We start from the raw sequence: 109,888 nt of genomic DNA on the forward strand, positions 1-109,888 counted from the left end.
TTTAAAACATGTAAAAACCTAATGGAAGACTAATTATTTGCAATTTCCTGGTGGATGACAACTGTTTGGTTTTCTTGAGAAAGAAAAGAACACAAATTGTAAAACTAAGAATCATTAAATGATGGATTCTCCTATAATTAGAGCACAGTTGTGACAAAAAAAAAAAAAAAATCAATCACAGCACTAACTAAGAAAACTTAAAATATTATTGTCTTTTTTCCCACTATTTAAGAAAGCCTAAAATATTTGCCATATACATACACCTTACATTTATGTTCTATATTTTTTGCGTTATTTCAGACAATTTAAAAATAGTGTTGTTATTAATGATACTTTGCATTGTTCTAATCTTAATAAAATTTGCCTTTTAAATATTGATCATTCCTTTACCTGTGATACTGAAGATTTTTGAGTGTTCAATTTTTGTATTGTAACAGTGGTTTCCACTAAAACGCTGTTTCCTCGGATTTTCTCTGCGAACTCCAACACATCTGATTTTCCTCCATGTCCTCTTCAGGAGCATGATACTTGTGCATGCATACTTCCCTGAATAGCAGCTGAAATGTATTTCAGAGCCTGGGGGCCACAATCTTTGTAAATTTGTCACGCTTAGTGTCTTTGTTCTTTAAGATGGTGGCTGAAGTGTGAAGCGCACACAAATTCATCAGTGGCACCTATATCTAAATATTCTTTTCTAATCTTACTGTACTGATGAGAAAAAAAACCCTAACGGTCTTCATTTGTAAACCCCAATATTAACATTAAAATTCCTGTGGTGCATTTAAGTTTAAGTCCTTTCATTTTGTGCGTCATGCCAGTAGATTTACTGTGCTAGAACCATCAGTCAAGTGCTCTGGCGCACAATGAAATTTGCAAAAACTTATAACATGGATTGGCAGTTTGTTTTGTGCCGACAACATCAGATCAAAATATTTTTTTAAATTCTTTTTTAAGATGTGTTCATTCCCTCCCAGATAATTTCCCCTATGACTCTGAACTCTTACTATAAATACAATTTTTTGTATCATATATAATGATTATAATCTGTCACTGTGCTAGCCTTAATGATATAAAAACATAGATAGGCTTTCTACAAAGGAATGTCACGGCCAGAGTAAGAACAAAATACATTATTGTTCATTCTGAGAAAAGAGATTAAACTTAAAATACTATTTGAGTACTCGATTTTTGAGAATAAAGTCACAATGTGAAGACTAAAGCTGCTGCTACAAGTCAAAATCTGCCACGGCTACTACACAATCTACAGAATGCATTGTGTAGATGAGTTCGTGAAATCGCACTTCAGAATCGGTTTTAGTAGCAAGGAAATGATTTCTCTTTTAGCAGATAAACACAGTCAGTGTAAGGATGCTGACGAGATGGTGCAGAAAGATGCATTTGGTCAGAAGGAAAAAACACAAAGTTAAAAGAGTCGGCCAGATTTGTGTAAAATGAATGCACCGATGCAAGGATTTTGATGGTAACACCCTCGTGCATCATAAGACAGCTGATCAGGTTGTTTCACTAACTCATCCACACAAGGCTTTCGCAGAGGGTACAGCAGCTGTAGAAGTTGTTGGACTCGAAAGAACAACGGTAATCTACACATTTCAGCTTTATTCTCAAAATAGTATTTAGATTTTAATCTCGAAATTTTGACTGTTTTCAAGATGAACATGTTTTTTTTTTATTACTCCATTGTACTTTTGTACTTTTTTGATTCTTTTTGGTCACTTCTGTTGTGTTCTTGACAGTGAGCCTCCTATTTTCCTCATTACTCACACCCTTCCTGCTGCTCTGGTTGTATCCACTGAATCAGTTGTCAGCTCATCAGTCACAGATTATTTGAATGAAAACGGAATCTGACCCAAAATGTTGAAAACCAAATCTGACAACTTTTAGCCCTTCCGGTAGCTCAAGGGCAGTTCTCTTACAAACCGCTTAAACAATCACAGAGATTGTTAGCAAGACTGGAAGACAGACAAGGTCAACACACAACACTCCAACTGAATGTGGCAGCACAGCCATTACACCGGAGAGTGTTTGTCTTATAAATGAGTATCACTGTCAGGGTGTATGTCAGATGAGCATTTCTTTGATCTCGGTGAAACACAAATGACTCTGCAGAGTGACTCAGACCCAATTAAGCCTCTCGCCATCTAACAGTGCCTTTATTCTTCAAGCCTTCCCCAACCAATTGTCTCTCCAATCACGACCTCAGACGTGCGCTTTAACTGCAATCACCCCTCTTTGACCCTCTTTTACAAATGTGTGAGAAAAACAGAGTATTTTTGCTTATTAAAGACTGCATTAGTGGTTTGATTAGCCTTTGGTTAACTGTGAGAATGAGCAGCATATAGAGTTTGAGGCACATACCAGCTGAGTACCTGATGCCCATCCGTGTCTGGAGATTAAGCATTCCCTGTCGTGACACAAATATGTAAATCTGTTTTGATCAGAGAAAAAGCCAGATGCTGTCAATTTAGCCCACAGCGATCAAGATTCAAAGTCCCAGCTCTTTAATTTTTACTTTTTTTTTTTTAAAAAAAAGTCTTCTTAATATAAGCTGACGTCAGGAGTCAGCTCCCGAGTGTGGATCAATTACGAAACTATCTGAAACAACAGTTTGCATGATGACAAATGATCCAACGATGACTGCGTTACCTCCGCCTGCCTATGGAGTTATACAAGTAAATCCAAGTAATTAAATAAATTCAGTAATCTAAACGTAATTTTTTTTTTAAAACAGTCCAAATAAGTGAAATATCTTGAGTTCATCTAACATTTTCTTTCATTTGAGTTAGTTCAACTTATTATTTTTGATCAGCTTCAACTGTTTGGCCTATGAAATACCTGCTGCTTAAAAACAGCATTTATTCTTTATTTATTCTTTATTTCAATTATACGGCAGTCATCTTTGGAAGGCTTTGATTCCTGGGGTCCCAAACATAAAAGATATGTCTTTAGTCTCATACAAAAGCTGGATTGATTTAGATTCTGTTAAAAAGTGAACTGTCCTTGTCTTTTATTAGCTCTTCACAGGTTCCTGCACTTTAACATTCACCGAACACCAGAGTTAGTATTATTATACAAATAAGTAATGTACACATTACTGTTTAGTTTGCTTAAAAGTTTGCAGTATGTTACTTACTTGTTGGAGAAAGTCACCCACCTTACTTTATCTTTATATATCTTTACTGTGCATTTACTTAAAGACTGGACGTACCATCTTTTTTGTCACTTCTACCTTACTCCTCTGACAATTTTAATAATGTTAAAATGTGTAGGAATGCTGTCATTTATACCTAACCATTGATACCTGTAGCAACATTCAATAGATGTACAAATATTATGTGAAATGTAAAAGATTTTATTTGATGTTTGATCAGAAAAAAACACGAAATGCCAAAGACATATATAAGACTAATTTATATTCACTATTCAACACCAAATGGTTACAACTTGTGAAAAAACTCATAAATGAAGTTGCCTAACAAAGTATATTTGTTAAATTGCAATTGCCTGCTACTATAATGCCATCCAGTGTTGCTAAGGTATGACTACAGTGGCAATTTGGTGCCAATTTGTACTTGTGTAGTTGTCCCATAATGAATTAGCTTGTTGCAATTCGTATTGCATTCATATTTTTTGATTGGCTTCTCTAAATGCATCTACTTTGTTTTAACTTTGCATCTTTGCAACTTTGCTTTTCTGACTTGGAATTTTAAGGAATGCTGGTCGTTTTGGAGTAGACATAAAAAAGCAATATCACATTTAGTACGAGGACCATCATATTCATATTATGCATGCAGCCATGTGCAACATCCATATTTTTATCTAACCCTTAGTTAGAATGCAAAAGTTCCAAAAATGCCAAACAGATATTTACTTCTATTAAAGCTGATAACCAAGAGTTGTTAAAAATAGATTACTACATTTAAAATCCGCTGCCCAAACTGTTGACTAAATATAGCACTGCAGTGAAAAAGAAGGGATACCCAGAGATAAAATATAGAGGTTAAATGGTAAATGAGAAACCACTGACCCTATTACCAAAACCAATACATCATAAGAGAGCGGGATCATTGAGGAATATTTGCGCTGCTGATCCAGCTGCTCTCTATCAAATTACATAGAGACCAGAGTAACAATAGCCTGTTGATCCACTGATTCACACGCAAGGGTCGTCTGCATTATGAAGACTGATCACTAAACCAACACTGGTGACAGCACTGTTTGATTTTTTGTGTGAGCCCGAACATAAAATAAAAGTATGAAGTTCCTCCTGCCTGCAGTACTTTTACAAACATATCTCACCCCTGTGGTTAAGCAAAAGGGAGAGAAACCCTGATTGTGTACACTGTCCTAAGAATACAGCCAAAGCTACTCAATAACAACACAGTACCAGTGTACAGTGTTACATAAGACCGACAGGAGGACTATAAATGCAACACTATGTGCTATAATTTGAATATAGTAACATTGTTTAATTTACTATGTTTGCTCACATTAAAGTATGTAGAGCAAGACAGGAAAACAACAAAGTGAACAGGTCGTTGTTCTATATTAACACGCTTCTTGTTCTGTATTATGACATCTTACACGGAGAGAGTGTTGCACACAAAGTGCCAATTTTTCCTAGTGGTAGCTCGCAGCATTACATCAAAACAAACCAGAAGTTTGTAAAGATGTGTTTGTAAAAAAGCTAACAGGAAACTTTCATCTGCAAAAAAGTTCTGCTTTAAATCATTTTTGCAGAACCTCTCCACAGCCTAAAGAAGTGGGTTTAGCTGTTGTTACACATGTATATATTAAGTGTATATGTTTTTATTATAAGAATGCCAGTTTGACCACTTCAAAAATGTCAGTTGGAAATACCTTTTTTAGATACTAGTGCGTTTTTCTTTGTATTGCTTTGCCTGGTTGTGCAGCTGGCAAACTGATATATTTAACCTCCTAAGACCTGAACTCTTCCATGGCATGCATTTTTAATTTCTCTTTGATATTTGGGCACGTTGGGACCTGATGAATGTAAAACCAAAGAATTTCCAGATTTTTTTTTTTTTTTTTTTTTACCTGATTTTTGTTTCTGAGAGAAATGAGATCCACATATAAGGACATTTGTTTTAAATTTTAATAGAACAGTGGCAGTATAATGTCCTCGTATCTGGATATCAGGCCCTTGTAGAGCAAAATGTATTATTTTGGCCTAGACATCCCAAAATGTGATGTCCACATACATGGACGCCAGGTCCTAGGAGGTTAAATAAGGTTGGTAGATGTTGTTTATATGCTTAAAATTGTCATTTTAGCGCATTGCTAGGTGGTTGTTAGACAAGCATAATTTATACTAAAAATAGGTGCCTTTTTTTTTTTTTGTTTAGCAGCGCCCACTTGGTTGAGCAGCAGACCCATATGCCAAAAGACTGCAGGGGCCTCGGTTTGATTCTGCCAAAGGACATTGCTTGCACGTCAGTCTCCCTCACGCTCACCCTGCTTTTCTGTCTACTCTCTACTCTTCCTGTCCAATAAAGCCTAAAAATGCAGGAAAACAAAAAACAACAGGTGATTTTTGCTAGGAGATGGTTTCATAACATATCGTACATAATTCAGTTTTTGTTTATAAGAATGGGACGTTATTATTAATGGATAAAGTTGTTATAATGCTTTTTAATATGTTATAGCTGCATAAGTGCTTTATTTTAGTCTGTTGCTGGGTGAATGAAAGGCCGCCTGGTAACATCATGGTATCTGATACAAATATAAACCTTCATGGACTTGTGTGCCAACTTTGGTTGTTCAGCTCCTGATGGTGTAGGATGAGCTGATGAACAATGAAACAAATAGAGTGAGCTTTTGTGTATTACAGTGAAATACAGTAATGGGTTACTATTGTAATCAGGAGACTCAAAGCGACATTAGACATGGGAACGTAGGGGCAGCCTCTATGGTAATTCAGGTTGGAGGACTTGTTGGGTTTCAGGGCTCTGAATAAAAACAGCACAGTCTGTGTTAAGCTTCCTCTGACTTCCTCCTAAGCATCACAGGAAAAGTCACAAACATGCAAACCTCAAATGCACATGATTCTTAAAACAAATAAATCTGTTGAACACTGAACTTCGAGTGTTCCAGCACGATCTGAAAAAAACAAGAGCAAATCTTTTAAAAAAGCACCAACTGTCTAACTACATTATTGCATGTGGCAGTTTGAAACAATGATGAAATTTCAGATTTCATCTGGATGTCATCATTGTCTGTGGCTCCATCAGCGAAGTTTGGAGCTTCAAATTCCACCTTAAAGTTTCTGGGCATTAAGAAAGTGCTACACACTGAGGAAGAACTCTGGGGGGAAAACCACCAGCCATGAACTTTAATTACACCAGCTTATAAGAGAGATGTGGTTTCAGCTTCATCTCTATTTGCCCCAGCTCACCACAGTTATTGGAAAATAAGAAACAAATAGGGCATAACCCAACATTTCTAAGAAGGTGCAGCAATAACAGTGATACCCTTCTCTTCATGCACTTTGTAATATCGCATGTCTGTCGCTCCCTTTCTTCCCCCGGCCGGCGCACACAGGTGCGATGCCGTCATATCCCCTTTTCAATCCATCTTTTAAACGGTCTGTCTCTGTCACCTTTTTATTGGTGCCGTGCTGCCTGGAGGACCACACGGACACACAGACAAAGACCGTGGTGCAAAATACAGAATCACCCACACACAGCAGCGCGTCACACACACTGTAGGGGTGGACAATATAGCCGTCCCCTGCAGGTTAATCACAGAATGGTGTGATCTTTCTAAAGTCACTCCCTCCTGAACCTTTTGGTGGTGCTGGGACTCATATCGATTTTACACACATGTTGAGCTGTAAGAACAGATAGAAGGCAGCAACTGTGTGCGTGTGTGTGTGTGTGTGTGTGTGTGTGTGTGTGTGTGTGAGTTAGTGATGTGTCCATGCTGTTATTTCATTATCCAGCTGATGATGGCTCACTTACTGAGCCAGCCCACAGAGATCAGTCAGTCCTGCAGTGTTACTAACATCTTAACAGGTAGCATTTGTACTGTGTTCTAACAATGCCAACAAATGACATGTTTTTAATTTGAGTCCCATTAACATTTGCCTATGACAAAGAAACATGGTGCAAAGATCCAAATTGTCACTGAGATCCCAATGAAAAGCCTGGCCTATTCTTTTTGCAAGAATGATGAGAAGTGATATTAAACGATGGCTTGGCTGATCGAGGGTTCATCCTACAACAAGCTAATGGTCGAAAAAAGAAGAAAATAACAGACTGACTTCAAATGAAAAAACAGCAGAAAGATTTCAGTAAGGTTTGGGATGATCTTCACTGAAGAGAAAGCATCTTTGGACTGAAACCTCTATGGGAATGATGGCATCAAGATTAGGATACAGTTTTTTACAATGTTTCATTTTCCTTACAGCAGTGTTTCTAACTGTGGGGCAGGGCTGCGGGGTCACAGCAGGTGGGCTGAGGACAACCAGGCAAAAGATTTGAAGGGGAAAAACAGATTTATTTAGGCCAATGTTAGCATGGATCATTTTTTTATTGCTATAAAATAAAATGGGAAAAAAATTGGGGTGTGGAATGTGAACGTTTTTTAGCTTCTTAAGTAGGACATCCTAGAAAAATATTCAGCTGTTCAGAATAGAATAACCCTTGTACAGTAGCTTTATGTTTTAAGGATGCACTGAGTGTGAAACACAGATGTTTCTAAAAATATGAATTTGGCTGATTGTGTTTTGCTGTTTTAAAGTCTTTCAGCTCTTCATCACACTGTCTTTGCCCATTTAGCCAGCTCAAAGCTGATGCAGCACAACTAAAAAACACGAGCCACAACAGTGAACATCATCTGTTTTGGAGATATGCCTGTGGGAATCCACCAGTCCAATGTCGGCTACATATTCACTGTATTGTTCTTTTCATATATCAGAGATAACTCATAGCTAATAAATTGTAGCTACTTTTACATTTCACTAAAGCTGCTGGTGAAGCTCCAGGTCTCTTACATCAGCGGTCCCCAACCCCCGGGCCTCGGACCGGTACCGGTCCGTGAGTCGTTTGGTACCGGGCCGCGAGAGTTGAGGCTCAGGTGTAAAATGTATGGTTTTCAGGGTTTTTATCGGTTTTCAGCGTTATTTTGTTATCGTTTTTATCGTTAACTCGGTTTTCCTGGGTCTTTTCATGTGTGTTATGAATAAATCTTCTTTTTTTTCGGTACCGGTACTAGTTTTATTTTGTTGTATTTATCCGCGACACCTTAAAGGCCGGTCCGTGAAAATATTGTCGGGCATAAACCGGTCCGTGGCGCAAAAAAGGTTGGGGACCGCTGTCTTACATGAATCAACACATGCACATAAGTTAGAAAGTTAACAACAGTGGATCACTCAGAGAGAAGCAATAGGATGCGTTTTAACTCCACCTCACCTCGTCCACCCACATGCTGCACAGCCGCTCCTCCCAGACTCAGAGCAAGAGCTGCGTCTGCCAAGCGAGAAACATCAGAGTCGTGGATTTCTTTATGTTTTAATCTAAATCTAGTGACCGAGTAGCTGATGTGACAACAGTGAGGGGGACTGAAGCATCTACAGGTGTGAAGCCCCGTTTCAGTCATTGCTTAAATTGTCTGTCATGTTTTTATTGGTGTGGGCCGTCGCAGTTATCTGAAGGGAAACACGGATGTCAACAGGAAAGCCTCACGTTCACCCTCTGATGACAAAAAGGGACGTCACCCAAGCGCACCCTCACACACAGACACATTAAGCATAGCTCGCGTTAACATGCAAGCACGAATACAATATTATTAATTCCACATTACAGCATATCGGTGCCTCACATAGTGTAAATGTGGACATATTCTGCAGTTTATAAGTCTTGTTAGCGCCACATTTCTCTCAGTATTTGCAACTGTTTGTGTGTGCGCGGCTTGCCACAATGCTCTCGACACATTTTCTCCATTCAGCCAGCTAAACTCTCAATTTCCTGCCAGTGACAGACCGCCTCAAGGCTGGTAATATAATTGTCTAAAATAGAAGAGAAGAGGGTGCGATGAGGAGGGTGTGTTTGGAATACAGGAATGAGATCCTTTCTCTCTACCTTGCTGATTCAGAATAAACATTATAAACAGAGTGAGGCTTCTAAGTGATTTTAAATCTATCCCAGCACCCAACACCACCATCATATTCTCTCTCACAGTTGACTACATGCAGAGCAGCTTTGTGGTAGACCTCCTAAGATTGAAAAGGTGGCTGGGCTGGCTGCACATGGTTTAAATGCACCATTATCACCTCTCCTGTCCGTGGAGGGTGGAGGCATTTAATAACTCCAGAAGAACAGTCACATTAGAGAAAACAGTGGTTGGAGACTGTGATACAAGCACATTTAATCAAAATGTGCAATAAATTTGCAAGCTCATTGCCTTTGAAATGGTTGTTTTGAAGATAGGAACCATGTCTGCGACCACTCGCAGTCAGTTGTCATATTCAGTGAAACTTTGGTGCATCAATAAAAAGGCAATAATCTCAATCAGCTCATCAGTTTGTAATTGGGTGGGGTCAAGCTGCCAATTACATGTAATCCGTTTGTGATAATATGGATTAACTGTAATAAACTGTCAAAAATCACAAATCTACATACACAGAAATTTCCCAGTGACATTGTTGTACAACCAGAAACTGGAAGTTAGAAATTCTTCCACCCATAGTAATGTAGTTGCTGGAGGATGGCAAATTAACTGCGAAATTGGGCAAATATGCAGTAATCTTGATTTTATATAGCAGTACAACCAGAAAACAATCAGTTGGCATGTTATCTGTCTGTTTATTAATTAGAAGGCAGTTCTTTGAAAACCTTCAGCAGTCTGTCAGAGAGGGATCGCAGTGAATTGTTTGGAGATGACTGTGCAATCTTCTTGTGAACAAAAGTGTTCGCCCAGAGGTCGAGGATGCCGCATGCTCAGCCTCTGGTTGACCAGTTGGTTCCTGAATAGAACAAAATGTAATGTAATCACCAGACAACCACTTATTTTTCCACATTTTTCCTAATTCCTATTTTTCCACAAGGAGGTTACTATCCTGCTTTTACCATAAAGGCAGATCAAGGAAATTAACTGGATAACAAACCTGACTTGAACCAGTTTGAGCTCCGGACAAGAGCAAACAAACCACAAAGCTCAGATTTGGCTGGACCCCATAATAGAACAACACAACAGCAGGTGGCTACATAATGGCTTCATGCCTTGAGGATTTTGCTCAGATCATACAAAACTTAATCTATGTGACATCATAAGATAAGACACTGGTTGAAATATTTCCCTAAATCCCTGATTGTGATGTTTAGCACACAGTCATCTTTTAAAAATGTTTTATTGCTGGTTATGTAAGACAAAATGAGTCCACCCCAGGACAGCATTTTGCACTTCCTGTCTGCTAATACTGTAATTTCAAACACTTAAAGATATTTCCCACATCCCAAAAAAATCTAATAACATTTCCGAATGAATATTTCTGCCATCAACAGGGCGCAGTTTCCCCCTGTTTAACTTGCTGCAGAACTTTCTACCATTACTGTTTTACACACACAGTGGCACAGACAGAGCGACACATGTAACTGATACTGCAGGATAGTACACATGCACACACTTACACACTCACACACTGTTTTTTATGGCCCAGAGAGGAGCATTAGTACTGATTAAAGGACCTATTAGAGGAAAAAAAAGCAGCTGAATGTAGTCTCGCGTTATTTCCCCTGAGAAACTCATTTTTAAGATGCTTCAATAAGACCTCGCAGCTCCGCACACAAGGCCCGGACTCACAAATTGTTAATTTGAATTCAAATAGCTTACAGCTTTTCATATAATTCCCCAAATCGGAAAAAGAATTTAATCACCATGTTCCAAGATGTTATCCAGATTAAGATAATCCTGCAAATGACAAATATGATTTAGTGGTTTGCTAGAAAGCTTCGATGCCACGATGTGGAAAATCAGAGAGAGCAGCAAAGTTCAGTAAGATTATTTCCTCTGAGAAAGCGGACTTGAACAAATAACATCATACAGCAGCACAGGTGCACAATAACTCAACTACTGTTCATTATCGTCGCAAAAAAAAGCCATGGCTTTGCCTGAAGTGCAGGACTGCACTTTCTCATATCTTGGAGCTGCAAATGTCTTTCTATTTTTCCTGGAGGTTAATTCTGCCTTAAAAAAACAAAAAAACAACAACAAAAAACCATGTGCATGTTTTTATATCATGCCTGCCCATACAGCTTTCACTGTTCATTCAGAATTCCCTCATGTTTCAGGTTAACGAGTATATGTGAGCTTGTTAACAGGCTGAGAGGGAGAACATTGAAAGGAGAAGAAGAAGAAATAGAGGTTGGGAATAAAAGAAGAAGAGACAACAAGAAAAAGACAGAAGAAGAAGCAGATTATAAAAGATAACAGAAGATGAATAAGATAAAAGAAGATTTTAAAAGAAGAAAACTATAAAACAAGGAAATAGAAGAAAAAGACTCTGTTTAGTACCCTATAGTGAGAAAGGTGTAACTGTATGGAAGAAATATAGTGTCATCAGAATCCAACTATTTTTAGACATTGAATTTATAACACTGAATTTTTATCCTCCAAATTTCCCTGCAAAAAATATTCACCTGCAAAAATTCGCCTGCAAAAAATTCACCTGCAAAAATTCACCTGCAAAAATTCACCTGCAAAAAATTCAACTGCAAAAATTCACCTGCAAAAAATTCACCTGCAAAAATTCACCTGCAAAAATTCACCTGCAAAAAATTCAACTGCAAAAATTCACCTGCAAAAAATTCACCTGCAAAAATTCACCTGCAAAATTTCACCTGCAAAAAATTCAACTGCAAAAATTCACCTGCAAAAAATTCACCTGCAAAAATTCACCTGCAAAAAATTCACCTGCAAAAATTCACCTGCAAAAATTCAACTGCAAAAATTCACCTGCAAAAGTGATGACCTTAAATGACCCAAGCCAGAGCAATCAGCACTAGATCGAGTCGAGCGGCTCTCAGCCAATTAAATTACGCTGTTTGATCACATGACATCGTTAGCCAGCAGTGTGTCTCCTAGAAGATAGCTGTTTAGAGGTGAGGGATTAAGGCTGTATCCCAATTCAGGGGCTGTATCCCAATTCAGGGTCTGCAGCCTTAAAGTACGCAGCCTCAACGATCCTCAAGGGCCGCGTACTCAAAGACCGCTAAGGCCGGAAGTGCGAGGCTCGTGAAATGGGACGGTCTAGCCTCCGTCGCGCTGCCCAGGTTGCCTAGCAACCATAACACCAACCGCTGGAAACGTTTCATACAGCTTTGTTTGACAGAAATGAAGGAGAACATATTTTGTTCGTGTGTTTGTTTCTACACGAGCTTTGTGTGATTTAATAAGTATCTGAGGCTGAGACCACAGGACTGTAAAACATGATTGTTGGCCTTCATATCTGTACTGAACAGTCATTTAGGATTAGCTAGTAAATAACAATTAGCCAATGTTGTTCATGAGACTAAAGTCAGTGTAAATATGATATGGCCAATATTATAGTTATTATATTAATCATTATAAGTTATTACAGCAGTGAGTTTGAACTCTCAAATCAAATCACTTCTATTGTCACATCACATGTGCAGGTACACTGGTACAGCACATGTGAGTGAAATTCATGTGAGTGAACTCTGTGTCTAACACTGAGCTTCAGTAAAGATTCAAGTTCCAGTTATTTATAAGTCCTATCACCTTAAATCTTCACTCAAAGACAAATATGTTTGACAGTGTATATGTATTATATATAAGAGACAAATGTTGTTCGTTTGATATGTTGGCATTACTAAATTTGGCTCAATGCTCACATATATGTGTAAAAAGAAAATGTACGAGCTGTGATAACTGTTGCTGATAGAATGAAGAGTAGACTGATATATGAAATATTCCTTTATTGGGTGAGAAAATCAGACCATGTCATAACTGCTTTAAGTCATACAGAATAGATATCAGAGCCTTAAACAGGCTGACTTCTGCTAAATGGGTCAAACTGGGCAGAAAGTATACAAACACATAACATCCTTATAGAATATGATGTAACACTATAGATCAACTTACCTCTGAGTATATAAAGCATATAAACAATTACAGCAATATGATGCAACAAACACAGCAGTACTACTAATCCAAAATACTCAAAGCTTCATAGAACTGAAACAAACATTTATTTTTAGCTCCATTCTGCTGCTGATACATACTTTAGGTTTCTGAATATTAAACTTGTTTCTGCCTTTCATAGTGTGTAACTTGAAGGCCCTGAGTACTTTCTCCCACACTGAAAACACTGGAATGATAACATTATTTGAACATTACCTAATAAGACTGATTCAGGACAGACAATTAGTTATTTTAAACTTTTCTAGCAGTCCTTCACAACCAGGGAACAGTCTGTCTATTCTCTCCATCTGTCAGCTGCTGCTGGCTCTTCCTCCTCCTCTTCCTCACACACTGCTGAGTTTGTCCTGGTGGATCATCAGGGGTGCAAAGCCTCACAGATGATGTGCAGCAGTGGGTCCCTCAGTCTGTCCTCACTCTGGACACTTGCAGTCGTCACACATGGAAATCAAATGTGTGATAAGCTGCAGGATTCAAACACAAGTGTAACTTATAAATACATGTTCATACTTTTATTCCACAATGAGAGAGAAAGAAACAGAGAGAGAGTGCAGGACAGACAGACAGGTGACAGTCTCAGGTGTATACACTGCTACAAAACAGCACAAGAGGAGGAGGATTTAGTGTTTGTGTTATTACGAGTGCTAAACAAGAAGAGTTCCAGATGGTCCAGTGGACACATGTGTGACTCCTGTGATTAAAGCATCTTTCTTTCAGCTTAACGAGTGAACCGTCAGCTCGTTCAAACACACGTTAAAGTCCGTTTGGCTCGACACCACCAAACAGAGGCAGCAATATAACATAGCTAACATTAACAGTGCAGTGAATCCTGCTTGTGCCGTCATATTCAGGACTGCAAACCGAGCAGCATCACTGACTTTCAGCTTGTTGTGTTTGTGGATTTATGGCTGACTTTAATTATCCATAAAATCATCACATTCTCTGTAAGAGAATCAATGAGTACTAAAAATGTGCACCTTTACCTGTGTGTTTTCTGGAACAGGAACAGGGTAATATCTGTGACCCAACTCCCACAGCTGGTTGGGGGACTCATGTTGTTTTCTGTTCGCAGTGGATGGTTGTCCCATCCACTGCAAAATGTATTAAAATTATCCTCTAGTCGAGGAAGAAAGATGTAATGGCAGCAAAAGAGGTGTGCAGCATTTGAAATGTCAAGAAGGCCTTCTTCCTCAGGGTTGTGAAGAACATCGTAGTAAATGCATGTAATGGCCACCCAGAGGTCTCTCCACAGTCGCTCTATTCTGAAATAATATATAAAAAATATTTAAATTAGGTATGGCCTTTCTTTGGTGTGTATGAGAAATTCCCTGCTTGTTTCTAACCCTACATGAAATGTGTGCATGACAACAGTAATAATACATTATCAGGGCATGTAGGAAGGACCCAGGCATATCACTTAAAAGGTGTCAAAAGGGTTGTGATGATCAGTGGCAACACATGAGATGACAACCAGACCATTAACACAGAATGAACATTCTTGGAAGGAAGTAACAGACTGGAAAAGGTGTGTGAATAACTAAAAATAGGGCAGAGTCCTGAAGGCTCTTTGGGGTTTGTAGGACCTGTCCAATATTTTCTTCCTTGAGGGGTAAATAATGGAAATTGAAAGAAACAACAACAACAACAACAAAAAACAAAACAAAACAAAAAACACCTGACACATATCAGACAATATATCCTGCTGGATAGGGCACTGTTCTCTAAAGACATATTACTATAAAACTTTTTTCATAAAGCTATACCCTTTAAATGTTTATGTATTTTTAAATAATGGAAATAAAGCTGCAACACCTTCCATCTTATGTCAGAAACATTTGAGGTTGACAGTATTTTATGAGAACAAACCTTTGATTGTGCACACTCATTCCTGAAATGAAACTGCCTCTTCCTGTGCCACGAACAGTAAACATCAGCCGTGCAACCTCCACATTTTCCCATCCGTGGTTGCCACGAACCCTGAAAACAAAGAAGAGTACCCCAAAACATTCGAAGCTTTAAACAAACTTAGATCTGATGATAAAGAACAACTTATGCCTTAATCAGAGTGTTTTTAAAAAATGTAAAAGAATCCTTAAAGTCTTTGATTGCTACTGCTCTAGAAGGCATAAAACATGAGGCTGCGGTCTGTGACCGGCTCCCGGTGCAGACAGCTCCCTGTGATAGTGTTTCCTCACTTGGCTAATACGTACCCAGCCCAATTTTACTCTTTAGGTGTGTGTGTGTGTATGTGTGTACGTGTGTGTGTGGGGGTGGGGGGGTGGGGGGATGTGTGTATCATGACCGCTTCTGTTAATGACAGTGCGGGGAATGAGTGGGAGGGTGAGGTGGGCTGCTTTTAACCATGTAAAGCACTTTGTGCTACAGTTTGTATGAAAAGTGCTTTATAAATAAAGATTGATTGATTGATTGATTGATTGATGAATTGTCTCATGAATGCACTTTCCAGCATGTGTCAGTATGAAGTTTAATTTAACACAGCTGTTAAAACATTTTTCAGGATTTACCGGGTTGATAACAATTATTTAGATTTATTGAATTTATAGGAAATTACACAAGTGCCATCTTGTATCATTATGATCTGTGTAAAGAGACAATTTTAAGAATACTTTTGCAAAAACACGTTAAAGTTGGAAGTAATTGGCCGATGTTCCAATCTTGAAGATCAGCTGTGCCCATTTGTTGCACATTGTGGGAATGGAGAAGTTGAGGCCCTTGCAGGCTCCCCACAATTTTCCCCAAACTGAGCGACCCAGCTAATTCAACACCTTTACTAAGCAGTGCTGTTATGTAATTGGATACAAGGGGTGAGATAGTAATATTTTCCCTCCTTGGTTGTAGCTCCCTGACATTACAAGGGTAATCATTTTATGATGTCGGGTTCAGTGTTACACCAGGATTTCAAATACAATATCATCATCAATAAGAATTAGTATTATCATTTCAGAATTGTAGGTAACCACTTTTAAATGCCATAGACTACTTATTTGTTTAATTTGATGTATTCACTCTAGGAGAGCGCAGAGGGAATATCCCGTTTAACTTATGCTATCTGTTTAAGTTTAGATAGTATTTGTAAAGATATTGACCATATCCTTTTCTGAAAGTGTGGATATAATGGATGGGGTAAGGTACTGGCATGCCACAACTTTATAGTTGTTAAATTCTGGGTACAAGTATACATGCCCATCTTGTACATGTTTTTTTAATATTATTATTATTATTATTATTATTATTATCATCATCATCATCATCATCACCACCACCATCCTACCCAATTACATGTTTCTTTTAATCAGGTTATGCTGTTTTAATGACTTTACAGTATAATTTACATTGTGTTCCTTTAATTTTCCCTAATTGTATGTTATATTAATCCCATATTTCCGTTTTAATATTTCTAATGTTTGCATTGTTTTCTTCACTGCCTGGTCTGCCTCTGTCTCGCCTGTATGGATGCATTTACACCTAAATTTCCCCAACAAATGATGTTTTAATTCACCACTATTTCAGTGAAACACGAGTCTCCCATCTTCCTGCTACCGGTCTCGTGTTTTTGTTCACCAAAGCACACACCAACTACATACTGACGGACATATCACTGCCCTATTCCCGCCTTGCCTGACCGTGTTTTGTGGCTTTGGTTGGTTCACTTCTCCTCACTCTTTCCCATTCTTGTCATTAAATCAGGCCGTTCTGCAACCATGGCAGCCATTCACTCTATGGCTTTATTCATAGTGTATTTTACCCCTTAACCCAATGCCGTTCTCGTTTCCCACATTATATTTGCAGTGTTCGTCTATCTATCAATATCTGCGGATTATGGTTTTGTACCGAGTATCCTATTTTGTAGAGCACAGCATGTAAAGGTTAGCTCGGTTAGCAGGATGCTAGCATGTAGCGCTTAGTGAGACACGCATCAGACGAGTTGAGCAAAGACCCCGTCTGTGTACCTTATACGTGACCAACGGATTTAAATAAAATTAACGTTTCAAAAGACAAACTTGAAGATAAAACATAATATACTTACCGGAGAACCGCCAGGGTTTGCCGCTGCCATCATGCCGCTCCTGAATTCAAAACTGCCTCTGCAGACAGGCAGGGGAGGCGCGGAACTTTTCTTTGAGTTAGTCAAACGTTTTCCTCAGTTCGAGTAGATGATAAAATAAAAGAAAAATGAATGGTATTTTAAGTAGGACTAGGCGTTCTGTAATGATCTCTATTTAGGAGAAAAACTTAATCACTCACCTCTAAACAGCTCTCTTTTCAGAAGACACTGCCGGCTAACATGTCATGTGATCAAACAGCGTAATTTAATTGGCTGAGAGCCGCTCGACTCGATCTAGTGCTGATTGCTCTGGCTTGGGTCATTTAATGTCATCACTTTTGCAGGTGAATTTTTGCAGTTGAATTTTTGCAGGTGAATTTTTGCAGGTGAATTTTTTGCAGGTGAATTTTTTGCAGGTGAATTTTTGCAGTTGAATTTTTTGCAGGTGAATTTTTGCAGGTGAATTTTTTGCAGGTGAATTTTTGCAGTTGAATTTTTTGCAGGTGAATTTTTGCAGGTGAATTTTTGCAGGTGAATTTTTTGCAGGCGAATTTTTGCAGGTGAATATTTTTTGCAGGGAAATTTGGAGGATAAAAATTCAGTGTTATAAATTCAATGTCTAAAAATAGTTGGATTCTGATGACACTATATTTCTTCCATATAACTGCATGTTTTCTTTACATTAACCAGAAATAATAAGTTCTCATAATACATGTACAAACGCTGTTGTCCTTGTCAAAGGGTAGAAGAACCTCAAGGATGTCTACTGAGAAAAATCCTGACTAAAGACATTTTCACACATGAATTTCAGCTTTGTTAGAACTGATTAAGATGCATGTGCAGAGCGCACGTCTGCAGCTCCCCGTTTAATGGCCTTTAACTTGAATGGCCCCCATTGGTCTGATTGTACCAATGAGAGAATAGCTCTGGTACCACAATCCACAGCAAGCGAGTCGGTATCCTGAATTATACCTCCTGCATGCTCCAGTCAGACAGCTCTATCACCTGAAATCAAACTTATTGTTTCCTGTAGTGAGAAAATAGCAGACAAACGATCTCCAGTTGTGTGCTACAGTGTCCCCACCTGATGGTCCCAAAGTTTTCTGAAGTTTTTTCCTGTTTTTGTTTCTGTGAAAGACGATTTTGGCTGGGCCCTCCCAGAAGCTTCTGTTTATGTTGTCCCAGCTGCAATACCCTCGATTTCCAGGATTACATGTGTTTAAACTCCAGATAAAAGATACTTCATCATGACACCCTCGGTCATAGTTGGCTAAAAGCTTAGAAAAGGAGAAACTTCTGTACATTTGAAGAAGACTTTGGAGGTTAAAAAAAGCCACTGAAACTATCCAAATGATGAAGAAGAGTGTTGCCATGTGGCTGGAGTGATTGTGGTAATTTTGAGCATGAAATTCTTGCTCATTCCTTGAGCTCCCAGTTTTTTATTTCATTATTTTGCCTTTGTCTTCACATGGCTGCAAAAAACCTTTACCACTAAAAAAAGCATCTAACTGTTTCCATCAGCAATCAGCATGTTTTTAAGTGTGTGTAGTTAATGCTTAATAATTATCATCATTTTTGCCCCCTCCCACTCCCCACCTCTGTGCTCATCTCTGCACCCAGCCTTCCCTTCATGTCCAACAATAGAAAACACACCAGTTAATTAAAGAATGGAGGGTCCATCTACTGAAGAGGTTTGTGACCCATACACCACAAGAGTGCAATTAAATCAAGTACCCGCTGGCAGGAGGAGAGACAGAGAGAATAAATATGAATACATTCCTTAAAAATCTGTGTGCATGTATGTTTCCTTTGATGCCAGAAGTGATGTCATTATGAGTCACAGGCCTGTGTGGAACACCTTGTTTGCGTATTTTATTTTTTAAAAAGGCAGAATAATCACTGAAGATTAACGCAACATGTTGTAAGTGGTTCTTAGTGAACTTGGCATCAGGACAAATCTGTGTTCAGTACCAAAACTGGTATTGGATGCTGCTTTTTGCAATATTTATGCTGTTATAATCGCTTTTTCTTGTCTTTCCTGTGATAATTATTATGCTCCAAAGCAACCATGGTTGGCCAAAATGTAGAGTTCCATAAAGAGCTGGCATTTAAAGTCCAGGATCAACTCAAGTTTACGGCATCAGAGATCCACAAAAATACAATCATAACCAAAGCAGAATCCAAAACCATGAAGACATTATGTAGCCATCCCCTTCCTGTGAACTTAATACCATGGGGAAGAATATCTACTGTCTGTCTACTGCAATGAGATTACAGCTCATCCAATATGCAGAAGCAGGTATGCTAGGTATGAATTTCAAACAGTCTGCAAAGAATCTCTTATTATCAAATGGTTCATAGAGCCAGACTCATAAATGCATGTGTTTAAGCTCAGAATGGCAGAGAGAGTGACGACAGCATCAACCACAGAACTGGAGCTGAGCTGTTTGTTGGAAATTAGATGAAGAATAATATGTCAGTCTGACTCATAACTATGCCTGACTGATGTTGTCGACTTCTAAGCTGCAGGTTGTTCTATGAGAAATGTTTGATTGACTAATCCAAAACTACATAAACATGACGATGGGAGTAATGCAAAATTAATGTTACATTTACATCACTAAAGCCCAACACATAATATAACCCCTTAACCAAAGTTTGCACTCATCCATTCAGCCAAAGCAAGCAAGAACCCCTCGGGGTCCATTTCAGCCTGGTTATATTTTACCACAGCATAAATCACCATAATGAGCATGCAGAGTGGGAACCAGAAGAAATGGAAAATTTGCACATAGCTTAGGCAGATGGCAGATGCAAAGTAGCAGCTAGTTAGCAGAGAGCAAATGCCTTCACTCAGGCTGACACGCACAGAGCAGCACAGGCACGAACATGCAAGCAACTGAAAGAGTTCAAACTTCAAACCAACAGGCAAACTTTAGTTGGTGAAGCGATTCAGCCGTCGTCCTCGGTGTCTCGGGGTGGAGCGGTCCTTTAGGTTGGGCCTAGTGTTGCAGCAAGGGCAGAAAAATACCCCGACTTCTAACTTCGTGTGTGACTGATGCACAACAGGTAATCTGAGCTTATCAATACATCCAACACCTCCTTACACAAACCCACTTCCACAGTTTGGTCTAAAGATGGTTGTAGCATTTACAGTTTTCACATTAAAAGGTAGGTGGGTGGGTGAGCAGTCGTTTCTCATTTTACCTGATCATTTTCAAAGTTTTTTTTTATTGTTGCTTGAATCACTTGACGCTGACCTATGAATCACTCAAGCATGACACACCTAACTCAATCGTTGTTTCCACACATAACAGAAAACTCAGCAAAGAACCACTGTTAATTTCCCACTGTCTAACCACTGTTAGATTTTTCCTATTTCTTTGACTGAATCTACGATGAAAGCCAAGGGTAGCAGAAAAATACATAAAATAGCATTTTTGCACTAACAAGGTGATTCACAAAGTGCTGTTGGCCTATGACTTTTATATTCTGGCATGCTGTGCAGAAAACAAATATTGACACAGGACCTCAGAGATGCAGCTGGCCATTCAGTTGATCCATCTACTGAAGCCTCATCAGAAATGGTCTCAGGTGAAGTGTGGCTGTCAAGAAGGCTGTTAGAGCTCCTAAAATATGTTTTGCAGTCAAACAGGGCATTTTGAGTTGCCCTATTAACTTTCCAATGAGAAATCCTAAGGTGTTTTTTTTCTTAACACGTCCTGACCTTGCCTTCGCCCTCACCATTTCCGTTGACTGCCATTTTTAATTACATCGCAAACACTTATATAGTCTTCTTCTGCTTTGTGGAAATCAGTTATTCTCGTTTATGTTGCACAGCTGCTAAATGTTGACATGGTCTGAAAAGTCAGTGTTAAAAATTTGCAGTCCCTGTTTGTTTTCCTATCTTTGAGAAGAAAAGCCATAAAAACTTTCTTTCTTTTTTCTGTCTTTTAATTCACATTCATTTTTTTCCTCCCCAAATAACAGAGAGAACCTGTCTGATGAGGCTTACAGGCTGACTTTTGTAATGAAATCCTGTGAGAGGGTAGTGGATTAGTGAGCTTCCAGTTGTCTGTTCACATCTGCCCACTTGATACCTCAGATTCTATGTATTCTTATTTAAAACACAAAGTGAGTGCGGTGTTTGTCTTTGACAGAGGGCAGAGGGGCACGAGTATCAGCCTACAGGTGCGTGCCTGATCAAAAGTTTAAAAGTTCATGGCAGTGTTGAGACAGACATATGGCAGCCTCATTAACATAGTGCTGAAGAGCTAAATCACACCCGAGACAGACTCAGACTGTCCACTGGCAGGCTCCCACATCTGACAGTGTCGGACTTTGGTGTAATTTGAGTGAAAGGGAGCTAGCACACAATCCTCTCTCAACTTTCTGACACATTTTTGATTTCTTTTTTGCAGGTTTGAATTGAAAGATACGTTTTCCTCATTTCAGAGGTGGGACCACACTGCTGGGTAAAAAAAAAAAGTTACTTTAAATATCCTCCCGGTGCCAGGTCACAGCTCACATAAAATAAAATAAAAAGTCTGCATAGGAAAATAAATGGAAAAAGAACAGTCTGACACAGTTACTGAACGAGAAATGAAGACCAGCGCAACAGAGAATTACTCCAAAATCCATTGTTCATATACAGCAAGTGAATGATTGGTGTACAGTATTGTGAAAATATTAGTTTAGTTTAGTTTAGTTTGTGCAGGTCCACTGGCTTTACTGACATTAAGCAACATTTCATAACAAAAGGGAGCTGCAATAAAGAACTTTATATGGTTAAAGGTCCAGGATATATCCCCAGGGGAGTTAGATTTTCAAGGAAGAGCCAGAGAGTGAAAATATGTTTCAGAAGTACTTTAATACCTTCCTGTAAACTCAGCGGTACCTGAACTAGTGAAGAATTTAACAGGATTCACAAACACGCTGCAAGCAAATGGCCATTTATATGCACCCAACAGGTGTAATGTACCTGAGTCCTGTATGTTTCAGCTCCAGCAAATTACAATTGTCACTCAACTAGATCCAAAGTCTCAGTGTTACAATAAAACCGCTAGACACACGCAAACAACAAAGTTGAAAAATGAATCCTTTGACTCGGACAAGTTGATGATAGCTAAAATAGATCATTAGGTTTTAATGAACTTTTAAAAGCACAGTTTGCACTTCAGGGTGTTATTATTCCAGCGTTCGAATCTGTAAAATATATATGAAAGGGATCCTCATGCTGTTACTTTCATTCTGGCCTTCAGAGACACTGAATTTTTATGTTATTTTACTTTATTTATTTTTAATCAAACATTAAAAAGCAGAATTTTATTTCAAAACTTCTCTCTCGTGGCCCGCTCAGCTTCTGTTCGGAGTTTTCAAACAGACGTCTGACTCATTTCCTACACCTCAGCACCGCAGCCACATGTGTTGTATAAACCCTACATATTCACACTCATAGTCAGTGCATCACTGTTTCACGTATAAGTGCTGTACCCAAAAGCTTGAATTAGGATTTTTTCTTTCATTAAGTACTTCATAGATTGACAAAATGATTCCACTTCTATTTAATCAAACAATTTAAAGATGCCAAGAAGACACTGGGGATGTTTTTACTGTTTAAAGAAAAAGCTGCTGTTCACAGAGCTCATACACATTCATCGCTGATGAAGGTACACACTCAGACAGGAGATAATATAAGCAAGTACCGTATGTGTCTCTGATCTTTAACACTCACGTCTGTTTGATTACATGACACATCCACGGGATTACAGTGGATTCATGTGCATGACACCAAAAGGCTTCGTTAGAAGTCTCAGAGTTTCATTCTTCTCCACTTCAGTCTCATTCTGTCATAATTTCATCAGAGATCATCAGTGGAAAAAAGAAAAGAAAGTCCCAGGATGATTTTCAGCCTGTCAGACATGAACAGTGTCCCTGCTTTTGATCAGCTAATGCTGTTAGAGCCTTGCTGCAGCTGGCGAAGGCACTGACCTGCAAGTTTGTTATCATCTACAGCAAACCAGCGTACCTCATGTTAAAGATCCCCAAAGCGTCTCTTTACTGGATTCAAAATACTAACCCCTCATTTTCAGTCACAGGTATATTTAAAGTTGTCACCTTTGTCCCAATCCTCTCTTTCGTAGACTGGCGTGGGTACATGTGGAAGTGTGTGTGTGTGTTCTTCAATCTTTCTAAGTTTACATGCATGTTTGCGTCTTCACTGGCGTCAGCGCTGTCACTTTCTGCGCCAGCACCAGGCTCCTCCCACAGGCTGAGGCTCCTCCCCCTCTCACTCTGTCAGTATAAAGTATGGTCTTCCCTCTCAATCTCATACTCAGTCACAGCCTCATCAGTGGAGCAAAGCTCACTATCTTCAAATCAGCCTCTCCTGGTTTACTTCAACAGCTGCAGGTAAGGTTTAAAATATTCTCTGCAGTTTGTTTCATTTAAAACCATTTTATTTCTCTGTTTTCCTGTCACAGGGGTATGGTTACACACACTCACTAATGCTTTGAGAAGGTGTCCTGTCCCCTCATTTTCAGTTATTTATACGCTGAAAATGAGAATACTCTAGACAAGTAAAGACTGGACTGGTATTTATATAGATAGTTATCCATCTATATGTAGTTTTCTTCTTTTGCCTTTTTAGAGCACAAATGAAATGTTTATCACAGTGTATCTTTTCTTCTGTTTATTTAAGTGAGTGGTGGGTTTTAATGAAAGAAAATTATATTCATACACGAGCCAAACAGAATTATTAAAAGATTATACAATATTTATGAGTAAAAGTCTTTAAAAAGTAATAGTTGAGTAAAAATAGATCCATGCTGAAAGCTGAGCTGAAAGAGAATTATGTAGCTGCTAGATATCCTTTACTGTCTGAGTGTCCAAATGACCACATAAGAAATTTAATTTTACCCCTAACTTTTATCTGGAGGAAAACTCTGTGTTTGTGTTTAAATGCTCACAGAAGCTGCTGGTTCTGTGCACATCATTTGACCTTTGTTGGATAACATTATCATTCCAAGAGTTGGAATTTAAAAAAAGTAGGAAAGAAATTCCTAATCACTTTTCATAGGAGCTTTTTTTTTTTTTTTTTTTAAATCTCTGTGTATTAACTAAGTAGTGATGGGTAAAAGAGTTATTTTCTCATTTTGTGTTCTGAGGAGAGGAGAGCTGTCACATACATTACATTACCACATCATTACCAGCCCATTTCATAATGAATGAGAGACAATGACCAGCTGCTAAAAGGAATTATATTAGCATGAGCAGAATGGCTATTTACACCACCGCTGTGTCAGTTTAAACAAATTATTCAAACCAAACGTTTCACTGGACTTATGGTGATAAAATCACACAAGAAGAAATTCTCCATTTCAATTGGTTTAAAACTGCAGAAGGGGGCGATTTCACCTGCACGTCTGTAATGATTTGACCAGTGAACAACGACTAGAAGACGTTCTGGACTGTGAACGGTACAAAAGGATCTAGACTAAGAACAAAGACTCAGTGCATAAAATAAATGAAAAATCTAAAACACGTCTTTATTTATTTGTTCTGCAAAGGTAGAAACCATGGCAAAGTTATGCTCTCCTGCATATCTATGTTCCAGTGTTTATGGGCTGTAAAAACATCATTCCTTGACTTAGTAAATATATTAACACAGAGAGACGCAGCAGAGCGCTGTAAAACTGTGACAGACTGAAGCAGTGGGGTTTTTGATTTATCTGAGATTGAAAGCCCCCAAGCAGCTTTTGCTGTTGGTTTTATCTGATTATCTACTTTAACTCATTTTACTTTGGAAAGACATTTCTGGAGTAAAACATCATTCATCAAAGATAATATGCTGCTTTGGCAGGCTTCAAGATAAAAATAAAATAAATAAATAAGCAAAATGATCTTCTAACCAAATTAATAAGAAACATCTATAAATGTATGTATCATTAAGTTTAATAATATTATATGTATTTATATGAGGGGTTAAAAAGGTTTCACGAACATGCCTCTGCTTTCAGTGTGAGTAAACTTCATGTATTGATTCTGTGTGACACCGACTGTCCTGTGAGCCCTGTTCAAAAACCAGCACATAGATCAACATTCGACTATAGAGACCGCAACTCCAAAGAGTACATACATATACATGTATGTGTCTGTGTGTAAACATGAAGCCGTTCTGTCACAGGCAGAGCAGGAGAGTTTTTATGAAACATAAAATAATGTTTGCTGTAGTTCAAGGCAGAACCATTAAAGAGTCATCTCTTTCTCACCCAATGTGTTTAAATGACCTGAAATTGATTTATTGCTGCTTTTTGCAAAGCCAATATTGCCTGCATTGGTTTGTTTTCCCTTAACAAGCTGAGGTGAGACAATGAAAGAGAGAAGAGGGCAGATGAGAGGCAGTAAAGAGCAAATAAAGACTAACTGGAAATGTGCTACTGAGTTTGTTTAACTGTTATTCTCTCCCTGTCTCTCCATCCAGCCATGAATGTAGGCATCTGTGTTTGTGTTATCCTGGCTGCTTTGTCCAGTGGTTCCCTGAGTCTGCCTTCACAATCAATTGTAAGACACACACACACACACACACACACACACACACACACACACACACACACACACACACACACACACACACACACACACACACACACACACACGCACGCACACACATTATGCAGATCTAAACAGCGCGTACACGGCCAATTAAGGGAAGTGGAGTAGGACCCTGATTACAAACTTTAATGTCTAAATTGCTTCCACGTAGTACAATTGTATTCAATTTTCCACTGGAGGATAAATTTTTTTTTTTTCATTTGAAAAAATTGTTGTTTTTATTACTTTTTAAATGTATTATTTCATAAATGTGTTATTTTCTCCACAGACAGCTGAAAGTACGGCTCTTCTCTCAGGCAGCGGATCTCTCCCTTCTCCCAGCCTGAAACGGCATGCTCGCTCCGCTCCAGCGCCCCTCTCAGGGCATCTTATCAACTACAGCCAGCGCCAAGAGGACGCAGACACTCCAGACAGCCTGAACCAGCTTCTGGCCAGACTCATCTCTAGGAAAGGTGTGATCATACGTATGACTGCCGATACAGAATAAGAGAACGAAGGATGGGAAGAGAAAATGAAATGACCGCCTTTCCCTTTTCCCTTTACTTGTCATCTCATTACATGCTCATATTTCCCTCTTCCACACATCCATCCTTCTGCAGCCTGCGTTCATTCATGCTGTGTTTCAGTCCCACCATCTGGCATTTCCCACCTCCCTCTGGCCTCCTCTCTTCATCTTTCCATGCTTGCTACTCCCCTAACATTTCTGCCTGCGCCCTCTCTCATAGTCGTCTGCCTACCTCCTGACCTCACTCTCTGCTCCCTCTGTCACCGCGCATCGTTTTTTTTTCTTTCAAGTAAACGCTGTGTGACTACGAGACCTGCTGAGCTCACGGACAGAAATAGAAACACAGCGAGTCAGCATGAGTTAGATCAACAGTGTCATTTGGAAGATATACCGTATATTATTATCATACAGTATGGATAGTTAAAAAAAAAGAATAACAACATCAGTTTTATGAAATGTAGTGAATGTTTTCTTTTGTTTAGTTTGTTTCATCCATGTCTCCTCTAGGCTCTGCCTACCACACCAGATCCTCCCTCAGCAGCAGAGCCAGTGGTCTCCCCCCCAACCACAGGATAAAGGACAGAGATTATCTCGGCTGGATGGACTTCGGACGACGTAGTGCAGAGGAGTACGAATACTAGTCCTGAAGGCACGGCTTTGTTTCTTCGAACGCTGAGCCCAAAACCTCCAACATCACCAGTTAAAGTTTTTGTTTTTAAAAATCTGGAGCCCTTTTCACACTGCACTCTCAGCCCACCAGAGCTGACTTAGTGAGAAGTATATCTCAGCACATATCCTTCAATCTACGAACCACAAACTTCAATCCAAAACTTACGGCAGACATTATTGTATATTTGTGTTACTGTTAAGACCAAAGCCAGCAATGCTTGTCCATCCCGCAGTGCTTTCTTAGTCCCTCATTCTCTCTGTGGTTTGGATGGTAATCACTAAAAATGAGTCACAAAAAAAGTTTTTTCATGGAAAAAGGTGTTTTGATTTCTTAAAATATGGGGTCATTGTAATTTTCTAACCAGCATAGAGTTTTTAATTTGTTTGGGAGTACTTTAAGAGTTGGATAAATCTAAATTAATTAAAAAACAAACAAACAATCTTACAACTGTGATAAAGTTACATGAGTAGCTCACGATCTGCTAATACTATTAGGCATTGGTTACACAGCAGATGCTTGTTAGCATAAATTCATTGTTTGTTAAGTTGTTTTTGACAAATGCAATGTTAGCCTTTTGGTGTGAAGAAACAGTAGGTCTGGTATAACAATGGGAAATGCCACATTTCCGTTTCAGTGGATATACAGAGCTTAACAAAGAAAACACAAATATTTTAGCAATGAGTCAAAACTTGTTTAAAACTAAAAATGATCATTTATCATTTAGTATGGAATAAATAAAGTGAAGTCATGTTTATACGGCTAAATTTAAGCCAGTCCTCTGAGAACTGCACTAAAAACATCATTTCGATTAGTATGCTGCTGTAACCTATTACAGAAACATTAAAAATGATTTTGGCAATTACCAGTATTGTTAATTTAGGGCTTCTGTGACGTTAAACTTACACTGGGTGGAGATCTAATTAATTTGTTAAGCAATGTAAATCCAACAACTTCAACTGTTAAAAGGCAAAAAAAATTACAAAAAGCTGTTAAATATAACAGCCTTTAAATATATTTCCAGTGAGAAAAATCAGTGTCTTAGGATTTAGACATTCGTATTTTAAAGTACTGTTAAAATGTTTAATTTTACTGACCGTTACTGTATGAATGTATCTGTAGACTTTAATGTGCCCTTAAGGTGTCCTCGGCAAACTAATCTTCCTAAAATTACACAATAAGAAAACAAAAACTACACAACAATAAAAAGCATGTTGTGTCATCTCACACCATGCTCAACACTGAATGTGACACATCATTCAAAAATCTTTGATCGTGCTAGAAACTGGAAGAATTGGTTGAAAAGTGGTTAACATGGCAGGCTGCTGCAGTAAAAACTGGGATTAAAGTGTGCAGTGTGAAAAGGGCAAAACAGGTTTTGACAAGCACAAAGTGTTGTCTGTTTGATGCCTGGGAGTCTCCCTGACTTTGCATAATGGACTTCAGTGGCAGACACAATAACATCAGGATGCTGCAGATATTAAATCTACAGATTAGAAATGTTTTCTTTACTTTTCTTCTCTTTTTTTTGAAAGACCTTTATTATATATAAAGGTTAACTCTCTGTATTAAATCATTTGTTTCTACAGATTCAGTGAAACTCCAAATAAAGCTTTGTTTTCCTCCAATGTCAGCAAGAAATTCAAACGCTTTCTTTTCAGTCTCATGATGTTATGGTTTCAGGGCACAGGTGGTGGGGCAGTTCTCTATATAGTGTTAGATTTGATCACTGCAGAAGAGAAAGAATGGATTTCTCTTTTTTTTAACAAACATTTGGTGCAACCCAGTGTGGGATTTCAGCAAATGAAAGCCAAAACATTTTCATTTGTGCCCACTATAAGTAAAATAACCTTCCTGGGATTAGCATTGGGACAAAGGAGCTGGTAGCTAGAAAAGGTTATAATTTAAATCAGACTTAAGTCTCAAAGAGCTCATTTTGCCTTTAAAAGTGTTTGTGTTCGTGCCTGGGGATTAATTCAAATGGATTATGTTAATGATCTGTTACTCCTAACGCAATGAAGTTAGGATGAGTACTGTGAATAAAATAAAAAGCCCTAAAATAATAAAAACAAATCTCCTGGTGAAATGAACTAAATGCTGATAAGGGGCAAAATAAAATTGATCTTCCTCACTCACAAATATGAAAACAGAAAGACAAATTAAACTCTGGCTTTGTTTCTAATTAAATTTGTACTTGAAGTCTTTGTGTGTGAAATTGGCAAAAGTGATATAAATATACTGATATGTGCTCTTTGATGAACATGTGGAAAGGAATTCTCTTCCATTTATCCAATTTAAAGTCACGGGGAGGCTGGAACTGACCCCAGCTGCCATGGAGCGAGAGGAGACACCCTGAACAGGTCGCCTGTTACAGGACCAATACAGAGAGACAGATAATCATTCATAGATTTAATCAACTTACCGTGATATTAACTTACCAATATTAGTTATGATGTTATGACCATGAAAAATCCCATCATAGCTTAAAGACCTTACACTAAAATATTATCACAATAGAGTACTTCTATTCTTCTGCAGGCTTACTTGTGATTCATTCAAATCTACTGGAAGTTGGACCAGTGAGGTCCTGAGATAAGTGAACCATTTTGAAGAAGAAGTCTGTCACAATTACTAAGATACACTACCTGGCTTAGCTTTGATTACAGCACGCATTTGCTGTGGCATTGTTTCAATAAGCTTCTGCAATGTCACAAGATTTATTTCCATTCAGTGTTTTTTTTTTTACCAACATCTTGTACTGATGATGGTAGTGTTATGGTCCTGGGTCGCTGACCCAGCGTTTTTGAGTTTATTGTCATTATTTTCTAGTTTCTTCTGATTTTGTATTAGTTCTTATGGTGTGTTCACACCGAACGCGATAGACGCGACCAGAGCTTCAGGTTTACATGTAAAGTCAATGGAGGAGCGCGATGAAGCGCGACTGGGGGTCCCGCGAAACTTCAGAAGCAGATTTGCGTCGCGAAAACGTTTTTCCGCCTGATTCGCACGACCAAGTAGCGCGACTGACGCATTTGAAGCGCTGCACTTTGTGTGGTGCATTTTGTGCATTCCCGCTTATCGCGTCTACCGCTCAAATTGGAAAAATCTGAACTCCAGCTTCAAGTCGCGCCGCCACAACCAATCAGGAGCCTGGTGACGTGATGCACTGACCTAGTTCAAAGGGGCAGGTCCAGCCAAAGCCATTCATTCTTCACTCAATATGAAGAAAAGGCTCATCAAAGCTGTAGCCAACCACCCAGAGCTGTATGACACCAACTGCTTTCTCTACTGAGACAGGAATAAAAAGGACCTAGCTTGGAGGAAGATATGTGAAGAGATCGGGCAACCTGGTAAGTTCATTCATTTCTCTTTTGAAATTTTTGACTGACTGACCCGGGGAAGCCGCGCAAAAGCTAGCAAGCCCGCCTACTGTCCCGCTATTTTCCCACGGATGTACAAATACCTTTCCGCTAACAAGATAATGTTTTTATTCAGAGGACATCTGCAGAAGAAAGTGGAAGAGCCTCAGGGACACATACTCCAAGGAGAAGAGGATGGAGAAGAGGAGTGGGTCTGCAGCAGGATCGGGGAGGAAATGGAAGTTCTTCGCGGTCACGGGGTTTCTGGACCCCTTCCTCACCCCGCGGGAGACTAGCGGCAATATGGTGGGGACCGTGGAGAAGATCTCCCCCGAGGACCAGGGACAGCCCGGAGAGGCAGCAGGGGAGTCCCAGTCAGAAGGTGTGTTTACAATGAACTAATGTAGGCAGTTAATTTATGCATGTTGTCATATATATATATGTATATATATATATATATATATATATACATACATATATATATATATACATATACATATATATATATACACATATACATATATATATATATATACACATACACATATATATATATATATACACATACACATATATATATATATATACACATACACATATATATATATATATACACATACACATATATATATATATATACACATACACATATATATATATATATACACATACACATATATATATATATATATATATATACACATATATATATATATATATATATATATATATATATATATATATATATATATATATATATATACACACACACACATATATACATATATATATATATATATATATATATATATATATATATATATATATATATAATGTTATTGTTTACTAATAAACAATATACAGTGGTCCCGCTGTTCATCCTTGACTGCCTCGCTTTTTCGCAGATTTTTTTATTGCACAGTACAACTTTCAACAATGCGCATTGCATTCTGCAGCCTGATTGACAAATCTCCTCCATGTCGTGTCATGTTTGGTTTTGATAACCATCACGTCCAATAGAAAAAAACAGCAAAAAAACACCCATAACTATGACCCTCATTCGGAAATAGACACCTGCACCGGGAGGGGAAAAGGCGCACAAAAGTGGCGCGCAGACAAAGAAAAAAATAACAATACTTTTACGTTTTAAAATCTATGAAGGTTTGCACTTTGAGAATCAACTTGTGAGAACTGTGAGTAATGTTCATGTATGTGTGAAAAAAAAGTGTATAAAGTGCGTGGCGAGGGGCTAGTTATTCTGAGAACCCCTGCTGCAGTAAATGAGGGACCACTGTATATAATTTCTCTATGACTATTGTTTTCAACCTGTTAACATTTAATATTGTCTTGACAGAGCCAACTGATTCTGCAGCAGAGCCATCCCCTGTTGCTTCTCCTGGCTCCCCAGTCCCTGGTCCCTCTGCTCCTGCTGCTGCACCCACAGGTATGTAACTGTAGCAACAGATGTACAGCAGCACTGATAGCTTTTTACTCGCTTGAATTCCCTTGTGATTACCTTTACTAAATATCTACAACCAATCTGATTAGATCCTGTTTTTTTTCAATGTTGAAAATGAAAATCTAGTAGTAGCCTTCTCATTACTTTGTGTTGTTTTGTGCTTTGTTTTACAGGCCCACAGAGGAGGACAGCTCCGAGGCGGATGAGGGAGGGGTCCCAGGACGGTCCATCGGCGGTGGAGCTGGCCATCCTGGAGTCCCTGAAGAGGCCACGCCAGTCTCCAACGGAGCATTTCCTCCTCAGCCTTGTTCCTGCTCTGGAGAGCATGCCGCCTCTGACAAGAGAAAATGTGAAATTTAAAATTTATAAATTAGTTTTTGAAAACAGCACAGCTGTGTTAAATTTGGAAACATTGGACCCTAGCAATCAGTAGTTTTCTGATGAGGCAGCAGGCTCTCCAGGGCAGAAACAATGTTCTTATTTTTCTCCTCCTTCTCCCTGAGGCTCTTCCACTTTAAGCTGGGTCCTTTTTATTCCTGTCTCTCTGTAAATAGTTATATTTTATATATTTATGTTTAATGTTTTTCTGTTTGAAAATTTTAATGTTATTTCAAATAAATTTTTGTAATGACTAATGTCTCAGTTCTACTACACAGCAAATATTGGCACACGACTTGACACGTAGAATTAATTTCATATTATACTAATGAAAAAATATACTACTATATAGGAACATAGTGAAGACCAACTATTTAAGAGAATAAAGAGAGGTTAGTTTATTTTGGAGGCAAGCTCCATTTGTTAAGAAAATTTAAAAAAGGCAGGAACGCGGGACAGCAGCTCCTCAAACTGGGCGAGGGACAGACGGCGGTACCGCTGAAAGCGGCGTCATTCAGACGCAGCTCCTGGAGCAAGTGGTGAAACTCACCAAACTGCTCATGCTTGTGGAGGACCTGATGGACCCAGGTACGGTGAGGAGGTCCTTTACGCCGCTGCTCTGCTCTCCACAGTAAATAGAGAAGGGAGACTCTCTCTTCAAACGCTAGATCGACAGCTGCCATCTTGCTAACATACCGTCTGGCACTACTTCCTCCCACATTTCCACTTCACGTGCGTGAAAGTTGCATATTTTAAAGTGTGACCAGTTCGCTTTGGACGCGCTTCAAGGTGCGAATGTGCACGCGACCAGCTAGGGGCGTCTGGCGCTTTTTGGTCGCGTCTATCGCGTTCTGTGTGGACACATCATTAGGGTCTGGTTCTTGTGTTTAGTGTTTTATTATTCCTACCTGTGTTCTCTCCGCTGCACTGTTCGTGCCCCTGAGTTTGTGTTGTAGTACAGTTTGTGAATTTCCCGTTTTACTTTGAAGGCCCTGTATCATGTTAGTGTGTTCTGTTTTACTTCCTTGTCTTGTCTAATTAGGTTCAGCTGTGTTCCCCTCTGGTGTGTCATTCCCTCGTTACCTTGTGTGTATTTATAGTGTGCGCCTGCCTGTGTTCCTTGTCGCGTCGTCTGTGTAACCTGGTGTAATTTCTGCGTTTCTCTGCTCAGCATTCTCCGTGAAATTTCTGCTCTTCGTCCCGTGTTTGTGTGGTTTCAGGTTTGTTCTTTAGTTGTTCCCAGTTTAGGTTATGTTTTGCCGCAGCCGTGACAGGTAGAGTCTGACCACTGCACAAAGCCTTCTCCAGCACGTCCCAAAGATTCTCAATGGGGTTAAGGTCTGGACTCTGTGGTGGCCAATCCATGTGTGAAAATGATGTCTCATGCTCCCAGAACCACTCATTCACAATTTGAGCCCGATGAATCCTGGCATTGTCATCTTGGAATATGCCCGTGCCATCAGGGAAGAAAAAACCCATTGATGGAATAACCTGGTCATTCAGTATAGTCAGGTATTCAGCTGACCTCATTCTTGGAGCACATACTGTTGCTGAACCTAGACTTGAGCAACTGCAGCAACCCCAGATCACAGCACTGCCCCCACAGGCTTGTAAAGTAGGCACTAGGCATGATGGGTGCATCACTTCATCTGCCTCTCTTCGTACCCTGTTGCGACCATCACTCTGGAACAAGATAAATCTGGACTCATCAGACCACATGACCTTCTTTCATTGCTCCACAGTCCAATCTTTGTGCTCCCTAGCAAATTGAAGCCTTTTTTTCCAGTTTGCCTCACTGATCAGTGTTTTTTTTTTTTTTTTTTTTGTGGCTACACAGCTGTTCAGTCCCAATCTGTTGAGTTCCTTTCGCATTGCGTGTGTGGAAATGCTCTTATTTTCACTATTAAACATAGCCCTGAGTTCTACTGTTGTTGTTGTTGTTGTTTTTTATTAGATTTCACCAAATGTTTAAGTGATATCCGATCACAATCAATTTTTCCGGCCACGTTTCTTCCTCGAAGACGATTGGGTACCCACAACCCTTCCACTTTTTAATAATGCGTTGGACAGTTCTTAATCCAATTTTAGTAGTTTCTGCAATCTCCTTAGATGTTTTCTTTTATCGATACATGCCAATGATTTGACCCTTTCCAAACACTAACATCTTTTCCACGACCACGAGATGCATCTTTCGACATGGTTGTTTATGAAATGAGAAGCAACTCATTGCACCAGTTGGGGTTAAACAACTTGTTGCCAGCTGAAAGATAATCGCCTATGCAGTAATTATCCAATAGGAGGGCTTGTACCTATTTGCTTAGTTAAATCCAGGTGGTTACCATTTTTTGGCCAGGCAGTGTAAATACATTACTAATTTGCAGACTTACGGACACACATTTAAAAAAAAAAAAAAAAAAAGTGGTATTGCAGTATATGAACAGTCAATTACTGGATACCTTAATGACCTCCACAGACTGTTGTGTGCAGTAATTACCTCACTGATTTGTTAAAAAGTGCAAAGATGTGTGAGAGATGAATTGTGGGGCTTCTGTGGGAACAGCAGGAAAAAGAAGAATCACACATGCTTGGAGTTGAATTTTCACAAACTTATAATGAAAGACTTTTCATTTTTTCCTTTATACACAAATACAGCTCAGAATGTTGCCTGCTCTATTACGTGCTAACATTCACAACATTCATTCATATTCAAGTGACTGACTTTGATGTGCCGTCACAGAACTGTCACCACTCTATGTTTTCGTGTGCAGAACACAAGAAGGACCAATGTAGGACAGTATGAATGAAACTGTTAACATGCTTCCTGGTTGGAGGCTCATCGAATACACAAGAATATTGTAGCTCTCTGTTGGAGTCATCTGAAGTTTTTCACTTTCTATTCTAACAGTTTTCTGCATGATTACAGTGAGTACACCTATGTCACACATATGAAATAAGAATTTCAGCTAAAATTTCTCTTAATTAAAAAATGGTGGCATATGTTATCTGCATACAGGATGAAAATGTCTCTTTATATAGACAGGTGGGTATCTGCTGGTCTCTTAGCTGAGATTTATCCATCCAGTCTCGTTCAAAGTCTTGAACTCGGTTGATCTGCTATAGTAAGAGTATAAGTCATTTTGAAAAAGGTATTTAAAAAAAATACAAAATGACCAGTTATGTTATAATGGGTCTGTTTATTTATTCGTTTTAGATGCACTGATTGCCATCGTCCTCACACACTCTGTTGAAAACAGACATGCACACATTCACGCTCCAACACGCAGACACATTTGAAATAATCACCATCTGACATTCAGAACATGTTAAAAATCAGGAAGACATGAAACAATCAATATCAGTGGTACAAAGTTTACAACAACAGAACAATACCAACTACCCTAAACCAAGCCATAGTGTTAGAAAGTGCAGGAGGCCATGAGACCCTGTTTGTAGGGCTAACAAAAACAGATCCAGGAGCAGCTTATGTATGAGATTAATACATTTATAGTGTGAATGTGAGTATTAAGAGACAAATGTGTCTCAATTGTTCAAGTGCAAAACTAAATAGGGAAAAATAAAGAAGACTTGTGATGCTGAACTTCGGAAGAAAATTAGCAGAGGTTTGCCGGCCAGTTCCCCAAACAGGGACCGCACAGCAGGGCTTAAAAGTGCAACGGAAATATCAGAGGTAAACTTTACAACAAACGATGCATCGCTATCACCTTAATCAGAGTTTCTGGAAATTTCTGCCCCAAAATCGATATGAATGTGGATGCACAACATATTATTTTCGACTTACTGTCTTTGAGCACATTGATTGGAGACATAAATACTAAGGTCCCATGTTCAAGTCATTCTCATATAAGACACTGCTCACACACATATTTACACACACACCCACATCAGTACCTAAAAGCACACAAATAGAGGCAACAACTGTAAAACTAAACAAGGATCAAGTGCTTTCGAAGTTAGAATAAAGGAAAATCATTAACGGCATCGCTACAATATAATGAGTCTGTAGATATTTGGCATTGGTTTCATCACGTTTAACTGGACTGTTTGACAAATCAACACTAGGTTAGTAACCTTTTATTGGCTACAATTGTCTTTTTGACAATTATTAATTGGAATTGAGTTAGTTTTCTAAATAATATGACACCTCTCAGCGTTATGGATTGATATGATTTTGGCCGGTGTGTTTATGAGGGTTAACACAGGAGGCTTGGCAAAGATTTTTTTTCAGGCGATTAACATGTACGCGTGAGATTAATGTGAAGTTCACGTGAAATTAAAAAACAAAATTAACCATATGCTGATAAAACAAGACAACAATCAACGCAGCTTTAAAAGCCTCGGCTGAAGACATGACTGTTACAGCTGTAGAGATGGCAGTGATTTATAAACAGCATCATTAAACAGTGACGGCGAGCCTGGCATTAGGCAAACTCTTACCCAGTTACCATTCCAGTTCCCATTACTGAGCTTGAGTCCTGCTGGTTATAGAAACACTAACAGTTACTGGCTGGTTTCTGGTGGCTGATTTAGTGGCTAAATGATATGGATTAATTACTCACATCCTCCAGACACACTGTCAACCCTTCAAATCTGATCTGCTCTAACTCTCGTGCATTTATTTTTATTTTATGCTTCACTTTAAGACATCCACGTGGAACTACGAATCTAATCGATCTAAGCACGTTTCACAGGGTCTTCACTGAGGGCAGGGAAACAGCTCAGCGGTGGCTAAAGATTCAAAAGGTGAGGGGGAGGGTGGGGTCTTTAGAACACCAAAACCAAGCTCACTAAACTGCAACTACCTGTAACGGAGATTTTCTGGAACTAAACTCCACATTCACTGACATGGTCACAAAATGCTGCCATGACTACACACACACACTAGCTACCGACCACGCTCACGTGAACTAGTCATGTACTTCAAATTTGCAACTTTCACTTGCTCATATATATGTATTCAAAGAAACTATATTTATTCTAAAAAAGTTTTACTCAAGTTTAAATGTATTTTCATGTTCGCATTAGAAACTTCACGTATAATATATTGATCGAGAGAACACAGTGTATCTCGTTGTCACTGTCACACTGACAGGATGCTACAGATGAGGTCTATCTGTAAAGAGCAACACAGTCCTGGGTCACTAAAATACCGTTAAGAATCAACTCTTCCTTCAAGTACCAGAGTAAAAGGTGAGAGGGGCTAAATTAAGACTATAAGAGCTAAATGCATCTGCATGTGTGCGTATGACTGAGTGTTTTTAGTTTTCATTGGCATGATCATGTGACCGTTTGGTTTCATACTCCTCACTTCTTCCTCTTTGGTCCCTGTTCTGGTTTTAATGAAAGTCTGCAGTTAGTTTATTTGGGTAATTTGAGAATGACTGCACACTGGAACACAGAGTGCTGAATATTTTTTAAAAAGTTTAAATTACTATCTATATTGATCGACCACTGATGTGTAAAGGAATTACTAGTATTTGTATGTAGGGGTGTGTGTGTCAGTGGAAGTGTCCCATGGCTTCAGCAGCCTTCACTCTCACAACAGGATCTGGATCTTGAAGCAGCATCACCAAACCTGTAAATGAACGCACACAAATATTAAAACCAGCAAACAAACAGAATGAGATCGGATAGGAAATTAAGGGATTTTTTTCACTTTACCTTTAGTGATGGTGCCCATGTTGAGGTGGGAGTGATGCTCCTCTTGAAGATTTCCCAGCATGAACCCTGATGATGGATACATTATCATCACTTGGAGCACGGCATGTAGATCACATGTCATCTGTAAACTGTCATACTGTAGCCTAACTGACACAGAGGCTGGTTTTCATTTGACACTTTATGCTTATTGATAGAACTTCAGTTTATAATATGGAGTGATCTTTTAAAGTTCAGTGATACCTATAAACATGGCAGCTCCTGCTCTGACCTCAGGCCAGTTACTCTTGAAGAATTGGATGACTGAAATGTGGTAGAAGTTCAGCATGCCAGGAAAGTCCTGAATCTACAACCCACAAAACACGCAATGAACATCACAAACAAGCATCTAGGATGTGCTTCAATATTATCATTTATTGTAACCTTGTGGTGAGAAAAGCAAACATCAGGACAGAAAGCTGACAAAATCTAAATCAAACTAACGGTTTGAATTTATCTCCCCACATTTAAATAAGCTTAACTCAGACTGTCTCTCAGCTTACCAGGTATTTTGTGAGGTCGTTGATGAATTCTCCGTAGTGCAAGCTCTTATCTTCATGTAGGTGGTTCTGAAACATGGCTGTGATCTGTTCTGATCCCACTACAGGAGCACACACTCGCATCGCATACTTACACGCCTAAACAAACAAACAAATCCACTTTTGCATGACAGCATATAACAATTCACCCTCTAGTACTAAAGTGTATCTGCAATAAGAGAGAAAGCTGCTGTCACATTTTGTGTGTGCTTTCCAACTGTACCTTAACCACCTGTGGGTTTGGATCAACCAGGTGTAACAGCAGGCTGACCAGAACATTGTGGATCTGGTCTTTGAACACTTGCTCTCCTGAGCCAAACGTGGACAGGTTACCCATGAGATGGATGGAAGCACAGCGGATTTCATCGTTCTCCTGGTTGAGAGTCAAAAGCTGCACTTAGCATTTTATCTAGACAACTGGAGAAAGTGCATTGCCTGTTTCATCGTCTCATGTAGGTTGGAATGGGAAATTTCACTTTATTAGGCACACAGGTGTAGGCAGGTACACAGGTGTGCCTACAAAAAGGGCTCTGTTAGTAGGCACACCTGCTAAAAAGCCACAAACGTACAGGTGTGTCTAATAAAGCCTCCTTGTGTCTGATTATTTAAAAAGTCATCTTCTCACAGGACTGAACAAAGCTTGAGGAATCTAACTGACCTCAGATGTGAATGAACTTTTAAAAAAAGCTAAAGTAAGAAATATTGATATAAAATACAACAAAATGTTACTTTATTTAGATTGACATGATTAATAACATGATACAGGACATATGTAAAGACCAAACTTACACTTTCCAAGAAAGGTTTAATCTTCATGAAGATGTAAACCGCGAGTAGGTGAACGTTTTTCTTGTCAAGGTGGACAAGAACTTTAGACAGGCCTGACATGGCCTCAAGTGTGATCAGTTTACCTGTTTTAGTTTTATATACAAAAAAGAGAGAGAGATCTGATTAATGACTGTACCATGTACGCTTTAAGAAACACTGCAGTGAATTAGATACAAATGTTTATTAGCGTTACCCTTTTTCACTTGTAACTCTGCTGTTGACTTACCTGGATCATCTTTCTCCTCCATTCCTGAACTCATGGCTGCCAGCAGCTCCTTGGCATATTTATTCACCTGATAGGAAAGTTACACAGAGTAAGCTGTGAGTGTCGTAACAGTTAGGGTGGGTGAGTGTGAGTGTGCGTACCTTTTCAGGTGAGCCCACGGCTATGTTCCCCAGCCCTCGCACAGCCAACATGCGGACTGTGCAGCAAGGATCTGATATCCTCTCCATCATGTTGTTCATTAACACATCTACTAACATCAGCTCTGTCACCACATGATGGTTCAACAGCTGGAGTCAGAAGATAAGACCGTGACAAAAGACATAAAATAAATAAAAAACATTATTTTATTGTTGTTCTCCTGCTGCTGGCCAATGAAGCTGCTAAAGATCCTCATTTAGTCATTTGTAATTTAGATATAACGATAAGAATTGGAGGCATGTAATCACTGGGTTTATCACCTCAGAAAAGAAAGCAGTGACAGTGATTCGCTGGCATTCATAGATATTGTTCAGTAATGGACACAGACACTCCACGATTGCAGGCAATCTGGGACCAGCATGCTTAGCCATCGCCCTAAGGACAAGGCAAACAAACGCTTGTTTACAAAGACACCATAGTACATTTAGAGCACATTTAAATTAACATTTTAACTCCTAATAAGACAGGGTTGGGATAGAATGCAAAACAAGGGCATAGTGTTTCCAGTGTACTGTTTTAAAAGAGATTTACAGCTTTACTGGTGTGCAACATGAAGATATCTGTACCTTGCTAGCAGTGTCACTCCTTTAACATGTGTACTGGCTTCCTTCACTGCATCCCAGGCGTTATCCTCATCCAGTTTTTTCATCACCTCATCTAACTGGGCTCGTGCTAACAAAATTCTCAGCGCTTCAGCTGCTACCCTGGAAGAGAAGAAAGGATTGGATCAAAAAGTTCACCCACAGAAACACCTGACATTCTAACTTGACAGAAATTTTATTTATTTATTTTATACATAAAAAAGATGAGTACCCTGCTACGTGGATGGAGGCAGTGTGTTTTGAGTTGCTGTCCTTTGGTGCTGAGACTCCGACGCTCGCTCCCAGTCGCACAGTGAGGCAGGAGAATAGCCGAGGGAACAGACTGACCGCTGGCTCCTGACTCTGACCGTTTAATAACAGCTCCTTGAGACCGCATGTCATCTGAATGACAAAAGTCACACAACATTCACACCCATCAATTATCTATAGTAAATTTACCAAGTTTGAAAACAGCACCAGAAACTAAACACAAGCCAATTTTTTTGTACCTATGTATAAGTCTGTACAACAGACTTTCATGATATTACTTTGAAAGTCAAGCACATGAGGGGTGTGTGTCCTGTGCACAACAATTGCATCTCAATTTAAATGTAGTGAGTCACTTTGTAACTTACAGCCAGTGGCTGATTAGTAGCCACCTTTGTTGTTCCTCCTCTCATCAATGACTCCTTCTTGTCTACGTAGGGTGCCATGATGCTAAGTTTCTCCATCACCATCTCCATGATCTGATTAGCTACAATGGGGTCTGCTCCCAAAGCCATCCACATCTCACTGATCCAGCTGCACAAACAAACACGCTTCATGTTCACACATGTCCCAGAAAACATCTGTTACAGCTAAAATATGAGCAATTCTTTCTTATATTAAGACAAAAAACAGCTGGCATGTGGTCATGCTGAGGAAGAGGATTTAAAGGTTCTTTATACTTACTTGTCATAAGGAAGTGGTTGGTTGACTAGTGTATTGATAACAGTCTGTAGATGCTGAGAAGCCAGGATAAGTACTGTTTGTCCCACTGCCACTCTCACCTGAACATAATACAATAAAACAGTTATTCTTAGCAAAGTGCATATAAACCCCTGATAAACCGAGTGAGTTCATTAAGTACCTGCAAGAACACAAATTAAGAGAGTTGTGAAGTAAACGGCTCATCATTGCAAAATAGGGCTCAAAGGTATTCTTCTAATTTACTTTGTTATTTTAACATGGGGATAATAAGAAATCCTTTAAATTGTAAATGTTGATAATGCTCAATATATGAATAATTTAAGTGTGTGATATATGAATTGTGCATTCATGTTTGTCTTTACCTGGTCCTCTGTGATGCTCTGCAGACGCACATGCAGCACCTCCAGCATCTCTGGGACCTACATACACACCAAACAACACAGAAACAAACAAACGCTGTGTTTGGTGATCCAGCAGAACAGCAGCAGGTAAAGCACTTCACTGTTACAGTTGCAAAACAATGTCTGCAAAGCTGGTTACATTTAGCAGGACTTCTGATTTGACGTCATCTGTACGACCATCAAGATCGTTTTAGACAAACACAATCTAACTAAACCAGTAACAGTTGTACTTTCCATGTCCTGGTTAATTCTCAGAAATATTTCATCAATATTTCTGGGATGTCTTGACCTAACAGGCCTCTACAGGTCACACCAGATTACGTGAATCAGGTCAGAGCTAATAGGCTCAAAAAAGTGGAATTTCCTCCTTTCTTTGTCTTTTTTTTTTTAAACCACTTTGCTGTTTAATTCTGTTCTGAATTTATTGCTCACTCATTGATTCAAAGATTTCTTGGCCCTTGGGTTGCAAAGCAACCAATCTTGAGTTTTTTGGGGGTGTTTTCCTTTTTTTTTCCCCCCCCTTTCTTTTTTTTTTTTTTTAAAATGTAGTTTGAAACATCTGAGTGGTCTTTTTTTAAAAAAAAAAACTTTCCCCTTCATTAGGAGTTTTCCTGATCAGTGTTTTTTATGAATACATGAACAAAGACTTTAACAAGGTTTAAAGATTTATAGTGCTGTTTTGCTGTTTTTTGCGGCCCTTGGGTCTTCTTCAACTCCCAAGACTGAGTGTTATTCCCTTTGATGTTTGAAGGACGCCTACTCCCAGGAGAGTAGCAGCAGTCTTAAATTTTATTCACTTGTAGACAATTAGTTCTTTTCGCGGGCTGAATAACATCCAGATCTTTAGAAGTGCTTGTTGCTTTGTTGTTGCTTTTCCCTGCTTGGTGGATCTCTCAAATGCCTCTTCTTAAGGTTCTGTGAAAGCTATCCCCCAAATTTGTGAGTAGGCAAACGTTGTATACATTTATTTATAAGGAAATGTCAGTGATTCCAGAGATTTTTCCTTTGCAACTTTATATCATATGCAATGACTGCACAGGCATAAGAAAATGCAACTAAAGGCAGTCCGTGTGTTACCATATCTTGTAGTCCGCCTCCTCTGTTCTTGAGCAGAGTATTCAGAATGACAGTTGAAGCTCGGCAGCAGTTTGTCTGGCTGTCGACGAGCCCTTCAAACAGCATGAACACCAATGTCGTCAGCTGCTGCTGAGGCAGACGCTTACTCATCACCTGATTTCATGCAGGGAAAGATGCAGTTACACACATCTACATTATGGTAGACAGAGTGTGACAGAATATACGCATTACAACAGATAACTGTACAAACATATTGTTGAGTGTCATACTAAAAGATAAAAATCCACAGTGGCAAGAAAACAAGTATTGAGCACAAGCAATGAAGCAGTTTTCAGATCTGCGCGTACCTTGGTAAGGTCTGAGCAGGTCTTGTACAGAACTGAGTGGTCAGGGTTCTCCAGCCGATCCTTTAACGACAGCAGAGAGTCCACAGATTCATCCTTATAATCCAAAGAGAATCCTAGGAACAGGGATAGAAATATTTAAATAAGTTTTACAATGACAATAATTATTCACAGTTCAACTCCAGATTATCCAACCCCTGCTCCTTTTATAAACTAATTACAAAATAACAGGGTCTCATCATTGCCTCCTTACCTTTTCCCACTTTATGACATGGTACTTCCTTAAAACAATATATAAAATGTCAAAGCGTTACATGACTGTACCTTCATATCGAAGTTGTATATAAAGGAGTGTGTGTATGCAGTCGACGGCAGCAGCGCGTACGGCAGGGACAGGGTCCGAACAGCGTGGAGACAGGCGGCCCAGCAGAGCTCCAAGGTTGTGGAAAGACACCATGTTCTACACAAAGTTTTGAGTTGTTAAATGGTAATTACACGATTATCCATTGAATTATAAAAACATTTTGTCACCAATATATCTGCCCTATGTTTTTGTGTGTACCTTGACAGTCAGGTTATCCAGGTAGTAAGCCAGTATGTGAGCTGTGGCTGTGATAGCTCGCTCCCTCTCGTGGTCCTGTCCAGAACTCAACCATGATTCAATGTGCTGCACAAGGAAGTCACATCAGGAAACGCAGGTTACATACACTATTGTAAATGGCCTGTATTTGTATAGTGCTTTACTTTGTCCCTAAGGACCCCAAAGCGCTTTACACGTACACTACGATATGATACCGGCATGTTAAAGTCAATCATTACTGTATGGCAGTCTACAATACTTCAAGATTTTTATAAAGTTATTTGTGGAACTGGAGTAGTGAGCAGGACTGACAGAAACTAAAATTAAAAGCAGAGAAAGAGAGCAATTTGTATCATGCTCTTAAAACCAGAAATAAATACTTCTCATAGCTGGATTTTTACTAGTGCTAGAATAACCAGACACCCAATGATACAATATTGTCACAATACTTCACTCACAATATAATATTATTGTACTTTTAACATTTTGCCATATGCTGAATATATTCAATAGCATATTTTGCAATTTATTTTTCAGTTTAAAAAGGTGATATGTCTTCAAAGTTAAACTATTTCAGTATTTGTTTTACTCTATAAGATAAAGTTATTGCACTTATTATTTTTTTGTGCTTTAAATGAGATTGTTAAGCAGATCCTGCTTTAGACCCTTCACTAAAACCTGCTGTCAATGCTGCCTTAAGATGGAGCGTGAGGAGGCTGCTGTGACTGAGCCATTAGCTTGCTTTGAAGTAGGAGCTAGCTTTAGTCGAGCTAAGTGTGTCCAGTGTTGGACAGTTTCTCACTTGCATTAAACTGAGTCAACATTATGTCAGGATGATGGTAAGAGAGTATTTAAATTATTTTTCTAATAGAAGTATTATTTATTTAATAGAATATTGATATTTTGTTTCCCTGTATCGATCTATTATCACTATGTAAAACACTGTGATACTATTCTGTATTGATTTTATTCCCCATTCTTCTACTGCTCGACCAAAAGTAGTAGTAAAGATTTTCATTAGCCCCTTAATCTTATGACAAAATGACCTAATTTATTTTTTAAAAATTAAATAAATAACATATTGAATAGCCAAGTGAAAACAAGAGCATTTGCTGAAGCGGCAGGCTTCACCTTAAAGACATTCTGTAAACCGTCGGGTGTTGGATCTTTAGCCAATACGCTCTTCAGCAGCTCCTGCAGAGCAGCCAGCGTGTCTTTGTACAGCGCCTGTAGAGATCCACCAGAATATATTGGACAGCATTTAAAATACTTGGCTACAGACAAAGTTTGCTATAAAGATCAGAGGTGGTACAAACAAACTACAGCAGATCTCAGTCTGCCTCACTTCACCTTTCTCTGCTTGGGGTCGAGCGGCTCCTCTTCTTTAATTTTCTCTGGAGTGTGCGTCTCAGCTGGCAGAGAGAACACACTGTTGATACACACCTTTAGCAAGTCAAAGTTCTCATTCTCACTCATCGGAGGGTCCAGTGGACTGAGGCATTAAGGTCAAAGATAAAACACTGGGAGATGACAGAGCTTCAGTCACTGATGATTCATTTCACGTCAGCAAAGTGCTGCCTCGTATTTGTCTTCTGTTGACTTTGAGTTCTGTGGTTATCATTTAAGTCTGCAAAAGGAAGTCACTCCAAATCAAAGTTTTACAGTTAATTCAGTGCAAACAGTAAGATTAACTACTACAAACACTCATTTATTAGTAAGCGCTCTGTACATATATTCAGTAGCTGTTAGTCTCTATTATTAAGGGACTTTGAATTTCTGTCATATTACTTTGCAAAGTTCAGTTTCTTCACTGAAGTGAAGGATACATAAGGTTGGCACACGTGCTCATCACAAGCTGGCGTACTGGAGTCCTCAGTGCATCAGCTTGCTCTGCCTTAATGAAGTCCTGACCAGTGAAAAAAATAAAAGACCAGAAAATGTCTGCTGTTCTTACTGTCTGCAATTACTGTGTAACAAGAAGCTGGCGCTTAATTTCCACTGACCAGCATCACAGTAATGAGCTCCTGCTTGCGAGAGAAGATGTAGCCTTGTTTCTTCACACACTCGCTGATGGCTTTGGCTATGAGGCCAACACTCTGGATCAAACTGAGCTTCATAGTCAGGTCCTGTATTGGGAAAATGCAGAGATGAGGGTGCACAAAATAAAGAAAGACAAATGACGCACAAAGACATAAAAAAAAAACAACAAAAAAACAAAGAGAGACAATGATTCAGGTCAAGAGGCAGTCTCCGTTATCAAGAATGAACAAGATGCACTGCAAACCTGTTTTAGCAGACACAACTCTACACAAAGCTTAGTAAAAATAAACAATAAAATACATATAATAATAAATCAGTCAGCTAATTAATTAAATCAATCCAACATGTATATTGCAGATTGATCCTCCATGCCTATGGATGGAAAGAAATGTGAGGTGATCAGTAGAACAACACAACATCTGCAAGCTCTGATCAGCAAGACATTAGAAAAGGCGTTCACACAGCGTGTGAGTCACCAGTGAGTAATGTAACAGCAATCAACCTTTAAGCAAATAAGGCAAAAAGAAAGAAAGAGGAGAGCTTATAGTGAAGAACAGAGAGAGACGGACCTGAAGGTGTTATTTATCAATGTCACCCTGACTAGAACAATGACGTAAACACAGCTGTTTCTTTGCCCCAAATGATTATAATCACAAGACAAAATGTTAACAGCTTAACAGCACATACATAATGCAATATTGTCGTAAACCTGAATATTACTTAGTAAGGAAAAATGTAAGAGAGGTGGTCTGCTAGTTTCTTATCATCTGCTCTTTGTAGCTGAGAGCCGACAACAAAAGATAAAAACATCTTTCAAGCTTTCCTGATGTGAGTGTGTGAGATATTTTCAGTGATGCATCACTTTGAAGCTACATTTCCCAGAAGTACATCACAGTCCCTTATTACAATAAGAAGTGATGCTCAATATGGTTTCCGACAGTTCAACAACCAAATTTAGCTGGGATATATTTTAGTCTCATTGCTATTACGTGATTGTAAAAAAGTTTTTAAATTGCATTTTAAAAATCAACATAAACTCCACCACCACACTGGAAACATGTTAGTGATTGATCATACATGAATGCCTTCAGAGGACTGTAAAGTCTGGTGCTCTTGCACCGTGAAACTTCACATATATGCAGTGAAGCTGGGTTGAAGCCTAACGAAGAGGCTGTTTTACTGCACAGTGCTCTCAAATTGAAGACTTTCATGTATGATTTTAGTGTGAATATCACCAAAAGTATGCAGATTTTATGCAGAAATATATTAAGAAAGGAGGGTGAGATCAAACTGAAGAAAGAGGAAATGTTAACTAGCAAGGATTAAAGACAAAGCTCCTGGATTCCTGTGACGATACCTTTGTCTCTACTTTAATCCCCAGAACCTGCATAAAGAAAAGGTGATAAGGAATGAGCTCACATACAAACACAGCCCTGATTCCTGCAGGATTCAGTCAAATAAAATATGTTCATCAATAAGCTGTTAAAATTAAGAGTTTCCTTGTTCACTGCCTGTAGCATCAGACCTGGATCTTAGCTCAGTTTGCTGTTTTTTTTTTTCTCATGAACTGTCTGATCACCTAAGTCAGCGGTCCCCAACCTTTTTTGCACCACAGACCCGTTTAATCTCAGACAATATTTTCACGGACTGGCCTTTAAGGTGTTGTGGATAAATACAACAAAATAAAATGATACGACCAAGACAAAAAACTGTGGTATTTTGTAAATATAATAATAAAGGCAAATTCACTGTGTAATTGTGTAACTTTATTAGCAGCGTCCTCCTGAAATGCGCCAACAGCATTGAGAGTAACATCCTCCTCTCTGCCCCTTAATGCTCTCTGGTTGCTATGGTAATGCGTAAATATTTCTTTCAAAATAAGACACAACTACAACGCGGGAAAAGACCCAGAGAAATCGAGTTAACGATGAAAACCATTAAAACCATAAATTTCACACCTGAGCCTCAACTCTCGCGGCCCGGACCAGACGACTCACAGACCGGTAACGGTCCGTGGCCCGGGGCTTGGGGACCGCTGACCTAAGTGATGCAAGAGTCTGTGACACCCAGCAACACCATCTCAAACAATGGCAAACTACTAAATCACAGGACTGTTTCTCCTTAGTATCAACACCAAATTATATAAGGTGAGTAGTAGTAGTGTTTTCATACCTTGGTGTTGAAATGTTTACTGATGCAGCGGAGGATGTCCTGATCAATGCGGTTCAGAATCTTCTCTGGAGGGGCGTTCACAGCCACCTGACCGTAGCACAGGATTAATGTGCTTTTCACCTTCTCCACCTCAACATCATTACGCTCCTGAGGTTAGACAAGAAAGGAATAACTAGCTGTTTAAAAAAAAAACAAAACAAAAAAAACCCTGTACAATCAGTTTTCATTTTGTTAACCAATAATTTTTGTCACAGTTTTTCCTGATAAAAACAAGCTGACAAGCAAATAAAAAATAATGCTCGAGGACAAAAACGATGACGGGATGTGTTGCCACTTTTTGTCAACGAAAAAAAAAGAGATGAAAATATTCTGGAGAGACAAGATCCAATAAGAACTATCTAAGAGACAGGTGTATAGACAGGTGGGAATATGGAAGTGATCCAATCAGAAGTAATCTCTGATCTTAAATTAACATATGAGAGGAAGAGAAGAGTAGACATATGGACACATTTGATATGTCAAGGAAAATAAACAGTGTTGAGAATCTGTCACCAACAAACCTTGACACTCTTTCACACTTTATAATGTAGCCAACGTCAGATTTGGTCTCATATCTTATGATATTTAGATGACTAAAACAAGAATTTAGATTTTTTTAGAATAAGATTTTGGTCAAAAGATTGTGACCAAAACTAAATCAAAAATTGCTGTCTAAATGAACACTGCTCTACATAAAATAAACATAAGGAAACTTGTTATTTGCACATTTTCCATCGTACTTTGAGCAGGTTAAAGATGCTCGGTGACTTCTTGAAGGCATCCGATTTTCCAAACTCATCCAGCTTGGCCAGAGTTCCCTCCAAGTGGCTGTTTGCACACAGACCGACGCCCATCGCCACTCCCTGAGAGATGCAGATGACGGGAATTTAAAGTCAGACTATAAACCTGTGCAACAACATCAAAAGTGACATGAGTTTAGCACGAAAGAATTTTGTCAGGTGACAGTTTCAGGTACCTCTCTTTCGACTGCATCATTGTGCCGAGCTGCGAGGAGAACTTCATGCAGCTGTTTTTTGACCAGCTCTTTATTGAAACAGTGTTGGAGAGTCACTCCTATACATCGATACAGGAAGCTCTAAAAAAGGAAAAAAGGCTCATTATATAAATATCTAAGCAGCATTTTCATATCTTTCTCTCCTATAAGAGGAACATCTGTGATATCACTTATACTATATAAAATTTACTAGTTAAGTTTCGTTTATTTTCAAGCTTCAACCTTGGTCAGGTGTAACTTTTCAACTTTCTGTATGCAATTAAAAAAATATATAAATAAATATACATTTTATGTGTTCTGCTAAGCATTCATTATGTCTGCAGCAGATGACCAAATCAAATTATACCTTGCAATTGGATTTAAGAATGAAGAAATACTCGTGATTTTAAATATGATTCATAATATTGGCATGAATGTCCTGACTTTTAAAAAAAATGGGCCCATTTAGAAGAAAACAACTTGGTGATTTGGGTGAGACGATGAACTTTTGGCATCAGCTCTCATTGCACAGTCTCGCCAAAATATGCACAAGGAGTACCATGGGCATCATTTTAGTGCTAATGTGTGCTGTGTGAACTGTGGTCTCATATTTGTGATGGTAATCTTAGAATATTGCAGTTTTCTTCTCTTGGAAATTGCCAATTTTACTGTCAGAAATTCTGACTTTTTTTCTTAGACTTATTACCACCCTCTACCTGCTCCATATTTTTCACTTCTAAATTAAGTTTGCTTTGAAGCCTTAGCAGCTCTGAACTGGTTGTTTAATAAACCTTTACTGTTAAAAAGGTACCTACCTTCTCCTCTAAGGCGTTGTTATATGTAGGGAGGTATCTGGTTGATTCAGCTGCCAACTGACATACCCACTTATCATCATCAAGTGCTGTCAGGGTTTTAGACAAGAGCTGTGGATAGTTTTAGCACCTTTAGGATGACTTTGATCAAATTAATCGACTTAAATGTTTTCTGACAAAGCAGGGATCATAACAGTCTAACTATATAAATAATCTAATAATGATGACAACCATCATTCACTCTCTTCCCAAATAAGTGGGACCATATTTTTGTTTTATTCAGCTGAAAATCACTAATGCATTTGAAGAGGGAATATTAAAAAAAAAAACCCACACACCTCCAGTAGCCTCTTGTCCCACTCCTTCTTATCCAGACTCTCTGCAGCGGACTCTGTTAAAACCAAAAACCACAGTCAGAAAGCTCTGGCAGCAGCATAGTGAAAAATACTGTGCATGAGGATGACACTCAAGGTGATGATCATCTTTACAAGAAAAAAAAAAAAACCAAGCATGAGAACCCCTGAAGGGGGGTTCTCATGCACAAACTGGCACAAAAGTGCCAGTTTGTGTAACTACAGCAAAGCACATATGTAGTATAATACAAATAAATGCATAAAATGATTACTGCATGTGCACATATTTTCATACCCTCTAGTACTGTAAGCAGTGGAGCTATTTCTTTGTCCCAGACTGCCTCTGCATTGGGGTGAATGTTAATACTGAGGATTTGGAGGAGAGAGAGGGACGGAGCGCCATGATCTCTGTTATTGAATGGAAAAGCTGCATTCACCTACAAAAACAGATACCTATCATTAATATCACAGATCACATAAAAGACAAACAATTGCAGTAAATCTGTATAACTTAGTTATTGTTGTTATTGCTCCGTGGTAGGAGGAGCTAGAGAAAAAAATGCAACTACAAAGAATTTGGGATTAAAAGCCATAGTGAGTGAAACAAACGCATGCACGCACACAAAAAACACACATACAGACTGAGAGAGAGCATTTTAAAATAAATAACTTAACTTTCACTCACAGTATGCATACAACACCCCATCATTATATGCAGATCACACACACACACACACACACACACACGTTACTGGGGATTAAATTAGCATGATAAATCCATGCAGTCCTTTTTTTTTTTATTTTTTTTTTTTATTTAATTTTTTTATTTTATTACAAAATGTTGCTCCAGCCAATTATTGGATGGGATACTTGGCAAGCCTTCATTTTAATACTGAAGATGCAAAAAGGGAATTAGGTTTAGCTGATGCTTCTATATTTGCTTACCAGCAGTCTGATCATCAGTGTTTGTGGAGATGGTAGATTGACTAAAGGACAGAGATGAGACATGTTTAGCTTAAACTGATCATTCAGAACAAGAACAAGAAGAGACGTAAGAACAAATTTCAATGCTTGTAAAGTTATTTATAATATTATTTTTTCCACTTCCACACACAACATTTCAACATAGACCCCTTACAGCACACTGCTTTCCACACTTTACATAAAGAAGTGTCTATAGCCATGTACCTTCCCGTGTAAAGTCGATTTTGAAGCTGGGCTCTTGGTTATTTTTCTTCTTGTTGCCCAGCACTATGAGACTTTTACAGAGAGGAGTAGTGGCATTGCTGTACTGTGAAGGGGTCAGATAATACAGCAACTTTGGCCACAGTACCTTCAAACAAGAAAACACACATGTTAAATATCACAGCAAAGTTCTTAAATGTAACACTTTTAACTGACTAGTAGTACAAGTCAAATTTAACTGACCTACACTACTAGTCAGGGAAGTTTCACACATGCACAGCATAAAATAAAGACATAAGAAACACCTGCTGCTAACACTGTTTCCTGAACAACACATGTTAATATATATACACAATATTTATCAGATCAGACTGGTAGAAAGGGTACATACATCGGCTAGTCGTCCAACAGTGGTAGTGAGGAGATGAAGGGTGTTGTCACACATTGACCTGAGTGACTCGTTAGTTACCTCCTCTGGATCTGTGGGCCTCTGACTCCGCTGAAGACACACAGAAAAAGGCACAGGTAGTAATACATATTTTACTTAAAAACATCTTCGCTGGTCCTTCTGTACAGCTCTTCCTTAATCTGGGGTGCTAAAGTCCTCAGGTTATCTGTGAGAGGACAGATGTTTCACGTCTGCAGAATCTGTCATTTTCAGCTCCATATAGTTCATTAATCTTATAGACTTTAAGATAAAGTATTAAAGCTCATTTGTGAATTATGAATTGTGAATGATTATGAATATCAATTATGAATGTCTGGGCATTAATGGGCTTGTTTGCATGTCATCATTCATGTTTGCACCTTAGATTTTAATCACATGGAAAACAGAAAATGATATTTGTTTTTACTGTTACCATTTTGTACATGGTGTACATATATACAACAAAAAGTCACCATACTAACACACACATACAGTACTGAAAATGCAACTAACAGAGAACTTCCACACAAATCAGAAAAAAAAAGGGGAAATGAACACAAAAGGAGTTGTACCTGATATGTGTCAGGTAAAGCACAATGTTGAACTATGAATCGAACCAGTAACTCTCCTCCCTCTAACTCCAAGTAGCCGTGATGAGCCATGGCACTGATCACTTGGACCACACGCTTCTTCACCTGGGAAACAATGACATCATTATCTAAACAACTAAAAGCTTAAGGAAAAGAGTAAAATACAAGAACAAGAATATATTCATCCATCTAACAGCATGATAGTCAAAAAAATAAAATAAAATAAAAAGGTTCGTGTGTGTGTGTACATGTGTGTTACCTTGTTGCTGTGGTCAGCCATCGGCTGTCTGATGCTGGCCAGAATCAGCAGCTTCTTGCTCTCCATAGTAGAAGCTGTAATGCACAGGTACTAATAAAGGTAAAGTCTTAAATAATCAAATGAATTAACACTTATATGCACACATAGATATACATGAATACTATCACGTGATTTAGGTAAACTCAACAATTTGCTTCTTACTTGTCTTGAAATGTCTGTGTGCCGTAAAACAGGCAAGTGTGTGATCAGGGAATAGTGTGTGTCATGCTTGGGTCTGTTATTGTATTTCCTTACTGGAGGAGTTGATGAGGTGACGAAGGACAGCCAAGGAGCCCATCCTGCTTCTCTCATTACTGTTCTCCAACTTCTGAAGAACAAACATAACCAGGCGATCTGGGAAAGAGTTGGCTAAAGGGAGAGAATTAGAAGTTAAAAAAAAAAAAGAAAAGAAAAAAAAATTAAAATGTGAAATGCATAAATTGACACAGATGTAATAATCAGGTCAAAAAAGGCTAGCAAAGCAAGACAGAGGAAGAGAGCAGTCCACAAACTGCCACAGTTAATGCAATTATCCTGTGGTGGAAACTGGGTCTAACACACTAATGCATGATCTCATTACTGCTCTTGTGACTCCCTAGAGCTAAACCAGATAGAAAAGCTTGACGCAACCGGACAACATTCAGCTGTCACTTTGCACTCAACATCAACATAAGAAGACAATTAAGTAAAGACAGTGTAAAATTAGTACCAATCAAACTGAAGCAGCGCAGGACCTCATTGTGGTTCTTGACAGTAGGAGGGTTACTATAGTCAACAGGGGCAGACACCTGGTAGAAAGAAGGAAGAGCATCATGGTGTCTATTCTGGTGGGTTTTAGTTACATCAGGAAAATAACAGTAACTGTAGATTATATTATTTTAGATGTTATTAAAAATGGCTCACTATAACACAATTGTGCTACATGTCGCATTATTCTAAATAATCGTAGTATTTTTACCGTTACCTTTATCCCTTGTATTAAAACAGCTGTGATAATAACAGCGTCTGTGGTAATCAGCATGGATTACATACAGTTTTCTAATTTGGTTTCTGTGGCTTCAGGTGTCATGGGTGCAGATGTGTGTTTGGATCAGTGACAGCCAGGAAATGTATATCTATCCAATACGAATGACTGCATTTGTATATTAAAAATGGGACTGATATAATTTTACATAACAAGGACAGATCTCTGCTCATAATCTACAAGTCAGTGTGCAAATCAAGCAGCAAAAGGCAATAAAACATTTGTATAAACGCTCTTCTGCAATTGTATCATATATAGGGATGATGGTGTTCTCCTGCTGCTGAAGAATGGGAGAATATTAAAATGAGTTCATTTTTGCATGGACCAGTGTATTTTTGAAAACCATAATAAAAACAATTAACAGTCTGAGTAAGAGCTAATGACACATGGTCTGTTTTTACAGCACAAAGTCACGTGTGTTTATTGTGTTTGAAAAGCTTCATGTGCCACCACTTTCCCACTTTGGGTACACTTCTCAGCTGAAAATAAGAACTGAAAATGTTGTAGGAACACATTCTTAACAGCAGCAACATGTGCTTTTAGGCACCGTTAAGTATTGCATATATAAAATGGAGGAAAAAAATTACAAAAGGAACTGTAACAGACACTGCTGCTGTAACATTATGCCATCACTCACATAGTTGAGGTGAAATTTTGCAACACGCAGGCATCAGGCCAAGTGTCAGCTGAGTCACAAGGATGTGAAAATGTGTGACCTCAGTAACAGTTACTGTCATTTGATTCATCAAGTAAGAAAAGCAGCGCAGGTGAGCAACTCGCAAGAATTAACCCAGTCCATTCATTCACAGATTTGTGCTTTCAATACCATAAGTAGTTCTTACACCAAACAGAAATACTGAGACACAATTCGTCTAACCATTTGTTTCTGATCAATACACTACACAATCAATGATACCAATTTATTACCATGCAAAGAAGCAAAGAAATGCACTTAAAGTGTACCTGTTGGTGCAGTGCAAAGAGCAGAGCTTCCAGTTGTGTCTCCAGCACCCTGCTGCCCATGTTGACAGATGCATCGAGGACTTGGCACAGACTCTGTTTAGAAAAACAAAACAGGTACACACACGCAAAGGCTCAGACTCAGTTTAAGATGCACTTCTACTTAAAGCCAGGACAGAGTTTAGAGATGCTCAGAGAGTGATGGTCCTCCATTTCCTTACCTAAATTATACTTTCTACAAAAACCCATAATAAACAATCCCTACACTGATGCATCACACTGTGCCCACCTTGCTAATGATGTAGTGCTCATTGTTTTTCTTGTACAGGGACAGGATGGCAGGAACAAGTCTGGGAATCTGTTCCTCCAGTTTATCGCTGGCCATCAGATGACACATTGATCCCACCGCTTCAGCCACTGTCAGCCTCAACTGGAAGCCAAACAGATACAAAGAAAAGTCAGAATATGAGGTGATAGAGATGACAGAGATTAGGTGAGTACTTGGACATATTATGTGTAATAAGAATGACCTTCACATCAATAACCTGTGATTGAATAAACATTCGTTCCCAGAACAAGCCTCTTTCTGAGATAATTTAACTAAATACTCTTCTAATAAACAGTTGTATCTTCCCAATTGTGCAACAAATGGTTTAATTGTTTGGCTCAGTAACACGGATTAATATAGAGTCAGTACAAAAAGTAAAGATGTCACCCTCTTCTAGTTGAGTTTTGTGACTGCTGTGTTACTTTGTGACTCTTGACTAAAACAGATTGCACCTTCCAGAATACTCAAAAAACATTTTTTTGGAATTTCCCAATAAAACAGTGTCTCTCCAGGATAGGAGAGTAAATTACACCAAGTGTTCTGTCTGTGTATTTTTACAAGCTGAGAAAATTAATTTAGCTTTTATTTTATTTTTTTTGTTTGTCATTGCAGCTTTGGATGGCTTACTTCTGCTTCCTTAATGATTCAGCTTCCTTCAACAATGCCTCAACCCATGACTTCTTGCAAAATGTAGGTGGTTTTTCAGTTGTATAGTCCACTGTATTTCATATCATCTTGCACGATCAACCTACCTTGGGCTCTCTGCTTTGTAACCAGTTATTGAAGAGGATTTCAAAAGCAGCATAGATGTCACAGGAGAACGTGTCTTTTCTGACTGAAGGATCTGGAGCCTTGTCTAAGTTGGCCAGGTACTCCAAGATACTGTCACTGAAATGAGACAGAGCTGCAGGGAGAGAAAAACAACAAAACAGGAAACAGAAAAGCCGTGTCACTGTAAAGAGCAGGGAAAGCAAACATGCGAACATCGTGAAGCTGCACTTTTTGTTTGGTTTGTTCAGTCAAAATCTAAGAAACCACTGGAAAACAGGTCAGGTGATTCTTACCAGAAGAGAAGACCCACTTTATGTTGTCCTGTTTTGCCATGCTCAGCATGGGTAACATGGTTCCCAGAATAGCATTCAGAAACGGCACCATGCCATAAACTAGAGAACAGAACAGATTACACATTTATGGCACGCTTACATTTCCCTCTTCCTCTATAACAGCAGTGAGACATACATTGGCATTATTTTTGCACTATGAGACTAATTTTTATACAATAATTCAAATGGATTTGTCTATCAGTTATTTGGCTGTTGCCACAATAAGTGACACTCAGACATGAGTAGTTCAGACAACTCGGATTATTTTTCTTTTAAGTTATTCCAGATTTCATTTTATGGAGTTTGGGGGAAAAAACTTCATTCATACCATAAAACACATGCTCAAGTTCAAATGTAGGATTAGTAACGTCAGCCGCACTTTAAAGGCCCTTTAAAGACTGACAAACTCTGTTTAACTACCTGACATGCTACTTTGGTAGCTGCCATACTCAGAGCACAGACACTGAAGTTCAGGGCTTTAAATAAGTTTTACTTATCCATTAGAAAAGTACACATCAGCTCAGAAGTTTTGAAAAATATCTCACTGCTGCCAGTATGACTCCATACTTAGTGGAAAAAATGAGCCCTAATCATTTGTAACCACAACAGAGTGCTCCTAAAAAACAGAGAGAAAGAAAAAAAAATCCTGGTGTTGTGCAAAATCTTTGTCCTGCAAGTGCTGTTACTGGACAGGTTTAACAGGTTCGTCTTTTCTCAGCAACTGCTCAATTCCTTCCTTCTCAGCCAAAATCCTAACCTGGCCTGCATGTGGACTTCCTTACAGACAGATTGCACATTTTTCCTTTCATGTACGCCAGTAAAAATGTCCTTACCATTTGAATCAGAGAGGTTGGCTAGTGTTTGAACTACAAAGAAGTGAGGCAGGACCCCTGGCTGGAACTTGCTTAGTATCTCCTCCATGATGTCATTGATGTGCTTATTACCCACCGCGACCAAGATATTACTGGCTGCCTGCTGCCAGTCTGGGATGACCTCCTGAATCAACCATGATGGCAGAACAACAAGAAAGAGGATGTTAGAAAGGGACCACACGAAACTGTATGACTAAGACTTTTAAGGTATCTTAGTCAAAACCCAATCATGTAATGTCCACACTCTTAAAAACACAAAAATCAATGATTAAAAGTAAATATTCTACCTTTGTCAAAGGAGCTTAGAAAGAAAAGCATCTGGACTTCTTTAAGTTTCTTGAAGACATTACACCTCTCAGCTTCTTTAGCTCTAGAGAAGAAGAACTGAAGAAGCTTCTCGGATGAGAGGTGAAGGGTCCACTTAAAGAAGTCCAGATGCTTTTCTTTCCAAGCTCCTTAGACTACGATGACCTGGGTGGCTGAGAACCTTCACAGACATAAATAATTTACCTTTGATCGAGTCATTTCATCTGAGGCCAGGGAGATAATACTCTTTATTCTGGAAGGACTGATCTCCTCTATCCTGTAGCTAACAATCAGCTCAATAGTCCGAAGAATCACAACTCTGTGGCTCACCACCAGCTACAGAAGAAAGATGAGATGAAGAAGAGGAAGATATGAAGAGGAGATATAAAAACATGAAAGAAAAAAAAAAAAAGAGGACCACAGGCTGGCTTGTGATGGAATAACATCAGTCACTATGCCAATAAGCTCTCCGACCACACAGAAATCAGCCTTCATTTTGATGTCAGTACAAGCGTAAAATCTGATGACTGCATCTCCCAAAGCTGTGTTACCTTGTTGCCAAAATCTGTCCACAGAAAGGCAGAGCTTCCAAAATAGCCTTTGTGGTAGTTTCTGTTATAGTATATGTCTCCCTAAGCACATTTTAGCATGATGACACTGACAGATTAATAAGATGAAAACATTATCAGCCTCACTGACAAGGTCATTAACATAAAGGAGAACAGGAACACAATGGAGTGAAACAGGAAATTAAAATGCTACACGAGCAGTTAATCTGAAACATAACAGCATGACTCGGTTTTCTGCTGAATGTCAGGGACTGCCTTTAAATAAGCAAAGAATATATCACTAAGAACATTTTACACCTTCTAAATGAAAAAAAGCCAACTAATGAACTGAATGAAGTCAGTGGCTACAACGGTATCAAAAGTCTCTGCAGCTGTGTGCGGGAAAAAAATGCAGAAAAACAGGCTCAAAATAGATTTAACAGTCCATATTGCTTTTAAACATTAAACGACTTTGCAGTTGTTTTCTTAGTTACGTAATTATGGCTGACTTTCGTCTTCCTAAGGACTCTCACTATTCTGGGTTGTTACCTTAGGGTGTTTCAGGAGGTAGTCCTGACACATGGCCAACACTCGGTCTGGCTGCTGTTTTCCCAGAGTCAAAATAGACTTCCTGACTTGTTCCTGGACTTCTGAGTCTTTATCGGTGGCTGCATCAAGAAGAGCCAGGGTCACCTCTGAAAGGAAAACACAACCTCAGAAGCATATCGGAGCAGAAAAGGAGTAAACATAAGTGGATGGACAACATTTCAGAAACCTGAATTGACCAATGTCAAATACATGTGGCTTAGCCTTCAGTAGAGAAGGGAAGAGACTCACGTTCAACATCCGTCTCATCCATGTTGGACAGCAAGGAGCTCTGGCTTCCTGGAGCCAGAGGCCAAAGAGGGGTTGTTTCTCCTGGGATACAGATGGGCTAGAGCTACCGAAGACAGTATACAGTATTTACAGTTAATACTGTTCTTAATATTGCCATTTTTTCATTGGAAATAAACTGCTGTTTTGACTTGGGAGCAACCAAAATCATTTAATTCATTTAAAATGTTCATACTACCATGCCAGTATGGATGTTCCTTTATCAAATATGTGCAGTAATGAATGCAAAAACATGACAACCAGGGGTTAAAGTGGGTTGGAACAATCTGAAATAGCATCCCACAGCCTTCAGTTAATGATTAATTACATCTGATAGAGAGGTTAGTGTATGTTACTATTGAGTGAGTTGTGCTTGCTTCCAGTGATGGCATGGAGACACTTGCTCAATAATAAGAAAACAATGACATCCCATGGTTCATTTACACCTTAAACACATCCCTTTTTCCTTTTCATCCCTGTGATGCAATTAATGGTGCTGATTTAAATAAGGTTTCACGGTAGTCTGCATCTAGTTAGTGCCACAGAAGAGGTAAGAAATGATTTTTAATGGGGAAGTATTGTAAAAAGTAACTTTAAAACAGTTCAACAAATATCAACAAATGCACAAACTATTTCCGAGCAGTGTGTTGCAAAATACATCCGTGAGCTGAATGCTCAGTTGCTTTTTTTCCCAGGGAGAGGAAAAAAATGTTAACATGCATCACTGACATATGGAGAAAGATGCCAGAAAGATGAGTTATTTATTTTTAAAGAATGGGATTTTCACATGCTGAGCAGTCTCTGAGTTTTAAATCAGATACTGGATTATGCATGATGTGTTGCTGAATTATGTTTTTGTCTAACATTTTGCAAATGCTTACATGAAAATATGGCACTAGGCAGTTTAGTGCATGCTACACTGGTTAGTTTGCAGTATTGTTATCAAGTTTACAGAGAATTAGTATGTTGAACTGAATATATCTTGGGTACTGCTAATGGGTTACATCAGTTTATACTTAAGGTGATTAAGTTGATGCTGATTAGTCTCATCCACTGAAGTCTACCTTTTACTGTCTTAACATCTGCTTATATCTTGTTGAATTCAGGTGGTTAAATCCATAAAGAGCAGGGAATATCGGAGTAGCATGGCAGTTCAGCTGATCACAATCTGCAGACAAAGAAACATCTACTGGACATCACAGAACACATTTTTATGTAACTTACTTCTAACTCACAGTAATTATTTGGCCCTGCTGCAGCCAATCTTTGTGCCTTCACCTGCCAAATCTTAGTTTAACCTCTGATGACAGCAACTCATGTAGACACAGGGAACCTGCGGGAAGCTACCTGAGAGCAGATAGTTGATTGTCACCTCTGTGACAAGTTCACACTGAGACACACTAACACCTATTAATGAGTTTAAGGCTGTATTCAACCAAAAACTGCCACTATCCGGTCAATAGGACTTAACTTTTTATCAGTCCGCCACACCTGCTGTGCTAGAGGGTTAACATAACCATCAACTGAATCGTTGCTAGCTCGTTCAGTCATTTATTGTAGTTTTACGTTGATTATACCATAAAGAACGATGACATTGCAAGCAAACACACCGTGTGGGCTAAGCTAAGTAGAGTGCCTGGAGTGAAGCCATTTATAGATGAGTGAACTGTTAAACTTTTAGCTTTTACCTGCTTTGGTGGTGATGCTGCTGTCGCAACCTACTCAGAGTCGTTAGTGTGCTAACCTAGCAGCAGCTGCTGCTACGGAAGAGCTACTAGCCTTCTTATTGAAGCAAAACAGCGGCCTTTCTAATAAGGCTAACTTACCAGCCGAGGGTCTGCCAAACAGTAATCTCTCACCCCACGGTCAAGTCTTATCTTGGTTTAAAAAACAGGCTTGTGTATCCGTGTCACAGTTGACGTTAGCGCCTGACTAAAGACTGCAGGTGTAAACACGCTTGGTCATGTGCTTTCAGTCAGCAGGAACGCATCAGGCAAGGGGCGTGGCTAGCGTGCAGACCTGAAACACATAGAGCGGCTACCATCACTGCTACCGAGAGGTATCGAGACTTTGACTTGCTCAAGTGCGTCATCAAATTAGTATTTATTTCTGTTGGATAAACTGGGTACCTCATCATAATTCATTATTTTAGGTTTGTAAAAACGGTTAAAAAAAAAGATAAAGTGGATGTGGGTGTTTGATGTGATTTAGTCAAAGAAAAACATTTAAGTGTGAGTGTAAATGGTGCACAATCGCAATTTTAACATACTAACAGTACTAATAGAACAAATCTCCATACTGTAATGGAGTTGTGGTTATGAATTTTAAAAAAAGGTATGATCCTTTTATAGACGAAAAGTCTGCCAATAAAGATTGATTGATTGATTGATTGATAAAGTAGATGTTTTTTCTAACTATAGATTTAATACTTATGTCTTTTAGGACGCTAACAAGGGTTACTGGGGAAAAGACCACATTATTTCATCAAACAACAAAACTGCAAATTCCAATCTTGACTTGGTTACTGTACTCTAATTTTACACAAATTAAATGTGTGCAGGAAATGTCATCTCCAAAAGAATATAAAGACTTTACAGAATGAAATGTTATCTTAAAAGCCCAAAATAATATTTGTCATGTCTCCTGGAGCAATAGTTAAAATCGTGGGGAAATACTGCCATCTAATGATCCACCCCATCATTGTCGCATGGGAAGCAGTTTCACCTCTGTCGTTATTTGTTCACTTCTCCCTGTGATGATAGTTTTCATTACATATTAACTACAGTGCTTAAGAGTTCTGTGCAGATTCAGTTTTTTCTCTTTGTTTTTAGTTTCCTTCGTTGGTCTAACCTTGGACTATAATAATGATCAAGTGTTCACAGATAGAGTTGTGACTGGAGTCCAAAGATATGTAAATGAACTAGCTAACAATAGAAAGCTTAGAACATGCCTAATTATTAACAAATATAGTTCAACATTTGACATTTGTTGCACCTTTAAGCATTTTTTGTGGGTCCTGTGTTGAACTTGTTATGAGAGGAAATCAGAAAAAGAAAAAAAAATGAGTCGACTGTATCTGTCTTGGTGCTAAGGAGAGATTATAGATGTTGCATTAAAGATTCTTTCTATATTTTTAACGCCCCAAATTTAGATTTTTAGCATTCTTTTGCAGGAGAAAGAGCAAGGTACACACTGTTGTTCAGGTTAAAAAAATGCTTGATTTGAATAATCTTAAATTAATCTTTAACAAATGCTTTGAAGCTTTGACTTTCAAAGCTGTTGGCGACCAATCACTGAAGGAGGAAAAATGTCACAGCAGCATATAGTTTGCCATGGCAGCCCAGTGTATAATGCAGGCAACCCGAATCTGACCTGTGAAAATCTAAACCAAAATTACTGTCTTAATAGTTTTAGGTAACTGAAGTTATACACAGAAAGTGAAGAAACAATCAACAAATGGTATTGGTCAAAACTAAACATATATTCAGAAGCCCTTTAAATACATATTTGGCTATTTTAAAAGAGAGAGCTTGAATGGAGCTTGAGTGATGAGTGAGTGGAGATGGGGAGGAGGTGGGTTGCACAAAGGAGTCTGCGAAGGAGAAAGACAGATGCGCAGTGAGATTTTAAGTACGTGACACGAATGTTGATTGGCCGGGAAAAGGCAGAGAGAGGGTGATTGGACTAGTCCAGTGATGACACAAGCAGCTTGACAGCGTGGGAAAGTGGAAGTGATAAAGCTTAGATTTATTTGGCAGCATCTGGGAGCGAGCAGACAGATGGGAAGATACTCCTTATTGAATCTTTGCATAAGCTTCATTTAAGAAAAATAGAACTAGGGTGGGGAAAAACATTGCATTTTATTCAATATATACTGGAAGAAAAAAAAAGATCAGCACTAGGTGGTGAGTAAGACATTTGCTTCTGCGAAGAGTAAGATATGCATGTCGTTTTCCGGTTGTGAAGTTCTGCTCAGCAGTCTGCAACTGTTTACAGAACTGGACTTTATCATTTTTATCACTGTTTAAACATGAAGAAAGGAACCAGAACTGCTGTTTACTCTGTTTATACACACAAATTTGGGACAAAAGAGACTTGGACATCAGTTATTTCCTGAGGAAGTTCACTGCTTACATTTCAAAAGACTAACATAAGCTTGCTGTACCAGGAATGATGAAGTCGAGTCTCCATATTACAGCAGTGTATCTTATACCAAGACATATAATTAGAAAACTTGCTGATATGAAATAAATTGCTGGTCTCACTGTGCAGCATTGATTCATCTCGTTTACTCCCCTGCAGTGAACAAATTGAATAAACAACAAATTCAGCAGAATTTCCTCCCTGTAGTTGCCCTGTTGTCAGGTAGAAGCCTGAGGAGAGGACATTGCTGTCAAAGACAAAGAGCCTACATTCAGGACCACCATCCTCTCACTGCAAAAATGCAGAGGTCTGGTTCACCCCCAAATCAGACCGTTTTAGTATATTTGACCTCTCCATTCTTTTGTTGTTTGTAGCCTACAGCATATTAAACAGTTTTCATATTCATTACTGTGAACTGACTGACCTCGTAAGCGAGTGTGGGAACCTCCACCTGTTGCATACTACTTTCCAGAGTGGATATGCTCTTCAGCATTACTTCTCTGTGTAGCAAAATGAATACTGTACTCAGTACTTTTGTTTGTTATCCCGCTGCTAACCAATCATATTAGATGGCTCTGCTATAAATAGTAGCTGCCATCTGAGTGTCCCTGAATCGCTCACCTGTTGTTATCCGCATGTGGCCTTTCAGTCACCCAACTTCCCTGGGTATTACAGGTAGGAGTTGCGTACATGTTGCAAATTCCTCAGCCTGAATTGGCTGTACTTTTGTTGATTGGTGTTACTCATGTCATAGAGATCACCTGCAGATTATTTTCCTGAAGCCTCCCATCGCTGCTGGTATGTGTTTATTTTGTGCCATTTATTATTTTACTCGGTGGTAAATAAGTGTGTTTATAGGCAGTGTTGGGAAGGTTACTTTTAAAATGTATTCCACTACAGATTACAGAATACATGCCCTAAAATGTATTTTCTAACGTATTCTGTTACTTTACTCAATGAGAGTAACGTATTCTGAATACTTTGGATTATTTAAAATATTATCATGCTTCTTACAACTACATGAATGTACTATTGCTGTGTGAATTATTACTATTACTGAAGGCTACTCGCCATACCAATATCTACTAGATTTTTAAATCTTAATATAAATTAAGTAACAGTAGGGTGGACATTAAGTAAGGCTGCACTTTCTGCAGCGATCTTGTATAGAAAACTATTCCGCTGCATTTCACCAGTGTGTTTCTGCAGTTGGGCTAACCACAAGGGATGTAGTTAGGTTTTTGTTGGAATACACTAAATTTTGTTTCTTTCATTCAGAGCAGAAGGCCTGAAGTGGAGATGACTGGGGTGCCTTGGTGCGGGATCTTCTGTGTGTTATGCACCCTGATTTGAGACTTCCAGCTGATAGTTTGAGCCAAAAGCCAAGTCTTTGAGGGAAACAGAGTCAGCATCAGGTGGCATCTGCATTTCCTTCCACTCAGCCTCTTCTTTATCCTGGTTAAAGACAGCAGAGCAACCAAAGGACTTAATCAAGGGAAATGGGCTGATGGAGACAAACACAAAGACAGGCTCATGCTGTCTCTTACCTGTCTGTATCGAACATTAAACTGCAACACAGGGCTGCCACCATCTACCGTGTGTTTAAGAGGGACAGAGAAGGTGTTGCCCTCTATTTTCATCAGAGGACAGAGCTGGACTGTCAGGTTCACCTGTGGGAACGAAGCAAGAAAAAGGTGAAAAAAATCATAACAATATTTATAACCTGACCATTACATTTGACTGATTTAGCTAAACTACGTGAATACTGAGTTAGCATGTCAGTTTAGTTTAGCAAACAACTGTGAGAACTTTACCTCACAGTTGTTTGTGTCAAGATCTCTGTCTAAATAAATAAATATATCTGGGTAAATTCCCAGATGATTAAACATGCAACTATTTTGCTGGTAATATCTGAAATGAGTAAAGAAAATCAACAGCCTATTATACCCCCCTGGAAATTACCCCCCTGTGAGCAGGTGAAAGTATAAATGATGACTTTTTGTCATTGATTGTTTTTTGTTTCCACTGCAGGACAAAACTTGTGATGGTTGTTCCTCCAAATCTCTTGATGCATTTCCAGAAGAACTGACGGCCATGCAGAAACACAATCCACCATAAGAGGGCACACCTCATCAATCATCAACACATTCACAACCACCACTCGCACACGGCCTGAAGTTGAACCCTGACAGAGAGAAAAAGACAGAAGGTGTTTTTCTAGTCTGAAATCTGACTAAAGCACAGCTGTTTTCAAAATGAAACACAATCAAACCAAAGACATGAAGCGTGATGGTAGCACTGCTCTCAGCAATCTTGTTGGTGACCGTGCAGACGTACTCCTCAAAGTTCTCCCTGACAACAGACTGTATAGTCAGCTGGCTGCTGTCTGAGTTGAAGTGATGTCGGGAGGGGTTAAATTGCACAGGCCTGGGTAAGCAATATACAAATTAATATTGTATTATTAAGTTGGTTACATGAAAATTATTCATGTAATTATAGTAAGGCTGAAAAAATACTGACAGAACAACTCAATGTGACCCAGTTTGGTTGCTGATTTTAAATTGTCCCTCAGATAAAGTTACATTTCATGGCAAGCATGCATGTATATTAACTAAATAAAAAGAAAAGAATGAACTGTGTGAATAATTAGATAAGTTTATCTGCACAAAATGTTTTAGATTTCTAAACCACTGAACATCCACCTGTGGCTGTCCAGTCACCAGGCAGGGCACTGCCCATCTGTATTCTCCAGAAACTCACGGTAGGTCTTATTGCTTCCAAATGATGGCCCATCTGACAGAAGAGGAAAAGATAAAGGACAAGTCCTCATATACACATTACTGAGTTTATAGTGTAAATGGAAAAAGTGCCACCAGCTGTTACGTACCATAAACAAACAGCTGTATCTGAACATCATCTTTATGTCCACTGTCAAAATCGCAGTGGCAGGTGTACTTGCCGGCATCCTGCATTGTAGCCTTCTTAATTACCAGTTTGGCAGAGGTCACAATATTTTCATATTCTATGTCCTCCCCATCCCTTTGGCATGTTATTTCTCCTTCTGCTCCAGCTGAGAGAAGAGACAAGAAGATCGATAAGAAGAAGAAAAAAAGAAGAAGAAGAAGAAGAAGATAGAAATAGAATTTTCAGGTTTATTTTAACAAATGATTCTTTGTTTATATTATTTTATATATTGTCTTATATATTACATTTATATTATTATTGTATCTGACCTTTGCACAACAGTAAGATCTCATCTCCAACTTTAATAACTCGTTTAATGGAATGGATGCTCATTTTAGCATCTAGAGAAGTGCACAGAGCAACATTTCATCCAAAACAAACCTGATCATCTAATAATACTGCATCTGATTTGTACATTGTGATTTCATGGATCATTGATAAATATCGAGCAGACATCAGTATCCTTTAATTGTATTTCACACAACTTAACAACATATTTTGTTCACAGTAAATCCAATTTAAACACTCCTGCTTTTGTAACCGAGTATAAATTCTTTTTCGAATGATTTCTTACTTTCCTACTCACCAGCATACAGTATTTTAGATCTCCTTACAATTCTGCAACATGAAAAATAAGGTTAATATTATCAGATCTTACTTGTGCGGTGCATCAGCTGCATAAGCAGCAGGGCCATTTTCAGCATGAAAGCTGACTGGTTCATCATTTTCACCTGGCTGCAGGTTGCTGATCACTTCAAATCAAAAACATTTTTTTCTTACAAAAAAACAATCAATTAAATAACAATTAAAATCTGCTTCAAATAAAGTAAACAAGTCTTTTATTTATTAAAATGCTTAATTGCTGCACAAAGACAACACAGAGATACAGTATGTAAGTTAGACAGAAAAACCTTCCTCTTGCCTGTTATTTTCTTATATACTTGTACAAAGGTTAAAAAAAAGAAAAAAAAGAAGTTGAGATTCATTAGTCAACCTGCAACATGAAGGTCAGAAAAACAAGAAACACCCGTTTCCTCCTTCTGCCTGACCTTAAACCCCATGTTAGTACAACTAAGGACAACATATAGCATAGTAATATTAAATAGAAGAATATAGATAATAGGCCACAGATTTATCAAAAGAAGACACCTTACAAACACAAGACTTGAATATATCCACACATATTCACAATGGCACCCAAACACCTTTACTTTTTACTTTAAAAATCAAGTTCAGATCTCTTAAGATCGAAAAAATCACTGCGCAATCTTTTCTCCTTTTGATTCCCGACAGTCAGCCAAAAGCCTAGGATATTCAACACTTTAAACAATTGCTTCTCTGGTGTGGTGTATGCACCCAAACGCATTCAGGCAACTCCTTTAGAACAGTGAGCCAGTGGTCATCAACAGAAAATCTCAAGATAATTATTCTCTCCTCTGTCCTGCCCCTAAGCCTTACAGTTTGCTTTGTGTTGTCTTTCATGGCCTTCAACAGTCCCATAATCCATATCACAAACTTCTCTGTCAAGGTTCAGCTTTATTACCCAGTTTCAATCTGAATCATTCACTCAGCCCACCTTTCCTCACATGCTTCGTCCAATTGGTGTTATGTCAATATTCTGAGCATTTCTGGCCAAAATGTTTTTTTCTTTTTCTAGAGGCTAACTTCCTTGCCATAGTACAACGTCCTCCATTTCTGCTTCCTAGCATTGTTGGGATGGTGCTGTTTTTGGCTCTAACTGAACAAAAGTGCTTTTCTTTTTCCATTGCACGTGGTGTAAATGAAATTGACCCACATAATTGTTCTGACATGGTTATACTTGTTTTCCATTTTATGAAAAACAAAAAGTTTACCTGTAGATATAGAAATAACATAAACATATGCAGACATTTTTTATTCCATCCTAACTTAACAATTATGAAACTTTACCAGAATGGAGTCCTGTTTATTTTGACTTAATTTTTATTTTGGTTGTCATTATATAACATTGTTTTGCCAGCAGCAGATATCAGTGGTTGTTTGTCAGAAAAACATCTCAGAGAAGGGAAAAAAGTGTATGTTTTAAAGAATTTATTTTTATACAGTGGAGTTTACTGATGGCGACTCTGGAGGTTTTAGTCAAAAGTCGACCCATTTAGATTGTTACAATCTCATTAGTTAAATTTAAATGGAGGAAATTAGTCAAAGAAATGCAGAGTTTGCAAACTGGCACGTAACATCATGTAGCATTACCGTAAGTTGTTTGTTGGGGTATTTTGGGTCTTATCTCGGCCTCTACTATTGACAGAAGTTCTTTCTTTTGTTTGGCAGCCGCCTTGGGGAGATGATGAAAGGAAAACAGGGGACTTAGCAAATAAACACATTCGGTAAACCAATTTTCTTCACCACACTCTCACACATTGCATACATATCAGATCTACCCAGATAGATAACAACGTCCGCTGCACACACACACACACAACAACAGGCCAGCATCTATGGGACTGATAAACTTCTTATTAACAGTGCAGTCTCAATATGCATTCACATACACAAGACATATTTACCCAAATGAGTTTTAGAGGAACCAGTGCATTTATGTCTACATTATAGGAGTTACTGATTACTAAAACTGTTCTTTCTGTCTGTCAGTATAGGTCTGAATGTGATTCTTAACCTAAAGCAAAACATTATCCTTAATCTGAATGAAGAAATATCTGAATGTTAGAGAATAACAGAGAGTTGTTTACTTACACTGACAGCTCTATATATAAAGGATAAAATATATGTTAATTGTTCCTGAAAGTAAGAAATTATTGTGGTCAATCAGCCAAAACACAATCTACAAAAAAGTTACATAAATAAGGTAGCTTGAAAAAAAACACACACACCTTGAAAAAACAAAAAATGCTCAAAAGAAAATAGTTAAATTATTTAGATGTAAATGAAACAAAGTACAACAAAGGAGCTAAAAAACAAAAAAACAAACCATAGAAATTAATCATGAGACATTAAAATTCGACTTTAATGTTCAGTGTAAATTACTGAAGAATAAAGTCAATGTATACAGTCTTCCACTTCAGCCTGTTGTTAATGTGGATGCTGAGGTATCTATACTCCACCATATCAACATCCTGGCCCGAGATAGACAGGTCAAGGTCAAGTGGCTTTATTGTCATTCCAACCATGTGCAGTGGTACAGTACACAGTGAAACGAGATAACCTTCCTCCAAGACCCTGGTGCTACATATGACATTTAACACACAATCAACGCAGGACTACATAAAGTGCAATGTGCAAAAATTGCAAAAAACAAAACGAAGACAGCGCAACACCAGACAGAACAGAACGATACAGACACAAGACAGTGCAGACACAACTGTGCAATAGAAATGTGCAGAAGACTGAGCATTGTGCAAAAAGTAACTTGGTGTATGAAGGTGTGCTGTCTGTGTGTGTATGAAATTGTGCAGATAAGTGCTTGGTAGTGACGTGTATGAAGGTATGGGTGTGTGTGTGTGTCAGTCCAGTCAATGAGTGTTCAGGAGTCTGACAGCCTGGGGGAAGAAACTGTTTCACAGTCTGACAGTGAGGGCCCGAATGCTCCAGTACCTCTTGTCAGAAGGCAGCAGGATGAAGAGTGTGTGTGAGGGGTGTATGGGGTTCTCCAAAATGCCTGTGGCTTTGCGGATGTAGCTGGTGCGATAAGTGTCTGTGATGGAGGGAAGAGAGGCTCCAGTGATGTTCTCATCTGTTCTCACTGTCCGTTGTAGGGTATTGCGATCCGATACAGTGCAGTTATCATCATACCAGACAGTGATGCAGCTGCTCAGGACACTCTCGATAGTCCCTCTGTAAAAGTATGAGTTCTCGGATCTTTTTCACTTTCAGAAGCAGAAGCTTTTACTGAGCTAGAGCAGAGCTGCACTGACAGTTTGAGGTGTACGAGGTGAACAGGAATAGAGACAGCATAGCCATTCACCACCATATAAAACAAAGGACTGTGGCCTGTCTGTCAGGTGGTGTGTAATCTTAGACATGATGAGCCATTCTCACATTATACAGAAAAAACTGTCATCAGTTATAACTGTGGTCAATCTCATTTTATATTACATGAAAGAAGAAATTCAGATTAGCTGCCACGTCATACTCATGCTGATCACACTCACTATTACACAGCACTGCATCTGCAGACAGACTTTTTTCTTTGTTTTCTCGTAGTGATGTTTTCTTCAGAAGTCGACAGATGTTTACATGACTGGAGTTTATCACTTCCTAAACATTCAAACATGAAGAAAGCAACTGAGACTACAGTTTAACTCTGTTTATACACAGCTGCCCTCGAGAAAGATAAAAAGTTGGTATCAATTATTTCCTTAAAAAAGTCGCTTGGATATCAAAATACCAACATTAGCTCAGCATACCACGACTGAACAATAAGGTTTCTAATGCTGTAGTCATGTGAGTTATAGTACATAGTACATCTGAATAGTATATCTTGCTTACTTGAAGGATTTAAGTCAGAACTCCATTCAGCACAACTGGAGTCAATACTTGGTTGATCTGGAATTAAAAACTGCTAAATAAATGTTGTGTTCAGTGACTGTAGAAGCTTTTGGCTTCATTTTTGTAAAGTGGGAGGAAGTGGAGACATGTCATCATTCTTTTATACATTTACATTAAATTTGAACATGGCGCTCAGTGAGCTGTGAAAACTCAGTCATTTCCATGCAGGGCTTTTTATTTTAATGGAACATATTCTATACTTAAACTCTCTAAATATAGTAGTCAGGTGTTATATGTAACTGTAATAGGTTTAGTCAATAAAGAAAAAAACAGGTTTTCTCAGTGTTCATAGTTTTACTGTATGAGATAATTACACCAGGAAAAAGGGAAAAACATTCATTTGGTGAGTAAAAGAGACATACAGCTGCTTTCCAAGTCAAAGTTTTTTATAAAACACAAAGAGAAAGAAGTAACATGTATTTACAAGAATGTACAGTGAAAAATATAATATAAAAACAATTCGAAGATACTTCAAATAAATTGTCATTTGAACAGCTTGTGTCCTGTAATCATTAATTTGGTCATAAATACAAAAATGAGTTACATCAATCAGTTTTGTGTCTAGCAACCGTATCATACATGTCGGCTATTATTACAGGTACTTTAAAGAGGGATCTCATTTTAAGGTCCTCTAAGTGGTCAGTGATACTAGCAGAGCTTCAAAACTTTTCCTAAAAAAGTGCTTGAGAACAAAACTGGCTAAAAAGTCCAATTATGTTTTTCATTCTTACAACATTTCTCATTTAGTCACGGTATGGCTTTTAAAACCCCCCAATAAATACCAACACAAATTAGCATACTTTAAATTAAGGTTGGTTATATGTAGGTTTAGTATATATTGCCCTTTAAATAGTCCACATGGTAAAGTTGTCATATTTGGTGTTATATTAATAAGATATTTTGTCATAGACATAAGTTAGTAGAGCTGCCACAGTGCAGTAATAATAAAAAGTTAGTAACAAAAACCAAAATGAACTAGGTCCTCACGCCTGTGTAACATTCAAATGTGAAAGGCAAACCTTTGTTGTGTCTTTATGATTTTTTTTTCATAAATCAAGTGTAAAGTTAGAAAGTAACAACAATGGTTTTAGCCTGTAAACCACAGACATGAGGATTACCCTGTAAAAGACCATTTATCATGAACTAATGTAAATTGGAGCAGACATAGTAACATTCTGCTAATCTCCTGTCTGCAGTCACGTATCAACCAGGTCAGCTAGAAGCTTGAGGAGAGGACAGCGCTGTCACGAGAGGCTGCACAAAGAATCGCTGTCCTCTGACTGAAACTGTTCAGAGGTTGGGTCAGGCCAAAATCAGCCAGTCCTCTATGGAGTGTTAAAATGTTTGCCCTTTCCCATGGCACCTATCATTACTTCACTTCTTCTTTTGTCGTTTGTAAAGTACATGAAATCTTCCCGTCTTTGTTTTCTTGTCTCATGCATTAACGCTGGGCAGGTCTCTATCAGGTTGGGTTTTCCTGTGAGACAAAAATAATTAGTCGGTGAGATTCTCAACGCATGTTTATGACATATCTGTGTAGATTTACAGTGTGTGGGAGAAAATGAACATACTCATTCTTGGTGAGTGGGGCCTTGTCACATTTCCCTTCCTTGAGTGGGACCCCCACCTGTTGCATACTACTTTTCAGAGTGGACATGCCCTTCAGCTTTACTTCTCTGCAGACAATAGACAATAACACATAAATATTTGAGTTATGATCATGGAAATATACGATATAAGCTTCATCTCCTCCAGGTTATTCCAAACACTTACCCCTTTTCACCTCCTTCTTCCAGCTTTTTGATTCCTGGAACTTTCTGCCCAAAGAGCTTCACAGCAATGCACATGAGCAGGCCGCAGTGGTTTCTGTAGCAGCAGGTGGCATCGACAGCAATGAATACCACCAGGAAGATGATCATGACGATGCCAACCACAGCGCCTTTGGTCATGCCGCTCTTGGCTGGTGGGAGAGAGGAAAAAGTCTCAATGTGCAAACAGAAAACATTAAACATCTTTATTCTGACAAGAAAATTCTATTATTCCAGGTAGATCTGCTGTGATTTTGTATGAGTGTCAGTTTTTCCATGTATAAATTACACTCTGAGAATAACTTCTAGCTCCGTATATGAGCTCAAGAGGCCACATACCAGACTGTTCTGCGATGGTGAAGTTGAATGTGGCAGGTATAGAGGAACCGTTGGCATTGACTGCTGAGACTTCCAGCTGATAGTTTGAGCCAAAAGCCAAGTCTTTGAGGGAAACAGAGTCAGCATCAGGTGGCATCTGCATTTCCTTCCACTCAGCCTCTTCTTTATCCTGGTTAAAGACAGCAGAGCAACCAAAGGACTTAATCAAGGGAAATGGGCTGATGGAGACAAACACAAAGACAGGCTCATGCTGTCTCTTACCTGTCTGTATCGAACATTAAACTGCAACACAGGGCTGCCACCATCTACCGTGTGTTTAAGAGGGACAGAGAAGGTGTTGCCCTCTATTTTCATCTCATCAGAGGATAGAACTGGACTGTCAGGTTCACCTGTGGGAACGATGAAAGAAAAACATGAAGAATTCATAACAATATTTAAAACCTGATCACTGCATTTGCCTGATTTAGTTAAACTACGTGAAGAATGAGTTAGCATGTCAGGTTAGTTTAGCAAAAACTGTGAGAACTTTACCTTCTGAGGATGGATGACGGTGGATTACATCATGTGATGAACAGCATGAGTGAATATCAGGAGATGGAAGAAGATGACATGGAAAAGAAAAAGTAATGATGGTAGATGAGGATGTAGTACCACAAAAACATCAGCAAGCATCCTGCACAGTGTGAACCAGTAATTTATTCACACCAATTTAAATTTATGGAATGAATTAGAGATGTAATGTATGTTTTGACTAATATGTTGGTAATGTGTGAAGAACTCACGTATTCCCTGTGTGTGGACGTTGCGTGTCTCAGAGAACTTTCCACGTCCCACAGCATTCAGTGCAGAGAGACGTACTGTGTACGAAGTGTACGGCTTGAGGTTGATAACAAGAGGATCTACAAAAACATACAAACAGCATCAGATACTGCACATATTCAAGTCTTACTACTCATTCACTCATTCATAAAACTTTTACTTGTGAGCAGGTGAAAGTGTAAATGATGACTGATGCATATACACGGCTGGAAAGAGGAGGTGTTTTACCTGTAGCCGGGACGGTGATCTCCTTCCACTGCTCTGTGGGTTTTTCTTTCCACTGCAGGACAAAACTTGTGATGGGTGTTCCTCCACTCACAGGTGTGGTTTTCAGTGAGAAGTGGACTGAAGCTGGACCCGCAGAGACTGACAGGTAGAGGGGTGGACCGGGCTGAGCTGAAGTTAAGGTGTAAAATGAAAAAAATGAAAAAGGGAACAGCAAAACACAAATTGATATAAAAGAAACCGTAACATGCACTGGTGTTATAAATAAAGTATAAAGGCACTTTCTCCATTTAACCATATATGACAGAGACAAACTCTTACTGTATACGGCGACATCTCTTGATGCATTTCCAGAAGTACTGACGGCCATGCAGGAATACAATCCACCATCAGAGGGCACCACCTCATCAATCATCAACACATTATCCACCACTCGGACACGGCCTGAAGTTGAACTCTGACAGAGAGAAAAAGACAGAAGGTAAATATAAAACTTTAAAAAACATTACATACATTTAACCATATAACGTTATGGGCTCTATCAAATTTTTCAATTCAGGATTAGTGCTTACACATAGTTCCTTTAATCCAGCTACACAATTTCCTGTTTGAATATAAGTATTTATGTTCATACAGTCTTACCAGTGTTTGTCCATTTTGCTTGTTGAGCCAGTGTAATTCAGGGTGGGGATGGCCGGTCACATTACAGGACACAGATACAGCCTCGCCCACCAACACACTCTGCTGCTCTGCTGAGACAAACACCTCGGGGGCCTCTGAAATGAAACACATCAATGATCGTGACACAAACTGCTGAAACAAGATTTAAAAAGAGTTTTTCTTGCACAGCTGTTTTCAAAGTGAAACACAATCAAACCAACCAAAGACATGAAGCGTGATGGTAGCACTGCTCTCAGCAATCTTGTTGGTGGCCGTGCAGACGTACTCCCCAAAGTCCTCCCTCACAACAGACTGTATAGTCAGCTGGCTGCTGTCTGAGTTGAAGTGATGACGGGAGGGGTTAAACTCCACAGGCCTGAGAAAAATGAAATAAATAGAAAATTGCTTATTTTTTCATGTTAATATGCTATGCAATATGAGATAGTGAGACTGTTTAGATATCAGGAATGGAGAAAACGAGGCCAGGAGAGGGAGGCAGAGATAAAGCTGGAAATCAAAACTGAGCGAGTCCAAGGAACATTAACAAAGCTGAAGCTCCTTTTCCTCTCTCTCTCTCTCTCTCTCTCTCTCTCACACACACACACATACATACACAGCCCCCTCAGACACGTGCACTCTGCTCCACCCGCTGATGCACAGTGTAGATGTCACGCTACATTAGTGACAGAGAGCGTCAGGGGGACTAGTCCAAACATCAACACAACGTGACCCAGTTTCTTTGCTGATTGTATATTTTCCCTCAGCCATGGTGGTAATTAAAACCAATAAAAACAACAATAACACTATTTACATTTTGTGACAAGCATGCATATATGTTCATTAAATAAAAAGGAAAGAATGAACTGTGTGAAAAATCAGACAAGTTTATCTTTAGAGGTGATGCCGTTAGAGAGAGGAATGTAACGTGCCCAGATCGTGTTCAGCTTTTGTACCCATACTATATTTGATTTTTATTATTAGATCATAAAATGTGGTCTTACATGGTCCAGGTGATGTTGGGTTGTGGCAGACCGTCCACCAAACACAACAAAGAGACGTTAGTTTCAGGTCCAGCCAATACTTTCTTCACCTCTTCTCTCAGTCTCACAGTCGGAGGAGCTGCAGGAGAGGGTTGAGTTTCAGTACATTTTCAGGGTTTTTTTTTTTTTTTGTTAATCTCATTCATGTCACTCTAAAGAGGAAAGTGATGATAATAATTCAGCCTCATGAATGTGTTGGTGCAAAACAGTCACTTACCATTGACAACAACAGAAACAGAGAGTTCCACAAAGATTGATGGCCTCCCTCTGATCTGAGCTCTGCACACGTATGTCCCAGCATCCTCTCTCTTCACCTTTTCAATACGGAGCGTGTTATCAGACTGCTTACGCATATGCCCTCCCACTGAAGCAAGAGAAGAAAGGCAGAAAAAAAATTAACTGAAAACTATTTTGATGCAGAAATATTGATTAGAGCAGCTTTGGTAATGATAGTCATACACTAACTTTTGCTTATTATGACTCTAAAGTTTACAGGAGAGTTTGCTCGGGAAACTGAATGTTCACAAGAGGTTCACAAAACGCTCTTTTTAAATCACAAAGCAAGCCTTCATATTGCAGGGTAGCATCAGGTCCTATGTTCCCATATTTTGCTCTTACCATTAGAGATTTCTTGCCCGTTTCTAAACCACTGAACATCCACCTGTGGCTGTCCAGTCACCAGGCAGGGCACCAGCCCATTTGTACCCTCCAGAAACTCATGGTAGGTCTTAGTGCTTCCAAATGATGGCCCATCTGACAGAAGAGGAAAAGATTAAGGATAAAGCAACAAGTCCTAGCATACACATTACTGATTTTAAAGTTTAAATGGAAAAAGTGCCGCCGGCTGTTACGTACCATAAACAAACAGCTGCATCTGAACATCATCTTTATGTCCGCTGTCAAACTCGCAGTGGCAGGTGTACCTGCCAGCATCCTGCATTGTAGCCTTCTTAATTACCAATTTGGAGGAGGTCTCGTCCAACCTATTCACAAGCTCTTCATCATCTATGTCCTGCCCATCCTTTTGCCATGTTATTTCTCCCTCTGCTCCAGCTGAGAGGAGACACAAGAAGAAGGTCAAAAACAAAAAGAGAGGAACAAAATATAATTTGTAGCCTTATTTTAATACATTCACAAGAGTATAAAGCTGGATTGCAAAATATGTTCATGCCGAATTGTTTCAGTTAGATAAGAAATATAAACGACTCACCTTTACACAACAGTAAGATCTCATCTCCAACTTTAAAATCTAGTTTAGTGGAAATGATGCTCATTTTAGCATCTGGAGGAGAAGACAGGAGAGGAGATTGGTTTTAGTTTGGGATGTTTTTCCTCTCTTTGGAAGAAGAAGAACACAGAGCAACATCTCATCCAAAACAAACATGTTCCAGTAACGATGTTGTTCCTAAATCACCTATCAGGACTTTTTGGTTCATTGTTAAACATTTAACAGACAGCAGTTGAATGACCTGCACAACACATCTCTCCCCAGTAAATCCAGTTTAAACACCCCAACACTCTGTGGATGTGTCTCTCAAAAAAAGCGTATTTTTCTTGAATAATTTCCTCCTTACACTTCACAGTTTTCATAGACCACAGTCTCAGTTTTCCCACTCTGACAATGCTGTATTTCCACTTCAAAATCATTAAAAACATCATCAGATCTTACCTGTGCTGCCCATCAGCTGCAGGAGCAGCAAGGCCAATGTCAGGATGCGAGTTGGTTGGTTCATCTTGCTCACCTGTCTGCAGGTTACCGATCTTTCAAATGACAACTGTCAGCAAATCAAATAAAATTCAGAAAAATCAGCTAGTCAAAAAATAAATCTGTATGAGTATGAAACTGACAGGCAAACACCTGTATCCTATCCACCGAGCACCACTCTGAGAGAAACAGGGTCTATGTCAGTGGTTATATAGGGGCACAAGGGCAAAAGAGATGAGAGGAAATGAGGAGGAGGAGGCAGGGAACAGGGGGAGCAAGACTTCTGGTCTCTCATCCCTCCTAAAACTCCAGCAGAGTCACTTTGGGTCATTCAGGAAGAAAACTGGGATGTGGTGAGTGAATGACGTCATTGCTCCTCTCATCTTTTCCTTAATCTCTCTCTTTTTGTTTTGCTCAAAATGGTCCCCCACGTTCTATTATCTTTATCTCTTTTGTTCATTTTTTTCACCGCATTCTGCTTTGCTCACCTCCAGTTTCTCGGCCAGTTCAATTCAATTCGGCACGCTTTATCAGCGCATAGGTCACGTGAGCAGTTGAAAATGTGTGACACAGAAAAGCTCAATTTAATAGGTAATCCATGAATGTGCATCAAGAATGGGAAAAATTGCAATTATAGTAGATTTGCTTGTTTATATGTTTGTAAGTTCATTTCATGTGACTTCTTTTCTATCTTTTCATTTGCACTTTTTTTTAACACTGCAAAACAACAACATTTTTCTTCACAATAAACAATGTGCACAAATTAGGTACGGTATTTACATTGCATATATCGCTAAATATACCTCTACATCACATCAGTGTGTGTATGTGCATGCACTGTCCTTCAGTTTGCATGTAAGGACACAATCCTTATCTCATTTTATGGGAATATTTGTATTATTCTCATTACTGAGGAGGCATTAGGTTCTTTAAAATCTGGAGTTAAAAAGTTACATTTGCTAAAGTTCACGTTCCTCCTCTCTCACTCTCTCTTTCCCTCTCCCTCTCTCTCACCTTCTCCACCCTGTTCCCTCCTTGTCCCTTCAGGCTGCCGGATGAAAGTGAGGGGAGGCAGCCCTCAAGGGAAAGAAGAGATGGAGAAAGATATTTTTATCATTCCATCGTTTGTTCCTCTCATTTAAAGAGGGTCACATTCTTCTCAAGAAAGCGCACCAGACTGCACATACAGCATGGCAATGCTCGCACTCACAGACATTTTACATCCTGCAGGAAGCTGAGATCAACAAACCACAGTGATGCCCATTCTGCTGCAAAGAAAACAACTTCTTAACTTTGCAAAACAGCTCGTATTCTGGGATCGCCTTTGGTAGTGTTAATTGTTGGCTACATTTGATCACAGACCTTGAAAAAAAAAAAGCTTTTGTTTGAGATGTCAAAGCGACGTCAAATCAAAGGAGCGAAGTGTTTACAGTGACGAGGTGACATAAATGTTGTGTTTTCATGGGAGAATGGTTTTTTCTCTTGTAACTCTCAAAATGAGACATGCCACTGAGCAAGCGTGTGCTACTCACATCACATTAAAGCAAGAATACACAATCAGCAGTAATCAATAAAAAGCAAAATGATGTAGGTGCTTTTTTATGCATTGTACTACATGCTCTGTGAATCTATCGTGGTCTGTTAAGTTACTGCTGACTCAGTGATTCTGTTCTTAACAACTTCTGATATATCAAAATGTAAATGCAGTGCCACCCGTTCATGCGAACTGATTAATGTTGTTGACGATTATCTTTAAATCTTATTAGGGTTTAAAATTGTGCATTGTTAAAGGTGTGCAAAGAGTCCTGGCTCCCCACTGGAGCATTTTTAGACCATTTTTTAATGCAGTTACGTTTCAATAAGGCTTGCTTTAAGTGTTCTAACCATCTTTGTGCCTGTGCCCATTTTTAATGTGTTAATTTATTTTGATGTTAGCAGGAATTAGATATGATCTTTGGGATCCAGCCACTGCATCTATAGTGGGTGGATTTAACTATCTATTGCTAACCAAAGTCGGTATAACATAACTTAGTCCAAATTGGTCACTCTTGGTTTCAAAAAACAACACGATTGTTTACATCACCATAAATGTGCCAAATTCAAGTGTTGGTCTGCCACATAATCCCATACACTACATGATTGTTATGTATATGGGATAAAACAGCAAACACTGTTTGGGTCACACTGTTTGTCATGGAAACCCATGCCTTGAAACTCTTGGTGCACAGTGTTTGAGCTAGTGTTAATGTCAGAGGAGCTTTGGAGCTCTGCAGTTATTGAGTCAGTGGAGCGCTGCTGACTTTTATGCGCTATGCATCTCAGTGCTTAGAGACTCACTCTGTAACTTTACATCGTCTGCCACTTTGTGGCTGAGATTATTGCAATGGTGGACCCTATTGCAGTACTGTGCCGAACTACAGTGAGCTCTTTAGAACGATCCATTATTTCACAAATGTTTGTTAGGTCCACTGCACGACTAGGTGCTTGATTTCATACACCTGTGGCAATGCGACTGAAAATACTTGGATTCAAAAACTGAGAGACCGTGTCGTCCAATACTTTTGTCCACTGAGTGTCGTGGGATGCACTATGACAAAATCAAACACAGTAACTAGCAATAGGAAACACTTTACATCCCTTTTGATCATAACCATAAAGATCGTAATGATGATCAGTGTTATGAACTTAAACATGTAAAAGTGTACACACATGCACGCATACAGTTTATGCCACTGTGTTTCATCTATGTGATGTTAGTCAAGTCTTGTTCCTTTGGGTCCTATCACTTCCACTGGCCAACTGCCAGCCTGCCTCTCCTTCTTTCCCTTTGATAGCCTATCAGTGTCTCCACACCAACGTCCAGCCAGCCAGTCAAAGGTTGGAGAGCCCAAAGGGGACACCTATCAGGTTGATTATCAGGAGGTGTTATTATGGCTCATTAGAACAGAGTGCGCTCATAACGAGGGCGTTTAACGACGGTGGTCACACACACAGAGATCTTGTTGGCATCATATTTATTTGAGTCTTTTTTTTTTTTTTTGCTTGATTACTAGCAAAATTCATAAAACTGACAAAAGTCTTGCTTTAATTCATGGTGCTGCTAACAATTGGTTATTTCAGGCCCAAGGCGCTATGAAGGCAAAATCCAAAATAACCACACATCTAAGTGGTCACACAAAGATCACGAGGAGTAATGATGTGATTAGCACTGTTGCCTTATAGCTAGTAGGTTATTGGTTAGAACCACGACTGGAGGCCTGCATACTCTCTGGGTACTAGGGTTTCCTCCCATAGTCCAAAGACATGCATGTTAGAGTAAAAGCTTAAAGTGTATAGCATAATGCACTGTCAGCTAAAAATGAAACTGTAAGTGGTGAGCATAAGTACATGTGAGTATGAATTTTGAGAGTACATTACTTGCAAAGAGGACATTAGTTTTTATACCTCCCTAAATATCACATTGTTTTGATTTTATGTTTTTTTTCTAAAGGAAAGATTCAATATAGCAGCTTTAAATACATAAACATATATGTTACCTGAACAGAGAGACTAACTAATCAGTAAATAGTGGACATATATATTTGTTTCATTTTTTAATTTTTTTTTTTTCATTTGTTGGTCTCAGCAGCATTTTTCTGGCTATCTAGTGGCCATAAACTGTTACACATTACATTATCCAAGAGCTTTATTTCTTGCCTGTGAGTTATACATTAACCCAAGACAGTATTCTTTAACATTATCTCTAACACTGTTGACATCTAAGAATTTTTGCAACCCCTCGTTTTGACCTTGTGGCAAATAAACAAATAAAACTAGAACAACAGGCCCAGTTGATTTTGTCAAAAACTCAACATTGTACTTATATTAATAACTCTCTGTTTAACAAGACCAAGAAGGACTTGGCAGAATTTGTAAAATGGACTTAATTAGTAGTTAAATAAACGATTATGCTTGGCGTTTTCAATTTATTTATATCCATTTGGAACATTTTGCAGAGATTAGTGGGAAACAAACAGAATTAACATTCGGCAACACAGCGTTCCCAGATAAAAACTCGATCGTACTGTCTATGTGTCATTTATTTACCCAAGACAACATTCTTCGATGAAGACACACCGTCCACAAACACACAAATATATACACACACACAGCATGGTAACGGTGTCCACGTCCTCTGTTTTGTCCTTGTAGCCAATAAATAAACAAATTGAGAACAATTGTTCCAGCTGTTGGTGCCAAAACCTCAACATTATGCTTATATTTATAACTACATATATTTATAGCCAAACTGTCTCAGACATACATGCAAATTCACAAGCAAATGCTCAACAACAGACTAAATCCAGTTAATATACTCAAAGAAAATATACTAAAACTAAGTAAAGCTGTGTACCATATTGTCGATGGTGGAATCCATTTGTTTTGTTTTGGGGGGTTTTCTAATATCAAGGGGAGAAGTATATTGAAATTGATTAAATTATTATATTTTATACTAATTATTATACTTTAGGACTATTGAAAAGAATGCAAGCCAGATTTTGGAAGTTGTTTAGATTAATTTATCTCTTATCTGAAATTCAGTAAATATTCCAATAATGACAGTATGATCATCTTTAAAAAAATGTTTAAGACTTTATTAAACAATATTCCTTCTGTATAATCTGCTTTTTCAGGTTCCAGACTATCGGCAACCAGGTGGTGCCAAGCATAGCACGATAGCGAAAACATCTAACAAAAAAAGCACCTTTGGTTGAGCTGAACAAATCGAATTTTATAATGGCTTATGATTTGTTTTTCTTATGTACATAACAGAAGCCTAATTTGTCTTCCAAATCTAGAATGACACATCCATCCTTAAACCCAACCACAAAAAAATGAGATAAAATTGTAAAAAGTGTAAAAGAAAAATTGATTCCAGGATGTGAACTGTCTTTGGCTTTGGGGTCACGCAATGGGCCAACATGTCTCCTTTGTAGGCTTTTCAAGTAAGAAAATGATGCTAAAGGGGTTTTCTGGTGGATTAGAATATAACAAATATTTGCTATACAAATAAAAACAACTCTTCTTTCATGTTAAATTATGTGTTTAAAGGCTACACATAAGTTAAAATGGTAGCCATATAGACTTAAAATAGTAAAGAATAATAAAAAACGAATTTTACTAATTTTATTAAACTATGCTGATTAAAAAACAAAGCAAAAAAACCTCAATTCTCCTTCTTTGTTGGAGTTTGAGACATAAAGAAAGATGAGTTGGAAACTTGCTGTTTGTCTTCGTTTTCACAGAAGAACAAACATTTTAACAAAACCTTTAAAAGCAGGTAAGTCTGTAAAAGAAAAAAAAAATTAGCTAGTTTTAAGTTGCACGTTAAAGTTAACCAGGTAAGTAAAGTTAGATTTGAAGAAATTTAGAAGTGTAGAAGTATAGATTTTTATGTATCTTTTAAGATAAAAAGACTTTATTAAACAAACACGTTTCAGTGTCAAAGAGACAGAGGACCTTGACTGTGTCTAAGGACAGATAATACACAAAAGAATTGCATACACGAACATGTACAGACTGACAGGAACAAGAGCAGCTGAAGACATGAGGACGAGACAGGCAGGAAGGAGTGAGAGACAGCAAGGCTCTCGTGACTGAGGAGAGGCCCACCCTCGCTCTCCCCTTTGTGTGAACAAAACAGACCGCTGTGTGTATGTGCTTGTCCTCAAGTGTCTTCACTATGCTGAAAATCTTGGCTCATGTTTTTTGTATTGTTTTTAAAAAGCTACTTAGATACATTTTTAAGTTCAACTTTTTAAAAGTTTAAACAGATTCCAAATGTTCAGAGTCTCCAAAAAAGGCAAAGGTTTTCGTTCCAGTTTGAAGAATGGAAAAGTGAGGCAAGTACAACAAAAGAATTTGGCTGATTACGAACATGTGAAAAACTGTGCAATGGAGCGATGTAACGGATAAATAATTTTCCAAATCCCAGAGGACAGTTTTTCATTCCTAACACACATTGCTCCATCCAAGTTTCATTCATCTCTGATCAGATCAGACTACATAAATGATTCCAGATTCTCAGGATTTATGCAAATTTGTTCTTTATAAAATCTTTATTGCAGACACACGGGTGAATTAAAAGTTCCAGACAAAAATATTAATAGAAAATATAATGAGGAGGAATCATGTTATCATTGCCAAGAAATCTATTCATGCGGTCACAGTATTGTTGTTCTCTAACATCACGATGCAGGAAGTACTTAGTGCTTGCACACAGATGATAACGGATGCTTAGCCAGTGCACGTACGACATTGCAAGGGCTTGTGTACATGTGTCTGTGTATGTGCGCAACGGTAGACATTAGCTACAGACCAAATCCATCAAGCTGTCTAAGTATGTGTTGTCTTAATTGAGTTTATTGTGTGCTGCATGCTGCATTGTGATATTATGTACTATAGATGATGAGATAAAGTCTTCGCAATTTTACATTGAGCAACATTATTCTGAAATGATTTCATAATTTGTAGATGTATATTTTTGCAGATTGGTGATTATTTGCCCATTTTTATCTCTATCATGTTACTGATCTGTTACCAACATAATTACATATTTAGTTCCTCCATATGTTTCTTTTGAGTACCTTTTATACTTTCAGCTTTTTGTTGCTCCCATCACAACTTTTTCAGACATGTTGCTGCCATTAAATTCAAAATGCCATTTAAAACATTTAATATACGTTCTATGTTCTACTGTAAAATAAAACATGGGCTTATGAAATTTGGAAATTCTGTTTTTATTTATATTTTATATAAATTGTTTAACAAAGAAACACAGTGGAAGAGAGCCAGAGATTAATAATAACTAATACTTCAATGTAGAGAGGTGTAAAAATGCAGAGTGAGTGAAAAAAGGTAAGTGAAGAAGAAACACACACAGTGCATCATGGGAGGATTAATGGTCTCTCTCTTTCTAGACCCTGTCAGCTCTCTTGCTGTTGCATTTTGGATCAACTGAAGGCTTTTCAGGGAGCTTTCAGGACACACATAATAACAAATTACAGAGTTTTATGCAGCCAGACTAACGAGCTGAGCTGCATAAAAAACTAAATCTGAGTCCTGGCTGAACAACATGACCCAAGCTGTCAGATGCGAGTGAGGTCTAAGTGTCACAATCCGGGTGTTTTATTTAAGATCATTGACTCTTCTTAGTGCTTCGCAGACTGACTTTATTGAGCCCTCCCCTGCAGCCTGTGAACGTTTTTTACACTTTTTTAATGAGAAGGTATCTCCACTAGGGTTCAAATCTCTCCTTCTGCTCATGACCCCTCAGTCTGTGTTCCTTGCTATACTGTCTTTGACAGGTTTGAGACGTTGACTTTGTCCTCTTTAAAGGAGATTTTTGGTAGTTTGAAGCCTGCATACTAAAGTGTACACATTAGTTTTTGACTGCTGGTGAAAATAGTTTTCTTTACAAATAACTCTCTCACTGAACAAACACAGCCAATCCCTCAACATGTTTGTACTCTCTGCTCATATTGCCTTCATATTAAATCATTTTTTGCTTTTTAAAGAACTTATTTTAGCATTGCACTCAACAACAAACAAATCCTCCCTAACAAGAAAAAGTAAAGTAAGGGCCAAATTGCAATATATTTCTTCACGTCAATGTACAACGTGGGCCGCAAGTGGCCCTCGGGCTGTGAGTTTGAGAGCCCTGCTCTATATAATTGCATAATGGCTGTTCTACGTCTAGCCAGGGCTCATCTAAGAAAGTATATTTTAACCTTCCTGAGATGAATTTGTAGCCTGTTGGCTAAGAAGTGGTGGTGAAAGTTAGGCAGATCTAGTCCTCCTCTATCCTTGGTCCTTTGTAGGGTTTTTATGAGCTTATCTTCCCAAGGATTTTAGAAATGGAAAATTCCAGAGATCTAAAACAGTCAGGTGATGGTTTACGCGGGATCATTGAGAATAAATAACTGATTCTTGGCAAAACCCTCATTTGTTTTGAAGCGACTCTTCCCGTGAATGATATGGGTAGAGACTTCCATCTAGGCAGATCATCTTCTACTTTCCTTAAAAGGGGGATGTGATTTAATGCAGTTACATCTGCAAGCCTAGGAGGAATATTTAACATTTCCAGATTGCAGTTGGGTAGAAGAAGAATAACGAAAGAAGCAATTAATTGAAAGAACTGTAGATTTTAAACAGTTTATATACCAGTAACAGTACCTGTAACATTAATATTTTTGTGTATTAAAATTGCTACTCCCCTTTGCCTAGAGTTATAGCAGGCTGAGAACACATTAGGAAACTCAGGTGTTTTAAGTTCATCTGTAGCTGTGACAGTCTATGAGTACATCTGTCTGCAGTTTTTTAAGCTGGTTACATATCTTTAACCTCTTTTCTCTGGAGCAAGCTCCATGCATATTCCATGTGATATTCCATAGTTGTGTGTGTGTGTAGCGAGTGTGGAAAAAGGCACTACTACATCAGTCAGGTTTTAAAAAATATGTGGCAAGAGGCTCCATGAGTCTGATTATGTGTATGCATATTAATTTGTATGAGCGAGTGTGTAGACGCTTGTGCGTGTGGGTCCTATATGTCTGCATGCGCTGTGCGGCTGTAGTGGATGTGCTGATGCTGAGTGCATGATTATGCCGTGCAGATGTGTAAAAATCGTTGTTTGTGACTGCATATTGAAACAGGTGATCGGTGCAGTGAAAGAACAGAGAAGGAAGAAAACCATGGAAAAGGGCAAGCGAGAGGGATGAAACTGAAAACTTGAACAAAAAAAAAAACATTGTAACTAATACAACACTCTATCTAAGTGGGAAAAAAGTGCCTGCCACCAGTTTAAGAGTAAAATTTTGGAAGATTTTTTTTTCTACTTGTCCCGTAGTTAAATGTATGAGGTGCAAAAATGCCGTGGTCTGCAGTCATGTCTGTAAGATAGTCATTAGCTGTGTCTCAATGCAGGGGCTGCATCCAGAGAAGGCTGTGCAACGCTGTGAAATTAGATGGTCTAGCCTTCAGATTCGCTTCACTGCTGTCTCGGTGAAGTTTAATAAACTCAGCCGTCTGCTCCTTGCTATCTAAAATATAACAGGACATTGGAGTAAATTCTTGACCATCTCACACTTCTGTTTAATCAGTTTTCTGTTTGACGTTTATTCAGCTGTGTAAAAACTATAACTTTAATCTCAGCCAAACCGATTTACTCATAAAACACTTAAAAAAGCCAAACAATGACATTTTTAAGTTATCTAAGTGACTTATCCATAACCTGAGTAGTGAAAGACCGCGCAGGGTTTGAAAACGATGTGCAGGGAGTCCAGTGTTCTCGCCGGCTCCAGTGAGCCTTGACCACCCGGTCAGGTCGATAGCTGACCGGGTGGTCAAGCCACGAAGGACACCCGACCTATCCTTCAAATTCGGGGCAATGAAGGACGCATTTGTCGACCACATTTGGAGCAGCCTTCAAACTGTGACAGCCTTCATCGTGTCGCTGTGAAATAATCGGCCTTCAAATGCGGCCTCCAAAGGATCCAGGCCCTGAATTGAGACACAGCCATTGTTACTAAAATAACACTGGACCGGGCTCTAAACAAAAGAAATTGTTTCCTTCTTCTCTCTTCTCTTTATTGTTATAAATCCAAAAGTGATAGTAATGCAGCGTCTTGCTAAATTTATACAAGGTGTATTTATACACAGAAATACAGACAGAAAGATGCCCTGAGGTCATGAAACCCTGTTTACACCAGCCATTGTTGTCACATAAATACCTAATAAACAAACACCGCAGTGCGCTGTCTGTGTGTATACCGCTTTTACGTGCATTGTGTGTGGCTATTCTGAACTCATCCAGCATCTTGTGTGACCCTGCACCTCCACATTTCTCCAGCCCGTAATGGGAGTAACACACCCACACAGCTTCCTGCTCGGTGCTCCTCTCTTCCTGACCTCTTTTGCCATACAGGAAACTCATAGTGAAAACACAGAGGACAAAGACAGGTGATACGCATGACCTTCTAATATTTGATTGCTTGGTTTTCTCTGATGAGATGTGATATCATGAAAGGTTTGGGTCAGAGGTAAAGCACTACAGTTACACTCCAGTGACCCCAGAGGGGCAACAGGAAATATTTAGATGTTTTTCTTAAAATGTATTGACTAAACAAAGTACTGTAAGAAATGGTTTTTCAGCCAAAGCCATGTCGCTCATCAAACAGCCCCACAGTCTAAACAATCTTGGATGTCGCCATAAAGTCTCTCACCAGAGCTTTCATCTGAACATCGAGAACATCCAGACCCACTCTGGCAGATCCAGCTGCAGATGAGTTGATGAAGTTTCCTTGCCGTGATTTTAAAAAAACCCAACATCAGAGCATTGCAGTTACATCATTTTACATTTTGTTTATGTTAACTTAAAAATAGAGCTGTTTCCTGATAGAACATCAAGATATTTTCTTCTTAAAGAAGTCAGCATATCAGGCATGCTTTCAAATAAGTGAAAAGTATTTAGCATTGTTATTATTCAGAAATTCACTATTCTTCTTCACTCACACAATCCATCATCAGTCTGTGATTGGGAGCCAGTCCACTGGAATTAGTTTGTCTATAGCTGAGCCTGTCGATGCTACTGTACGTCACTGAAATTCAAAATACAATCAGCCACAACAATAGAAGGAAGACAGATGGTAGGCTGCTCTGAAGACAGTTCATCTAAAATTAAACATCTTTAGTCTAATCAGCTATTTTTGTACACAAACAGAGGGACATACCTATCTACAAGCAGCTTCTGCAGCAGCGTACGCATGGGCTCAGTTTGGCCTTGGCCCTTGGATGAATTTCAATCACACATTTATTCTGAGGTCATTCAAATTTAATCATTTGTCCATTTAGGAAAAAAAGTTTGCTTATAAAACAATAAATAAGCCAAACGCTGACATTGTTAATTAGTGGGAAGTTTTCAATTCCATCCCAGCTTCTTAACTCAAATACAAACTTTACCAAAATAGAGGCCTGTTTATTTGTCTTATAGTTTATTTTTTCGCCATTACATGAGTGAATGAATACATGTCCAAACAGTGCGCTTTGGCAGTGGCTGATATTTTACTAGAGTTTCCGTTAAGGATGCTTTCTGACAAACAACTGCTTTTAAAGCTCTGATCTGGACAGAGTGAGAAGAAATAAAGAGCGGATCTTTATAGAGTTGGGAACTTGTGAGCACAGGCTTCACTGAAGGTTTGGAAAGTCATCCCATTTAGATTATTGCAGATTACCAACAATCAGCACAAACACGACAGATTTACACGTAGGAAGTTCATTATAGTGGCAACAGTGACCTTCATGTACTTTAAAGACAGTGTTTGCAAACTGGCACGTAACATCATGCGGCATTACTGTAAATCGTCTGTTGGGGTATTTTGCGGTCTTATCTCGGCCTCTTCTATTGACAGAGGCCTTTTCTTTTGTTGAAATGGTGCGACGATAAAAGGGAAAAGAGAAGATCTGACAAACAAACACATTCGGTAAGCCCACTTTATTCCCCACACTTTCATACATAGTAAACTCAGTACAGATTGCCGCAAAGAGATATGAAAGTTCACTCCGCACAACAGATTTGTGTCCACAACAACAGGCCAATGTCTATAGCATCGATAAACCTTCTGATAAAATCTTTAGTTGAACACAGACTATGGATTCACATAGACAAGGCATATTTCTCAAAATTACTTTTATAGGATTTTTAAAAATTGTCTTTATGTCGTCAGCATGTTTCTTCTCAGCAACAGCCCACTCATAGCATTGCTAATTTATTCATCCATACCACATTAATGCCAGATCTTGACACATATCTTGCAGAAGCATGACTTCTCCGAGCACTGTGTGCCTGCCAGTCTGACGATGTGACCTGAAGCTGGTGAACGTGACTGTTTGTTGTGCCTGAGCCTCATTCAGGGATTTCTTTGTTTATTTTCTTTAGTCTTTTTTGGGCCTCCCTGACCACATCCTCTTACGTTTTTTCAGCGCTACTCCTACCGTCATCCCTGTCGCCCCCCATCAAAACACACCCACGTAGTCCTAGGCATGTGCACAGTGTCATGCACACAGGAAATGGAACGTGCTGCTGAAACAATAGAGATGCATCTCAACTGCAGCCAGGAGCCACGCTGCAGACGAAGCAGTGGCACATAGATGAGACATTAGGTCACTTTTGCCAAATTTCTGGAACCCTTTGTGCTGGACTATGAGCGTATTGATATGTAAATGTGTGGATGTGTGGATTTTAAAATTTATCTTCATTACCACATTAGCAGACTCTTTGGGACAACACTTGGTTTTCTCAAGTGTGACTTCTAATTTAACATACAGCCCAGCGGATGATAATAATGATATTGATGTCCTTTTAGGCCATTTGCTCAAGGGCTCTCTTACAGTTCCACCTCCTCTTCCTCCTCCTCCTTCTATCCAGGCTCCCTGTCTGACTGTCTGTGTCTCTACGTGACCGGTCCTGGGTCTTTCAGTGCCAGTGGAGGCCGCCGTGGCAGGAGATAACACTAACTAGCTTCCTGCCATTATTCCTAATTGCCCCATGGCCCGGAACTGTGCAGACACCCTGGGTGGGGCGTGACTGAGGAGTATGTTCGTCTGTGTGAGTGTGTGTGTGTGTCTGTGAAATTTAAGTTTTCATATATCTGCAAATGCTAACTACCTGTTTATGAGTGTATCACCAGATGTCCGAGATAGAGGAGTGCTGTTTTAACAGTGGCAACAGAGGAACCGAGAAGAAATATGTAGATAACTGAGTGAAATTCAATCTTATTTATATGCCAGCAGTTCACAATAACAGTCAAATTCAGGATGGTTTTTGTCATAAGGTTTATACCCTACAATGTTAGCGAGAAAACCCTTGCAATCCAACAATTAGCTATTAACAAGCACTTGGCGACTGTGGGAAGGAAGAACCTGTTTTTAACATGAAGAGACCTCTGGGAGAGCCAGACTCAGTGACAGGCAGCCATTTGCTGTGATTGGTGTAGGGATGAAGGGAAAGACAATAAAGGAGAGCACAGAGAGATAAGTGTAAGCGAGATGCTAGCATTAGGTATAAAAACCACAGAGCTCATGAACAGCCTCAAGCATCAAATGCACGTAAGCTCTAAATTAATAAAAACGGAGCAATGGAGAAACACCCACTTTGTATTTGTGATGAATGATAGCGGCCTGTAACATATACCACACAACACGCAACAGTGATAGTTTATTGGCCTTTCTGGGACTGGGTCATACAGACTGGGTGGATGTTTAGATGCACTGTATGCTATCACTGGTCTATCTGCAGATGTCTACAGCAGGCTATATGACCCTAGGGAGGGCTGGCGGCATGTGTCTTATAAAGACAACAGCAGGATATTTTTGTAGACAACCACTTGTTTAACAGGGAGGGCTAAGTACCTGCCTTGCGGTACTTAGCCATCACATTTACATCTATTCCAGTTAATTGTTCCTGCTAGATGTTATTTCAAAGCAACTTTGTCCAAATTATTTTTGGACATCTCAGTGACAAAAACAGTTTTGTCATTTGTAGGCTGGTCAAAAACACCTTTAATGAAAAATCATGTGATTAGTGTGAGCAGTGATGGAAGTCAACAGACTAAGGACGACTATGCTGGCTGCTTGTCGCAAACTTTATTAAGATTACAGGATCTTCTAAGGGACTATTGGTTATCTTGTGTACTGTATGCTGTGTGTGTGTGTGTGTGTGTGTGTGTGTGTGTGTGTGTGTGTGTGTGTGTGTGTGTGTGTGTGATGACAGCATCAAAGCAGGATAGCATCCTGTGGGCAGCCCAGGGCAGGACCAGTGGGCACAAGGCGGCAGCGAGGTGGGTGTCCTAGAGCGCATCATCTACTTTTTGAGATCCACACACACCCAATTCTTCCCCTGGGGACAAAAGGCCACCATGTAATTGAAATAGTGTCAGAACTCTGGGGAGAGGCACATGTGCACATGCATATGCGCACACACAGAGAACCTGTTCCAGAAACTACTTTAACTTAGAGATTAATGTTTTGTAACTATGTAAAAATCAAAACATCAGAAAAAAAACTGAAGGACAGTAGGCAATGATTAAGGAGAGTGCGTCAACATTTTGTTAAAGTAACTTAGTAGTTTGAGTGAATGATTGCTAAAGTCTATGTTTGGTTTGCATTTAGCAGATACGGAGGGAAAGATGTCTCACAAAAGTAACTAGAAAAATTTGCATTTCCTGCGAAAATGCTGTAAAGCTGAAGCTGTCTGCTCAAACTAGCTGAAAAAGCTGAAAAGGTGCAGAAATTGTAATAACCTTGCCAAAACATAAGAACTTTGCAAAAATGTAATTACTTAGCAGATCTGCAATATCTTAGAGGAAACATATGGATATGGAGAAATATATTTTAAGTTCATTCTTAAATGATAGTCACTGTTGGAAAACTTGACAAATTAAATGTTCCTTCCACTGGATGATGCAGGACATAACTGGAGTGGCTCAATCATGTTTTATGCCAACAGAAAAACAAAACGTAGGCCAAAATGAAAAAGTTACAAATATGAACATACTATTAGTTTTGGTTTAGTCAGGAAGAGGGCCCATCATGTGGCGAAGATGCTGAACGTGTATGCGAGCACATACTGCAAACAACCCACTGGCTGCATGGGACAGTTAGAGTGGCAGTGCTATGAAATTAAGTTATAAAGAGAAGGTAATTTATTTTGATTTATTTAAAAAATACATACATTTATATATTTATATCAAACTCTATAAACAGGAACAGAAACAGAAAAGTCTATTTTATGATGACAAGTTAGATTGTACTGATTTGTGGAACCAAATTAATAGAAATTGAATAACCAGTGTTGTTTGCGTTTTTGATAATTAATGAACTTATAACTGGTAACAACATAGTAACAAATTATGCAAGATTTAGAAAAGAATGTGCAGTATTATGCATAAAATGGTTTTGTTGGTAAAATATTTATTTATTTATTTATTTTTAATTACAAACTTGAAAAAGAAACTCTTTAACTCAGAGTTTCTCTGTAATAAAATCTGTTACTGTGTAGAGCTGATACAAGTTTGGAAGGATTTGGTTTATTCATTTATATATAAAACTGTTGTATTAGTGTTGTCTGTGTTCTGTTTTGTAAGCCTTCTTTTGCACAATGTTATTAATATTATTATATATTCATGTGAATTGGTTTGTACAGTTCCGTAATAAATACATTTTTGTCACATTCAGCTCACTTGAGTTTGGCTTCTTTTACTTTGCCTTGCTCGTTGAGGCCCCTGAAGTGCAAATAACAAGAACATATAACAAATATATATAACAAAATGCAAAAGGTTTGAGAAAATAGTAGAAACACACACACAAAATGGTATTTTATTTAATAAAAAGTTTCATTTTGCAAAATGATTTCTTGTTTCTTTTGTTTTTCTTTTCATTTTTGTGATTTTATTGTTTTTCACGCTGTTATATTAGGGCACAAAAGTATCACGAAGAGTCACTGTGTCTGTGTTTTATGAGGAGCTGGTTACTGTGCTTTGTTCATGAGGATACTTGGCTGCCATCTGCTGGTTGAATCAAATCATTGTTAAGTAAAGTAATAATTTGGAGCAACAGGGTTTTTTTTGGGGGGGTAAGTACCTGCCTTGCGGTACTTAGCCATCACATTTACATCTATTCCAGTTAATTGTTCCTGCTAGATGTTATTTCAAAGCAACTTTGTCCAAATTATTTTTGGACATCTCAGTGACAAAAACAGTTTTGTCATTTGTAGGCTGGTCAAAAACACCTTTAATGAAAAATCATGTGATTAGTGTGAGCAGTGATGGAAGTCAACAGACTAAGGACGACTATGCTGGCTGCTTGTCGCAAACTTTATTAAGATTACAGGATCTTCTAAGGGACTATTGGTTATCTTGTGTACTGTATGCTGTGTGTGTGTGTGTGTGTGTGTGTGTGTGTGTGTGTGTGTGTGTGTGTGTGTGTGATGACAGCATCAAAGCAGGATAGCATCCTGTGGGCAGCCCAGGGCAGGACCAGTGGGCACAAGGCGGCAGCGAGGTGGGTGTCCTAGAGCGCATCATCTACTTTTTGAGATCCACACACACCCAATTCTTCCCCTGGGGACAAAAGGCCACCATGTAATTGAAATAGTGTCAGAACTCTGGGGAGAGGCACATGTGCACATGCATATGCGCACACACAGTGAACCTGTTCCAGAAACTACTTTAACTTAGAGATTAATGTTTTGTAACTATGTAAAAATCAAAACATCAGAAAAAAAACTGAAGGACAGTAGGCAATGATTAAGGAGAGTGCGTCAACATTTTGTTAAAGTAACTTAGTAGTTTGAGTGAATGATTGCTAAAGTCTATGTTTGGTTTGCATTTAGCAGATACGGAGGGAAAGATGTCTCACAAAAGTAACTAGAAAAATTTGCATTTCCTGTGAAAATGCTGTAAAGCTGAAGCTGTCTGCTCAAACTAGCTGAAAAAGCTGAAAAGGTGCAGAAATTGTAATAACCTTGCCAAAACATAAGAACTTTGCAAAAATGTAATTACTTAGCAGATCTGCAATATCTTAGAGGAAACATATGGATATGGAGAAATATATTTTAAGTTCATTCTTAAATGATAGTCACTGTTGGAAAACTTGACAAATTAAATGTTCCTTCCACTGGATGATGCAGGACATAACTGGAGTGGCTCAATCATGTTTTATGCCAACAGAAAAACAAAACGTAGGCCAAAATGAAAAAGTTACAAATATGAACATACTATTAGTTTTGGTTTAGTCAGGAAGAGGGCCCATCATGTGGCGAAGATGCTGAACGTGCATGCGAGCACATACTGCAAACAACCCACTGGCTGCATGGGACAGTTAGAGTGGCAGTGCTATGAAATTAAGTTATAAAGAGAAGGTAATTTATTTTGATTTATTTAAAAAATACATACATTTATATATTTATATCAAACTCTATAAACAGGAACAGAAACAGAAAAGTCTATTTTATGATGACAAGTTAGATTGTACTGATTTGTGGAACCAAATTAATAGAAATTGAATAACCAGTGTTGTTTGCGTTTTTGATAATTAATGAACTTATAACTGGTAACAACATAGTAACAAATTATGCAAGATTTAGAAAAGAATGTGCAGTATTATGCATAAAATGGTTTTGTTGGTAAAATATTTATTTATTTATTTATTTTTAATTACAAACTTGAAAAAGAAACTCTTTAACTCAGAGTTTCTCTGTAATAAAATCTGTTACTGTGTAGAGCTGATACAAGTTTGGAAGGATTTGGTTTATTCATTTATATATAAAACTGTTGTATTAGTGTTGTCTGTGTTCTGTTCTGTAAGCCTTCTTTTGCACAATGTTATTAATATTATTATATATTCATGTGAATTGGTTTGTACAGTTCCGTAATAAATACATTTTTGTCACATTCAGCTCACTTGAGTTTGGCTTCTTTTACTTTGCCTTGCTCGTTGAGGCCCCTGAAGTGCAAATAACAAGAACATATAACAAATATATATAACAAAATGCAAAAGGTTTGAGAAAACAGTAGAAACACACACACACAATTTTTTTTTTTGGGGGGGGGGGGGGGGGGGGTTAAAAATCTAAGAATTTTGACTGAGTTGACAGTAAATACTTGATCTGAAGTAGCTGACATATTGACCTAGGAAAGGCTTTTTATCGTTCCAGATCTCTCTCTTTCTCTCTCTGTGTGTCTTTGTTTCATCTGGCAGTCAAAATGTGTCTCATCTATTACTAATTATCTCATTATTTTTTATATTGAACTAAAAGCAGCTGATTGCACCATGATAATGAGGGCAAGAATAATGCTTTGACAGCTATTTCTTTTGCATGTCATTAAATTATTTTCAAAGACCTGTAATGAAGCACAAAACCCACAGACCAAACTAATCTTACATCTGTAGGTATAAGCCAAAAAATGTAAAGCACAAGCATTAGAGCATCCAATTATTAAGATGAGCAACATGTAGAGATCATTACTCTTCATCTGTTGCATCTTCATAACACCACAAACATGACCACTGAATTTGATTTAGCAAGTATTTAAAATAATCTCCACAAGCTTTAATATCACATCTTGGTAATGTATCATTGAACATCTGTTACCATTTTAAAAAGCTTAGAAAGCTGTATAAAATGTAATCTCATAATTGTCTTAATGACAATTTTAAGAAAAATTGCTTTTAGGTACTAAAAAGAAACAGCTGTCAAAGCACTTCTGCCAACATATTCAAAATTACTTTATTTTTTCATAAGATGGTACATTTCCTCATTCTAAACTTCTGATATGCTTAATATTTTGTAAGATATGGGCTTATGTGATTTGCAAATCATATCATTCTGTTTTTTAATTTCATTTTTGTTTCATCTGAGATATTACATTACTATAACATGTATATAAAATGTGAAAAGTAAAGTTTATCAGCAAAAGTGAAGCTGCAAAAAACCATCAGAAACAATGGGAATCAGGGTCTGCCAGACAAAACATTTTATTGCTACTCTGAGCTCTCCAGTGTGTGGAGGAGGTGGAGGAGGGTGGTAGTTAATGTTCTCAGTGGTATTAGCAATGTGTGCTGGACTGCCAGTTGTGTCCTTTCCCCGACCACTTCTTTACTTATTACCTCTTACCTAGCTAGCATAGCTGAACTAATGTTTTCAGTATATTTTTTCTCTGATTGAGAATTTTGTCCTCCAATGTGCTTTTAGAAGGCCCGTAGACCTGATGACCAAGTTTGGGCCACATCAATAATGTCATGTTACACAATACATTTTTACAGCGTTGCTCTCAGCTTTACTTAGTAAATCTTACTTAAAGGGAAACAAATAATGAACAATGTAATACTGCAAACTGCAATTTGAAGGAAAAACATTATCAACAACATTATGCCTCTCTGTATCCTCACATCAAGTTGGAGTGAATCCACATTAATATGATCCTGGGCTTGATTTGGCTTTAGTTATTTCCTGTCCACATTTCCTTGTCTCTGATTGGCACCTTTGTTCCTGTTTACCTTAAGTGAAATCAAGTGATACAGATTATCATTATTAAGGACTGCACTCCCTTCCTCTCACATCTTTCACTTGCACGTGGGATGGCATGTACGGTGCGTTTGTTATATTTGCTCTTTTCATTAGGTAGTTTATTTTATTAATTAATTAATTTATCTTCAAGTAAGCTAATAACCCAAAGTCTAGTCTTTGTCCCTTTGTATTTGGGTACAATTGTCAGAGTAGCAACTCTTGCCATAATCGTTGTGAAACAAAGGTTGGAGATTGGCCTGTAATTAGCTAAGAGGCCCCCCAGAGCATGAGAGCCCCAGGAGGACCACCGCAGGGACATTGCCGGTCCCCACCCAGAGAAGACTATAATGGGGAGCCCTGGAAGGGGGTCACCCAGCCGCTATGGTGCAGAAGCCCCAGGGAGTTGTGGCGATGAGCCTGCAGGCTCTGCCGGCTGTGCCAGAGAAAACCGAGCTTTGGGCCCAGAGACCTGAGACCCAAAGGCCCCCCACCCCTTAGCAGAGCAGACAGAGCCAGGGGGGCAGGAAGCCTCCAAGAAGCCGCCAGGAGTGAGCCATTACACACCAAGAATCACCAGTGCACTGGTGTGTGGGGGCACCAGCACCAAAAGAAATTTGTAGTTGCACCACCAGACTTATGAAATAAACAAATTCAACCACATAAAAGCTTCTTAGCATTGTTGGGGTTTTGGCTAGGTGAGCTTACAGCCTCTTTAAAATCTTTAGGAATTATTTAGAGACAGACAGTTTTAAAATCATATAACCACTTAATTCAACAAGTCTATGGAGATATATGTCAACGTTTATATGGCTTTAAATGTGTCATAAACCGCATTAATGTGTGTGTATTTTATTCTCTTAGTTCACTTTACAAAAAATACATGCAAGTACATATAAAAAAAAAGAAAAGATAAAGTCCAGTACTGGACTGTTTGTGTGCTTTTGAGGCCAAATCACCCAGGGCTTCTTAGATTAGACTGATGAGTATTTGAAATGTCAGCAATTCTTGATTATTGTAGTTTCATCACTGATTAATCGGTAGTCATAAATGAAGCAAACGTTTCAATTATCCATGCTAAAAAGTAACAAGGCTTGTTTGGTAGACTCATCTTTGGTGATACTGACACCGATAGTGAAACTGATTAGTCCTGGAGAGTAGCTCAGCAAAACAGCTCACGTACATGTACCTGTGGTTCCATCCTCCAACAAATGCTGCTGTTGTCTTGATATCATGTGCTGTGTGGCAGGCAGGAGATTGGACCCAAATGCAGACTCACAGAACACAAAGGCATGAATTTAAAACGGCAGCTTTATTGCTCGAAAAACTTGTCATCAGTAATCAACTTCAAAAAACAAACCAAAACCTCAACAGGACAACTAGACACTAAACTGTATACTGTAGGCTAGAAACTAGGAGACACAAGCAAGGGAAACAAACCAGACTGAGAGCTAAACTAAGCTGCAGGAACACACAAATGAAACTACAGCACGGGGAGAGTACAACACAACACAGGGCATGGAAAACACAGGGCTTAAATACAAACTGAAGTAATGAGGGAATGGGCGACAGGAAGGAAACAAGCTGGGAGAAATTAGACCTAACGAGACAAGGGAAGCAAAACTATAAACACTGACATTAAACACAGACTTTCAAAGTAAAACAGGAAACACACAACAGGCACAGACTTGATACAGAACAGAGGAAACATGGAACACAGGGACAGGAATGACGAGAGACACGACTGACAGGGGCGAACAACATAATAAACATGAAAACTGAACTAAACCACTACTAATCATAAACCATGATGAAATCACAGAATAATAATAATAATTAAAGCTGCAAGCAGCGATATGAGGGCCCTCGCATCCCAGCACGTCGAGCCAAGCCCAACACCTAAAACCAGTGCGTCCGATCTGATGTCACATTGATGGAATTCATGCATTTAACCACCAGCTAACATTTCATCTAATTCAACCATTATTATAGTCGTCCCACTAGGTGGCGCTCTAACCATTACTGACAAATGGCATAACAAACATTTCCGAGCTCGAGTCTCATCACGCCTGCGACCTTTGGGAGAGATTGGACATTGTGTTTTTGAGTGATAGCAGATTACTGCTTTTGGCGAGTGATTGATACTCAATGTGCCGCCATGACCACCCCGTTTCCCTGAACGTAAAAAGCTTCGCAATTTAACATCACAAAGGTCTTTAGATTCCACACACTGGAGATTGGGTCAATATGATGAAATCCCTTGGAGGAGTTCGTCAAAGAACGGTGCCTGAAAAGAAGGGAAATTGTCGCCAAAATTACACATTAATTTTAAAATAGCTGACTTCCTGTTGGATTTGGGATATTGCTCCTAGAGACTTTTTTGTACATCTTGATATCCTCCATAAGCTTACCAGGTTTCAGACTCATACATAAAACACAGAGCAGGGGCTGTTGTTTTGAAATTTTGTAGGGGGCGCTGTGGAGCCATTTTGCGCTATTTAATGAAAATGGTCACATAACAAGAAAGTGCTCATCACATTGGAGGTGTGCGCCAAATTTCAAGACATTTTAAACTTTCCAAGCCCCTCAAAAGCCACTTAATTTTTCATGGTGAACCGCGTTGCCACCAGGGTGCGCCGTTCAGTTTAAAGTCACAATTTTCTCACTGAAGCATCATGAGGGACTGATGGTGATATTCACCGCTCTTCAGGTGGCCACGATGAACCCGTTAAAATCAGTACAACAAAGTGAAAGACATGACATTTCCTGTTCCCACTAGGTGGCGCTCTATGTATTCCTGACAATGGGCACATCAATATGTTCAGGGCGGGTCTGACATCATGCCTTTAAAGTCTGGTTCTGATCAGACTGGATTTCATTGAGTTATACTAATTTGTTTCTGCTTGGCGAGACATCAATGTTCGCCATGCTGCTGGGGTCACACCCTTTTGCGAAAAGTCACAGTTTTCACTGTAACCTAAGACCAACTCCTTAAGGCTTTCCTGGAGAAATTTGAGGCTGCAGATGTCACCCATCACTATACTGTACCCCAAATTGTAAAACATGACATTTCCTGTTCCCACTAGGTGGCGCTGTCCCTCATGTCAAATATGGCAGTTGAAATATGTTCAGGGGTGGAGCCCATAGCTGGACGATTTTTTGTTTTTATGGGCCGATGGATTTTTTTTTTTTTTTAGGAAGGGTATATATAATGAAACTGTTGGATTGGCCAATTGGTCATGATCGACTCTGGGCTGGACCAATTACAGCCGAGGAGGCCGGATGCACCCTCCCCCTTGTTTAGCAATCTTATAGACGAACTAAAGAAAATGGAGAACAAAAAAAGGAAAGAAGGTGTTTATGAAAATATCACTAAATCTGTCATTTATTAATTTTAATATTAATTAATGATCATGTCTCACCTCTAGTGTTCTTGGTCTTAATTTAAGGTTTTTCCTATAGCGATTGACAGATCACGTGACTTTCGCGCATTGCATGCCGGGAACTCGTGGCAAAACAATCCTAGTACCGCATCAAATGCAAGCATTTGCAGCACCGCAAAACGTTCATTCTCCGGTTCGAATACCTTCTTGGTTTTTCTTTGCCGCACAAAAAAAGGAATGTACAAAACTAAGGAGAACAATGCCGGTCCGTACAAAGACAGACTCGACGAAAAGGCAAAGAAAAGGTACGAGGAAAAAATCAAAGGAGTGAAAGGGTCAGACCCTTACTAGCACACAGAGTGGACAAAAGACGTCAGCGTGCTGCCTAACTTTCACCACGCTCAGATTTATAATTATACGGTTCTTGGAGTGAGTGCATACACTCATGAAGTTTTTAGTAACTTCAGGTCACTGCAACAAGCCCAGGTACAGTTTACCGACGGATGGGTACAGGACCTTGAAATGCACCGTGTAGAACGAAAGACCATCGTACGAACAAAGGTAAGTTTACCAGTCTCACAAATCGTCGTCATAAATACACATTCGTTAACCGTTTATTAATATAACCTTTGAGCTCAACGGTAATTAATTAGTAGTGGAAAAAATTTCTGGTACGCATTACAGAAATGTAGCAGTGACAATAATATTGTATGTTGTAATCGCACTGGACAATTAGTGATACAAAACAACTGTTTTATCACTTGTGTCAAGCCAGCCTCCAGTTCGAGACTTGCAGTCAAGCCAGCCTCCAGTTTATTTTCTGTTCCCTGTGTATTCAAAGTATTACGGGAAGGGATGTGGAAACCGGATTTCAAAATAAAAGCCAACTTCGAGTGAATTAACAGATATGTTAAGAACATAATAACATATAATTTAGGCTTTTTTCTTTAGTCTGATTTTACCTTTCAAAGTAATGGCCCTTTGAAATTGCAGATATTTGACTTAATCTTCTAACGATTCAAAATGCTCAAAAATGGAAAGTTCTTGTTTCCACAGGGTAGTTCCACTTTAGATCAACAGTATACAACCCCACAGTGATACCATATCAATATCAAGTTATTCTGATGTTGCCTTCTTAAATAAAGTCCTTTTCAAATTGCCCATATACGACCGACTCTTTTAATGATTTCAAAATGCTCTAAAATAGAAAAATCCTGTTTCCACAGGGTAATTCCACTTTAGATCAACAGTATACAACCCCACAGTGATACCATATCAATATCAAGTTATTCTGATGTTGCCTTCTTAAATAAAGGCCTTTTCAAATTGCCCATATACGACCGACTCTTTTAATGATTTCGAAATGCTCTAAAATGGAAAAATCCTGTTTCCACAGGGTAATTCCACTTTAGATCAACAGTATACAACCCCACAGTGATACCATATCAATATCAAGTTATTCTGATGTTGCCTTCTTAAATAAAGGCCTTTTCAAATTGCCCATATACGACCGACTCTTTTAATGATTTCAAAATGCTCTAAAATGGAAAAATCCTGTTTCCACAGGGTAATTCCACTTTAGATCAACAGTATACAACCCCACGGTGATACCATATCAATATCAAGTTATTCTGATGTTGCTTTCCAAAATAAAGGCCTTTTCAAATTACCCATATTTGACCTAACTTTCAGTGATTTCAAAATGCTCTAAAATGGAAAAATCCTGTTTCCACAGGGTAATTCCACTTTAGATCAACAGTATACAACCCTACAGTGATACCATATCAATATCAAGTCATTCTGATGTTGCTTCCAAAAATAAAAGCCCTTTCAAATGGTCCATAATTGACCTAACTTTCAGTGATTTCAAAATGCTCTAAAATGGAAAAATCCTGTTTCCACAGGGTAATTCCACTTTAGATCAACAGTATACAACCCCACGGTGATACCATATCAATATCAAGTTATTCTGATGTTGCTTTCAAAAATAAAAGCCTTTTCAAATTGCCCATATTTGACCGACTCTTTTAATGATTTCAAAATGCTCTAAAATGGAAAATTCCTGTTTCCACAGGGTAATTTCACTTTAGATCAACAGTATACAACCCTACAGTGATACCATATCAATATCAAGTCATTCTGATGTTGCTTTCAAAAATAAAAGCCTTTTCAAATTGTCCATATTTGACCGACTCTTTTAATGATTTCAAAATGCTCTAAAATGGAAAATTCCTGTTTCCACAGGGTAATTCCACTTTAGATCAACAGTATACAACCCCACAGTGATACCATATCAATATCAAGTCATTCTGATGTTGCCTTCCAAAATAAAGGCCTTTTCAAATTGTCCATATTTGACCGACTCTTTTAATGATTTCAAAATGCTCTTAAATGGAAAATTCCTGTTTCCACAGGGTAATTCCACTTTAGATCAACAGTATACAACCCCACAGTGATACCATATCAATATCAAGTCATTCTGATGTTGCCTTCCAAAATAAAGGCCTTTTCAAATTGTCCATATTTGACCGACTCTTTTAATGATTTCAAAATGCTCTAAAATGGAAAATTACTGTTTCCACAGGGTAATTCCACTTTAGATCAACAGTATACAACCCCATAGTGATACCATATCAATATCAAGTCACTCTGATTTTGCCTTCCAAAAAAAAAGCCTTTTCAAATTGCCCGTAGACGACCTACTCTTTTAATGATTTCGAAATGCTCTTAAATTGAAATTTGCTATTTCCACAAGATGAATCCACGTTAGATCAAACGTGCCCAACCCCACTATGATACCATATCAATTTTGAGTCAGGCTGATTTTGCTTTCCAGTATAAAAGCCTTTTCAAATTGACCATAAAAGATATACTCTTTTAACGATTTCAAAATGCTCTTAAATTAAAATATGCTGTTTCCACAGGATAATTCCACTTTAGATCAACAGTATCAAACCCGACAGTACAACCATGTAAATTTCAAGTTGGTCTGATCTTGCCTTTCAAATTAATGGCCCATCGAATTTGCCCATATGTGATATACTCTTTCAATTATTTCAGAATGTTTTAAAAATGAAAATTGCTGTTTCCACGGGATAATTTCACTCAAGATCGACAGTGTACACTAGTGCTGGGCGATATGGAAAAAATATTTATCACGATATGAATTCTTTTATATCACGATAACGATATATATCACGATATACCACCTGACCTGTGGTCATCTGGAAAGTATGCAGTCTGTAAACAGCGAGTGGAGAGGGTGCAGTCTTTGTTTTGAGTTACCGTAAAGCATGTCGCAAATCCGGGTGCACGTAAAGCAGCACCATGTCGCAAAACCACAAGACAGAGTTTCTTTGCGAAAAATATGATTTTTTTATACTTTATTTTCTCTTTATTAGCCTATTTGCCACAGGCTATTTAACCCTTTAAGACCTACCATAGAACCAAGTCCGCCAGAGCTTATCTTTACATTTTACATGCTGTAGTGCCACTTGTGGGAGCATTTCAAGTTGCTATAAATCAATACAACCGTTATAGCCCAAGTTTTAATAATATGTATGCATTAAGTCCATAGTAACTACATAAATTGCAAAAAAGTGCAATAAACTACAAAAAAAATGAAAATCGTTTTTGTTTTGTTTTTTTACATATATTTCTAGTTAGAGAAATTTAAGAGGCTTATCCCTCAAAACTGTAAATACAAAAAAGTTGCACAAAATAGTTTCCAACCACAAGAAATTTATTTTGAGTGTCTTCATAGTTTTATTTTTGAGATACACTAATTTTTATATACTACAGGAAAAATGAAAATAAATATTATAATGCATCAAAATAAACTATTTCCAACAGTGTCATTTGACTTCTAAGCATCCCAGAAACGATACAGAAAAGCATAAAGTCAAACATGACTTTTAAAAACTACCTTTTCCGCAAAATACGTCACTTCCGGTTTCGGACAGGTAATGGCGGACATGCGATAGTTGCGCTGACTTATATTCCAACGTAGGAAGTGTTATGAACAGCTGATCAGATCGGCAAAGCGTGTTTCTGGAATATTGTTTTTGTTACTGCAAGTCTGGAATATAATGTTTTTGTTGCTGGAAGCGCTTTTTATGCAATTTTTGCAAAGCTATATGTGGAAGGAAACCGTGACTTAGGACAAGCTAATGGCATAAGTAAGTAAGTACAACTCCTACCGTTTCATATGCAAAAAAAAAAATTATTGCGCTACCTTACGTGGTTCCAGTTCTACAGGGATTTAAAAATAGTTAGGCAAAACGGAGTGTGCCTGCTCCGACCGGTTGTAAAGGGTTAATGATAAATTTTATGTAATAATTTATAAATTTATGGTTAGAAACGATAGAAACGATAGAAGACAAATGGCACGATAGACACTTTTCTATCGTCCACACGATATATATCGTCATATCGCCCAGCACTAGTGTACACTATCACAGGGATATCAAGTCAATTTCAAGTCGCCTTGATTTTGCCTTTCAAAGTAATGGCCCGTTGAAATTGCCCATGTATGACCCACTCTTTCACTGACTTCAGAATCCCATTAAAAGCAAAGTTGCTGTTTCCACAAGATCATTTCACTCTACATTGACAGTATACAACCCCACACTTTTATCACATCAATATCGTAATTATAATTGTTTATTTGGTACTTTTAATAATTAAACGCGGATGCTGTTAACAGGACAATTACTATTTCCACTAAGTAATTGGAGTTCATGCAAACCATACACAACCTCTACAGTGGTAACATCTCAATCTCAAATCAATCTCTTTTGCATTTCAGAGTAAAAGCCTTTAGGAGCTTGTCTTTCCATAACTTCAGAATGGCATTAAATGGAAAGTTCCAGCTTCCACGAATTAATACCAGTTCATGCCAACACATATCATTGCATATAATCTAACAGTGGAGTCGGAACAGTTTTTATAAAAAACCAGAGGTGCCAGACAATGCCTTCCATACAAAAACAATAATTACAATAATTTTTCTGATCACAGAGAAAAATTCCTAGCTCATCTGCTATTTGTATGAGAATTGAAAAGCCCCCATGCTGCTCAGTAATGTTCCAGAAATGCTGTTCCCGAACCTGACAAAGTTGTGTTGTTTCTGTCGAACCAGCTCTGTTTTCTCTATATTCAAATTTTTAACTTTGTAATCATATGCACTAGAGCTGATTTAACAGCTAAAAATTTTACTTTACCGTGTGCTTGGTTAGCACTGTTGCCTCACAGCAAGAAGGTCCTGAGTTCAATTCCACCATCAGGCCGGGGTCTTTCTGTGTGAAGTTTGCATGTTCTCCCCGTGTTTGCGTTGGTTTTCATTTTCCTCTCCATTTTCCTCCCACAGTCCAAAGACATGCAGTTTGTGGGGATAGGTTAATTGATTAATCCAAACTGCCCATAGGTGTGAATATGAATGTGAGCGCAAATGATTGTCTGTCTCTGTGTGTTAGCCCTGCAACAGACTGGCGACCTGTCCAGGGTGTACATTGCCTCTGGCTATATGTACCCTGCGTCTCCCTGGGATATGCTCCAGCACCCCCCACATCCCTGGATAGTATAAGTGGAAGAGAATGGATGGATGAAGCTAACTGATTCTACAGTATTTATAAAAGTCTTCAGTTGCAGAAATTAATATTAGACTTCTTTTTAAGGACCTTTTCAACATTTTCATTTTATACATGTTTACATGAAGCAGTATTGTTTGGAAACACTAGAGATTTTGTTCCAGTCCATTGCTATTGCTATATATCTTTTATCTATATATTTATCTATGACACTAGATCACACGAATCAATTAGCTAAATTAAAATCATAATGCCATGGTGACCTGTAATATTCGGCTTCAAAATTCAAACATAACACAATTACCAAAGGCCTTCGAAACATGGTGTCTAACCAGATACTTGCTGAGAACAACATTGCCTTGGCCCTGGTGTGAGTCAGTAGATGTTTTAAATTGCAGTCTCAGATAAATGAGAATTTGGCTCCCTGGGACTTTCATCTTCCATGATGGCATTTGGCTGATAGTTCTTAAACCGTGATGGTGTTGACTTCATCAATACAGGAGCCAGACAAAATAAGTTCCATAACACAAGCATCTTGTCTGGCTTCAGAAACAGATTGTGGATTTTACTGGGCTAGACCTGAGAACACTGGCTGATACCACCATCACCTGTAACCTTCCTTGCCCTGGTCTAGTTTCTCAAGTTGTATGTAGCATAACCAGGCCAGAAGTCATAGTCAAGTTGGGGGTGTTTGTCAGGTTTAAAGCCACAAAATACAGTCAAGGAAAAGGATCAACACATGATTAAATAATCAAAGGCTTAGTGATGTTTGGAGACCATTGCTTGGTGTGGAAGAGGAAATGGAGAGCTGCAAACTGAATCCTTTTGAGAATTTTATAAACCTCATATACTGTATATTAAGGCTGCTGACTGGTTGCCTGTCCCCTTAATCCCAGTAATGATCTTTATTAATTCCTGTGCATCCGTCATGCCTTATTACTGACATTTGAGCTCCAGGCACTGATATTGTATTAGTTATTGAATATCAGTGCCTTTGCCCTTTCATATCTTTGATCCTCAGTTTTCCCAGAAAATAAAGAAATTACAAAACAGCTTGTAAAACATTTCCAGGGCAATTATTTTTAAATCCAAAATAAGAAAGACTTGATTTTCACAGTGTACAACTTTGAGGGAGTATATTATTGATTTAGAGAAAAATTAGTCCGTAGGAACAGGGATTTTCTATTTAACAGCATTCTGAAGTCACCAAAAAGTATGATCACCAACTCCACTGTTAGATTATATGCAATGATATGTGTTGGCATGAACTGGTATTAATTCGTGGAAGCTGGAACTTTCCATTTAATGCCATTCTGAAGTTATGGAAAGACAAGCTCCTAAAGGCTTTTACTCTGAAATGCAAAAGAGATTGATTTGAGATTGAGATGTTACCACTGTAGAGGTTGTGTATGGTTTGCATGAACTCCAATTACTTAGTGGAAATAGTAATTGTCCTGTTAACAGCATCCGCGTTTAATTATTAAAAGTACCAAATAAACAATTATAATTACGATATTGATGTGATAAAAGTGTGGGGTTGTATACTGTCAATGTAGAGTGAAATGATCTTGTGGAAACAGCAACTTTGCTTTTAATGGGATTCTGAAGTCAGTGAAAGAGTGGGTCATACATGGGCAATTTCAACGGGCCATTACTTTGAAAGGCAAAATCAAGGCGACTTGAAATTGACTTGATATCCCTGTGATAGTGTACACTGTCGATCTTGAGTGAAATTATCCCGTGGAAACAGCAATTTTCATTTTTAAAACATTCTGAAATAATTGAAAGAGTATATCACATATGGGCAAATTCGATGGGCCATTAATTTGAAAGGCAAGATCAGACCAACTTGAAATTTACATGGTTGTACTGTCGGGTTTGATACTGTTGATCTAAAGTGGAATTATCCTGTGGAAACAGCATATTTTAATTTAAGAGCATTTTGAAATCGTTAAAAGAGTATATCTTTTATGGTCAATTTGAAAAGGCTTTTATACTGGAAAGCAAAATCAGCCTGACTCAAAATTGATATGGTATCATAGTGGGGTTGGATACGCTTGATCTAACGTGGATTCATCTTGTGGAAATAGCAAATTTCAATTTAAGAGCATTTCGAAATCATTAAAAGAGTAGGTCGTCTACGGGCAATTTGAAAAGGCTTTTTTTTTGGAAGGCAAAATCAGAATGACTTGATATTGATATGGTATCACTATGGGGTTGTATACTGTTGATCTAAAGTGGAATTACCCTGTGGAAACAGTAATTTTCCATTTTAGAGCATTTTGAAATCATTAAAAGAGTCGGTCAAATATGGACAATTTGAAAAGGCCTTTATTTTGGAAGGCAACATCAGAATGACTTGATATTGATATGGTATCACTGTGGGGTTGTATACTGTTGATCTAAAGTGGAATTACCCTGTGGAAACAGGAATTTTCCATTTTAGAGCATTTTGAAATCATTAAAAGAGTCGGTCAAATATGGACAATTTGAAAAGGCCTTTATTTTGGAAGGCAACATCAGAATGACTTGATATTGATATGGTATCACTGTGGGGTTGTATACTGTTGATCTAAAGTGGAATTACCCTGTGGAAACAGGAATTTTCCATTTTAGAGCATTTTGAAATCATTAAAAGAGTCGGTCAAATATGGACAATTTGAAAGGGCTTTTATTTTTGAAAGCAACATCAGAATGACTTGATATTGATATGGTATCACTGTAGGGTTGTATACTGTTGATCTAAAGTGAAATTACCCTGTGGAAACAGGAATTTTCCATTTTAGAGCATTTTGAAATAGTTAAAAGAGTCCGTCAAATATGGGCAATTTGAAAAGGCTTTTATTTTTGAAAGCAACATCAGAATAACCTGATATTGATATGGTATCACCGTGGGGTTGTATACTGTTGATCTAAAGTGGAATTACCCTGTGGAAACAGGAATTTTCCATTTTAGAGCATTTTGAAATCGTTAAATGAGTCGGTCAAATATGGGCAATTTGAAAAGGCTTTTATTTTTGAAAGCAACATCAGAATGACTTGATATTGATATGGTATCACTGTGGGGTTGTATACTGTTGATCTAAAGTGGAATTACCCTGTGGAAACAGGAATTTTCCATTTTAGAGCATTTTGAAATCATTAAAAGAGTCGGTCAAATATGGACAATTTGAAAGGGCTTTTATTTTTGAAAGCAACATCAGAATGACTTGATATTGATATGGTATCACTGTAGGGTTGTATACTGTTGATCTAAAGTGGAATTACCCTGTGGAAACAGGAATTTTCCATTTTAGAGCATTTTGAAATAGTTAAAAGAGTCGGTCAAATATGGGCAATTTGAAAAGGCTTTTATTTTTGAAAGCAACATCAGAATAACCTGATATTGATATGGTATCACCGTGGGGTTGTATACTGTTGATCTAAAGTGGAATTACCCTGTGGAAACAGTGATTTTCCATTTTAGAGCATTTTGAAATCGTTAAAAGAGTCCGTCAAATATGGGCAATTTGAAAAGGCTTTTATTTTTGAAAGCAACATCAGAATGACTTGATATTGATATGGTATCACTGTGGGGTTGTATACTGTTGATCTAAAGTGGAATTACCCTGTGGAAACAGGAATTTTCCATTTTAGAGCATTTTGAAATCACTGAAAGTTAGGTCAATTATGGACAATTTGAAAAGGCCTTTATTTTGGAAGGCAACATCAGAATAACTTGATATTGATATGGTATCACTGTGGGGTTGTATACTGTTGATCTAAAGTGGAATTACCCTGTGGAAACAGCATTTTTCCATTTTAGAGCATTTTGAAATCATTAAAAGAGTCGGTCAAATATGGGCAATTTCTAATTGCTGTGGGTGGATAGTGTTGATACAAAATGCAACTACTCTTTGGAAATATGACTTTTGCTTTTAAGAGTATTCTGAAGTCATTGAAAGAGTAGTTCAAAAATCTAAATTCACAGGGCTTTTACTTTGAAATCCAAAATAAGATGGCTTTGATATTGACAGGGCGCTAATAATGTACAAGTCTAAATTATTTGTTATTATATTCTTAAAATATCTGATAATTCACTCGAAGTTGGCTTTTATTTTTGAAATCCGGTTTCCACATCCATTCCCGTAATACTTTGAATAGACGGGGAACAGAAAACAAACTGGAGGCTGGCTTGACTGCAATGCTGGAAGTGTTTTATCCTGTGAATAAAAGTATATGTTTTTGTCAATGTACCATGGTAATAACAGAAGCGAAACGCAATATTGTGTCAGGACAATTCACTATTTATGCACAATAAACAAAGGAGCATAGCGCGACAATTTCTGTTCAGCGCCAGACTTGCTTGTAACCTATATCACCAATTAGGTTAAGAAAAATGACGTATTAACTACTACAAAACACTTACCTTTGTGGAAATGCTTGGAGCAGACTAACATGTGAGCTGGAGTGTTCTGGGACGTTATATTTGGTATATCCAGACCATCCATCGGCTCTTACTTCGGAAACATGGCTTAAAAAATTTCTCTTCAACGACGTAATCCGATAAAAAAAACCGATCTCTATACCCGTCGGCTTCCCGTGGCTGTCATGCGACCGGCTATTGCAGTTAATAATACAACAGCTTCTTGGCATTTTTTGGGTTTCTTTTTATCGCTGTGTAACTGAGTTCAATTGAAAGCCTGCGTGCGCTAGTACCTCTTGCCTCAAGTTCCCAGAATCCTTTGCGGTTTTACCTCTGAATGACGTCACATTTTCAATCTCTATCCTGGTGGGCCGGTCTCTAGTCAAAATGCCCGGGCCGATTTTTTGTCCCAGTCCAGCCCTGGTGGAGCCTTATCATATGTGTGCTCTTTGGTCCACGTCAGACCATGTATGAGGGAATGAGAGACAATAAGATTTTCATGGCGAGTCATCGAAATTCGCCGTGGCGCCACGGCCTCACCG

The 109,888-nt window shown here is 38.5% G+C and overlaps 3 protein-coding genes and 2 long non-coding RNA genes across 7 annotated transcripts; 2 read left to right on the forward strand and 3 right to left on the reverse strand.

Moving 5' to 3' along the window:
* Positions 1 to 11,905: 11,905 nt before the first annotated feature.
* LOC134636782 (uncharacterized) lies at positions 11,906 to 17,539 on the reverse strand. The gene is made up of 4 exons (XR_010095028.1): positions 17,246 to 17,539; positions 15,064 to 15,174; positions 14,181 to 14,459; positions 11,906 to 13,661 (listed from the first exon to the last, which is right to left on the reverse strand). It is a non-coding gene; the product is annotated as an uncharacterized LOC134636782 (long non-coding RNA).
* Positions 17,540 to 23,607: 6,068 nt separating this feature from the next.
* On the forward strand, positions 23,608 to 29,149 carry LOC134636388 (cholecystokinin-like). Its single transcript, XM_063486351.1, has 4 exons — positions 23,608 to 23,674; positions 25,746 to 25,825; positions 26,145 to 26,328; positions 26,889 to 29,149. Exons 2-4 carry the CDS (start codon positions 25,748 to 25,750, stop codon positions 27,020 to 27,022), a joined length of 396 nt encoding a protein of 131 aa, XP_063342421.1. The 5' UTR covers positions 23,608 to 23,674; positions 25,746 to 25,747; the 3' UTR covers positions 27,023 to 29,149.
* Positions 29,150 to 35,435: 6,286 nt separating this feature from the next.
* mroh1 (maestro heat-like repeat family member 1) lies at positions 35,436 to 60,586 on the reverse strand. Of its 3 annotated transcripts, XM_063486039.1 has the most exons (46): positions 60,453 to 60,586; positions 59,691 to 59,794; positions 58,591 to 58,693; positions 58,303 to 58,448; positions 57,410 to 57,541; positions 56,861 to 57,023; positions 55,989 to 56,087; positions 55,677 to 55,828; positions 54,886 to 55,026; positions 54,600 to 54,692; positions 53,322 to 53,400; positions 52,868 to 52,981; positions 52,574 to 52,647; positions 52,297 to 52,419; positions 51,689 to 51,796; positions 51,301 to 51,445; positions 51,058 to 51,098; positions 50,408 to 50,549; positions 50,098 to 50,150; positions 49,763 to 49,870; positions 48,930 to 49,049; positions 48,694 to 48,816; positions 47,915 to 48,061; positions 47,100 to 47,126; positions 45,706 to 45,828; positions 45,529 to 45,608; positions 45,053 to 45,194; positions 44,834 to 44,929; positions 43,685 to 43,789; positions 43,447 to 43,582; positions 43,126 to 43,238; positions 42,779 to 42,931; positions 41,663 to 41,719; positions 41,283 to 41,380; positions 40,967 to 41,132; positions 40,564 to 40,733; positions 40,317 to 40,454; positions 40,011 to 40,125; positions 39,693 to 39,839; positions 39,553 to 39,619; positions 39,288 to 39,409; positions 38,722 to 38,871; positions 38,463 to 38,597; positions 38,164 to 38,266; positions 37,924 to 37,989; positions 35,436 to 37,837 (listed from the first exon to the last, which is right to left on the reverse strand). In XM_063486039.1, exons 3-46 carry the CDS (start codon positions 58,610 to 58,612, stop codon positions 37,761 to 37,763), a joined length of 4,911 nt encoding a protein of 1,636 aa, XP_063342109.1. In that variant the 5' UTR covers positions 58,613 to 58,693; positions 59,691 to 59,794; positions 60,453 to 60,586; the 3' UTR covers positions 35,436 to 37,760. The 3 variants fall into 3 exon arrangements, with proteins under 3 accessions (XP_063342109.1, XP_063342108.1, XP_063342110.1); XM_063486038.1 differs by lacking the exon at positions 59,691 to 59,794; XM_063486040.1 differs by lacking the exons at positions 47,100 to 47,126; positions 59,691 to 59,794.
* A 1,787-nt stretch (positions 60,587 to 62,373) lies between these two features.
* Positions 62,374 to 64,155, forward strand: LOC134637049 (uncharacterized). Its single transcript, XR_010095056.1, has 4 exons — positions 62,374 to 62,531; positions 63,419 to 63,444; positions 63,524 to 63,567; positions 64,048 to 64,155. It is a non-coding gene; the product is annotated as an uncharacterized LOC134637049 (long non-coding RNA).
* Positions 64,156 to 70,469: 6,314 nt separating this feature from the next.
* ncam3 (neural cell adhesion molecule 3) lies at positions 70,470 to 77,063 on the reverse strand. The gene is made up of 16 exons (XM_063487569.1): positions 76,839 to 77,063; positions 76,380 to 76,451; positions 76,025 to 76,222; positions 75,788 to 75,922; positions 75,387 to 75,533; positions 75,131 to 75,248; positions 74,351 to 74,505; positions 74,112 to 74,245; positions 73,791 to 73,926; positions 73,473 to 73,640; positions 73,208 to 73,324; positions 72,687 to 72,814; positions 72,426 to 72,594; positions 72,052 to 72,238; positions 71,850 to 71,954; positions 70,470 to 71,755 (listed from the first exon to the last, which is right to left on the reverse strand). Exons 1-16 carry the CDS (start codon positions 76,900 to 76,902, stop codon positions 71,713 to 71,715), a joined length of 2,076 nt encoding a protein of 691 aa, XP_063343639.1. The 5' UTR covers positions 76,903 to 77,063; the 3' UTR covers positions 70,470 to 71,712.
* Between the last annotated feature and the right edge of the window lie 32,825 nt (positions 77,064 to 109,888).

Source organism: Pelmatolapia mariae, linkage group LG10_11, assembly GCF_036321145.2.
Source record: "Pelmatolapia mariae isolate MD_Pm_ZW linkage group LG10_11, Pm_UMD_F_2, whole genome shotgun sequence".
NCBI lineage: Eukaryota > Metazoa > Chordata > Actinopteri > Cichliformes > Cichlidae > Pelmatolapia > Pelmatolapia mariae.

Coding starts and splice junctions, on each gene's coding strand:
- LOC134636388 (XM_063486351.1), top strand. CDS start 25,748: ATGAATGTAGGCATCTGTGTTTGTGTTATCCTGGCTGCTTTGTCCAGT. Junction 25,826..26,144: donor GTCTGCCTTCACAATCAATT/GTAAGACACACA, acceptor TTTTCTCCACAG/ACAGCTGAAAGTACGGCTCT. Junction 26,329..26,888: donor CAGACTCATCTCTAGGAAAG/GTGTGATCATAC, acceptor TGTCTCCTCTAG/GCTCTGCCTACCACACCAGA.
- mroh1 (XM_063486038.1), bottom strand. CDS start 58,612: ATGGATGAGACGGATGTTGAAC. Junction 41,720..42,778: donor GAGGCGGACTACAAGATATG/GTAACACACGGA, acceptor GTGTGTATGTAG/GTCCCAGAGATGCTGGAGGT. Junction 40,126..40,316: donor GGAGTGACACTGCTAGCAAG/GTACAGATATCT, acceptor CCTTGTCCTTAG/GGCGATGGCTAAGCATGCTG.
- ncam3 (XM_063487569.1), bottom strand. CDS start 76,902: ATGAACCAACCAACTCGCATCCTGACATTGGCCTTGCTGCTCCTGCAG. Junction 71,955..72,051: donor GAAGAAGGAGGTGAAAAGGG/GTAAGTGTTTGG, acceptor TATTGTCTGCAG/AGAAGTAAAGCTGAAGGGCA. Junction 71,756..71,849: donor GCCCCACTCACCAAGAATGA/GTATGTTCATTT, acceptor TTTGTCTCACAG/GAAAACCCAACCTGATAGAG.